This window comes from Mastacembelus armatus, chromosome 21 (genome assembly GCF_900324485.2).
Source record: "Mastacembelus armatus chromosome 21, fMasArm1.2, whole genome shotgun sequence".
NCBI classification, from domain to species: domain Eukaryota; kingdom Metazoa; phylum Chordata; class Actinopteri; order Synbranchiformes; family Mastacembelidae; genus Mastacembelus; species Mastacembelus armatus.
Window position 1 is genome coordinate 15419274 of NC_046653.1, and position 144179 is coordinate 15563452.

At 37.9% G+C, this 144179-nt stretch overlaps 4 protein-coding genes across 4 annotated transcripts; 3 read left to right on the forward strand and 1 right to left on the reverse strand.

The window, feature by feature from the left end:
• Positions 1–6516: 6516 nt before the first annotated feature.
• On the forward strand, positions 6517–12223 carry sox21b (SRY-box transcription factor 21b). The gene is made up of 2 exons (XM_026294924.1): positions 6517–10409; positions 10558–12223. Exon 2 carries the CDS (start codon positions 10573–10575, stop codon positions 11317–11319), a length of 747 nt encoding a protein of 248 aa, XP_026150709.1. The 5' UTR covers positions 6517–10409; positions 10558–10572; the 3' UTR covers positions 11320–12223.
• A 16416-nt stretch (positions 12224–28639) lies between these two features.
• On the forward strand, positions 28640–32918 carry dct (dopachrome tautomerase). Its single transcript, XM_026296005.1, has 8 exons — positions 28640–29091; positions 29250–29549; positions 29979–30079; positions 30491–30657; positions 30796–30975; positions 31158–31293; positions 31385–31586; positions 32331–32918. Exons 1-8 carry the CDS (start codon positions 28803–28805, stop codon positions 32504–32506), a joined length of 1551 nt encoding a protein of 516 aa, XP_026151790.1. The 5' UTR covers positions 28640–28802; the 3' UTR covers positions 32507–32918.
• An 802-nt stretch (positions 32919–33720) lies between these two features.
• Positions 33721–106475, reverse strand: gpc6b (glypican 6b). Its single transcript, XM_026296003.1, has 9 exons — positions 105995–106475; positions 86035–86193; positions 76898–77289; positions 72604–72769; positions 55860–55990; positions 55053–55196; positions 36994–37130; positions 35752–35927; positions 33721–35542 (listed from the first exon to the last, which is right to left on the reverse strand). The coding sequence occupies exons 1-9, from the start codon at positions 106143–106145 to the stop codon at positions 35340–35342; spliced, it is 1659 nt and encodes a 552-aa protein (XP_026151788.1). The 5' UTR covers positions 106146–106475; the 3' UTR covers positions 33721–35339.
• A 27349-nt stretch (positions 106476–133824) lies between these two features.
• Positions 133825–137390, forward strand: fastkd5 (FAST kinase domains 5). The gene is made up of 2 exons (XM_026296506.1): positions 133825–133937; positions 134352–137390. The coding sequence occupies exon 2, from the start codon at positions 134364–134366 to the stop codon at positions 136803–136805; it is 2442 nt and encodes an 813-aa protein (XP_026152291.1). The 5' UTR covers positions 133825–133937; positions 134352–134363; the 3' UTR covers positions 136806–137390.
• The last annotated feature ends 6789 nt before the right edge of the window (positions 137391–144179 follow it).

Here is a 144179-nt window from a genome sequence, read left to right on the forward strand (position 1 = left end):
GTTAGAACAACCATGAAAAGTATTTGATTTTCTTCAGAACGTTATGGAAGTAATCATAGAAGCAATGCCATAAGTAACTGTTTCAAGACCTGGTCACAACAGAGACATTACCATCTGTGTCAGTGTATATTTCTGTGTGACTGGCAAAACATTAGTCCCCTTCACCTCTCTTTAGACAACTTGGTCTTATTACTCAGTTTGCAAACTGAAGTTGAAATAAATTATCATTTTGAATTTGTGAGAGAGGTGATCCTTTTGAATTGTGCTCTGTCGATCTGTTTTCACTCAGTCTCCAGAACGATTATTGGTAATTAGAAAACTACAAAATCTAGTATAGAAGGCAGCATGTTACAGATGTATACATGTGCAGCAGAAAGTAACTGAACAAAGTAATTCTAACATCTGCTTAATAATTGCTTGAGCCCAGAATAAACTAAATGGCAAACATTACTACAAAAGTTGGTTTAGCCAAATTATTGTTTGCCAGCTAGAAAAGGTCTGCAGGAGCAGGAAGGACATTGGGTTTCAGACCAGCCTGTACACAGTAAACCCCAAAATTAATTATTAATTATTTATGAAGAGGAAAGTCTGGAATCACATATCAAAATCAATGGGTCTGGATATGTGTTTGACCAATTATTCTAACAAACCTTCATGATAATATGATTCTTTTTTTTTAATTTTTTTTTTTACATTGTTTACATTGTTTTGTCTAGCCCTTATATGCAAACCATGACTATGCACTGATATACAGACATACGTATTGGCACAGGCATGTGCACCCTCCTCAGAACAGGCAATATATCTTGTAACCTTCAAATGCATTGTGTTGAGAGAAGGTCCCCTGTTGCATTCAGACTGGAAGGCACTCCAGCTTGGTCATTGTACACCATATTTTTATGCTTTAGTGCCGCAAAAAGCCTGCTTTTTCCAACAAATGATCAGACCATCTTAAATGTTTCACAATGCACCTGGGACTGAATAGGTACGTATGTAGTGCACTGGCAAGGTCTGTCTTCTTTCATCTACTTCTGTGCAGAGGCTAAGCAAAGAACTAATGAAGCCGTTTTTCTGATCTGCTCTCTTTACCCTGATCCATTCCCAGAATGCCTCTCAATCATTTTTCTCGTATTTACTGCATTACCATAACCCTGATGCAAGGCCCATTTAGAACTGTGCTTGAGCGACCGACAAGTATATTTAGGTAAAGGGAATTATTGTGAAGAAAATGTACAGTATAAACAGCTGAAAAGAATAGAGGGCAATGCTCATAATGGAATCTGAAAGCTTTCATTTTTTCCCTCATTGTCTCTTCTTCCTTCTCTAAACAACCTTCCTTTTTTTTCAGCTATCAGAGCAAAGTTCTTGGAGAGAAAATGAAGTGCATTCATGCATCCTGAAAGAGGCTTTTAAGGTTGAGTACAGCTCAAACAAAAAACAAGGTGAGCTATGGCTGGCCTGAGTATGACTCAGTGTTTATAACCTTGCCGTGCAGAATTTAAGAATGCTGAGGAAATGAATGAGGCTGGCTATGAATCACGTCCGTGCCACAAATCTGGGAGATGTATTGTTGTTCTTTGGCACGTTTTGTCTGGGTTGCTAAGGTGAAGTGATGCGTTGTAGATTTGGTGAAATGTTTGTGGGTAATTAAACTGAAACATTTAAAAATGGAAGCTATTGCTGCTGAATTAGAGTTGGAGAACTGAGACTGGCAGGAATTATACTTTCTTTTTTTGTTTTTCGGAGCAAATCATTCTTTGGAATAATATTATTGTATTTTTATTGATTTAGAGTGCTAAAATGATATGCATCTTGAAGATGAATGTACAGTTCTGATAAGATACAAAGAGCATTTTTCTTAGCTGTCAGGCCTCCTCCCATCGCTCCCGGCCCCTTTCTCTCTTCATTTTGCTAACTGGTGCTCAAAGCTTCTCCTCCGCTGACCAAGCATCAGCTTCCCTGTGCTGATAAATGGGCTTCTTTGAATTGATGGCAGGCTGGAGGAAAAAGAGATAATCCTAGATAATGTGGACACAGTTTTCATTTCTTGTCACCCAATTAAACTGCAATTATCCCAAGTGCAGGAGAGGAGAAAAGTGGAAAGAATGGCCAAAGAATGGGAGGGTGAGGCTCCCTGGGACACTCTCTACCAGACACATTAGCCCAGATTTGCTCCATCCTGATAAAAGAGACGCGTTTCTTCTCTTGGCAGTGCACAGCAAGTGGCAGACCAGCTGCAACCTGGGGTTTGAAGAAAAAAAAAAAAAAAAAGAACGCCTATACCATGTTTGTTCCATGCCTCAAAGTGGCTGGGAAGAAAAAGATCAAAATGTATACAGGTCCTCAAAGCAGTGTGACGCTCCATGTGTCTTTAGCTGAGGATTTCAAGGTTTTAATCCCTTACCAGCCTATATAGATTTTTTTTTTGTATTACTATTATCCAAGTGTCCAAGATACATTGTCAGAGGGAACAAAAGTGTGTATTTTGTGAAAACCTCGTCATTACTGATCAATGTAAGAACCCTGGTGTTTGCTACACAGGGGTTTGAAAACCTTCAAACAATCCCTTTGCATATCCAAAAGTGCTCTGACCAAAAGCCTGTGTGCGCCTACTGTTCTTTAAAAGAATCGACCACTGCTGTAGAAAAAGGGATGCTTCCTCTGTGAATTGTTTGTCTCCAGATGAATCAAAGCTGGGTGAAACTCTCCCCTGGCACAAAATCTAAGAAGTAAATTAATGTCTTTTGTAATTACTGTTTCTCTTAGTAATTATCACACAGGACAATTTATGGATTAACATATTGATTTCACTTGACCCTTGGCAAGGCTTTATTTGGACAGAGAAGATACTTTTGGCTTGTGCTGCTAAATACAAACAGCCCTCGGGGCCGCCACCGGAGCTTTGCTCTTTAGGCATGTCACTGCATCTTTAGTAAATGTCCCATGGGACTGTGATCGGACTCTTGCAGGGCCTTGGCCTCTGGGTTCACTATTCATTCAGAGTGTGGCTCCAGATGGATATTGACTTTAGCCAAACATAAAAAAAAAAACTGCATGAGTGAAAAAGTGAGAGGAGTACGAGTAATTTGTAAGAGTAATTCATTAATCTTCACACAGGCGATTAGCGCTTTGAAGTCTTTGATTTTGAAAAGCCACGTTCCTTGCTTTACTATCCTTCTCCTCACGGGCTGTTTAGATAAACATTGGAAATAAACAGATTAGTTAAAATCATTATGCAAACATCTAAACATACAAACAGGCTGCCTGCTTTGGAGTGCTGATAAGTGTAACCCTTCTGCAATGGCATCTAATGATGTTGTCGTGTGTGCACAGTATCGGCATTGTGGCAGTAATGTATTGCTGATTATGGAGAGGGGAGAATACTCTGTCAAAACATGATCATTATTTCCTATAAGTGGCACCGCTGCTGTGCATGAGTAATGGCCTGATTAAGCAAGCAACATGAGAGAGGCTTCTATGAATGCAGCCTGTCCACTGCTCTGTCCATCAAATAATGAGATCACCTGAGACAGCTACTGTTAATTCCCCCCAACCTGCACATCCACTACCCCCCGCCCACCCGAACAGGACATGCTGACAGGACACTTGCCCTCCCATTGATCATATTGTCATTCAAGCCAGTGCTTAGAAGAAACGTGCACACTCACGTTCACACACCCCCATGCGTTTGGATACAAAATGCAGTACAAATATCACAAATCTTTTTCTGCGCAACGAGTCTGTTATGATAGACTTTTACCTTTTACTGCAGTAGTTGGAACAGCCACATGTTTTGTCCCTGGGGTAGGTAAGACAACACTGCCATAAAGGGCTCACCTCGTGAGATGTGACATTCAGCTGCAACAATGAACCATCTGCAGGAACTCAGTTATTTCACTCTTTTGAAAAGTGGGACTTTTTTTCTTTCTCAATGACATGGTTATTATCTTGGTCACTTAATCTCCTCAAATAAGATTGATTTCTCCTTTCAGGCTGTGTTAGAGTGCCACTGTCTGAAGGTGTTCAGGCCATGGGAACCATAGGGTTCCAATGCATCCTCACAATTTTCCCATTTGATGGAGGTCACAGTCACTAAGGCTGTTTCTTTGACATACTGATGAGTAGACACACAAAGGCTCTTTCATTGTTACAAGTGATAGAGAAGAGCACGGCCACACGCACAATACTTGACATGAAGAAATGCAGGGTTGTGAATGCGTCATACAAAGCAAACATCTGAATTGGCAAATAATTATATACTTTCATAGTAACCAACTAGGAAGAATAGTGTGAGCACTTTTAAAAGAACTTTTCCATCTTGAATTTCTGATTGTTTTGTAAGCAAATCAAGTATAACTATAACACGTATAAAAGTCAACATTTTATTTAGTGTACCCAAATATGATGATGCAGGCTACATCTTGAATTTATATTGCTCTTTATTGTTTATACTAGTAATTATAATTGTGCACCAAACTCAGGATATGTCAGGGATTTTACACAACACGTCAAGTAATGTTTGTTAAAAGAAATATTTATTCATGGTACAATATTGTTTAGTTCTACTGTCAAGGTCAGTGTTCTGGTGCAAACATAATTAAATGATCTGTTTTTCTTAACTTTCTTTGGTGTAATTTAATTTAATTTTTCATAAATCACCTTTTCCTAGAGTGTGACATCTACCAGACAATGGACAATTATTCATGCAAATGAAAGAAGAAAGCACAAAAGGTCAGTTTTAATAGCAGACCTGTGAATACTTTGAACAGTTTTGCAATTTGATTTGATCATATTTAACTTTTCGCTTTTCACTTTTCCGACCACTGCATTCAAAAGGCTGTGAATTTAAATACATCTTGAACTTTAATCTCAATTTTTCTGGTCTGTTCATTCATCCCAGATGAAGACAAATCTATAGATTCAGTTATTCATCTCCTATTCATAACATTGGAGAAACTTGTAATAAAGGTTGAAGGTGGTTAATAAACTGAAAGCACTATACTGTTTTACACAAGTGCCTCTAAGGTTGTATGCAATGTTAAAGATGAACAAGTCTTCCTTTGGAGTTGTTTCTGAAGGACGATGACACACTATGAAAGCCCAAATAGCATGTTACTGTGCTGCCATGGGTTCAAGGAGATTGGATCACTTTTTGTTTGTGGCGTGGCCTCAATTCAGCTTTCACATAAAGAGTGAGAGACTAGGAGAGGACTGAGAGAGAGCAGTCTTTGTGGGGTTGAAGGGAAGGGGTGGATAAAAAAAAAAATTGCCTTGGTGCATCAGTTTTCTCTGATCGCAACTGCCACTATAAATGTATCGGAGAGATGAGCTATCTGTGGCAGGCTGTGCCACAAGCAGGCCTTTTCTTCCCTCTGTCCCTCTGATGAGCTAGCAGGACCTGGAGTGATAAAGCTGATAGAAGGGCTGCTATCAGGTGGCAGTCTGGGTAATTACAACTCTCTATTTGGGGCTTTGCAGTGATGCTGTGGTGATAAGGAGAATATAATGAGAAAGAAAGGCCAGCGATAATGTATCCGCTAAATGACTCAAAATAGTCTATCATGGGAAAAGTCATCTCAGAGCCTGGAGGCAAACAAGTATTTGTGGATTTGAACCACACGACTTTGCGACACAGAATATGTGGAAGGTTTAAGCTAAACATACGCCCTGTGGGGGGCACTGGCAATCACAGTTCAAAAATCTGACTTTTCACAAAGGGTAGGATAGGCCGTTTTTTAATGATACAGGAAGTCGTTTGATTGCCGCTGTTATTTTGTTTGCCCCTCAGGGTGTGTAGATATTCTGCAGTGTGTGATTACATATAATACTTTGACAAGCGGCGGTTTAAAGATGAAGGTCTTATCAACCTTGCGGACTCAACATCCTTCTGTGTAGCCATTCTCCCTTCATAATGTGCTTTCAAAGTTTGTTGTATCTGTCAGTTCAGGTCCTCGAACATTGAACTGACAATCAATCCTCTTTCCTCCCCCTTTACTGTCATTCAAACGCACACACACACACACACACACACATGCACACACGCACACACACAGCACGCGCACACACTCCATCCTCAGGGCCATTTGCCTGTTCCAGTCCCAAGTCTTTAATACACACTCCAGTGTGCTCTATCTCGTATGGCTGCTTTATTGTGAATTACAGATTCCCTCACTAGGGATCATGACCACTATCAATAGTATTTTCACTAATGTGATTAAGTTAATACTGTGCTCTATGAGAGGATTATTTCTCAATTCCTCTTGATATGCGTAATATTTAGGTTGTGGTTGAGTAAATATTTTGGTTCTTCACCAAAATAATTCCCACTGAGACAAAGATGTGAAAGTCTGCCCTAAGGTGCAATAAAGACTGTATAATTAGAATGATTAAAGAACTGCACAACTAATTTGGCACTTATTGAATATATTTTCAGAACACAACGTTCAAAATAGGTCACATATTTAAACCACGTAAAATATTAACTTTATTCACATTAATTATGTATTAATTCAGACATCCTGTGTGACTCATTTGAAGTGATGCTGAAGTCGGCATTGTCTCCTTACCAATCCGATCATTGTATTGCCTTGCATTTAAGCATATTTTCTACGTATTGTAAAAGCTGTAAAGAAACCTCATTAGGCAAAATGACTTCTAATCTAAATGCAATCATCTTTAAATAGTAATCAATTGGTTGCCTTACAACACTAAACTGTTTGTCATTAGCACTTTATCAACGGCTCACTTAAGATAACATTTTGCAGCTAATGCTGTGATAGTGACAAATTGACTTTCAATACTGTCTACATCATGCAGGAACCACTTCTGTCCTTCAGTGTCTTTTACATATTGCTTTGCTGGACAATGTGTTTACAATTTATTTATTTTTTTTTCCAGATTTTGTTTACTCATTCAAAAAATGTCTTTGATATGAATACCTTTGTCTTAATCATCCACCACTGGAATTTATATGAGCCAATGATTATTAAAAATAGGCAACATGATGAAAAGAGTTAACTGAAAATATACACTAATTATGTTTGAATCAATAATGTATTTCTTCCTCTTTAAATCTTCAGTGCTATAATATCAGTCATGCTTTTAAATACGGTTTCAGCTAAATTAATGACATATTTCGGTCCACATCCGCGCTGATTATCTGCAGAATAAATCCTTAATCAGAAAATCAGCTGTAAAAAGTGGAGCAATTGGCATCCGCATGTAGGGATTAATGAAAATTGTCAGAACACAGATGAAAACGAGATGACAACCTTTTACTGTAAGGTGCATTTGCTGCTGCCTCTGCCTCGGCCCGGCCTTCATGCGAGCAGCTAAGCTGAAAAGGGGGGGGGGGGGGGATCCAGGCAGAGCTGTGATCAGACAAGCAGAAAGGAACCGCATCAGGTACACAATCAGGACCCCTCCCTCTCCTTTTCTTCAAACCTCCCAGATAATGAGCAAACTTTCATGTGGCAGTAAATACTCTTCATTCTGTGTGGTTTGAAGTGGCAAACAGAAGATATTGTTGTTTACTTTGCACACTTTTTTCCCCCGCTCAAAGAAAAGCCATCTGATAGCAAGAGGTCAATGTGTGTTCTCTTGAAATCAATTTATTTTGAGACTTGGTTCCCCTCCTTCCACCTCCAATGGGAGAAGAACAGTGAACTCTGAAAAGAAAGAGAAGGTAAAGTACACATACTCCAAAATTCTTTATAGATGAAGGCTTTTTATGCAAACTGGGATTATCCAGGGATCCTCATCAACTCTCTCTATAATTTGTTGTGCATTCTCCCAGAGTTAGTGGAGTGTTGAGCAGAATAAACAGTTTGGTGCTATCATGAAGATTCTTGCACCTCCAGGGGCTCCTATTTCAGAGTGATGGCTTTAGCACTTTAAGAGTGAACTGTGTGCGATCTCTCCGGGTAGGAAAATGTCCCCATGGGCTTGTTGTTGCTGCTGTCTGCCTTCTATTTGCATGATATTTTTCTATTCAGTCTTATCATCAGTGTGCTGTGAGGTGGGAGTGCTGGCTCCGTCTCAGAGGCTGGACCCAGGCTTTATCGGCAGGTAATTCTCCCACTCTCACTAACTCATCTTGAATTATTTAAGTGTTATTTCCAGGACCCAGGCAGGGGGGAAACACAGACTGTGGTGCTGATGGTGTTATTTATTTATTTAATATTTTATCAGATCTTAATTAAATTACAAATTTGAATAAATTAATGTTTGGAAAATAATAATTTGTTTTGTGAAATAGATACAACGAATTATGACATTCTTACGAGCAGAAAACATGCTGGATGACTCCACCTGCTCCTGTTAATGCAGGCTCAGCTTAGGCCCAGGCATAAGCTGAAATCCTCCAACATGTTATCAAAACAGTGGCCATTCCTCAGGGGCAGGGCAGAGAGGGGAGGCGTTTCTCTATAAATTGTAAAACACACCTAAAGAAAATAATAAAATAAAATCACAGGGAATAATGAAAAATGTGTTTCTATCTAAAGAGGCCAATGAAAAACACATTTGTGCGCACACTAAACTGCTTTTTTTTAAACTCTCAACTCCTGATAAGAACTTTCCACCCTAACTTATTCATATGATTCAGAACTATTTTTCCCCCGTTTTGTGTCATGAGAGGCACATGCTCCTGCGGAGCGAGTGGAGCGCTTCATTGCAGGGATGTTATCGAGGTGAATGACAAGCCGACAAAAGGGGCGCACGGTGTTGAGAGATGCTGCGACTCAGTTTGGGAAGCAGGTTTGTCTCATCTGGTCCCTTTTGGCACGGATCATCCGCACCTTGTCAGGGTTTTCTGCTTGAGACAAAAGAGCGATCCCTCAGTGAACCTTTTTTATTTTTCCTCCTCAGCTCTAATAAAACACCTCTAATCCCTGTTAACAGAAATTTTAAAACAAATGTCAGGCTCACCGAGCAGCAAACGAGAGGTCTCGTAAAAATGCGCCTCAGTTTGGGATAGGTCTGCGTCATCACTCAACTTTATCCCGACACAGTTTATATTAAAAGTTATTATGTGCAAAAGTTTAATTTAACAATACAATATTAATAACAAAAATTATAATTACAAAAACCGTATTAAATGTTGTGTAAACTGCCCTTAGATTAGTCTAAGCCTTTAAAATACTATAACAGCACATGAACTGGATTTGACATCCATTTATATCCTAATTTAAACTTTCGACCTACAGCTTAATTCGTCATTTATATTGTTCGATACAGCCCTTCTCTATTTCCTTTTTTGTACATATATAATTACGTGCCACGGAGAAGGTGCGAGAACAAACCACTTAAACCTACAATTTACTCAACAAGTCCTGCAGATAACTGTAATTGCTTAGTTGAATATTCGACAGCCTCATTTCACTTGTCGATTCGCTGCCCTTGGGAAAGTCCTTTGAAGTGAAAGTGAAAAGAGGGATTTCAGTAAAGTAATTAATTTCACCAAGCGCGATTAGAAACACTTCAGACCTCCTCGACGTTTGCGCATTTACAACAAAATGCCACAATATCGGAAAAATTAAAGCCAGACGTCCTTTTTCCCTTCCTTGTGTTACACGCTGCTTCTCAATGGCAGTGCCACCCGTGGGGAAGGGAAGGGGCCGGTGCAGAGACGCGACAGACGTGAAAGGTGAGAAAGAGGAGTTGATACCTGCTTCTTCGAGGTGGTTAAAGAAAGGAGAGAAAAGTGATCGATGTTTTAAATATGTGAATGTGTGTGTGTGTGTGTGTGTGTGTGTGTGTTTGCTCTGATTGTTTTTTCAGACTCATCGTGAACAATATGCACCTGCCTGCCGCAGCCTCTCCCAGAATCTGCCACTGTATCAGTCTGACGCATGGTGCCATCCTCAGGTATTTCAGGTGCATCCGTCGCCTCAGTGACGAAGTTAATGACTTTAATTAAACAAAATCCCGACATGTTGATCATTAAAATAAACTGAATTCAGAAGATGCAACTAATGAGCTCAATCATCATCACCCACAATTAAAAAAAACCTGATACTTAACACCAGATGCGTTTCCCCTTCAAACTCAGGGTGGGATTTAAAAAAAAAAAAAAAACATCGCTCAGCGGTCGGGCTGCGTGTTCAGCACTTATGCGCATGCGTGCCAGTGGCACTTTCACTACCTGCCACACAAGCCTGTATTTCACATGGGGCAAGCGGGAGTTATCATCCACTTGCGTGAATGCTGCTTCTGAGTGGTGGTTGACGGTCTCAGGCGACAAGAGGGAAACAAGACAGCGCTTTCCCCCCTCTCTCCTCCTTGCTTTAGGCGTATCACCGACGGACGGCACCATGGAGCAGAAAACATAAGTTGAACACGCTTTAGGACGCTGCCACTTGTACTTTTCAGAAGATAATCAGCGGTGGGATGAAGAATTGAAGTCTTCAGTAAGTAGAAAAGCCATGAGCGGCGCTTGTTGTGAACATAGAGTGACTATAGCCATTTAAACGCTCTGAAGGAGTCTGCGTTTCATGATTTTGTGCTGTTTTTACGAGTTATTTATACTTTTACTGATTTGTAAAATATCTTTTCCAGAGCGCTTGTGCCAACATGTCTAAACCAGTGGATCACGTTAAACGCCCGATGAATGCTTTCATGGTTTGGTCCAGAGCCCAGCGCAGAAAAATGGCTCAGGAGAACCCAAAAATGCACAACTCCGAGATCAGTAAGAGATTGGGAGCGGAGTGGAAACTTCTCACCGAGTCCGAGAAAAGGCCATTCATCGACGAAGCCAAACGACTGCGAGCGATGCACATGAAGGAACACCCAGACTATAAATACAGACCGAGACGGAAGCCCAAGACTCTGATGAAAAAAGATAAGTTTTCTTTCCCTGTGCCCTACAATCTCGGGGAGCACGACGCACTTAAAGTTAGCGGACTTTCCACTGGAGCACTTTCCGAGTCCGTCATTGGGAACCCTGATAAAGCTGCAGCGGCTGCTGCGGCCGCAGCGGCGAGGGTTTTCTTCAACCCATCCATGTCCGCGAACCCATATTCCTTTTTCGACTTAGGATCCAAGATGACTGAGCTTTCTCCACCTTCGTTTCCGTACGCGTCTCCGTTGGGGTACCCACCGGGAGGCGCCACGGCTTTCACCGGGACTGGCAGTGTAGGTGGCGGGACGCACACCCACACTCACTCGCATCCTTCCCCGGGAAACCCAGGCTACATGATCCCTTGTAACTGTACGGCCTGGCCCTCAGCAGGACTGCAGCCGCCCTTAGCATACATCCTGCTCCCCGGGATGGGAAAACCTCAACTTGAACCGTACCCTGCATATGCTGCGGCGTTATGATAGGCCCACTTTGGACTTCTAAGCAATTGAAATGTGAAAACAAAACAAAAACAAACAAAAAAAAAATGCTATTCATGCAAGAGTTTTATTATGCATGCAGAAACCTGTACATGTGATGAAGTGCTCGTCGTCTCAGATATCACATGTGTATGTATATTGATTACTGCCTTTATCTAAGGTAATGCTTATTTAGAGAACTCTCTAATCTATTATTACCCAGCCATCACTGAGGACTAAAGGGTGGCAGACGTGCACACTTTGAGAGGAAAGGGTATCAGATCAGTTTGTCAAATCTCATTTTTCTTCGATTTCTATCTTTTCCAAGCACCTGCTCGACTAACCTGTTGGGATCAAGTGCAGCATAATACAATGACCATAAATCACAGGATCACAGGCTTATAATTCATGGATCAAGGAGGATTGCCACAACATTTCAACCGTCCTGAGTGACTGTAAATGTGTACAGATAAAAAAAAAAGACTAGTTTATTTGCCGTTATAGGCTTAGTGTTTGAGATAGGGCCAGCAACCCACGTATTTCACTAGAAACCCGGTGTATATTTTGAGTTTTTAAACCGTTTTATAGATGTCTGTAATATTTATTGTTTAGTGGACTCTATGGTGACCCAGACAATTTTAAAAAAGAAAAAAAAAAAGGACAAGACCAGTTCTGTAATATTTGCACATGAAAAGTAGATGATTTAATTTATTTTGAAGGTGGTTTTCAATTTCTGTGCATTGAAACTTTCAGGGTTTGACCCACCAGACCGTTTCCCCCACTAAATGGTAAAAGTTCAAATTTCAAATGCAGAAGTTTCTTCAAGGAGTTTATCATTTTCTTGATCCCTCACCCTCCCTCTCCCTCTATCATGTGCAGCAGAAAAAAAAGCATTTTTAACTCACTCTTATGGAATTTGTATGTTTTTTTTTTTTGTGTTTTCTTTAACCTCCGTTATGTACTTCAACCTATTGCTACTGTTCACTTGTTGAGCAAAGGACTACAATAAAGCGTATTCGGATTAAAACGGAAGGGGATCGCGGCTGTAGTTCTTGATGAGATGAACAAGATTGTTATCTTTTCTTTTCCTGCTCCTGCTGCCCAGTCCAGGTGAAGTGTAAGGTATCCTTCCAAAGGCCGCTTTTGTCCGTGCTTTGAATGGCACTACTGGGGGGAATCTAAATCAGCCCATTGTAATCAAGAGCCAAAACCTTATTTATCACAATTTTAATCGTGAATAGGAAGGAAGATAAAACTGTGTGGTACTCTGATCTTACTTTTCCCAGGGAAGAGAGAAAAAAAAAACACAAAAAAACAGGAGAGCTGCTTTTAGGCTGCAGAACAAGCTCGTCTTTGAGGCTTTAAAACCACCCGAGCTGAGTGTGTGTGCTCCTAGAAACAAAACTAGATACATGTAATTAAAGGTAAAACGGGAAAACCTCTTTAAAAAAAAACAAACACTCTGATCACCTGTCCTTAGGAGTGTATGTTCTCACGTGCGCAGGTGTGTGGGTGCTGCGCGTGTAGCAGGTGTGTATTAGTCCATATTAGATCTGTAACGTCTAATGTAGGTTATTTAAAGCAAACTGCCCCTCCTAGATTACAGCGAGAGATTAATTCATAAGGATCAGAGCGATTATGCAAAACTAATTTGGACAGTCCAGGGATAATTATCTCCGTCACGGTTAATTAAACCCTTTCAACACTATGTTCTCCATTGTAACACCCCCCGATCACTTCTCTCCACGGAACTTCCTTCTTGGCCCCGAAGATGTGACCTTGTGTTTCATTTATATCCTGGATTAAAAAAAGAGAGAGAGAAAGAGAGAGAGAGATCTGTCAGAACTGGAGGCATTTGGCCTAAAATTCATGTTCAAATTATTCAGAACAAAAAAACTTTTGACGATATAATTTGCTGATTGTGACTGAGGACAGGCTTTAACATTTTTAATTCATCCTTTTTTTTTTCATTATTGCAGTTATGGCTGTGGTTTTGCGTCGTTCCACCAAATGAAATACACTTGAATAATCTGTAATTTAAAGAAAAATGGAAACGATATAGACGCTGAAAAAAAAAAACCCAAACTGATTTGTAGGTGTCATAAAAGGGCAAAGCCAGTGGCTGGCTCATCAAAACAAGAAGAAGGTCGTCAAGCCTGTAAAAGAACTTGCATTGCGAGTTCAGTGGCGATTCCTTTCTCTTTCTTTGGGCTTTTTATTATATTTTTTCTTGAGGAAAAAGGAAAGAAAGCTGAAAGAAGTTTTTTTTTTTTTTTCCAACTCTGGGAGCGTTTAGACGGTCGAGGAGGTTTTGTCTGGGAACAAAACGTGGGCTGGGAGGTTTTGTGAGAGTGTTGTTTGTTGAAGTGGAGCTCAGCAAAAGCGGTTGCTTTCTCTCATTGTGATGAAAGCAATCAGTGGTATTTGGAAAACTGTTAGCATTGTGCACTTCTTCTGTGTCCATTGTGGAGGATTTCTTTTCACAAGGTTTTTTTCAGCCGATCCAGCTGGCCGGAGTGAATAGCACTGCAATGTGTACACGCTTTGTCCCTCCAAGCCCTTCAAGTAGCCCACACTGAATAGAGTGAGTTGACACTGCATGACAGTGAAACAACATAATAAAAAATACATGAGCGCATGAATAGAAGCAGGCGCATAAATAAATAAAATGGGTGGCCAAAACTGGATAAACTGAATGACAAAACGTTGAAAAGGGAACAAAAAGATATTTAACACGCTAGATTAGCATTAGAATGCAATCTACAAGCCAGAACAATTGATGAATAGGTTTACCGGCCAAGAAAGAAATGGACTAAATGCCTTTTGAATAGATAGCCTATGTTTTTTTTCTGTCTAAGATGGGGAGCTCAATGGGAAAGGTGGAGATGCAAGTATGGAAATAAGTGAGAAAAGTTTTTTTTTTTCTTCCTATAAGATGGTTTTCATTCTTTATTCCAGGATCCTCAGCACATCAGGGGCAATAACATATAGATAGGATTAAAGTTAAAATCACATTTTTTTTGGGTAATTGTTGGAATATGGTTTATTAGGCCAAACCAGATAAATCCACTCAACAAAAGTCATGGTTTTGGCAAAATTTTGTTACCTCATCTCATACAGCCCTAAATAAGTTTTAATTAAGGAATAACTTTAAAAAATCAATCTAATATAAATATTCCCAGTCCACACACACATATTTTAAAGTATTATGTTGTTAGTCCTGGGTGAGTATAAATAGCAATAGATAGATGGTGATAAGCATCAGGCCCTGATTTAAAAAAAAAAAAAACAACTCTGAAGGTCCTGAGCAATATGAGCAATAGATTAAAAAAAATACTAAACTCAAATGGTTTGATGAAGACTTTATTATTTTAAAACATTCAAGCTAATTAAAGAGCTGTAGCAGCTCTAAGTTGTTGTTACAATGTCTTTTCCTTGGCTTTTGATAAAGTCTGCTCTTGATGGAAAACAAGCCTGTTTATTCATTTTTGCATCAATTCTGTTTTGATTAAGTTAAGAAAAAACAATTAAGTTCTGAAATGATAATAATATTAAGTAGTTTTAATTTAAGCTGTATTTACAGCGGTGAAATAATACAATATGCAGAGAAGGCCTAGAAACCCCATAACAGAATATTTAAAAATTGAAAAAAGTATTCACAATTAACTCACCCGAACCATGGATGTGTTAAGAAGACTGTAAATAGAAAATCAGTGAAAACTAAGAATTTATCTAATATTTATTAAAAAATACAGTATATTAACAGCAGATACAAAGGTTTCTCCATAAGATTTAAAGCCATGTTTTTGTAACCCCCCCACCACCACCACTTCCTCAATCTGATGCCCTGATATCATTATGTCTTAGTGTTAAACCCTTTATATGCCTGTAAGACATTTGTAGAAGTGAGATTAGGCAAATTAACATACATATGTATCAGCGGTTCAACCACATTGACCTTAAAGGGATGTACAATGGTTTCCTCATCCCTAATTCGCCCAGGGCTGCCCCACAAGCATGTGGATTATCACCTGGCTTCAATGGCTTCAGATGGATCGTTTTAGTATATTTTCTGACATGAATAATACATCAGTATCATCTCTTTGAGGATATTTCCCTCTATTTGTTTGCAAAGGTCTACTTCTTACTTACCTGGTTGTCATAACATGTCTCTGCTATGTACAATGCTGGGAAATATACAGTGAGTGCTGGCTTCTCTGTGAGGAACCTCAAAGAGTCTGATCACTGACTTCTCCATCTCATTTTAGGCAAATCAAAGTGTGAAAAGTCTCTCCTGAAGCAATCTCTCCATCATCAGGTTAGGTCAAGAATGTTTATGATGGTTGTGTGCCATATTACCTGTAATCTCCAGAGTATGAAGTGCTGCATTTCTTACATCTCTATGCTCCCAGGAGGGAAAAAAATGCCAAAATTATCTTGCATTGCACCTTTTCCACAAGCCCTCAACGTGGCAAATCAAAGCCTCAAAACCATACATGTCACTGTGCCCAAGGTCACCAGCAGAAATGAGAAATCTCTGTGTACTGTACAGTCCATCCTTATAAACATGCCACACGGCCTCTGAAGTCTGACTCTGCTTTTAAGAAGTCCAAGTTTGTTTAATAGTACATAATGCAATAAGTCGATGGACCCCTGCTGGAGTTCAGAGAGGGAACGCTTGAATTAGTTTGGGGGCAGGTGATGGGCTGGGGAGTTGTAATCAGTTTTACAGGTGAGATGACTGAACTGCACTCATAGTGTCGACTAGATTGTCTGGAATTAACACATCCCCGGCTGTAGCAGCAATATTAACACAGTTTATATACATATATACATATAAGGATATTTTTACACCCTTTTACAAATGTAATACATTCCTGTGTGCAAACATACTGGCCTCATTGTTAATGTTACTTTATAATATGTTGTCATTTTGTATGAATTGTAGATTAATTACACTGAAAAAAATGAATTAGCTGTAGTATTATGTAGTAGCTGAGGTAATCTAATGTCTCAAATGATTTAAATCCAAAATTAACCCCATAATTAATTTACTTCTTACTTCTAATTTACTTGTTCCAACAATTCTCTTTTTTCAGTGTAATTATTTTACTGTTTGGGGTGTTGGACAACATCTCAAAACTTACAACCGATATGTAATATTGCATTATCATCTTAACACTTTCATGAATTTTGAAAATTTTATAGAATTGACCTGACCCGACAAATGTCCAACAGATGTTCAACTACTGACTTTTATTCAGGTCTCAGAGATCTCAGCTGTGGTAAATCATGGTTGAACACAATATATTTTTACATGCTCCATACCTGTACTTTTTATACACCACTACCCCTCCATTATAACAATGAGGTTTATACACCAATACCATTGTCAGTATTTGGATTTTTGTGATTGGAGGTTTATAAAAAGTCTAACAGGATTCGGTGTCACTCTGGAGTGTACATGACCCTAAACATACACCTGTTTATATAAATGTATATACATACATACATACATACATACATATATATATATATATATACATACATATATATATATATATATATATATATATATATATGTATGTATAGCTCAAATAACATTTCCTTTTTGATGCAATACTAATGTTCATGGTTGTTTCCATGTTATGTCACCCTCCTTAAAGATCACTTCGATGTTAAAAAATAAAAAAATAAAACAATTGAAGGAAAACAAAATGGATATTTAAAGTTTGTAACATCATTTTTTTTAAACAAATAGCACTGAGATTTGTAGAACGACAAACAATGAGGAAGTGAAGGCAATGTCAACAAAACAAGTTGAGTTTTCTCTTCAGATCACTGAAGTCTAAGTGAAATAAATGATCAATAGAGATCCACAATGCCAACCATTTGAAGGACTTGAAGTAAATTTTAACCTTCATCTTCAGACTGTTTGTAGTCTTTCTATTGAGATCTGTTATAGAAACCAGCCTTAGATGTCTCTTGCATCAGTCAGTTTAAAACAGAATGAAATGTGCAAAAGGAGAAAAAGAATCTGACAGTCTGACTCTAAAGCTCCCACTGCTGTCTAAAGGAGATCATTGCACTAATAACTTTGTATTCATGTTCAGTATTTTAAGGGGTTTTACTTCACAAGCAGTATTACAAAGGCTGGGTTTAGAAAAATACAATTTGAGAATATTACATATAAACACACATTTATAAACTTTGTGAAAAATAAGAAGTAGGCAACACATGTCGGATATGACACAATTGACATGATTAGATTAAAAAAAGATCTTGTAGCTGCTCGGTAGGCAGTGAAATCATTTAGTTAATAACCTAAAACATGAGGTGTACGATTATACAGTGAATTTATCAATAAATTAGAATAATGTCAGTGAGCAGCCTTTAAAAAATGTTCTTTAAACTAACGTGACATTTTTTGTTCCATTTCCAAATGACCGTTGGCAGAGATTGCTGGCTCTCATATTAATTCTCAGGTTTTCAAGGAAAAAAAATATATCTATCATGAGTAGAAATAATGAAGTTGAAGAGCTGATGCCCCGAGGAACAGTCACAAAGAATTATATCTTTCTATAACACAGGACACAGGCAAAAGATAAGTACCTGTCAGTTGGCATACTCTCTGCTACATGTGCCTATCAATAAAAGAGATTATTTTCTCCAGTTATTACAACAAAGATCTGGGGGGCTCGAAGATTGCACCTTTAATGAGTAGGAATGATTTCCTCCTGCACACTCACAACCCCACTTGAAGTGAGTGAGCTGTAATGCCATCAATTTTCCCTCTCTCTCGATTTTACAAGAACTTATTAAAATGAAATATTGCCAACATTAATTCACAGGGATTATTTATTACATTTTAACAGGATTATGGTGTGCAAGGCTTGATTTGGGATTCACACCCTGTATTGTGATATCGTGGTTTAGCAGTCAAATTCTGCAGACTTGTCGTAATTAACAGTGGCAAAATAGATCATTGCCAACTGATATGTCGGCCCATAACTAATCTTTGTCTACTGGAATGCTGAAGAATGTGTTCAGTGGATGGAGACTTGGATTTTGTCTGTGTGAGTGGAGGATGGCTTGTCATTCTGATTGCAGCCCTTCCCTGTTAAAGAGACTCCAGTCCAAACTGCAAAAGGCAGTTTCTTTAGAGCTGTTTATGCTATTACGCTTTAAAATATCACGTATAGTTCTTATTTAATAGACACTAATCTCATGTCTGTGTGCTGTCAATTTTTTTTTTCCACTCACAGTTCTGCAGCCATGCTGTAATGCCCTGGAACAGCCATATAGATGCCTTAGTAATGACGGTATAGAGAATGTGTACCTTGATGACAGTAATGAAATAATCCGTACAGGCACCTTATCATATTCAGCAGAAAATCCAACACGTGTAAAACACGTCTTTAATCTCAAAACATGGCTGGTTCATGAAACATGCCATTAGTTATACTGATGAAGGAGCATGACTTCATACCTTAATTGGGAAGTAATGCAAAGGTCCTCAGAACAAATCTATTATGAATGGTCCTACCAGACATCACATGTAGGGGTCCTTCAGACAGCCTATACTCTTTAGCCACATCATCAGGCTGTGCCTAGTCATATTCTATTGTGCTAATTTCCCATGTTCTTTGTTACCACAAAAAGGGGTTGCACTGAAGGTAATATCTTTTGAAAATAGCATTTATACTTTGTTTGCTTGCACATAAGAAGAAAGGGGATCTATAAAAGAATGTGAAATAGGGAAAGCAATTAAAAGTCTGGCCTTCACTCTCACTGTGCTGCTAACAAAAATGTTACAAGGCTAGGCGCTGCAGACAAAGAGACATTTCTGTATCTCCTTTTCTCTCTTTTGAGCCTCTGAGAGGTCTTCCTCTTTAAATGTTATTTTTTTTTATTGTTTTTATTCCGCATTTAAGATACATGGTTTTATTCACCCTCTTCTTCAATGTGACTAGGGTACCAACAGCAAATTTAAAGTATGGTATACATTAAGAACAGAAACATATTATATTGAACTGTTGACAAATAGATGGAAAAGTGTGGAACTTTCAGCATTAAAAATAAAATGGGTCAAGTTGAACAGTGCCCTTTGACAGCCCTTTTCAAAAGTGAGTGAAACCTGAGAGTTGCACCATGTATTTTTTTTTATCTTCAAATACATGGCACCCATATAAACTCTTACAGGAGACACAAATGAACTTGAATGTGTAAAAGCAAATCTCTACACTTTGATATTAGCGCAGACAGGTGTAAAAATATACATTGCTAACACTGAGCAATAATAAGAGATTTATGTATGTAGGGCGCAAAAGAAACGCTGTGCCGATGCCTGGTGCTGTCAGGTTGATTTTCCTGTTGCGTCATTCACCATGCCAGCACACAGTGAAGCCAGATATGGCAGAATCCTTTATTTCTCATACCACGTGCCTCATGATCTCTTGTCAGGCAAAGAGATGTCTGTGCACCATGAATTGTCGGATGTTTGTATGTGCATGTAAGAAATCAGTAAACAAGTTGAAATATACCCCCTTAATTTGATGCACAATGTATTCTGACAGCTAATTCACTTCATGCAGATTCAAGATCCAGTGTCACATGTCAGGTCCTTTCTGTTCAGATAACTAAGTTAGTTTAGTAGCTGGCGGCTAGTAATGCCATATTGCCACTCAACACAGAAAATCAGGTATTTCTATTTGTCCTGTAATATTATCACCTCATTCTGACCCTATCTAACCTTTTACCTATACAGTCAATACACTCTGAGGTGATAAAAGATCATGAGTGAATGGAGTGTGTGTAATGTTGCAGCCAGCAGCGATTACAGAGGTAACATGAACACTTGGAAGCGATACCGAGACAGGGCTTTTTGTGCCTGCTAAATTGCTGGACAGCTCCAGGGCTGACATTTAAAACATAACATCACCAAACAAAAACACATTAAAAGAGAAAAGCTGAGCAGGGGGCTTTAAGCAAAACCTGAAATTCAAGTTTTGGCGAAGGCAACTGACCCAAATTTCCTGCCCTTTCGTCTCCTTAACATGCTTCTGCAAGCCCGGGCCCTGGGGTGACATATCCCTTACACAGGGATTGCCAGTGCATTTACATAGCATGGTTAATGAGAGATCAACACCAGGAAAGCGCCTTGAATATAAAGCTTTCTTGTAAAAATAATGAGCGAGCGATTGATCCATACTCAAACAAGCCGGTTTGCTGAGTTAATACCAAAGGCAGATTATAGCCAGTGCCAAAAGTGCCCTGGCGTGCGACGCCTTTTGCTTAGAGGGTCCCCAAACTTGTCATCACATTAGCACATGGTCAAGGAGTACATCCTACCACTCTCATAATCTGCTTTCCTGCACAATTAGCCTTCTATAATAAGGCAGTTGCCTGACAGCCGCCAGGGAGAAAAGAGGAAAATCACTGAGTTTTACATAGGTTGGATGGATCGTTTACTGTCACAGAAGCATAGACTCGATGGTGATTCTTTCTTCAAATCATCCCCTACTGCTGGTCCTCATATTAGGTCTGAACGTTATGACAACATGAAGGCTTGCTCTTCTTTATTGTGCCAAGCATCTATTGCACTTTGATGAAGGCAGACAAAGGAGGATAAAGTGTGTGTGTGTGTGTGTGTGTGTGTGTGTGTGTAAGATGGGGGGTGGAGGGGGGGGGTGAGAGAGAGAGAGAGAGAGAGAGAGCAACATGGATAGATGAGTTTTAGCTCAGAAAATCTGAAAGAATCAGATGTTGGAGAGGGTAGAATGGCAGGGGATGGCAAGTTTTCAGAATAAAATAATAGATAATTTCACCCTGACAAAGGCGAGGAAACTATGGGGAAGAGAACAAAATAGCAGGAAGGGATGGAGAAGGAAACGGGGTTGAAAAGAATAAGAAGAATTCAGTGCTGCTTCTTGCAAGGAAAAAGAAAAAAAAACATTGATGACACCCGGTTCCATTCTTCCGCTCTCCCCTTTCTCTGCTCCTCGCCTCGCAGCACGGCGGGCTAAGCTGGGAGCTGTAATGTCATTAAATTGCAAATGCTTTTTTTTCATTTCCGACACACACTGTTTACTTATCTGGCAAAAACATATGTTGGAAGGAATCCGTTAAATTCTGCCCATTGCCTTGGGTGAAAGTGCAATAGAAACGGGCCCACTGAGCTCCTTCTGTCGTCTCCTTTTAGCACTTTGCCTTATCTACAAGGCTGCTTAGCAGCAAACTGGCGAGTTCAATGAAAAATGAAGATACAGTGCAAGATTAGGGAAGAACAGTGAGGGGAGAAATGCTTGGAGAGAGGGTCATCCCATTGCAAATGATTTCACTCCTCTCCATCTGCATAAATGACTATTTTTAAGGCATCTCCAGCGTCTGTATATTTTTCTCACTCTGCCACACATTTAATTTCACGCCCCGTGTTCTGAATATGCTTAAATGCATATCTCTGATGCACCTTTAAGCCAGAGGAAAGAGGATGGGGGGGTGTGGGGAGGGTACGAAAGCAAAATTAAAGATAAAATGGTGTGATTTGCACTACAAGTCTATTACTTTATGGCATTTACATATAGTTTACCTCTGCAATTCCAAGATTTTTTTTTTCTACCACCTTCCTATCAGTATTTGGGCTTGTATAAATATGTATAAATCTTTGTTGAGAAAAAATAGAATTCCTAGCACTGCACTGGAAAGTTTGAAGGGTGCACTTTCTTACTTTAACTTCTTCCCTTGCTCTCATGAGACTGTCAGCATATCTGCTGGGGGTGTTCTCCCCCAGCTTGCCCCAACAAAGGCACAGGCTTCAAGCATTTTGTGCCCCATGATCCCCAGATACTCCTCCCTCAGTGGAACGAGGGGGGAGAGGGATCCTGGGTCAAGGCTTGGCCATGGCTTTAAAGGAATGGCCTGGCAAAGTTTGATGCAAGTAAGGAGCGGCATCCTTGACAAACAAGTGGGTGAACAGCTGTGTGAAAGCACAACAGCATGGACTCCACATATGTCACGAGAATTGTCATAGACAATATTTACAGAGGAGCCCAGGCTCCCACTCGGGTCGCTCCCAGTGACATGATGAATAGTGCCTACATGTGTGTTACTGTTGTGCTATCAGGTGGATGTGTTGTTCTACAGTGGAAAGGAAGTTTTGAGCTGTGAGTGGAGAGCCCGCCCCTAACAGCAGAGAAGAAGAAGGCTGTGGATTGCCCTGGGAATGAAAAGGAGAGAGAGAGGCTATTCAGAGCACGATTCCTTTCCTTCATTGTCTGCCCGCTCAGATTTGAATACGCTCAGTCAAAGCAGACGAGAAAAATGCTTCAGCCTCTCGCATTGTTGGCTTTCTCTCTCTTCTTTTCTATTTGCAATTAAATGCATTTCAAATGGAACAACTGTACAGAAAGCATTTCTGATAAGAAGGAATTCCATTGCCTTTAACCTCTTTTGTAATGGCTTTGCAATTTTTGAGCACTCTTATTATGAGAATTGCACAATCAAAACATATCTTTGAATAGAAAATGCCATACAAGTTAAGTATTGCTTCATTGAAAATTAAATTGCATTTAAAAATCATTTTTAGCCCTCTGTGTTCCTCATTTCTTAAGCCAATCTTAGTGTTTCTGTTTTGTTGCTTTGTGTGTAACATTGTGCCTTGACAGGACCCTTGTGTCCTGAGCAGTATCATACACATTGGTCCTAAGCATGGGATGAGATCAGTCAATTAGAATTAATGTCATCTGGTCATTTACAGCTAAACACCCTCCATATGCATTGTGTTTGCTTTGTGTGCAAAGCATCAACTGCAAAACCAATCTCATCCTCCAGACATGAATTTTTGAAGGATTTGAACGCTGTAAATAACTCCAAACCCTCTCTTACGAGGTTTACCCCTGGAGCACTTTGTAACTTATCAGGGCTGCCTTGTGCCTCCTCTAATGCTTGCATTATGCTCAAATGTAAATCGGTAAGCTGCCAGAGAGGTGGGCGGGAATCACTGAAGAAAGAATCACTGAAGGGTCTAGCCAATATTCTGATTGGGGCATAGCAAAATAAACAGTATAGTTTTGTTTTTCAAGAAGCCAGTTGAACAAAAATATATCACACTGCTCTGTTATATTCACAAACAATTGTTCTGTAGTGTCGCACATCTCCTCATATTTTAGTTGAAGTTATAAAGAAGTGAGGATCCTTAAAATCTTGGCTGTATTGGACAAAGTTTTGAGTCTTCATTTTTAAAATGCCAACAAGTATAAAAGGAACCTCTAATATATTCTGAGTGAATAATGCCCCGGGGACTGTTTTGTATTTCTAATTTCCATCTCTAATGGTACAAGAGACTGATTAGTAATTAGGACAGACCCATTTAAATGCATGTAATGAGCATTATAGGTTTCCCATATACTGTGTACATCATACTGATGAAAATGGATAGCATCTTCATCAATTTGAATGCATGTTGACCTTTAATGCCAATTAATCTACAGCAAAGTTCTTCATGCTGCTTGTCCTTGAATTGGCTTTATAGTGTAATGAGTATATCATTGGAATCTCCTAAATAATTGACCTCAAGCATGTTTCAAAGCATAACTATTAATCTTATTTTCCAGTGAATAATTTGATCAGTTTGCTAGAGAAGTGGGTTATACAAGTACAAACTAGTGCAGAGGGATATGTGGCCCCTAGATATTAATTTGGAGATGGATAGGAGTCTAAAGAGGATTAAAACTCTATGCAGGCTACTCATTTCACATGACTGCATACCACCCAGTCCACTGTATATACTGTCAGTCACTGCTTGGCATGGTTGAGATTTAAAATGGTGACAGTTAAAGTACAAAGATGTCCAATCCTAGACTATTTCATGGCATATTTGGTGGTGCATCCTGAAGGAAATGCAAACTGTTAGGGCAAGTCATTCCACTGAACCAGGGCCACTAGAAACAGCAACACTGCCCCCCTGCTATTGTCGGCAGATACTGCACCTGCCTCTCACGGTGGCAGACCTGTATGTGCAGTCATTGTGAATATAAAGGAGAAATACTGGCAGCCATCACTGCTATGCTAATAGGTCCATTCTAAGGACTGTTTTGTGATATTTGTGATATCCTCATGCACAAAAGAGAGAAAGAGTCATGCTTACACATTGAACTACTGCAGACATTAGTTTCACATCAGAAAAACATTAGAAAATACAACTGGAAAGACACATGAGGCTTTAGTGGGAGTGTCTAATGTGGGATGAGGATTTAGAAAAGTTTGAAGCAGGAGAACTGGACATGCCAGGATGTTTTTAAAATATCACTGCACATATTAAGAGTTTTAAAAATTGATTTTACACAGTTTGAATATAGATTTGATAATAAGCAATTGTATAATCATGAAATAGATTAGATAGGGTGTGTTTTAATAATAGTAATAAGAATAGTAAACTGGAATAGAAATGATCTAGTGGCAGCTTTTATTGCTTTGCATTTTTTTTGTTTTTTATTATTTATTTATTTACCTAAATGGGGCCAAGTGTAAAAAATTTAGAATTGATATGTACTTTAACAATCTACTATGAATACTATGAATATGAAGAAAGAATCCGCAAAGCACCTAAATACAAAGAAGAAAAACCATTTAAATTGGTTGCCTTTCACCATTTCCTAGGACACTGAGCTCTGTTCTGTATAAATGTACCTGAAGTAGCACCAATTAAAAATTTTAAAAGCCTTCTTTTATTTAGCCAGAACATATTCCTAATAAATATATGCAGAGTGGGTTAGCTGTTAAAATCCAGTATTCACAAAGCTGTTAAGAAAATGGATGCATTTTTCCATCCACATGGTAAAAAGTAGATTCAAAGAGAATCACCTTCATCTGTGATTCCCTTTGAAAAACGATTAACCAAATGGTTTCAAAAATGCATTATGGACAATTATGCACATTCTTATGTTGAACCTGAGATGGGAAACTAAATATAAAAAGACAAATGATGGTAAATAGATGCAATAAGCTTTATAATTGCTGTAGTGATATGTAAATCAAGATTCATTTTTTCTACTTTGTTTTTTTGTAAATTTTAGATTCATGTTCTCTTAAAATTGTCTTATGTAACAGCAGAGATATAGTCATGTATCTTGTTCTAACTGTACTGTTTTCTGAAGCTGATTGACAGAAGATTACAGATTTTTTTTTTTAATTTTTTTTTTAACATTAGCAAGAACAACCACCCTGTTATTAAATATATTTCTCTTGCTTACTGCCATCACATGTACCCATTTATTCCTCTGTGGCTCTCTGGCACCATCCTGTGTTTAGACAGGAATAGCAGATTTTATTTATTTACAAGACACTTCCAACAGTTAGTCCAAATAAAAGAGAAAAATATCTGAAAGAAAGCAGGTAATAATGTGTGTTAAGAGAGTTTGAAAATTACACTGTTTGTGATTTCACAGCAGGTTATATTGGGTTGAGTTTTATGGTTCAGTTCAGTGTTCCTGGAATATATTTAAACATGCACAAAACAAAGAAAACATATTAGCAGCAAACACCCAATATTTGTTAAATGTGAAAATATTCAAATTTAAGGAGTCAATCTTTGTTTCAATGACTTTTATTTTGTGTGTAAACAAATAAATACTGCAGTTTGGTTTATGTTGGTGGTGCTCTTTCCACACTAGCTTGTATTTATTCATTTCCATAAATCTGATTGCTATAAGTAGGTGTTTGTTTCACTTGGCAATATTTGATTTTATCTCATCTTTGATTTGATTTAAGTTTGTGTACTGTTTTGAAATGGATTATACATTTTGCATGCAGCACATTAAGTTTTCCTTCACACAACAAGCGTTGACTGTGATGCACAGCAATGAAATTAGGGGTTATGGGTAAATTCATTTACATGTTTTCAGACTTATTTGCTACAATTAACATGAAATAATTTCTACAGAGACCTGCCATATGACTTCCAAGAATTGTGCTCACTAATCCTGCTGAATGCGGTGAACCTTAAAGGTCCTCTTGTGTAAAGCTTTCAGTGGTCACACAATAGTTTTCTCATGGCGCCATGTTTATGTGTGCTCCAACTACAGACTCCATAAACGTATTTTAGACTGGGACACATTTTAAATCTGGTACTTTTTTATATTGATAAGTTCACACCCCATGATTTTAAATTATAACAAAGAAGTTATAGAAGTGTACATGTGAGCAGTCACATGTCAGCCTACTGCAATGCATCAGGGGTTAGGGTTAACGAGACAGTTCTAAGTATTAGGGGATCTGCTGGTCTTTGATGGGTATGAAACTCCTGCCCCTGAACAAAGGCTGTGTAAGGAGAAGTCCGCTTACATTTCTACAGGGCAGTGTCAAACAAATAATGTCTATATGATAAAATCATCCCACACCACCATCTCTAATTACTTGTGAGTAAAACACAAAGAAGGCGACTATCTTGTTTCCGGTCATAAGCCACCCGTCATAAGCACAATCTCACGGATGCGCAAATGTGAATGTGTGTTTAGTGTTAACAAAAACGAAAATAGAAACAAATTAGATGAGTTAATCCAACTGTTTGTCTTGTTGACTGTCTGACTACAGCTAAAGCCACTTTGTGAAAATGGAATTACATGCAGAACTTGAAGACTTATGAGTTAACTGTATATTTTAGAGAGAATTAGTAGTTAATTTTAATTAAGTTTTAAAGATAGCTAATGTGTGGCCACAAGAAATTATATTGCAGCGTTCATTTTGGCACCTGATTTTGATTTAGGCCTAGTTTTAGTCTTAATAAAAACTATACAGTGTGTGTTTTAGCTGAAATTTAGTCAATTGATATTTGACTTTATTATTCAAAAAGGAAATTTACTTGTTAGGGAGTGCTAAAACTACAAAAAACTGAAACATGCAAAAGAAAATACACACAGACAACACATGTCTATGTGGTCTATGTGTCCAACTGCCTATAAATTCAGTTTCACACTTGAATGAGGCATTTGCTCACATCCAGTAACATACACTGAAAAAACATCCACTTAATTCTTTAAGTAAGTCTATGACACAGTTAGATTCTGTTTTTTATAAATTATTATCTTCTATCTTTGGGGCATTTTTGTGGTTCAGATTTTTTCAAAGATATCAGACTCTGAGCTCTTTGTTCTCAAGAAGTTTTTGAACTTTCTAGTAAATTGATTCAATTTATTAGAAAGTTCTACTCCATTTCCAAGTTCTTTTCCATTCTTGGTAAACCATCTCTAGTGAGAAACATGTTTCCTTTAACTGCTGTTTAAATTTATTTAAGGTTGCACTAATAACGCAGGTCTCAGTACAGTTTAGAACAAAAAGTTATGACCACTACTGCAAAGCAACTACATTACTACTACTACTTAAGTTGCAATTTTAAGGTAGTTGTACTTCACTGTAGCATTTCCATTTTCTCCTACCTTGTACTTCCATTTCATGAAAATCCAGAAGCAAATATTGTAAATTTTTTTATATTACACATCATTTTAGTTTCTAGCAGATTCAGAAAAAAAGGACACTATGATTTTAAGATAAGGTTAGATAAGAATATGCTAAGATAGGTTAGGTTAAGTTAAGCTTTTAGTGACCCCAGGGGAAAATTCACACAATACAGAGCAGCATATAACATTAGTACCAAGTACACTAAATTTAAAGTTAGGTACATGTTTGTCTAACAACAGTAAATCAGTAACAGTAAAGCTTTTATACACGCAGCATTGATAAGTGTGTAAAAGGGTTTTCTAAACAATAAAATCACCCAAATAGCCCATTTCTACTGTTGTTCTTTTACTACCTCATATGCACAGCAAATGGTGTCAGCTGAGAAGTTGGGTGGGAAGTTACATTAATGCACAGAAAACACAGACCCACTTCAATCACAAGCTCCAAGCATTTGTGAAAACCTCTGGCTAGATTAAAAGGATTAGCCCTCAATCACAACTTACACAACAGATCTACCAGAATTATTATTTTTTTTTGTCATAGACCAATATGTTTTATTTTGTATTTGGCCAATGGGTCTGCAGTCTGCTCTGTTGGAGACAGTTGTGACATATTTGTCTGTTTTGTTATCTTTTTCTGATTTGGTCTAAGCAATAAAACAGACACAATTTAGTCTTTTGGAACAAAGTAGCTTTACATCACTTAATAGTCCCTTCGGGCAGTTTCTTGGTATTCATCCAGATCTTAACCCAGCACACAGCTCTGGTGTCAGGTGATCATCACAAGGCTGATGGCTTAATCCTGCTCAGCTCTACAAAAGCAGGAATAGTGTATGTACCCAACTGGAACACAACATGATCTGGCTGTTAGTGTTGTTTCCACAGATGTAAAAAGTATCAGTGAATCTAATTTGAAGATACACAACGGTGGACCATAGCAAAGTGAGATTCTACACTCTTCTGGAGGAACTAATTCACTGTATAACTGATCTACAAACTGATTTGTCACCACTGACTGGAGGAAACAAGCGAAACATGATGAAGGTGGTGGCTCTTGGCATTCTTTGTTTGCTGCTCTGGCCCGAGCCTGCAGAAGCTCAGTTTCCTCGTGTGTGCTGCACAGTGGAGGGGATCCTGTCCAAGCAGTGCTGCCCTGCTCTGGGCTCAGACCCTGCTAATGTGTGCGGCATTCTGTCGGGGAGAGGGAGCTGCTCTACCGTTCGAGTTGACACCAAACCCTGGGGAGGACCGTACAGCCTGAGAAATGTTGATGACAGAGAGAGATGGCCGACCAAATTTTTCAATCTAACCTGCAGATGTACTGGTGAGTGCTGTATAATTTTATAAGATGCAATGTTAGCGATCAACTGAAGAAGTGATAGATTCAACATGATAATGACACATGGCAAACCTAGTAAATCAGCCACGGCACCAATATGAACTTTCTGTGATTTGACATATTGTTTGGTCTATGTTATACAGGTAATTTTGCAGGTTACAACTGTGGTCAGTGTAAATTTGGTTGGACTGGACCCAACTGTGACCAGAGGAAAGCTCCAGTGGTGCGGAAAGACATCCACTCCTTGACCCCTGAAGAGCTCCAGGAGTTTCTGAACACACTGGAACTTGCTAAAACCACCATCCACCCAGACTACGTTATTGCCACCCAGCACTGGCTGGGGCTCCTTGGACCAAATGGAACAGATCCCCAGATTGCTAACATCTCCATCTACGACTTCTTTGTGTGGCAGCATTACTACTCAGTCCGAGACACTCTTCTTGGTAAATCACCACAATTTCTTGACTTAAAACATTACAACCAATTACCTGATGTGGTCGATTCTGTTTGAAGTAAATATAACAGTAAGAGAAATATAAGAATTATGTGAACAAGAAAATCCACATTTATCCAGATTAGCTCTGATAATCTATTACATATTCTGTGTTTCTTTGCTGTGCCATTGATGTTTCTCACGAGACCTTATCCGTTTACTCAGACATTAATACAGAATTATTAATATTTCTTTTATGTATATTGTACTGGTGACCTGTCCAGGGTGTACCCCTGCCTTTCACCCAAAGAGAGCTGGGATAGGCTCCAGCAGATCCCTGGGACCCTACATAGGAATAAGCGAGTATAGATAATAGATGGATAGATGTATGTTGTGTCTTGTGTGCATAATTCTCATCGAACACCCAATTTTCTTGCAGGTCCAGGTCGTCCATTCAAAGCTATCGATTTCTCACACAAAGGTCCAGCATTCATCACCTGGCACAGGTATCACCTCCTGAGTTTGGAGAGAGAGCTGCAGGTATATGTAATATTCTGAAAGCATCTAACTACTTTGATCAAATTGACTCTTTTCAATGACTGAATTTACATTTTTCCCTTACATTGATCATATTTTCAATGTGCTATTATTTAGTATTTGCCTTTGCAGTTCATTTTAAATCATACATGGTTTAAATATGTTGTATCAGTATCTGATATCTTCGACATTGTTTCCAGATGGAAGCTAAAGAAAAAAGCATAAAACTTACGCTATAATTAAGCTCTTAAAATGGAAAAAGAGGGAGTGACAGATGATAGATGACAGACAGAAATCTCTGTCTGGCTTCAAACCAGTTGTCACAATTTATTTAACACGGCTAAATAGGCTGTCAAAAACCCATGTTGCTACTCAGAAAACTCAACATTATAAAATATTGTCTGTTCCCTATAGAGAATGACTGGGAATGAGAACTTTGCGATCCCTTACTGGAACTTTGCCACAGGTCAGAGCGAGTGTGATGTGTGTACCGACTCTTTGCTGGGAGGCCGAAACCCAGACAACCCCTCTCTCATCAGTAGCCAGTCTAGATTCTCCAGATGGGGAGTGGTGTGTAACAGGTCAGTGAAAAATAGTGAAAAGAAAACTGATTACTGGTTGTATTATAATGACAATGCTAAATATTTTGAATAAAATTTGCAGTTTGATTGGTACAAATCAGTGAAGCACTTTAATGTTCTGCTTGTTTTCTCTTTCAGTCTGGATGACTACAATCGCCTGGTGACTCTTTGCAATGGCACCAGCGAAGGTTTCATTCGTAGAGGGACAACAGAGGGAAGTAACATGTCTCTGCCTACCATGAATGACGTCAGAAGCTGTCTTGGAATCAGGAACTTTGACAGCCCTCCCTATTTCACCAACTCTTCCTTTAGTTTTAGGTACAACTTCACTGTTCAGCATCCATAATAAATTTAAAATACTTCATATATTTTGTGGCTGCTTATTTCAGTCTGACTGATGGGGTCAGCATTTGTCTAGATTCAACTTGCACTTTAGTTTCATGAGGATTTGAGTTCATTTGTACGACAGTTGAACAAACTTTGTGCTTTGGAACTTACAGAAATGCTCTTGAAGGTTACGAAAAACCAGACGGACAACTGGATGAATCAGTCACCAACCTTCACAACCTTGTCCACTCATTGCTCAATGGAACCAGTGCTTTGTCTCACTCTGCAGCCAATGACCCCATCTTTCTGGTCAGTTCTGCTTTCTAGCTTAACTCTGAAATGATACAGTAGAGTTGTTCTCATTAATATCTCTGTGGTGCTTCTCGCTGTTTATTTTCAGGTGCTCCATGCTTTCACTGATGCCATTTTTGACGAGTGGATGAGGAGGTTTGTTCCGTCCAATGCCACCTTCCCAGATGAGATGGCCCCTATTGGTCACAACAGGAACTACAACATGGTTCCATTCTTCCCTCCGATCACTAATGAAGAGATCTATGTTACAACTGAGCAGCTGGGATATTCCTATGCCATTTCCCTGGATGGTAAGCAGCTATTAACATAATGCATTTAAAGGAATTGTTGACAAATGTGGAAAATAGTATTTTTCCTCTAACATAAAGTTTTTTTGTTTTTTTGATGAGAAGATCCATTCGGCTGTCCTGTATGTAGGGCTAATATGAAGTTACAACCAGCTACTTGGCTCAATTTTCTTAGAATAAAAGAGTAGAAATGGTTAACAACTGTACTGGCTTTGTCCTAAGATAACAAAATGTGGCCATAAATAGAACACATAATAGAAACAATTTATTTCCCATGTTTATCTTTGTACAAAGAAGTAGAGTAAAAAACAATAATAGTGTTTCAGTGTTTTTAAGCAGTTTTATGTGTACTTCTTATCTGGGTGCAGTGACTTCCTGGTGTCTATCTGGTTACTGATGGCAGCTTCATATTTACTGTACACAGTTGACAGTGGTAGTTTCTCATTAGATTCTTGGCAACAAGGCAAGAGTTCATTTTTCATTAACTGAGCTTGAAAATGCATTTCTAATTTTGGGTCTGAAATTTGCAGTTTTTAAGTTTGTTGCGAACTACATGGACTAGAAAACTTATTTTGAAGGCAGAAGTATCTGTTCAGTGGTGAGGCTGGTTCACAACCTCATTGAGCCAAATCAAATCTCTTTGTGTTAAATGTAAACACCCTAATTCAACATAGTGGATGACATTTACGTTTTTTTTACTGCAAAAAGACTTCCATCTATGTCTCCACCTGTATTTCACCTTTACAGAGGCAGAAGGAGGACCTAATGTGTTCGTGCTGGGCTCCACTCTGGGGGGAGTCTTCATTGGTCTTCTGGTGCTTCTCCTTATCTTTGTGCTCTATCTGCGTCAACGGAGAAACAGAGGCTTTGAACCTCTGATAAAAGCTGACTTCACAAATAGAAAGTATACAGAGGAAGCCTAGCTTTCACCAGTGGTTCTGAAATATACTGCAGTACTCATCCATACCTGGACGAGATGGAGATGCCAATCTGCAGTGTTCTGGATAATATTCTTTCTGGAAATGAATGACATGTGTGCTTCTAGATATTAAATCTGATTTAATATATGTACAATAATATGAATCATGTACTAGTCACTAAAAACATTAATACAAACTTACAAGTTTTAAGTGAAATCAATCAAACGTAATTATAGTTCAACCCAGCTTACTAAAATGTGACCTAATTTACATAATTTTCTTTTCGCAGTTTGGATAGTGACTTGAACAATCAGCACAAATACAAATCTATTGGAATGTTTTTAATAAATATTTATTCTCAAGAACAGTAACAAAACACAAATGCAATCATTGTAATTGCACTGAAAAACAGTAAGGCATATTTGCTCATCTAGTTCTTTTTCCTCTCTTAGTTTGAAATGATATTCAAACCCCAAACTGACCTTTACACCAGTAGGATTTGAATTCATACAGCAATGCAGTGATTGTAAAAATATGCTGACTTGTAGTGTTTCTTGCTCATTCTATTTTTCAGATAATTTGTCTGAACAGACGTCCATTTTCAATATTTTATTGCAAAAATATTACCATTAAAGGTTCAATGATACAAAACATAAAAAGGGCATCCTGTAACATCAACTGTCATAATAAAGAATCCTTTTGAATGAAACATTTGACAGATTTTGTCTATATTTTCGTTCTTGCAATGTGAATGCAAACACTGACTTAAATGTAATATAAAAAAAGCTCAACAAATAGTCATTGATATAGTGTGAAGGGTATAACACAGGCTAATTCTGTGGATATGTAAGCTGAGCTGGCCAGGTGGTTATGGAGCTGACGGGCTCTCAGAGAACAGTGGACGTACATACAGGCTGGTTTTGTCCGCCCCCCTCAGCAGCGCCAGGCCTCTCACATTCTCTGTAAGTACGCTCTACTGAGGAGCTTCACTGAAGCATTCAGCCTTGTCCAGTCTCCACAGATTCTCATTTCACAGGTGACTGTGGTCGGCTTCAAGCCTGTCTGTGCTGCAGACATAACCGTTCAAGCTTTGCAGATAAATTTAGGAACTCTTTCTTTGCATTTCCACTACCCAGTGTGGGGTGTTTGCTACTTCTCTTAATAATTCCCTCACCTTTTACGTAACTGCGGTAATAAGTTTTTTGAACATGTTGCGATTAACAACTTTTTCCTGCTGCACTGACAGTGTTTGAGTTTGTATTTGACAGTATTTTGAGTTTAGTTTTTTTTTTGTTTCAATCATTATCCAAAAAAATCCACAGAAATAACAATGCATTTTGGATATTAAAATGCACAAAAGTAGCTATCGTACCTTTTTTGTTTCTGTATATGCAATTCCAATAATTAGAAAACATTTTTGTGGAAGGACTTGAAGCAGAAAACTTTATAGGCCCCAATTTCTGCATAGTGTAAATGAGTGTAAAATTCAGTATTGAATTGGTGTTATTTTAACAGTGCAATGTGCATGTCTATTTACACAAAGCATACAAGACAAGGTTATAACTATATATGTTATACCATGTAGGACTTCCTTTATAAGGCTTCTTATGATAATGTCACCAGAGTATGTTTAAGAACCATTTAAATGTCTTTTAACAATTATTTATTGCATGGTTTTCCATGCAGGTCACTTAGTCACTACTCACCTAATGGAAAAAAAAGAAATATATTTTTAATCACTTATTACATAATAGTAAGATTTTGAATTTCTTTAGCTCATTCTGACAGCACTGATTTTACGCAACAACATGAAGCCCAAAGCAGTACAGAACCAGCATCGCTATGACGGCACTACTGTGGCTTGTTGGCACCTTCTCTGTATGAGAGCAACCCTATATAATAATTCTGACCATGCAGTCAATTCCTGAAGCCAAGCTTGAGAAACCAGCATCATATGAGAGTATTTTGCAAATAATACATTTGTTGCAAGGCAAATGAATATATAAAAATGTCACTTCGTATCCTCTTTCCTATTCCCTTATCCCTAAATCTTATACCTTAACAAAGTGTGAATTTCAGCACAAGGCGGATGCTAAGAGTAGAGCAGATCCATGACCAATCCATAATAAGGTTTACCTACAATTTTGCCATATTTAATGGTAGAAACAACTGTAAAACATAAGCTGAAGTAATATGATTCAGTGGCAAAACAAAAACAAAAACAATGTTGTGATGTTTTGATCAATATTCAATCAGTTCTAGTCAAAAATCATTAATTGGCACATGAGTTAAAGACAGAGGAAAAAATGTCAGTTGCAAACCACATGTTCCTGAATTCTATGTCATTTAGATCAAAATGCTTTGTATTTGCTTTAAAATATAATAGTAAACATATATTATGACTAATGTGCCTCTTTTGGGTGCGTTAAATTCCACATTCTCACTTTTTTTTTTCTTTTTCATTTAAAATCAAAACAATCAAAGTGCATGTTATATTTTTCCACATGGAGACCTACATTAATATCTGCCATATGTGCAAGATATATTTTTTCAATCTCTGAAGCAGAGTTTGTTGACTTGGGTCGGCATCAGTGTTAGATGGTGAAGTGATGCCATAAAATATCAAGTCAAAGGATGGCACAGCACGATCTTTGGGAAAGTGGGAAATCATGATGCGTGACTGCTCTCTTTTCTCAGAGCAGACTTGTCTGGCCTCAAGGCTGACAGCCTGAATACTGTCTGCTTGACTGTAGCTCCAATCTGCCTGAATACAAAAACTGCAAAAAAGGGGGAAAGAAAAAATCTTGTTGTCCACATATAGCCCAGTTCTCCAGCATTATCTCCATTGTCGGTGGAGTGTCAGGACTGAAAGGGCCAGGATAGTTGGTGGGGCTAGGGAAGGTGTGTGGAGTGAGGCAGAGTCCACAGGACCACTTCGGTCTGCTTTCACCACTGGGACTTCGGTGACAGCAGCATCCATGTCTGTGGTGCAGACCTCTGTGCAGCCGCTGCCACTGCCTGAGCCGCTGCCTTCATCGCCTACAACATCAATAACAAAATACAAGCCAGACTGAAAACCTTACTGAAATATTCAGCAGTTTGCCAACAATTTAACTACATTTACTGACTTTAAAGCTACAATATACAAACATGTTCACATTAAAATTAAAGCTGCAGTAATTTACGAGTTAAAGAGTTAAATACAGATCTGTTATAGAATATTAAGTGAACACAAACGAATAGCTTACTTGAGTCTTGAAAGGCGATATCATTGCCATTATAGGCATTCTTCAGCTTGTTGGTCATCACCCTCAGAGCCATGATCTGCTGGCGGATGAAGGTGTCTGGACGGGTGATGTCCACGCCCACCTCAGGGTTATTCACCTGATTGGTTAAGCCATCCTTTTGAACCTCAGGGAAATACCTTGTAGATTAAAAATACTACAAGTAAAAAAGCTTGACATGACACTACACAACCCTATTTTCTGAGCTCTCTGACATGCAGTGCAATAATCAGTGCATGTAAGAATCAGAAATATTAGGTCTAATTAAAAAGCTCACAGATACACTAAGAGTAGACCCGAAAATAGAGATGTTTTGCTGTTTTGAAAATGTGCGTCTTATTCTGATACAACCCCTGACAATTGCTCTTTGAGGACATAACAGTGTTGGAAAAAAAAAAAAAGAACATTTCACATAACCACGTCTGGTAATGTTCTGACATACTTGTGAGATATTTCTCCAGGGAAAACATATCAGCTGCCTGCACTCCTGTTTGACAAATAAAGCAGCAGGCCATCATACAAGGGCATTCCACAAATCCTCTGAGAGCATTTATTTCTCCTAAGCCCAGGTCACTCTGGATAATACACACCAAAAGAGGCAACATATGATGTCCTTGACTGATTTCACTGATGATATTCTTTTCTTTCTGGCCACAGAAAGTAGCAGTTGCTGACAGATAAAATGGGGTTAAAGCATTTTGGTTCAGGCTTATTTAAGTAATTTAAAATATGAATGGTGCTGATTATGCAATTGATGTTATGAATAAAAGTGACACAAATCAATTAACTGTAACCTCAGCAATGACTGCAGGCATTTGGAGCTCTCGTGTAAATATTTCCCTTGAAAATGAAATTAGTTTAATAGAGGAAGCGCCATGCTGGTAGAAGAAAGAAAACACTATTTAATAAAATAACACTAACCAAAATGCAAATAACATTAAAGCAAATTAGAATATATATTAACAAGTGTGTCAATGCACCAAAATGACCAACTCTTGAATATTTAATAGACCACATTCCATTTGTTTCATTTATGAACTACAGCACCAAGCACTTGCACAGCACCGTTTAAGGCAGTGAAAGTATATAATCTGGACCTTAATTCTAGGATTAGACTGATTAACATCAGGGGAGTTGAGCAGACTTTGGACTTATAAGTAGCCTTTTGTAGTAGCCTGCCTTAGCCCCAGGCCCTAGTGCCCTTACCTGCCCTTGGAGTGTCCATTCCAGCAGTCCTCATCACTGGCATTTCCAGCGGTCACTCTGTCCTCCACGCACAATGCCTCAGGAAGGTTGGACCAAAATTTCTTGGACAGCTTCAGTTTCTCTTTTATATCAACCACCTAAACACAGACAGAGCTTGCCATGAAGGGGAAATAATTGTGCAACCTTGAAGTTATATTTGACATAGAACATGTTATATTGACTAGTTAATATTCAAATATTAATAAGGTGTATATTTGCAACCGATTTGCTTAAATAGGACATTATTTCTAGTGAGCTAGAAAAGTAGATAGCAACCTTCCCAGACACACCTATTCTTTTATTTATGCTGTAGTCCTGAAACCATTACAACATTAGTTATTGCCATATATCCTCATAAAAGTTTCTGAAAGAAAACCAGGCACTGACAGATATTCCTACCATTTCTGCTTATATATATGTATGTATGTATATGTATGTATATAGAAAAATGCTCTAGTACTTTAAATCAAGTGAACTATGTCCTAACTGAGCTTTAGTCTTCTTTAAAACCTGATACTCTGTTACTCAGGATGCATTTCATTAGTAAAGTCATTATAAAACCTCGCCCTTAATTATTACCACATCTTATCAAAAGGATTATAAAGCATGGGACTGACTCCTGAGACCTCTTAACACTGACTCCTAAAAAAAAAAATGATTTGGATTTAATTTTACTTCCACATTGACAATTGAAGGTTTGCATCATGAAAAGTAAGATCATGCAGGCTTGCAGCTATAATTTTGGCTTGAATGTCAGACCTAAATACACCTTTGCATCTCAGCCATGTGACACACTCAGATATCGTTTCCTGACTTGAGCCTGTTGAACTCCAATCTTTAATCAAACACACAGAATTTGACATATTCCACTGAAGCCAAGGGAAAGCCTGATAGCAGCAGGTTGGCCCCATTATCTTTTTCCGTCTGACTTGCTGTTGGCTTACGTGAAATTGTAGTGAACCTGAGCAGAACATGAAAGGTGCTGTACTGACTGTGTGACGCTGCTGTAGGCCCCGACACTGCTTTTGATGTGTTAATCCTGTCACACTGATGCCAAAGCACTTCAGCAGCTCTGATACTGCCAGAGGGTCAAGGCTACACTCAATGCAGGAGATTGACTGGCAATGTCTGACTAAACCTCACACATTAAGTTTACTTTAACAAGTGAGAGATTCACAGTTTTTCTCAGGATCTGCCAAAACCAGGCCTTTTAAAAAGTATGAATCGTGTAGAGAATGACAAACTCATCTTGGTAATGCAAATATTTAATTAGCACTTCCATTGGGCATGGTGCTGCCATGTTTCATATAGCTGAAAAGAGATAAACACTTCACTTTCTCTAATTATTTAAGCCAATTACATTGCTGAGATGACTGACAACATCTATATTTTCTAATGTGTCGTATTGACACATAAACACATAGATTCAGACATATATCCATTATAGTGAGCGAATGCCCAATGATTTCCTATTTCAACTATCCACAACAAACACATAACCTTAGCAATTGTATAAAACTCCCCACTGAGCTGGTATAGTAAAAGAATACACTGGGAAAGAAATGCAAGTACTCAACGAACCTAAAATACCTCAAACTTCTGATGCTTAGAGGACTAAAGTTTCAAAACAAGAGGAAAGGTTGAGCCGTTTCACCCAATAACAAATATGCCTTTGGGAGAATTCTGCCTCTCACTTCACTGCGCATTTGCCATGAATAAATAATACAACTGCATCAAACCTGGCATGCAACCAGCTGTAATGTACACTAGATGGCACTATGTCTTTGAGAAATGGGGTGATGAAGGCATCTGGACAGGAAACAGAGGAACTTAAGCCAATAAATTTCAAATTGAAAACATTTTTTTTAATGATATGTCACTTCAGACTTATGAATATGTAATGAGCATTACCATAAAAATACATGTACAGTAAGCAAAAAGACTAATGAAAGACACAAAACTCTACTATATACTGTATGCATGAAAAACATGTCAACAATATTGCCCCAGCATGTCAGTGCTATGTGAGGAAGCAGAGAGTCAAACAGCCTGATTATAATCAACTACCTATTGGTGAGAGGGTTGATTTTCTAATTATAGCCACAACGAGAAGCATAGTCAAAACCTTCCCCTTGACTCACATCAGAGAATTACATCGTATTTGTTTTTACTGATGTTCTAACAGAGCGCCATTATCATGCTGTATAATAGCTATTCCAGTTCCTGATGACACTAAAGGTGATATTGGTGTGTGATACCAGTGATTCTGTAACAAGGCCCGACAACATGGCGGGCACATGTGTTTAGTCACTGGATGTGCATGCCATAATTATTTATGTATATTAGATCTTTTCCTCCAGAGGACTTCAGTAATTTGTAAGTTTAATCAATCATCATCATCATTGCCAACATATGCATCTTAAGGTGTTAGCACCTCTGGGAAAAGACAGGCATATCTTCTATATGCATTAATTGAACAGATGGTTCCCATAGAATGCATTTCCTCTGGTAGCAACGTAATGTTTTAAACAAGATATGAAAAATGAATGGAGGGTTTTCTTTTCATTTTCTGCCAATATGTAAACACACATGTCCCAAAAACCACATCTCTCAAAATCTTTAATTGTTCAGATAAACAGAAGGATTTCGTGTTCATTCATGGGTTGATAAAATTATTTCTTAAGCGTAATCAACCATTTATAATCTGTTACACACATTTAATAAATGGGTTATGACACACTGTAAGGTATTTATATGCCACTACAGGGAGAATATATATGCCCAACTTCTATAAAAACATACTATATTGCTATAATTGTTTTCTACTGAATTTAGTAATTATTTTAGTTTAGTTTAGTGTTAACGCTGTTATAATTATACAGTAATAATGTTTGAATTGTTTAGAATATGATTTTCTAAGTTGCCAAGGTCTTAGTGAGGAAGGCTAATCCTGCAGGACTATACTGTCCTTGTACTTGTTCTGTTTTTTTTTTTACTTCACATCATCTATATTCTATGATTTTTAAAGGTTTAATATATTGTCCCTGACACTTGAAAAGGTGAAAAGGTATGCAAAAAAACTATAATAGAATAATCTGCTTCACAGTTGGAAATGGGAAAGTTCTCAGTCATCCAAGTAGTGGGAGATGTAGAAAAGTACAATAACTGTTCTGTTTTAGTTTGAATGGTTTTATCACTACATATTCATTATAAACTGAAAATACCTTGAATTAGTACTACTATTCAAATGAAAAAATGAAGTGTTGTAAATGTTAGCTTCAGATTTCAGCACCGGAGGTGCAAATAGTTTCAGTGGTAGACCTGACAAACTTCTATATTTGTCCCGAACTGTGTGTAACATACTAGAGCTTTGAAAAAGGTGACACTTTCAGATCATAGTGGATCGGTTCATTGCTGGTTTTAGTCTTTTAATGGGATTTAATGACAAAAATAACAAAAATACAGAATATCATCATAATATTTTCGAAAGATACTTGTGTTTAACTTAAGCAGTTATATTACTTATAATTAAGCATCAACTTAAACCTTGAAGTGTAAAAACTGTAATAAGGCCTTTTTTCTTCAGTTATATTCTTAATCTTTTTGTCACAAACTATTCATTACTTCACTGTGTTTCTCTCTTTCTATCTTATTGCTATTATTCCAATCTCATCTTTGGCTTTTCTCTAGTTCCCCAGTCCTAAGTGGAAGTTTCATGACTAGCTGACCCATGATCTTAAACCAGGGTTCTAATCTAAGGAGCTTTGTGAGTAAAGCCTATGGCCTCTGTGTGTATAGTATAAGTTAAGTACAGTGTATACTCAGTCATGTCTGTACTGCTCTTACAACTCCTCTTCCAACTTTTCCCCATCCATGTCTTCATTCAAACTACCTTGCTTACAAAAATGCATTTAGTCAAATCAAGTTCTATTCTTGCTCTTCATGTCTCTGTCTTGTTTCCTCTCAAAACAGAAACCAGCACACAATCCAGAAGACTAATTCAGAGTAACCAGGACTGAAAAGTAGCCTGTAATGTAATGCAGCTCACATGGCTTAGCTTGCCATGATCCAAACATACCCTTTTTTTTTCCTTTTTTTGTTTTTAACCACAAATGAAATCCACCTAGACATACTAGATATACCATGTTATGTTTGCTCACTATAAAAAGTAATTGGTTTGCATGAATGAACAAACATGAGGGAATGTTTACACAGAATTATTATTTCCAAAAACAACAGTATGGGTCAATGAGATAATGGCGTTAGCATGCTTACAATTTGTGTTTACAGACACTCAAAATATTTCTTACAATGTTTATCATTCTGTCTTGTTTGTGTGTGCACTCAGCTGCATGTACACACAAACAGGTCAGGAGTGTTTCTGCATGCACGTTGCAGCTGCATGCCACCTTTCAGCTCAGCACAGAAATGTGACTGAACTGTACTTTGACCAATGGTTTTCAGATGCCCTTGCCTATTCTCAGATCAAAAGCTGACGTGTCACTGTCTTTGAAGTTGCAGTCACACTCATGGCAACAGCACAATGTTGGGGACCTGAGCTTAGCTGGCTGTGGGATGATGCCCAAACATGCTATCTGCTTTTTAATAAAAAAAGAAATATGTGGCCAGACTACTGCTCTAACTTTTACTCTCAAACAGACAGGGACACACACACACACACACACACACACACACACATATACACACGCACACGCACACACACACAAATGCACGCACATCATGCTTGCAGCGCTGCCAAAGCTGAGCTACAGTGTTCAGTGTCTCCCCTGGCTGTTCTGTCAGCTGCTAAATTTTCCTTTCTATCTTGCAAACACACACGCACACACAAAAGAAACAGCTTATCAGGCATTCTCTCTCACACACAGTTAGAACACTTCTATCCTGTTAAATTAACAATGATCACTTTTCAAGCACCTATCTGGGGATGTCATCGCTGCTTGACACAGAGCATATTCCTCTGCTGCAAGTCTGAGCTAAATTAGTGCATGTTCAATCTAATCATAGACTCGGTAGCAGGTCTTACCACTAAACCACAAGGGGCAGACAACTCCTCGATCAACTTATTTTCCCTGGCAACTGCTTCTCCTGTCTGTGTTAAAATAGTTTTTCATTTGATACAAATGCAGTATTTTTTCTGCATCTCAATTACAGAGGTCAGGGAGTCGGTTCTGCTCATACCAAGACCTTGGCCATGCCATAAGTCTTTCCCTGACCAGTGACCACTTTGAGGAGAGACCAAATGCTTTCTCACTAGCAGGAAGGCCACAGTAAGAATAACTCTGCCTCTTCATCACATTCTTGTTCGAGTTATATTGTTGACTGAGCCAATCCTAAAAGCTAATACACTCTCCTATCTAAGTCTGGGCGCACTACATGGAAACGTAGTCAACAGCTCAACAGCCACAGTGTCGAGTATCAGGGGGCTGAGGCCCTTGGGGTGTACGTCCGTAGGGTGTATTTAATGTGGTGTCTAACACATCATAAAGCCTTCCTCGCTGGTTCAGGTCTATCCATAAACAGCAGATTCTTTCAACCAAGACCTGCCATCTGGTGCTAAAGCATTTTTAGCATATTAAAAAAAAGTGTAGAGCAGAACCAATATTGTCTAACCCAAAGCATAACAAGTAAATGACCTTTGTGATAATTTCAGTACCAGTTGACTCCACTTTATCAGGTCTTTGTCCTTGTCTGGAGACATTCACCTCAAAGGTCACTGGCAGTGTTGCTTAGCCGAGGTAACTACCAGAGTGCATATAAATGTGCGCTTTTCTCACCCGATCAATATCCATCAACAAAGAACAGAAGCAAATATGTTTGCTCTATGTGACTTCTATGAAACCAGAAAGACACTGCCCAGCTGTTTATGTTGCAGGACTCACACAGATGGGAATGGTACAGCGACACAAACCATGGTTAGAAAACAGTGCAACCACATGCAAACTAGGATTTGATTTGACATGACAGAGCAGTGGTGGTTTCTGCCCAATCCTGCTGAGGCCCACACCATGTGACATGATATAAGCCCATTTTTAGCATAATTCTGCAAGCCATTGCACTTTCTTCAACTTCTGATTGCAACTGATTATGTCCTAGCATAAATGTGCCACAGCATAATACTGCAACATGATTCGACACGGGCATCTCAACAAAGCCTCAGTCAGGGCAGTGTGCATATCTTTCTTATATCTCCCAGTGACAGCACCATCAGAGACAACACTGTGAGACTGTTATTATGCTGCATCCTGGGAATATATACTTGACATATAGCAAAATTCTATTGTTATTCAAAGCTGGTTATTGTTTTGCATTTGTTTTGATTTTACAGCCTTGGTTTCACACAATAGAAGAAATGCTGTGAGATCCATCTTAATGCTATAACTGACAAGAACCGAGGAGAAGCTCCCAGTGAGGCAATAAACAAAAGTAATGAATATTTATCACTTATTAGTCTTACACATAGTTTAAGATTTAAAAGTGCTCCCTTAAAGAAATACTGCACAGTGTATTGACAAAATTGCTCAGTGCATTATGTTTAATTGCTGCTGTACTTTGACTGTGTTGTCAAATGCACTTTTTATTCAATACTTTAGTGAGAGCGTTGTAGGAAAAATAACTTATCATGTCTTTAATTGAATATGAAGGCAAATTTCTGCATACTTTTGAAAAGGTGAACACAAAAAAGCAATCGTAATACTGGTTCCAAAAATAGCAGAAGCTGTGTTGTTACGAGACATGCATAATTAGAAACCAATGACTCTGGTCTCTTTCAATGAGGTTTGATCATGAAGTAATGTCAATAAAATATATTTTAATATGCACCAGAAAAAGAAGAAGTTTATCCAAACAATAAAAACCTGGTGCATCTCCGGTCATTTTCGGTAAATTTGAAATGAGGCTTCATTATTCACGAGCCAATAGCAGTTGTCAGAGTCCAGCTTAGCCAGCTAGCTACAAATTGGATTTTTGTCCTTATTTCACACAACATGATCAGGTCCTTTCACTTTTAAATGACAGTTACTGTATAATGTCATAGCTCATTTTGGATTTACATACTGTCGATGTTTGTAAATACAATATGAGCATATGTATGAGCATATTTAGTGGCTCGTTTTACACAATATTGCCACAAATAATTTACTCAGTCCCCTGGTACCTGTTTAGCGAGACATTATGGTTTATCGTGGTGAGTAAACTTTGTCCCACAATAATCCCATGGAGAGAAAAAAAATGACAGAATATTGATGAAACAGTGGTGAGTTTGTGCCCGAGAGCCGCCCGAGGCTACGACAAGAGAAGTTGAAAAAGGGTGATGATTAAAGGGAAGCTATACTCTGTGGAGAACAGAGCAATCACGGGCAGGCCTGCTCTCTCCCTGCTGCCCTTGTTCCCCAGAGAAGCAGGCAGTCCAGAGTGTAATGGGGCCAGTGTGCCTCATTAATGTATTGACAGATATGAAAAGTAGCAGAGCCTTTATGCCGCCAGCATTAGCCTCCGGGACAATGCTTTGGATGACTCTAAATGAAAAAAATTCAATAAAATCTCTAATCTCCTTTGTGAAAAATTGTAGTATTAGCATTGTAGCTGCTGGTTGACTTGGCCTCTGAAAAATAAAATTCATAAGTTGAAGTGATTATTGTCATGATTATAGCTTGCAAAAACAATAACACTGAACCATTTAGCTCAGCAATTACAAGAGATATTATTTTTCACTACAGTATGCAACACTCACTGATCACCTCCCCCCTCTGCTCACCTTCATTTAATTAACAATCTTTATGGTTTATTAACATTTATTTGCAACTTCAGAAACATCCAGAGCAGCTACATCAACTATCGCATCCAACTGTCCACAACTCCATTTCCAAATGATTTAGATTAAAAAAAAAAACATATGTAATTGACTAAGCAGTTTGTCTAAAAGTGACCATCTAGAGTATGTTTCTTTATAAGTGTGACCATAAATCTGCATTTTGTGGGATATATATACTGAGATAAGCTCTACTCCAGTCCTTGGGGTGTATCCCCTGTGGCTTGCTTGAGATTCCAAAAAGAGTAAGGTAACTTTTTTACTTGCTGGGCATGAGGTCTGATTTCAAGGTAGGACTGATTAAACTGCATTGCAACCGTAATATATTCTACATGCATTTATAGCTCAAATTTCTACATACCTTTAAACCCTCACCCTCTCTTTATGTTGCTATAAAATTTTACTTTGAACCAAAAGAAAGATTACATGGCATCCAGACCACTGTAAGAGAAAGGCTTTAAAAATTCATTCACTGATACCTTGGCAAAAACATAAATCAGCGTGTTACCCACTTAACACAGAAAATACGTGTCAAGTAATTACATAGGTGATGGAAACCAAAAGGTAGGAGTGACTATAAAAATCTCACAGAAATATATTTCAAGAATTATAAATAACGAAAGCGCTGACAACATATGTCACTAGGATAATGGATGACCACATAGTATAGTTGACATGCCGCACCATGGACAGCATTTAGAAATATTAAATGCTCTCAATGTGGCAACATAACCCAAGGAGAGCCAGGGCCCATGTTTCTCACACTGCAGAACATCAAAAGAGGCGAGCAAGGAATTTTGAGAAGCCCAGAGAAAATTAGTTGAAGTTATAGTTGAGATTTTTTTTCTCTCACATACATGCTGTTCTGAGGCTTTGGATGACCAATACATTATCTGTGTAATACATATAAATAGGGTTATTTTATCTTGCTATCTGTAGTTTCTGCTGTTCTGGCCAGATGTATTTTTGATTTAGTTAGTAATCCTGGTGCAAATAACAGCAACATACTGGAATTAGTTTTGTTTACATTGTGATTCCACACATCTTTGTCTGCACCTGTTAATGTGTTATTATTTTCCCCTTTTGTTTTCTCTGATGTCCTCTGCAGATTTTCTTCCATGCTACAGTTTGGTTTTCTTTTTTTAATTGCATCCTTTGGACTTTCAGCCAATAAAAGAACTTATCACGAACTCAATGTAAGGCATTTCAGAAATTACGAACAATGACACGCAAAAATATTGTGTCTGACTGGCAATGCCCTTCTGAATTGATATGTCATTTGTTATGGGATCAGTTAAGGGTTGCATCTAAAGATCATTTTGTATTCTAAACAGGGCTGAATTGGTTTATGCCTGTTTCTTATTCCTTACTTTTGGTGCAGAACTTTCTTCTCCAAACTGGCTCCTGAGACCTTTCTTTGAAGCACTTCTTACAACTTTCAGTAATAAGGTCCACAAATGACTGTGTGGCACATACCCCAGTTATTATTTTGAAAAACCTTAAACCAGGTTTTGGAAGTTGTGCAATGCATTTAAAATTCAAGTACCTGGAATGGTCTTGGAATTGTTAACCTTTGTTCTACACTACATTGGCACATGCATATTTATTAAAATTATACAGAGATTGTCTCTGAGAATAAATCTGTTGACTTTTCAGCACTAGTGAATATTCCTATTTCTTCTGTTTCTCTCCTATATTAAGTCATGAGTTGTTTTCCACCCAGTTAGCAGTAAGGCCTAGCATTCTTATTCTGTCCGTCTCCTTGACAACATTGCTAGTGTTGCCTTGCGAATGACAACAGTGAACTGTGAAGGATAAGTATTCTGGGGTTGTCGCACCATTTGGCTTGATACAGCATGTGTGGTGTCTTTATCTCACTACAGGACCAAGGTTATAACACTTTGATGTAGTACATAGCTGTAACCCCAATTCTCTGATAGCCAGATTGAGATGTGTCGCTATGGGATAGGTCTGTTTGCATGTTTATCAGACATGGCCTATTATTTAAATATTCCTTACCTCCTGATAGAAGTGACAGATGTGTGATGAAAAAGGGGCTCTACTTCCTACTCATTTAGATACACTCGCTTCCCTCTCTGAAAGGTAAGACTTTCATTCTTCAGGGAACAGAGAACGCTCACAGTCATAACTGTGTCTGTTTTTTTATTATGCATGAGTACAACAATAGGCGTTGTGTGTCCTTGTAGAGACTTGTCTACATGGTTACATGGGCCCTGTATCTGCTTTGGTAAGCTCTTTATGTTTTGACCATCAGTTACCAATTCACTATTTTAAAAGAATTTCAGTTCATTTTTTTGTTTTCCACAAAACATTCTGTTTCAGTCCGGTTTATAAGTGTTGGGGAAAAAGGGGATTCACATTTAAAGGTATATTTGAAACAGTCAAATATTTACATTACAACACATGAGAGCCACTCCCAGCTTAGGGGATTGTTAAATTTACATTCAAACAATGCCCTGGAGAATGCCACATATACACTAGGCTATTTATTTTTATGTGGTCTTAGAAAAAGTACGAGTTATGTTAACATCTGTGGAATCTCCACAATTGCATGGCGAGGGCAAGACAACAACTCACAGGATGGAGCTGTGGATAGGCCCACTTTACTTCCATTAAACTGTATCCAAAACAAGAATGTTTCAGTGGCTTGACATGTTCCTGGACTGCAGAAATATAATGCCAGGGTCAAGATTTTGGGAAAGGAGTGGTTGTGTCTTTTCCTGAAAACTAACTTTACAAACCGCACACAGGATGTTTTACGCAGCTTTTCCTACTAAACATGGCAAAGAATGAGAGGAAAAAAGAGTGTCCATGAATATTCAGTTATTTCATGTTATACTCTCACAAGTTACCTATACACTATACCAGCTGTGAGAATAATGGACATACTATACATAGAAAAGATTTAGTATGCAGTTTGAGAGACTGTTCTGGACAATGCAGCGGTATTGTTAGCTTCCACCTGAAAAACTGCCTTTTTGTACAGCTTTATTCATTCAGTCATATTCCTCACAGAATCATCTTCCTTTGTTTGAGCATACTCCTCACACATTTGCTCTTGAGTCATGTATTGGCTAAGAGAGGAAAAACCCTGAGCAGGTCACTGGCCTATTACAAAGCTAACAAATATAGACAACCACACACTCACACCTAACAGGAATGTATTGCCCTGCGTGCCCTTATGGTAGGAAACTGAAGTACTTAGAGGAGGGGAAAAAAATCATGGGGGAAACCATGACTTGAGTGCAAAACTTACTTGCTGTGAGGTAGCAATTCTAAGCATTGATCCACCGTGCTGCCACTTTTTCTTATTGAGAGGGCTAATCCAGAGGACTACAGTAACTGCCTTTTTCCTTTTTACTTGACTGTTTTCTGAGTACTGAAATGCACATGGTTAAAATAAGGAACACTACACACCAGAAGATATAATGCACAACAAACTGCCCTTGATCTCATGCTAAAGCAAAAGTGATGCCTTTCGGTTATTTTCTTTGACATCCACTGCGACACAAAAATGTGTTTTGCTTCTTGTTACAGTGTCTCACTTGAATGGTTGACCTTCATGTTTCAGAATAATGTATGTGCAGAGTTGCTGTTGCTGTTTTAACTTTCATCTGTTCAAGGGGGAAGATTCTTTGAGCTCACCTTAAATCTTAGTTTAAGATGTGTTTGTAGGACTATAGTATTGTGATGTCACAACTAGTTTAGATGCTATTCATGGATCAATATCCAGCTCAATGCGATGTACACACCTTTAACCACCAAGACCCATACAATAAGAAAGATATTTTAACGTGAAGTATCTACAGTTTATTCCTTCTATAGAGAAATACTCTCATTCACACCTATGGGGAATTTCAAGTCATCAATTAACCTAACACCATGATGAAATGGATTCAAACCCGAAACCTTCTTGCTGTGAGATGACAGCAAATACACCTCACCATTGTGCCGCCTGGAGTTTAACTTTTCATAGGAAAAAAAATGCATATTAATTGATGCTGTATTTTTCAATGAGGGAGATGGAGTAGATGTAATTAAGATTTATGGTGATTTTATGTATTTGTGGAAAAACCATATCAAACTCAAGTAATTATTCCAAGTTACAAGAGTGCTAAACCAGGGGAGTTTTAACTTTTCCTGTGTGGTTTGTGATGAAAAAATCCACTAGGTAATTATGTGTTCCCATAACAATCATGATCCAATTAATTGGGTGGATGGGATGCCAAGGTTAGCCAATCAAATTCCAGCAGTTCAACCATAAAGGGATTTCTTTGTCTCTGTTTGCTATATTTGGATAGATGAATAACAGAGGCCTGATGAAGTAAACTAACTAACTAACTAACTAACTAACTAACTAAACAACCAACCACCTCTAGTTTTATTGCTCTTGTTAATCCATATGCAATCCCTCATATTTATCTTGTGACCAAAGGTTAGAAACCACTGAGTGCTTTAAAAACCTAGCAGTCTGGCTGAAGAGTATTTTCCTCAATATTTTGTAAAGTGCTTTTCTGTTTCAAGCAGGTGTTGGGAATTGCTGTTGCAGGTCTAGACTAACCTTGGAGTGTGTGCCTGAATACGTGCTGGATAGCTACTGCTGATTGTTGATTTTGGCTTTCAGAAATGTTTACTTTACCCAGTAATACAGAAAATGTTTGACAGGGTGAGACAAGAAGAGAGAGAGAGAGACAGAGAATAGCATCACATCTCCATAGATGAAAGAGGAGCTATAATTTATTGACAATTATACATTTTCCATTTGATGTGTTATCCCAACTGTGCCCTGGAAGATATATGAAAAATGTATGTCTATTTTGAATATTAAGAAACATGTATAATTTCAGAAAATATATATACATTTTGGTGAAAATCTAATTATATAAAGATCATTTGTAATGTAAAAAGGGACTATATTGCTTAATCAATCATTAGAACTTAAATAGGTTCTTCTCCCTCTTTTGTTTTCTAGGAACTAATTTTGGAAATTGCTGTATTTGTTGCAATATGACCCTGTTTAATATGAGTTGAGGCAAACTGTAATGGCAATTGGTGAAAACCAACCTAAATAATTTTGCTTTTTGAAAAACTAAATCAGTCTTTAACATAAACATAAATTAAACTAGCTGCTTTTTGGTGAAGAAAGATTTAGGATGTTGGAGCTGGTCATTGCTGACTGGAGTTAGTTTCATTAATGATCTGAGAGCATGCACATGAATAACCTTGTAGACACTGGTGATGTCTTAATCACTTAAATATTAAAAAATGTGTCTGATAGATCTAATTGACTTTCAGATAGCATCTCCTGAAAGCTACGGAAAAAAGAGCAGTCCATTTGTTGATGTAGTCATAGATCAAAGGATTCATTTTTGACAAACAGTATTCCCTACAGATTCTACAGTCTAGTCTTGTTTGTGTCATTAGCTCATTGTTTATAGTGCAATACTGATAAAACGTGAACTGCGTATTACACGAGAGACAAAAAGGACTAATAAAACGGCACTAAATTGCACTGCACAAAACTTGTTACAAATGTCAAATTAAAAGCTCCACCTCTTATCTTTAATGTGCCTTGGAGCCTGACAGTCTGTTGTGCCTTCATCCCCTCTTTGGACTTTAAAATCTCCATTTCTTTCAGAGTTTTGAGGGTGTGTGCTCTGACAGAATGTCAGGCAATTAAACAGTCATGGCTCATTGAGCTGGAGATGGGCCCACTCCTCCAGGCTCCTCTATAGGCAACAGAAGAAAAGAACACAGGCACTCCCCTTCATCCTTTGCACATTCTTTGCCTCACAAACTTAGCAGTAAACCCAGACAAGGAGTTCTTATCAAAGGACACTTTAAACTATTGTCACAACACTGTGCAGTGTCACCATCTTGCATAATTATTCTGTGCTGGAACAGTGAATGGAAAAAAAGATGCTGTGCTCTCACAGGGAACCAGGTCCCAGCTACAGAATAAACACACAAATTCCACCACGCTAATGATTGTATGAGGCAGCTCCTAGGCAAGACTGACACCTTTACACCTATTCCTAATGAACGGCATGGAGGCATGGAAACTCAATAACAGGCAGCGGTTTTAAGTGCAATGTGCATGTTAGTGTTATATGTTTCAGGTGTGTCAGGACTCCATAGAGCTGCACAACCTAAATGTGGGCAAAACCTAAACTTGAACGTAAGTATTTTATCATTGGAGGGCATGAAAAAAATTTAGAACACAATCAAAGTTTGCAGTCACAAAAGTTGCAGACTAACACCTCTGTCTTCAAAAAAGTATTTGTTCAGTGCCCAAGACCCTTTCAAAAAGATTACTAGCAACCCACTGAGGTACTGCCATATTGAAGGAAAGAGGAAAGACCTAGGTTCATAAATAACAACACACAATTAATGGCATTTCATAAATCACTTTCCACATAGGATTGGTTTCCACCCACTGATCACCTGTCTCACCTTAGCTTGAAAGAACCACAGAGATACAGTGGCAGTGAGGAATTACACCGGCTGCTGACTGCGACTACTCAAGTGTTTATATCCCAAACAAATGGAATCTATCCTTATGAAACTTCAGCCAAATCAACAGGAAATATTTGGATGTAGTGAACTGGTAAATCAACCTCCTGGTAGTAATGTAAAGAAAAGACATAAATATAAGAATATACAGTATATAAGATGGTAGATACTGGATACAAAATTTGTAGCAGAGAGCTGTTTCCTAAACAGTGTCTGCAGTGATTACTGCAAGTGTATTTTACTTCTTTTATTCATAGTTATTTTATTTTTATAATTTACACCAAAAATGCACAACGGTATTAGCAACCAGTGTTATACAGTTGGCAGCTGGAGGTAAACTGCTGGTCTGAGCTCACAGCATGTGTGTGTGTGTGTGTGTGTGTGTGTGTGCGTGTGTGTGTGTGTGTGTGTGTGGTATCTAAAAAAGACCTCAAACAAGGTAATTCAATTCCTCCCCTCTTAACAGTGTTAATTATTTCATCATGTAGTCCAAACTCAATAAACCTAATCTTACATTTACAGGTGCTGTAATACTTTAGTTATCTATAGTGCGGGTAAGAAATACAGCATTAACACTTAGATTTACAGCTCATTATTATTAACTCAGTATAACCCGGTGGACTGATCAACTTCAGTTGAGCAAGAAAACATTTGTTTCCATTAACAACTGGTGACTGATCATGCTACTGGATCAACGCCTCTCTAAAACAGTGTCAACATAAACCAAAGGTTCTGTTTATTTATTGACTATTGCATTAGGCTGCATTACTTTTAGCTTGATGCACCTAACAAACCTCCAACAGACTGCATATTAAATCAGCTCTAATCAATACTTTATATTAGCAATGGATCACATGACTACTTCTATGTGAAAGGGGTCACCCAATGATGGACCAGCAGAGGTTTATCATCTGACCGCAGTTTCCCTCATCATTATAGAGCATTTCTGCAGTTTTCAAACCATGGTTTTAGTTTCTGTTCACTCTCATCATCATTTGTGGCAATTTCACATCTGTTTTTTTGGATCTGTCTCTCTTTGCAGCCTTTTTGGTTGTATTTAATAATGTCAATATCACTGTTTATTTGTGTCTGTTTGTGCTCATTTTGCTTTTTTTAGACTGTAAAAAAAACAAGAAATACAAGAAACATTAACAGTGCTCACCAATACCCCCTTGACCTCTTACGCCCCTGGGATTGTGCCCAGTAGGCCTGCTCAGTAATCCATCTGTGGGCTACAGCAGGCAGATGTTTTTAGTGAAAAAGCTCAGATAAGCCCATTACGCACTACCTGAGGCAACAGACAAAGTTAGTGACCTGGTGAACGTACTGGAGCATTTAGCAGTCAAAGAACCATTATTTCCCTCAGGAGATAACGGGACAAAAAAATAAAAGTAAAAGAAGAGACAATATTCACCAAGTCTCCCGAAATACAACTCCCAATTATTACTGTAATGCTGCGCTATTGTCTGTGGATGTGTAAAAAGCGAAGGTTTGTTAGCAAATTATATCACTTAAAATATCACTGAATTTACAGCTTGTCTGGGTTTTCTCAAATGGCCTCAAGAATGTTTAATATATTGTAATTGCAGCTTAATATGTGTGTTGTTGCTAGTTTCTTATTTGAAATGCCATATTGTAAAAAATGTTCAACAGCTTACTGAAATTCCTAATGGACTCTAAAGACTTCTGATTCTTAGCTGAAATCTGGTTAAATAATGACTGAGGGCTGGACTGAGCCAAAAGACAAACCAAAAATTTTCTTCTACTGCAATTTTCAAGAAATCAAACAACACCCTTTACAGTACATTAAAGAAATGCCATTATTTGATTTGTGGCTTCTTCTGGCCACTATGATGAACATGAATCCTTCGGGGACACTGATGTTGATAATGGAATTTTCTGCTCAGGCACACTGGTCTAGTTATCGTACATCAAATATAAGCCCCTGTCACCGATCTCTATTGTGTAAGATTCTCCAAGCAGGCTAATTGCCCAGTTATTCATGAGCAGTCTGCAGTCCCCATGTCCCTGTACCATTAGAGCAGATGCTGGCTGCAACACTCCCCCACTAGCTCTTCACAGCTCTCCCCTCTGCCATCTCTGACAGCACAGGTCACCTGCTGATTGGTTGGTTTCCACGAAGAGTTGACTCTATTAGCTACGGCAATGAGGGTCTTGGACTGGAAGGTGTCTAGAATAGATATGGTGGTTGACGTAGGTTCATGTTGGATCTCTGGAGAGAAATCTTAACTAGCTGAGGACATCATGGCATGTGTTCAACAATCTCTGTGGAGTTAACAACTCAGCTGTAAAATATCATGTTTAACAGCTGATACTCTAATGCCATAACACACACTGGTGGCCATTATAACCTCTGAAGAGCTTCTGCATTGGAGGCCTTGATAAACTAATGGAAAAATCAAAATACATGTGACCCTGAATCCAATGTGACAGCACACCAGCTACTGCATCTCACTGGGATTAAAAGGTCACAGTGTTTACTGTAAATCCACACAATGCATAGAATACAGCCCTATGCACTCTCATCCACAATATTCAATCTTAATATTAAAGCATCATTTTTGGTTGTAGTCATTATGCATAAAACTGGACCTGACAATAGAAACAACTAAATAAGTACAATATGAGTATAAAAATGTAAACCTTACACTGTGTTGCATTGCATTCCAAACAATCCTCTGGTTTGCAGCATAAAGACAGGGAAACAAAAAATCTTAATTAATTCAGTGTAGCTGGAAGAAATTGTTGATGGACATGCAAAACTAAAAAGGCAACTGCTGTATATAAGACATCAAAATGTGAGGAGGATGAAACGGCAAGTACATAATTAGTACTGAATAAAACAAATAACTCATTTATTGTGAGTTTCCAAGGGCCAGATGGAAAAACTGCTGCTTTTCAAATTATGTATTCATTAACAAAATAACCTATCATTAAGAGAGCACTAAGACATTTGTTTTACCACATTTTAAATACTGCGGAAGAAAAATGCTGCTCCAAACAAATTTAATACATTTGGTTATGTTCAAGTACAACAAAAATCTACCTATTTTTTGGTGTTTCTGATATAAATAGCTCCAGATACCAGAATACCTGAGATACAATATGAAAAGGTTGACTTTGAGAAAAGGCTAGAAAGGAGACAGGATGGTTACTGTGACTGCAAAGGTAATCCATGATGAGAACTGTCTCTCAGCTGAATTAGACTGTCAGCTCCATGTTAACCTTTACCCTCATAGAGACTTTTAGGTTTCAGGGTTGTTTGAGATGGAAATCCAAGCATCAGGTATGCCTTACAGCAAACAGTTGATATGGTCATCCTCACAAAATCTATCCATCTCTTCTTTCATTCCCTTCCTTTCTGTTTTCTAAGTACACAGAGATGAGAAGGGCACTGAACGCAGTGCTCTACACCTTCCATTGCCCTCTTGGGGTAAAGCTGTTGATTCGTTAACAAACACAAATCGATAGAGGGCTCTGAATGGAGGACAAATACAAAGAATTAATTTCCGGCTCCAGGGGCTTGTGATGGCAAATCACCAGCTTTAATCAACAGTGTCAAGTCAGAAAGACAAATGATGTTTACACTGAAGCAGTGTCTTGCCTGAAAACAGCAGCACTGGCTCTGTGTGCTTACCAGTCTGTCTAGGCTTGTGCCAGCTGCAGTGGTAGGCCGCTCCTCTGGGCTGTAGGGCCTGAAACGGGCATTGAACACATCCGAAACACCACGGGTAGACCTAGTCATCCCTGCGGGTTTTGGCTGGCCGCAGCCTTGAAAAACCTGCAATCACAAAAACATGGGCACCTAATTATCGGGGGTATAAATTACTTTGGATGCAAAAAATAAGGAATACATACTGTTTGTTAAGGCCTTGTGATGCATTAACCCCACATTATCGACATGTCTGTGCTCTATGTCACGCTGAGGTAACTATGTTGATAGGTGATTCAACTAGGGGCTGTGACCAGTGCCATTTAAGAAGACAAAGTTAAGTTTTTACAGGCTTTTGGGAAAATACCACATATACTTACCATAACAACAACAAAACTACATCTGCTGCATAGGAAAGCCAACGGGGCATTTAGTTTTGAATGAAAACTGCCATCCAAAACTGTGTAGGCAAAAGAAAAAAAAAAAAAAATCTTCACAACCGCCTCCATTTTTTTTTCTTTCTGACTACAATTTTGTGGGCAATGAAAAATGCAGTAAAACACAGGAAACACATTAACTACTGTTAGCAGAACTAAGATTATCTGACCAAACTGAAACATATAATTCAAAGACAAGACCTAAACTTGGACATAATTAGAACGTGTTGTATTACACACCTTAGACCACAGCCCACTATGATTTACAGCAAGCTTCCCTCATCATGCTCTTCAGTTTATGACAATTACAGACATGTGAGATGGCTGAGGAGGGGAATACATGTAATTGACATACCCTGTATGTAACCTGGCCACTGTTATCTTGCATATTCATGATAGCCTCTGAAATCTTGACATCAATAGGCTCCATGACAGATTCAATGTTGAAAGGTCCTTCCAGCCTCTGCGCCACAAGCAGCATGGCATCTGTCATAACAGTGGTAAAAAAAAAAAAAGGTAATATGTGAAGACAGAAGCATTGCAAATATACACTCATTTAGCTGAAGAAACACTTTTTACTGCTTATCTAAGTGTTGACACACTCATCTGCAAAAATAACCTTTTAATTTAGCAATTTTGCCACTTTTTTTTCTCCTTTTTTGCAAATGAAGTGATTTTAGTAAGATGTGCAGCTTAGTGGCACATTCCTGTCAAGTTTAATCTAAGTTGGTCCAATATGAGTTAACATTAGAAAGCACATACTGCTCTGCAACTTAAGACATTAACAAGGAAGAAATCACATGCACAAGTTGGATTACACATTTAGGAATTAGCTGCACTTACAGAAAACACAAATATAAAAAAGAAGCATAAAGGATTCAGCTCATGTCTCTATAAGCTATTATATACTCTGTTGGAGCTCATTTCTATTGTGTGCATTTGCAGCATCCATAAATTGGGTTTAATTTTATTTTATTTTCATAATTGCTTGCATTTTGTTTATGTGGATTTTTTCCCCCCTATTTCCTTGTATTTTCTGTATTTGAAATGCACTCCAAAACGTAGTGGTGAGTATATTTTCATCAATTGATTCTGTCAGTACTGCAGAATCTCTGAGTGTATTTTATATCTGGTTGCAAGTTGGAAAAATAACTGGATTCACAGAGCTCCAAGGCCAAACGAATCCCTCCTCTGTCATTCATCTTCTCTGTTAGTGTACACTCTCTGGCTTCTCTGACACTACAGGCACTGGCAAATAAAAAAGTGATGTATACAAACTCATAATAAGTCAACAATACTGCTGTTACCAAATGATACATATTACATATCAGTAACATTTTAATAAAAATACAGTTGTAAACAAATATGACAGACTAAGTTAACTGTTCCAAAGTCAGCAAAACAATTGAAAACTTGTTAAAACTTCTGCCGTTAAAGTAAGAACCTGCGTTATTTTTGATTGCTTGAGAAGGACGAATGATCTGATTTTCTGTGACTTCAGAGTTTTTGATCAGGAGCAGTGCAAAAACCAGTTGGCCTTCATGTAACATTAAGTTCATTCTGCATGTAAAACATCTGTTCTTTATTTAATTGAACTGAATTGTTTCCATCACCATTTGTATTTTCTAACATGTTGAGAAAAATCTAGATTCTTAAAAACGAAGGTATTGCTTTGGTTACACAAAACAATTTAAGTTTGCTTAAACAGATTTAATAAGGGATTCAGAACTGGATTTTATCTGGCTTTGATAGAATGATTCAGAGATGGATTCAGAGTCAATAAAATCCTATTAATCCCCAGCCCTAACTACGACAGTGCTATTTATTTGAATTTCATTAAATGCAACAAAGCTGTATCGACTCTTTTAGCTCTAAAAGAAGAGAGAAACCAAGACTGATTCCAGGTTGTACCATGTGAAGACTTGCTGGTTTTGTGTTTTATATCACTGTGTCTGAATTTAAGTTTGAACTGATGGATGGAAACGGTAACATACATCTTTCATAGTAAAAAAAGACCCAACTAATTAATCAGACAACTAAAAAGGACAATGTTAAAAATAACTATCTTTTCATACAATCTTTCATTGAAGGTCATAGTTTTTAAAAGCAAACTATTGTGTCTTTGCTTCTGATTATCATAGAGTAGCCTAATGTCAATTACCTCTGACTTCTCACAGTCCTCCAATACACACTTATGAAGCATGAATTCTTCTTTGGGCAAATTCAATTTTTATGTAGATCTATTCATTCAAGTCAACAAAATTTTGTTACGCTGCATGCAACGACTAGCACTGATGAGTCATTTATTTAATAGAACTTTTAAAAGCCCAGCACTTATTTACATCCCCTTCAGGCAGTGACTAGTAAAAGGTCAGTGGCTTATTAATATCACTGTGTGGGCTCAGACCAGAAGGTCTTGTTGAACCCTTTCCAATTCCACTTCCACAGAGTCCATTCGTATTCACTTTCATTTAACATCTCTGCTCACTTTAAAACAAGATATTGCACACAGAATAATTCAGTTTTGTTTAATGTTTAGTTGAACTGTTAATACCTTTAACAGTGTTAAAGTACATTCAACCTCTTAGCTTTTATAATGTTAATGCTGTAATGGCAGTTCTACATTTGAATGGCATGCCACAGGGACTTGGACACCACCAAACCACTAACTCATAACTTAGGATGTCAGAGACCTGAAGACAGTACTTAGACAGTCTGACAGGAGAGGTTTCTCCATCCACAGACCTCCCAGGGAAAGACCTCACCAGCAGGGTGTCGTAATGACTCTACAATTACCGCCTTACTAAATCGGGTCATCCTGTCACTGGGCGACCGCTGAAACAATACTTTCTTACATGCTTATTAGTACCTTAACTGTTTATTTAGGATGCACTAAAATACAGTAAATACCTTCTTGTTGTTTTTTTTTTTTTTGAGGATTATCTTATAGATCTTGTTTGGTTTGCTGCTCTCTTCACATGAGAATGATATAATTTATTCCCAAACTGTCACAGATATTATATCAAAGACCAGTTTAAAAAACAATGACAGGAGACAGTAGCTGTATAACGAAACGTGAAAACAACTGACCGCAACTGAACAAAATAAACAAACAAAAACAAAACACTGTAATATTTGATGCAAATGGTAGTCAAAGACTTAAAGCAGGAAAAGGAGACAAATACCGTACATGAAGAAAAAAAATTCAAATTACACTCCTCCTCTTTGATAACAGACCTGTCCAGCCTTTCTTTCTTTTGGGATTTGAGATCACTAATGGCAGAGGAAAAGAGCTGGGAAACATTAGCTCAGCTCTGGCTCCATTTCCTTTCCAATTATGTCAAAGTCTGTGCCTTTGAAGAGCTCTTCTGTTTGTTTACACTGTGGATTACAAATAGCCTGTGATACTAGCTGAGATTTTAATATACAGGCTACTATACATCAGTGCCAAATTCTTTTCTACAGTAGCTTCTTAAATTGCACCACTGTGCAACCATATGGTGGAAGTGTACATAACACCTGCACCAGCAGAGAAATCAAATGAAAAATTGAAATTTGCTACTACTTGCCTATTTGCATTAATGCTGATCTGCTATCATAATAGTTTTCTTTGCAGTAAATTCCAATTAAGGCTGAATGCTGTCTCTTTTTATTCCTGTAGTTACAGAAAACTATTTGAATGGGGCACAGCCATACAGATTGCTGTTTAATCCCGTTATGATGTAAATTCATTCAACTGCCTCAGGTGTGTCTGCTTACTTTATAACAAACACATAACCCCCCCCCCAAATTTAAGCATATGCATGAAAACCGTCAAATGCAAGGACTGAAAATTTAGGTCAAAGGAGCCAAGTGGGAAAAGCACCTATTCATTATAAGAGAAAAAAAGACATGCCTCCAGCATCAGAGACGAATCCTTCCAACATAACTAACTTATCTGCAACTTATCAGATGGGCTCAACAAACACAGAGAGCCGGGAACTTTGTCTTTATACATAACTGAGGGAGTGCAGGGAGAGACAAAAGAGAGAGAGAGAGAGAGAAGAAGAAGAAAAAGAAGGAGAAGTGAGCACAGGAATGAGAAGTGGTGCTGATTGGGTCGAGTCAGGCCAGGGTACGACTTTGTCCCATGACGGCTCCTGCAATGCATGTGAAAAACTCTACCTATATAGAAAATTAATGACTCTCATTTGTGAAGAGTGCATGAAGTCCAGTCCGTTGTGGCCTGACTGCCACTCTCAGCCAAATTTTCCCCGCATCACATTTACAGCACTGAGATAGGCCACCGGCCAGCCGGAGGAAATCTTGTTATCATCACAACACAGCCATAAAAACAGAGGCATTTTGTCCTCTCTTAGCAGAGGTTTTTAAAAACAACTACTGATACTGTGCTTTAGCGGATACAGACATTTAAAACTAAAAGACATCATGCTGTGAAAAAATAGCATGATTCATACTAGAGGTTGATATTTCAGATTGTGATTTGAAACATGCTCATTTGTGCTGTCTGGCTAAACAGCAAAAAAAAAAAAAGTCTCAGGAGGTAATATTACTCTGGGCTCTGCCTCTTTATCGAGATTGATGTTCACTTAAATTCAGGCTATGTCAGCCAGAGGCAACCTCCAGCAGACAAGGACAAATAAGGAAAGTGAACAGGACCATCTATGGCTCTTTGGCTGTGAAGAGTTTCACAGGATGAAAAATGGCTCTAGTGTAATTTGGATTCTGTAAAGCATAGCTCATCTGTGGTTCAGTCAACCAGCTAATGGTGCAATATGAAATGGTAGAAAATGCATGTTGTCCCTTGGTCAAACTTCGTACTGATCAAAAATGCAGTCCCTACATGTACACACACACATACACACACACACACACCCTCACACACACACACACACACACACACACTTATCTTCAACCTTTATCTTAGCATTAATAATGATACGTCACTCACACACCATAAATAACTAATTTAATTAAATCAAAATTTAAAAGCATGTTCAAAATGATAATTTCTTTATAAAAAAGCAAAGACAAAACCAAAAAAAAAAAAAAAACTTAAACAGCCTACCACTCTCCATGGCTACCACGAAGGGCTGGTGTAATGCTGGTGTCTTTGTGAACTTTCCGTGACTTTTCAAAGGCGGTTACAGAAAAGGATAAAACTGTATATCACAGGTACTCTCTGAGCTTCTAGGGGCTGAATGTTTAAAGCACATGCCAACGCTATTCTCCCATAAAAATACAACCCTAAGTCATCATCTTATTTTACTAGTAATTGTTCTTTATTGTTAAGTCACCTTTTTTTGCTACAGTAATTAAGCTGAAGAAAAGGAGGAAGCTGGGATGTGGTCAGGGTGGATGGATGGGTCAATGAAACAGGAGTTTGACACAGAAGACTGTTGTTTGCTTCCTCTTTCAAAATGGGGACAAACAACATATTACTGCTTACGTTGTAGAATTTGCTGCGCATACCAGAAAACTGCATCGTCCACGGTTCAACCCCAAGCCAGGGGACCTTTGTTGCATGTCATGTCTCTCTCTTTATGCTCTTGTTTCCTCTTGCTTCTGTACACTTTCAATGATCAAATAAATGAGAAAAATCTATAAAAATCTATAAAAAGTATTATTTTCTGATACAAGGATTACAAAGTGCATTCTGTGACTATATAGAACATGCACAACAAGGCATTTCCCAGAAGATGTAGAGAATAAAGTAAGGTGGACAACATGAAAAAGACCTGCAGTCATGCACACACAGTGACTACTGCCAGCATGATGACAGGTGAATACATAGATTCAGCTCAGTTCTGCCAGAGCTCCTGTGTTCTGCTGTGAAAAATAACCTCACTTTAAACATACACATAAATATTGAATTAAAAGATCAGTGTCAAACACATCCTGCTCTACCTCACTACATAATAATAATAAGCACAAGTGCCTATGATGTTGGAGTATTATGGGAATCTTGGAGCAGTGTCACCCAAAGTTAAGTCATTCTTAGCTGACTGCTTTTAAAATGATGCTCAGACTGTAGGTTTTTGGACAGAATTTTGGTTTGTCAACCACTTTGGTTAAAACCTTCCAATATTCATGATCTACCGAGGATCAATTCTAATGATTATGGTGATTCTCTGACCTTACTTCTAATGACTGAAACGTCTCAAAAACAGTCATAGTGCAGACCCCTAGTGCTGTTTAAAAATAAAACATACCACATCCATCATCGTTCTTTTTCAATTATTATAATGCAAAAGCCATACTGGAGCAGCACTGATACTGCACTACACTGCTAATGAAACTGAGCAGCATAATCCAATAATGAGCCATTCACAAGCAGCTCGTGTTACTAATGGAGTTGGAAATGTCACAGAATTTCAGCATGTGGACGCTGACAAGAGGGTTTCAACTGTTTTGCCCATAAATGCATCCATTAATACCTCCAGAACACATCCTCCTCCCTGCAAACAGCATCCGTGTTAGTACTTTGTAAATGCCACTTGTTAGAGAGCACACCACCACCACAAAGTTCAGATGTGATCTGGACATGCTCAACAGCCAAGCACATCCGAGAAAAGACAATGATAGGTCTCACTGCCTGTAGACACAACAGAGAGTATGCTTTCTGTTCATATATTCACTCTATTCACTCTACCTCCAGTCTGAAAAGCAGATTTCATGGTTTTTACACTAATATATGAAAATAAGGATTTAGACAATTACATAGCTTTACTTGTATCAAGAATAACATCTAATGAGAATGATCAAGTTAAAAACATAATTAAGAGATTAGATTTTCTGATTTGTTTTCAAGTCATCTTAATTAAACAAAATTTAAAAACTCCCGAAGTTGTGTATTTAAAGAACAATCTTTCTTTGCTGAGATGTGGCAGAGTTATGTATCATGTGACTGTCAGGTTAAAGATTTCCAACTGAGCTCAATAACTGTTGAAGCCTTGTATTAGCTTTTGCTGAACTTAACGAAACAGTTAAATGTTTTGAGAAATACAATCATTCGATGTTGTTGAGACATTTGTTAAATATGCCAGTTAGCTCAACACAAAAAACAGGCACAAAGAGAATGGAGTCTGGTTCTGCCCAACAGTAACAAAGCCTGCCCTCCAGTACCACTAAGGTTCACTAATTCATGTTACATTTCATTTATTTAATCCACACAAAATAGTCATAGCCTATGCTGGACTATTTCTTGGCAAGGGCTAGATGCCAGGCAACCAGCAGTGACTCCAGAAAGTTATCGCTCCCAGCAGACTCTGGATTTGTCCCAATATTTTACTGTGCCCTGTTTCTTCAGTATGGGATCATTTCATGGCCTGTATGAAGAGGAAGAATCATCATGGTGACCAATATCTACCTCAGTGTAAAAATCAAAACCAATTTCTTAAAACAGACTGCTCCATTCATATTAAAACCATCATGTACTTAAGATGTTTCCTGTTAAGTGCAATCAGATTTTGTCACACCCTCCTGGTTAATGATTCTAAGTTCATATCTAACTTCGGGGTCATCATGTTAAAGACAAGACCTCATCTAAATTTAAGCAGTTTTATTTATGTTCACATCCTAAAGTCTTTTGTATTTAAGATCAGATAATATGTTGCAAAGAGATCTACACATTACGATAGATTGAAGGAATTATGGAGTTATTTTTATTTATTCCATTATCAGAAGTTTTGTGTGGTGTTAGCAAATCTTATATATATATAATCCAAAAATTTTTGCATGTTGGAAAATTGATTTTTTTTTTTTTTTACAGTGCAGCTTTGTATTTTTTAGGCTTTTTGCCCATGGGTGGTGAAACAAGCCACAAAGATTAGACAGTGAAAACAACCATTATAAATCCATTTAACTCCAGAGGTGTGGGTGAAATGGCTTTTAGGCACCACTGTTCTAAATCACCGCTGTACAAAAGCATCGATCCTCCGGGTAGAAATTCAGACCTCACAGTGGAAGCAGAAGCACTAATAGAACAGTGGATGCGGTTACTTTGCAGGTATACTTGATGATAATTTTCCTTTCACATTACAATATAGATTGGACCCCATACAAAGCAAAAATAATGATGGCCAATTGCGTGAGAAGTCTACATGTTCAATTAAACATCATTTCTTCAGTTGTGGGTGTTGCAAGAGGGAGTGAAATGCCAACTAAATATAAAGACCTGTAGTTGCTTACAGAAGTTCACGCACTCCAATTTATTAGTCCACTGTAGCTCTAGTTGCACTATATGATGAATTATTTGACACATCAAATATAAGACATTTACTTTCTTTTTCTTCAAGGTCACCCAGTAAAGCCTTGGTGATGCAAAATGCAGAACAGGGAAAGCATAAAGCATCGTCATAACAATATAACTCAGGTAAAAGGCTCCAGATTTTAAGTGGCGTCCTAATGATGCAGCATTTACACTGAACATTGTGCACAGATGAAAAGTAGTATTAAGACCTTATTTCAAAGAAAGTAGTCAGAGCAAACTATTCTCACTAGTTTCAGGCTTTATCTTTTATGTTTTCAATAAAACTGATAACTTATAGTGGTGGAATGTCACTAGGTAATTACTGTACTGAAGAACTGTAGTTAAGTTCAAATTCAAAGTACAAATTTTCACTTTTCCTTGTAGCCTAGTTCTGTCTTACTGTATTACTAAAGGGAATATTGAACTTTTTACTTCACTTCATTATTATTTAACAACTGGAAGTGCCAGTTACTTAATAAAATTGTATTCTTTTGCATACAAAACACAGTATTTACGTTAATGCATTTTTATAAACTACACAACAGTATATAAAGCAGAAAATAGCTGGTGATACAATACATCCAATGTCATACATTAGCTTAATTAGCAATTACACACGAATGCAACACAATTAATGTTTTACTGTGCAATAGTAAAATACTCACATTTTCATATTATATACTTTTAATTTTCAGTGTATGACTTTTACTTGTAATGGAGTTTTTCTTGTGTGGTGTTATTACATTTACTGACAGTAAAGCTGGAATCTGAGGGCTTCCTCGACCACAGATTATATTACAGGCAACTGTTGCCAGACTGTAGATTAATCTGTGGCTGTCACCATTCTCAGAGACCTAAGTTTGACACTGCAGGGCCATATGTAATTACATTACGTACAGTAAGTATCAAACAGAGATCAGCAGTTCCTTTAATGCACTTGCTCACTTTTACTCGCCCACTCGTATCCTCTATGGCCGGCTCTTTCTTTGTCAGATCAGTTGGAGAGTCTATTAAATCTATTTTATACCTTAATAGCACTGAATTAAATTCCTGTGCTTAATTGAAATGCCTTTTAACTAAGGCTGAGCATTGTTTAAACCACATTCACCTCCAGTTTGGAGGAGGGTCACTGGTTGGATGATTTGCGTTGACTCATTAAGATTGCCTGCCAATGCATGTTTAAGTGCTGTCACCCTGTAGGTGTGAAAGGAGTATTAGCTTGCCTTAATTATGGTAATGTGCAAAGGTGTGAGATATATCAGTGTTTGAATTCATGCTGGCAAAGGCACAAAATTCACCCTGTAGCACGCTTGTGGAAAAAATATTTTGGTCTGTTTGTGTGGTCTGATTTTCAGCCATGAGCTGTCCATTCACAGTGTGTTAGTGGGAAGGTTTTTTTTTTTTTTTTTTCAGTCAATATTTTATTCATGAGGAATTTTTCACAGAGAAAAGGATATGTTGCTGACTTGAACCTCCATAAACAGTGAGGTTGTGGCTGGCTCCAGTTACCAAGTGAAACAAATCACCTAATTAAAAAGAAATGAGCAGATAGAATCGATGCAGATCACTTCCAGTGTGGTAACATGCCTCTCCAGAGAGAACAGCAACAGCCTGTAAATACGAGTGCAACAAGATTGGGAATAAAGACGTGGCACGTGCAACCAGCGCATTTAAGAATGACTTTAAGCCAAGTACAAATCTCGCTGAAAAAAGTGCCATCACAGGTGCCGACTACCTGTCAGCACAAAAAAAATGATAGTGAAGTGTAGGGCATAAACTGCAGAGGACAATATTCATCACCACAGCATGTGACTGATATTCAAATAACCTGAGAGGAAGGAGACATCAATTCACACGGACAGCTTGATAAATAACATCAAGAATGGTTAAAAACAGCTTACTTCAGAACATTCTTCAACAAAAACACTTCCCAACCCAAATAGTTTTCAAACAACAGAAAGTCGAGTAAACACTATCAAAGTGTTCATCTAGAAAGAGATATCCAATGATTTCTGCAGAAAGCGTAATGCTGCATATATCCCAGAGGATTCGGCATGTGGGCCCTATTGGGTATAGAGCTCTCTGGTGCGGTGAACAGACTGACAGCTAATTCATGTAATTAAAATCTAATCCCACTCTTCATCTGACTAAACTGCACATGGATGGTTTTTTGTAAATACATGTTTAGAAAGTAGCATTTTTTTTTTTTTTTTGCAAATTTATTTGTAAATGAAATTCTCGTATTTGCAGCAAATGTTCTGCAGGAGGGAATACCACTTTCTGCTTTTAAAGTACTGTAGCACTTGTTTCCATAATTTATGAACTGAGCAAATCCTGTCTTTAGGAGTGGGATGGGGAAAGGTCAGCAAGGATTTGTTCTCCAGTGGGAACAAATGGATTAGAGACCGGCTACTCAGCAGAGCCCATTTAATCTACTGGATGATTTACCTGGATTTATTCTGTGTAACATTAAGGCAGTAATACTCTCTCTCATAAGCTCTATTTAGTCTATGTGTATATCATCATATGCCCATTTCAGTGGGGTATTGCATGAACAATACTAAACTATGAAGATATTTAGTAACACTGTTGAGGAAATGCTTGATATTAAAATTACAAACTAGATGGCCCTCAGGAGCTATAGCCGTATTAGTTCCAACAACAACACGTTTTAAAATTAATGTATAATGACACGGAGAGCTTCCTGGAATGCCATATTTAAATGTGCCACTGGACTTTTGGAGCCTACACTTAGTTTGTATTGTAGGTTAAATTTCTCGTTCATATTTTATTTGATTGTCTAATTAATTAAGGGCACACAAAACAAGTACATGCACAAGTACATTTTACCTAAGGCTGTTAGTAGCAGAAGCTTGCTGAGATGCATATGCAAACCATGTATCACATGAATGCAAATGCATACATGAATATTTACAATTACGATTTACAATTTTTCATCATTTACTGTACACGAGTCACAGTGCCCTCTCAAAAAAAGTGCAGTAGAAAAGGTCAAAAATGGCAAATGAATTTACAGTTTACATTCCTGAGGAGTCTATGGCAGGGCAGCTGCTCTTCTTACAGACATCTGCTTCAGCTTGCTTCTAGCAATGCCACAACAGTCTCTTTCTGCCTCACACTCACGTCATGGATAAATGAAGCTGAGGCTGTGGTCAGTGTGAACTGCATGGCCTGTTCTTTCACAAGCTGAACTTTACTATTTCCTGCAAGTTGAGTAATGCAGTGAGAAGTTGTTGTGGGCAAAAATCGTTGCCGTCTGGGGCTCAGCTTCTAGGTTTAAAGGATTTCTCACTCTTTGGTTGGATTAATTCTCATCTCCGCCAATATTTTGTCTTCTCTGGTCAGTGGAGCAAATATATGCTGGTCTGAATGGATGCTACAAGAAATGAAGATGAATATCTTAGCTATATCTATGTTTACCTAATAACAGTGCACCTGTACAGTATGATTCATATTATCGTACAACAAATCTATATGACTTTATTCCAATCTTTGCATGAAAGAACCTTCCTCACAATTCATTGAGAGCCAAGTCAATACATTTTTGGTAGTTAGACCTTAAGCTAATTGAAAATCTTGAAAATGTAATGAGTATGAAATGTCAGAGTCAAAAGATTTAGAACTGGCATTTAATCTGCACCAAGGAACATTAAGTGAATTGACAAAAATTCTGATGAAGACAAAATGAACGTCGCTTCAGGATTAAGGGCAAAACTGCAAAGTTGTCAAATTGAAGTTGAGCCTTGTCTAAATTTTAGACTTTGCAAGGAGGGGGATTAATACTTCAGTAGATACATTCAATTTTAAAAACAGACTTATTAGATTAGTATTCAGCTTGGCCTGTGGAAACTGTCCTTAATAGAGTTATGGTTGCTGCTCCTGATGCTGTCATGTTTACTTTCCCAAATGTTTGTTGAATGCAACCTGTGATAGGTATTTCTTAGCAACAGCAATCATATACATGCAGTGTTATTCAGGTTTCACCAAATCTTTATTTATATACAGTGCAGTCCTTTCATTGATTAAATATAAGGAATATAGAGAAATAACCAACATAACATCCCATGTGATGTTTTGTCTGACCAACAGTCTAAAACTGATAATATGAAAGGAAAAATCATCCCTTTGGAGCAGCGCCAACTGTCAAACATAATTGACTAATCAATAATCAAAAATCAATGCTATTTTTCCTGTTGATGTGTTCATTGATTTATTTACCCTTTTTGCCATTGTGAGGACTAACCTCTACCGATAAAATAGCTAAATTAGTGACCCTGAAATATCCATACATATTTTGATTAGTTAATGAATCAATTAGATTGTATATATATTACTATTAGGTCACATGACATTCAGAACTATTCTAGTTTTGTGATTTTTTTTGTTGCCTTTTGCTAGAAACTTTGTGATCAGTGTAAGTGGAAAGGGTTTTAATTCTTATGGTGGCTTCTGACTTTTACCAAATTCTATAATAAGTTCCAGCATCACCATCCCTTTGCTAAAGGTCATGTGCTGTTGTTGTAACACATCACAAGCACGGAAGATGCTCTAGCTACAGTGTTCTGCTGAAATGCAGCATGAACTAAATAAAAGTTCAGCTATCAGATAGTGAGATAAAATTACAGTTTCACTTCACTCATCCAGAAAGGTTAACATGAAGGTTTCTCAATGATTGGTGGAATGTAACTAAGTACAGAAATTCAAGTACTGCACTTAAGTACAATTTTAAGGTGTGTGTACTTTACTTGAGTAGTTCAGTTATTTTTTATTTCTCAGTTATTTCTTATTTAATAGACTGACTACATTTCAAAGGCAAATGCTATACTTTTTACTCCACTAGCATCATTATAGAACTGTAATTACTTTCCAGAATCCAATTACAAAGCAAAACACAGTGTAATCATACAAACTGTATTAATACCTGGTGGGAAATTCACAACCTACCCCGCAGTAAACTAATTCAAATTATGAGGAAAATACTTTAAATTAACATATACCCTTGAGGGGGACATACACCATAAAACATAATTTTATAACTGGTACTTCAAATATATTTTGATACTAGTACTACTCTAAAACTTTGAATGTAGGACTCTGGCATTCCTACTTTTAAAAGTAAAATATCTGTGTACTTCTTCCCCCCACTGACTATATAGACAGAGTGTGTTTTATGCTGTACAAATTTAAAAGCCTCTTGATTCACATTTGTGATTTCTGAGATTGGGCAATATTATTAAAATTCGACTTGACCTATGTCGTTTTTATACAGTATACAGTACAAAAACGACATATAGTCATGTCTTTTTCATGTGCATATGTCTTATATACTGCTTTTCACATGCCCAATTAAATGACCTAGCTGCACTAGCCAATGCTTTTGCTGTGTTCAGCTCTGAGAAGTATTTTATTGTATTTTTACTTGTGGATGGTTCTTTACTCCATGCTCATGTGAGAATACGTTGATCCACCATGCAGAAAATGACTGACCTCAGAGTTAAAAAAAAAAAAAAAAAGAAAAGAAAAAAATATTGCATACTTAAATCTGCGTCTATGCTCTTTTGGGTATTAAGGGGGTGGTAAGTTTCATTAATGTTTCTCTCCACTACACCCCTGCTTTTAGGGAGAAGTTTCCCTATGTGACACAAGCCGGCATCTGTCAATCCTGCCATTTCTCCTGCCGCAGTGCAGCTGCTCTGCCCTGCTCTTGTTGAACACAGAAACATTCAGACCACAGAAACAGATCTGTTTTTGTTACACATTAATATTAGTGAAAGCATATATATCCACAGCCAAGGCCCATGAATCCTGTCTGTCAGGCACGTTATAGTCACAGACATAAACTATCAGGCACGATGCATGGAGGTAAATACAGTGTTAGTAATGTGATGTTCTCTGTTTTTATTAAACATGCAAAACCTAATTAACTACCAACAAGCATTGATTAATTAAGAAAAGAAGTCAAAAACAAGAAGATTGATATGCCTTGATAGATAATGAATAATTGCTTGGAATGTACTTGTTCTACATGTCTTTGAAAGTTTCCTTAGGAGACATTTTGATAATAATGAATCATAGTCTCCCCGATGTTAAATATGTTGGTAGTGCTGCAGATCCCACTGGGAATCAACACTTAACATGACTTTTTGCAGCTTTCACCCTCTTTGAGCTGCTCATTGTTTTGGTTCGCTGGTCCATGTAGTCCTAGTGGCTCTCACAGAGACTGGCACAAAACTCTGTTCAGCCACTCCAAGGTCACAAGCTTACAGTAGGTGCTTGTACACTCTCCTTATCCTTTCTGACTGATTCTTCTAAAGTTTTGTGTTTTGCTGGTGTTCTCGTTCCGACTGGTAGCATGTGTCAGTACCAGGTTAATGATGTACTAGTTGTCCAGTTCTTCCGAGATGGTAGAACCATACATGCAGCTGCAACAAGACTTGCTTTGCCTCCCAGTATTCTCAAGAGCATGGAGGAGATACCAAGCAACCAGCCATTACACCAGGAGAGCTGGACAGGGCCGCAGAGGGACAGCAATAGGACCAGAATCTGTCCTTAGGGTAAGGAAGAGCAAGAGGAGCACTGAGAGGGCCGTACAAAATGAACTCCAGCAGGTAGCTGGAGTGACTGTTTCTAACCAATCTGTCAGAAACAAACTAAGAGGATGGCATGAGTGCCTGATGTCCTCTATTTCGACCTGTGTTCACAGCCCGGCACCATGCAGCTCGATTGGTATTCGCCAGAGGACACCAGAATTGGAAGGTCTGCCACTAGTACTCTGTTCTCTTCACAGAGAAGAACAGGTTCACACTGTGGCAGACGGGAAAGACTCTGGAGACACCATGGTGAACATTATGCTGCCTGTAACATCATCAAGCATGACCGGGTAGTGATGGTGTGGGGAGGATGACGAAGGCATTGATGCCACTGACTGCCCCTCACATTCCACTGACCTAAATCCAATTGAGCACATATGGGAAATTATGTCTCAGTGTGGCCAATGCCATCTAGTACTGCCACTGACTGTCCAGGAGCTTCCTGATGCCCTGATCCAATCTGGGAGGAAATCCCCCAGGACATGAGGACATCTGCAGATTCATCAGAAACATGCCCAGGCATCGTTGGGAGTGCATACAGGAAACTGATGCAACTTGGATGAGCCTGGGGTTTCAATTTTTCATTTTGATTTTAAGTGTGATATTGAATTCAGTTTCACATGGGTTAATGAGTTTGGTTTCCATTGACCACTGTCATTTTGTTTTGGAAAAAAAAAATAGTTTGTTCATCAAGTTTAGATGTGTGAGAAGAAATGGACCTTTCATTTTTTAAGCAGTATGTTCAAAAAATGTTTTTGAAGCTCCAGCTACAGTGTGGGACCCCCTAACTGTCATAGATTGTTCTGCACACAAGGAGGGATATCATTCAGAATTTAAGTGTAGTGTTTTTATAATGGGAGCAATTAGCCATTTTTTCATTTATTGGGTTTGAATTTCTGTATACATGCCAGCGTACAAGATGAGGATGAGGATTCCTTATATATATATATATATATATATATATATATATATATATATATATATATATATATTTGGTCTTACTGCATATTTGGCATACTACAAAAACAAAACAATTAATACAGGGACATAGGGTGAGAATTTCTTTTTCATTTTGTCTGTATTTCTCCTTAAAATCCCAGTCTGAGTGGCATGCTTTCAATATTTTTGCCACATACTAGTAAGGAAGAAATAGAGCATCTTTTTGTGTTTCCCACAGCAGCCTAGTCGTGTTTCACTGATCTGTGTAAGGCATTCGATGAAATATTAAATAAAAATATAAATAATACATTTGTGTTTGAATCCTTTGTTTCGGAGGTGAACAAGTCCCCATTGAACTTTTCTTCACAAAACCTGACACTCCCTGCGGTGCACTTCTGCCCTATTACAAGTCCCCATTTAGCCCAGCAGGAGAGCAGAATCCCATGAATAAAATCTTTTCATGCAGAAAAGCATTGATAGATGAACAACAAATAAAGCATTTTATTATCCAAGGGCCCAAAGTGTGTCAGTGGAACTGATGTTGTCAAAGCATAATAATGTCTGTAAATATAGAACCTCAGACTCTACAACATGGCAACATATCCTGCAGCCTTTCAAGGTACTTATTTTGACATGAGCCACTTTTGCGTCATGTGCATCAATTTTAAACAAACCATTTTGAGACCTACAAAACATCACATGTTATACCAAACTGTGAAATCTGAAAATTTCACAAAAGGAAAGCAGAGATGATGTTTCATTATTTGGTCATGAGTCATGAGTTCATACAGGATGATTACAGTCTCTCCTTGCATCCATAAGATACTTACAGTATCTCAAAGTTATCAAAGCATTTATGTTTCAATATTATATATTACAATGGAATCCAGTTACTTTCTGTAATGTAAAAGGCATTGCAGCTATTGTCTCTTTGACTTAATCAAAACCACATTCTGCATCTTTCTGCCAATTGTTTAAATTATTGTTTAAATCATATATTGCCATATATATTGGGATGCTATTATCGGTGCAGTTTAAACACTTCAATTTATGCTACTTGCTGACTTCAGGCTGACATTAAAATGCAACACTGTTTGAAGGAACAAATTTTAGTCACTGTAAGTTAATGGTCTACAAATGTCTCATTACTGTGGTTGTAATATGATGTAGCATTTTTCCCCCTTATCCACCCATTTGCCATACACCCAGGCATAAATATATAGGGGATGGAGATGGGAAATAACAGAACAACAGGACCCAGGTGAGAATTTGCCAGAGTAATGTTTGGAAAGACTTACCAATGTACTGGTTCCATTCAGGATCTAGATCGGCTTGATTGGCCAGGCAGCCCTTCATGACATTCAGGCAGTAGTTCTTACAAGGTTTAACTGCTGGCATACCCTGACAAAAAGGGCAGTACAGCATCTTTGTCAGCGCTCGAATACAAGCTGGAGTGTTGTTCACCTGTGAGGACACAGAATGTGACAGCAGTCATTAGCATCTGCACAGTTTCTTTGCAAATGCATGAACATTTTAAACATATTAATTTATATTTAATCATTTATTAGTTACACTAATCCATAGATAATTTGAATATTTGGTGTTTTACATCTACCATATACTTTATTCAACTTTTCGTTATTCAGGTTCTTAGCAATTTTACACAGATGACCAGATTAAACATTAAAAATAAAATAGTTTTAAACCTCTGGCTTCTTGTTTAATCAGAACGCTTCGTAGGTTTATTGTGTGGAAAATGTTTACAACAAAGATTTGTTTTAGTGTGCACATTCAGCCGAGACGAGACGAGAAACTTTCAATGCGTGCAGTCACTGTCAGTCACAGCGTGTGATCATTCTAAAACAATTATCCCTGTATTAAATGTTTTTTTTGTTTTAATGAAATGATGACAAATATTTATTTGCCCACTTTTCAGCCAGAATAAGCTGTCAAGCGTTTTGCTCTTCAGTTATTTATTCTTCCTTGTTCTTTTAAAAATTTTTTTTATTTCCCTGACTTTACAAACAAATGATATAAAGTTATTGTGTGACAGGTGGAGCTTGAAGCGGGCTCATCAGTCACATACTATAAACACACATCAAAAGCAAAATGATAAGATGCACAAGATAAGCTTAGAGTAAGCATTCATATCACTCACATCATATTTGGCAAATGCGTTCTCACAAATAAGCGTTCCACAGCAATGAACATGTTATTTTGTGCCTCATCTTAATTTTAGCTATTAGTTTGCTTGCATGAAAGAAAACATACATAAGCAATAGGCTAACAACTGCAGGCAATAAATCTTAAAAAGCATGAAAACCTGATGAAATATTAAATAGTTTTGTGGTGACTGGATTAATGTAAAGATAACAAAGCAGAAAGGCAATGAAGTGGGCTGACAGCCCAGCTCTATTAAGAGGTGCCTCTATTAACTTCCATCCTCATGCCTTAAATTATACTTTTTAATTTATTTAGTGCAGAAACAGAGTGGATTTAGTCAGTCCTTTTATCCCATGTCTATGTCTATGTATATGTATATGTATAAGTGTCTTATACTGTAATCTAATGTATAAAAAAGCACAAGTTAAACATAAATATAATGGACAAACAGTTTGGTGAACACCAGGGATTTGCCCACATTTTAAAGACATTTCTCACTGGTCTCATTCAGGAGTTCTTGTCATGGATTAGCCACAAAATAAACACCAGCTGACCATTGGCTGGATCAGCTCTTTTACTGTGTTACACCCAGACCACATGATTTGACTGTGCACATACCAAAGTGCAAAATCATATCAGTTTTTTGCAATGTGGGTGCTAGTACAGTGACACTTCACACAGCAAACTTCGCTGTGTGAACTACTAAAACAGATTTTATTGGATGGTTTCTAAAGAGCGTGAAGCACTCAGCATTCTTACCCACAGCACTCAAACGTTTGTACTCTGGAGCAAGATGTTTGAAATGAAAGACTCTTGTTCACAACTAATGGACTTTTTTCAGATGTACTGAAAAGCATCTTAATAGGCAACTTTCAGACTGAAAACCTGCTTTTTCAGACTATCCCCCTGACATGCCTGGGAAGCACTTCATAAAACTTCATTGTCTTAAAAATAAATAAACACTCTAAACACTTATAATGTAGTGCTAAACATGCTATTAGCTGTTCCATCCTTGCTTTATGTGAATAAATATAGTCAGCTCTTAGAACTTCTTTTTTTGTTGTGCTGCCTGCATACATTTATATCCAGCCAAATATACAGTTTCTGTGTTAAAGTGCCACATCACAGGATCATAGCTGTGGCCTGTGATGAAACATAGAAATATTGAACAAGTACGTTTTTTCCTTGCACTGTCATAATTCTAATTACTTAAGTAAACAGTAGTATTGACGTGATACTACAAAACATAACAAAAGCAAAAGGAAATTGACTAAACGAAGTTGCTGAAAGAAACTTGAAAGTTTATCTGAGTGGCATCTAATGGTAATAATTGTAATGATTTATTTACAAATTAATTTGCAAGAGTCCACTGCAGCAACAGATGTCTAAAAACTAAAAAGCCATGCTGAGCTTTATGATTTAAAAGGAGAAGGGTGAATGCACGACAAAGTCCCAGCCACTCTTTGTAATAAGCTGAGCTTTTGAAGAGACTAAAAGGTTAAAAGAGCCATGCCAACAGCTGTCAAACACATCTTTTGTTTGTTGTGAATTAGCATATCACAGGTTTAAGCACAAGTCACAAATCTGAGAAGCAACACTTTAAAAACACAAGTTAAAGTCTTGAAATAATTCTTAGCACACAGGTAGATATGGTAAATATTTTGTCCGTTAACACCAGAGTAAAGTGAGTTACAGTCGGGCCTGGAGGAGATAAAAACATACATGACTTTTTCCAGGTCTCAAAATGAGAGAAACACCATGATCTTGGTGATAATGTGGCACTGGTTGATTTGCCTGGGCGCCTAATGCTTTCCCAGCACAGAACTGACTATCATAAAGAGAGGAGTGGAGGTATATTTGTAGCCCTACAGAGTCAGGCTCTAAGCGCCTGATATCTCACTATAGTGAGTGCATCCAGATAACAAAATATTCTTTTTAGTTACCCATATGAGAATTTCAGTATCCTAAAAATCAAAAACCAGACAGATGATTATTACATTCTGAGCATTTCAAATAAAAAGAAGCGGATTTATTGTTTGGGTAATGATCTGGAATAAGTTTGAGCTTTGTTTGTGAGACACAGACTCCAGACACAAGCTCCTGCTTCCACAAAGCTCTTCTGGGTTTTGTGTTTTGCCTCGTAAGCTGTGAAAAGAAATAATGTTCTACATTATCTACTTTAAATGAATACATATCAGTGCAGCAATAAGCATGGATGTCACATCTTAGAGACGCAACAGAGAGTGCAAACGACTAGCAGGGTGTCTTATTCCATTATGCTTGCACTCAATCCCTCATGATGAGTTTATATCCCGGGGATCAAAGGGCTGCAGTCCCAGACACATGACCTGGATCTCAGGTCCCACTGAAATGTCAAGAGGTGAAACTGGGACATGCTGGCTTGTAAGAAACGCAGGGTGTAACTCAGTAAACACATACTAACAACACCCTGTCTGTGGCTGCTTCTAAATGAGCCTACTACTTGTGAGGGGGGGAACTGATACTCACAGTGAAGGAAGCATTAAAGTTCAATGAGTGCACTGTACTGGGACTAACAAAAAATTGATTTCTTAGAGATCAGTCGTGTCTTCTGATGCTCACTGTCTGTGCCAGTGTAATGCTTATAGGTTGCTATATTTCCATTATTTTCTGTATACATACCTTACTACACACCAGGCCTATAAATATTTAGAATCTAATCCAGTTGATATCAATAAACAAGTAAAAAGAAACTAGGGTGTTTGGGGATTTGTAGTGTAGTGCTTATCAGTGTTACTCTCAGCCCAGAAGAAGGCATGTAGCCCCTGTTGTTGAGTATGACTAAATCCAAGCCTTAGCCTCTTGGTTTTCCTTTAATCTTACTTTGTACATGATCAAAATTACACACACTCCCAGGGCAGTGTGATATACTGCAGAAGCTGCATTAAGATTGCATCACATCAAACAGAATGCTAAGGCTACAGCATGATTAATGACGTCTGTATAGTGGGTAAACAAATATTAGGCAATAGAGCAGTAAACAGTTTTGGCAGAAAATTCTTTTCTCTCTCTTTTTATTGTCTGGGCACTTCTCCTGAGCAGTCTTCTCACTCTTCAACAAAGTTTTCAACACAGCACCTGAACAAGCCGCCCTGAGCCCCAAACCTCCTAAAGATATGCACAAAAAGAGCTCACATTAGGTTGGAAAAGTGTTTGGGAGGAACTTATTCATGGTGAAAACAATAGGGAAATGTGTGCTTACTGCAGAAACACCAAACAAGACCTTAGGCATGTTAGAATTTATGTAAAATGCAGAGCAGGTTTTAATCAGCAAGTACAATCAAATGAAATATAGTTTTGTTTTAGGTTGGTAATTGACAGAAATAAGATGGTATTTGCATATTTTAGAATCTAGTTAAAGTTGAATTTTACTAAAATAGTGATTTTTACCTTAGACACTCTCTGGGCCACCTCCCGGCCAACAGAGAGTCCCTGGACAAATGTGCGTGCTGCGATGAATGCCCTGGTAACCTGAGCCTTGAGCTTCCTGGGCACGTCTCCAAAGGGCTTGAGCTGGTCGGTGTACTTACTGATACACTCCAAGTAGTCCTCAGTGATGATGTACTGGGAGTTGAGTAGTGTGAACATACGCTCCAGTAGCCGCGACCAAAAGTCATTAAGCATTTCCTCCAGGTTAACATTCCCTCCAGTGTAATAGCGCTTCAGCTCGGCGAATAGGTTCTCGAAGACCTCAGAGTTCTGCATGTAAGGCTTGCCATAAGTCCTCACAAACATCTCATTCAGGGACCTCTCAGTGTTCTCCAGCAGCTCCAGAAAGAATTCTATTTAAAAAAAGCAAAGAAATAGTGTTATTGTGTTGGTATAGATTATTCTGTATATACATTTGAATACATTAATATACTTTGATAAGACAGACTGGAAACCTTTTTACTTTTGTGATTAAAACAGAAATATGGAAAAATTACATTAAAATGGACCTAGTTGCAAGATTGAATACTATTTAAAATGAAAATCTGCCAACAAATAGACTGACAGCCCCAAAACATCAAAATAGCATATTAGTTAGACAACTGATGTTGGATTCATTTCGAAGATACTTCCCATCTTTGTTGATTTTTACTATCAGAAAACTACTTTTGTAGTTTTCATTGCAAGAGAGCCTTCCTCATATATCTATGAAAAGCAATAAGTTCTGTGTTTGCAGGAGAGGAGGTCTGCATTGTCCATATCTTACCCTTAAAGCCCAAAACACATTCCTGTTCCTTGATAGAAAAGACATATAATGCTGAATGATTTCTGTTACACAGAATTGCACTGGAGTAGTGCTCCATATGCTGGAAACATAAGGCTGTGAGATGACGTGCAATAAATTATCCTTTAAAATGATTATGAATCCACAGGAGTGTGTGTTTGTAGGGTTCGCAACCATTCTGCATTCTGCTTTTCTAGGAGCCACTTGCTGTTTGCATCATGACCTCTATGACCTACCAGAAAATGGAATGGGATGATAATATTTCGGACCATCTGCTATCTATAATGATAGTCCTGGCTTTCAAGGGCTAATATTAAAATTTAAATAAGGTTCAAAATTCTTCATATTTAACTGCAAAGTAAAAGGGTTCAAGACTAGTTAAGAGAGTCTATGTGGCAGTGGAGACTAAGCTTTAAGCTTAAGCTTAAAGCTTTGGAGCCATGTTTCTGGACAAGCCCAATATTTATTCTCTTTATTAATTCTTATTTCCTTATTTCCTGTTATGAGAGTGGACATTAAGGTCTCTAACCTATTTTCCTCAGAGCAAATCAAAACCAAAGCAATTATTGTGTGAGATCAATTGCCCAACAGCAACATCAGAGACTCACGTTTTACACCAAAACATCTATTGACATCAGTCATCACAGCCGTGTGTGACGAAATGTATTTTAATGTTAAAATTCACATAGGAATTTGTGTATTCTGGTGTTTCAAAAACAATAGCAAGTTGTTTGTAAGATAGTCAACACAATCAACAATCAAAAAACCTGTAGTGCTCAATTGACCCAGTTTGTCTCAAAACTGTGACAGTTCATTTAAATCTGAACTCAGACTCATTTTTCTCATTAAAGATGCAGTGTGAGTTACACTTTCTGAGTGCAGCATTATCTCCGATGTCAATCATTCCTTGGTAAGTTAGTTGGCAGTGCATCCAGTGGCGCATAGTTAACAGAAAGTGCTAATAGCAAACTTGGTGAACTGAGTTTTCCAAAATGTAAACAAACAAAAGTTAGAAAAGGGACATGCGTGTCTCACTGAACCCATGACAACATACCTCCCATTTTTGTAATGCTTAGTTTCTATCTGTTCACATAAGTGAAGGCACTTATATTTAATACATTACCCAAAAGACTTGCTAACATCAACTGATGTCATCAAACCATTTGACTAACAGGTTAATGGCAAATGATCATTTGGTGTGAGAGGAAGCTGCAACGTCTATGTATTTGATTGGCTTTTAATTGGAAGAGGTTTATTAATGGACCAGCTTGTGACTCTCATATGTTAAATGTATACAAGCTGTGGCTATTTTTTAAGTGAAGTTGTGCTGTTTAACAATTGCACCATGCATGATATTGCATCCATGCTGTGTACTATCGGTACTATTAAGAATGAGGTATGAGCAACATGTTGGGGGCTCCAGAGGATACTGTAAACTTGTAAGCCCATTTTACAGTAATTGCCACCCTGTCACATAACATATACTGACCACATATCCATTAAGAGATCCATCTGGCACCTATGAGCGATGCACTGTAATGGATTTGAAGTGGTCATTGGTGCTCAGCAATGCAGGTGAAATTACAGATTACAAAAGAAATAAAACGGCATGACACTCTATGATAACACACCACATCACATCAGATCAGTTATGTGTCGCACTGGAATCTAAAAAAGCTGCACGCAAAATATTATTTTATAATGTGATTAACAGGTTTAGACAAATGCATTTTCAGCTGTTATAACTCTCTTGGACGATCAAGGTTATATTTGCCGCAACATAAATGCTAGATTCTAGTGCTGCATAAATATATTCTATCCAAAGCCATTTCTGAATCATCACATGCTACATGCATTGTCTAGTTTCATCTATGTATGCATGTAACATTTTTTATTAGCACATTGTAGCCAAATAGTCTTGCATCAATGTGTTGAGTGTGAAGATTCCTCTGAAAATCTGAAAAATGAACCTTATGTTTTCTGCCATCTTAAGAGAATACAACCTTTTCTTTAATGAGACTCTGCAGGACTTGTGGTGTTGGGTGAATTATGGTTATTTTTCAGTATCCTTGAGACTATATAGTGAATGACAGACTGCACTAAGCTCTTATTTAAATATGCAGTGCTTGAAGCATAATTTGTGCTTCAGCAACTCATTTTGGTAATAAAAATAGTCAGTGTTGCTGAGAGATATGCACACTGATTAATGACAGCTTCAAAACTAATTTGATTTTTTTTAAAAATGAGCTTTTTAGAAAAAACAAAATCTCAATGCAGTCATGTTCTTTGCCCAGTGTGCCAGCTGAGATATTAATTAATTTTAACCAAGGTAATTAAGGCAGAATTCACTTAATGTGTTAATGTAATTCTAAGTTGTTTTTTTTTTTGTTTTTTTTTTTGGAGTGATTACAATGAATACCTCAGATTCAGTGTCTAAAACACTTAATTGAAAAAGGACAACTTAATCTAATTAGTGAAAATTCATGAGAAAGAAAATATTCTACAGTAGAAAATTTAGTGAAATGTCAGACATTTAGATAAATACTTAATTTGTCTTAGTAACTAATACTTCTGTCTAAATGAGCAGCTGCAAGATCTGTAAACAGAGGATAACAATGCTGAAATGCTGGACAGGGGTGATTCTAAAACTCCTAACTTTCAGAGTTCATTACATTTTGCTGATAAAGCGCAGAGTGGCTCCAATTCCTCACTGTGTGCACAGAGCTGTGCAGAGGGTACACAAAGCCATTCTCTCCGTGATAAAGCGAGAGGCTGTGTTTCCGTGCTTTCACACCTGCTTGCTCCCACAGAATCCTACTCATGGATGCTCTCCTGGATGTCAGAGATGTCAGCAGTGTCTATTTCAGCAATCTTGAAACAGTCTGCTCCTATTTAGATGATGGGAAAACAGAAGTTGCGTGCTTTTCATTTAGAAGCAAATCACTATGTTTGGGGATAAGATGATTTGGTCTTAAAAACATAACCGACAGAAGTCGCTGTGGCTGGGGTGACAGCTATAGTGAAGACGCCCGTGGGAAGTGGCATGCAGAATTAATTGCTCCAAAGTTTTCTGAACTCTGACCAGCCATAAGGTATAGGGATAAAACTAGTTGGTTTCCTACTCAGTTGAGTAAATACAATTCACAAAAAAAGTCATTAGGAGATTGTGCCATTAGCTTTCTGAACCATATTCAACATCTGTGGAAGCAGAGACCCATTTGTGCACAAAATAAGTAATCACAATCATACACTAAATCAGGTTGCAATCAGGACATAAAATGAATCTACAGTACAGCAGAGACAATAGTTTAACACGGAGGATAATAGTGCTGAAATGTTGGACAGTGACTATAATACTCTCATGCAGTAAACTACTCATTTGTTTACAATTTTAAAGCTTGAGAAAATGTTCATACAGCAGCATGGTTTAATTTTACTATTACAGATTTTGAGCAATTGTTTGACAGTGATTAAATACTTTTTAAGATGGACATTGGTTATACAGTATATGGAATAATCTGTAATAAACTATCTCAGATCATTTAAGGCAGAACTGGTATTAGGTTTCTCAGTGAAAATGATGTAACGTGTATTACTTTTTATTCATGTTATGTTAAATTGAGATCATGTTCAAAAATTGTGACGATGTGAAGGATTCCTGAAACAGTCTGAAATCGTGGAAGAACATCTGGGCCAGAAGAAAACTATTGCTGCGTAGTTTTGTGTCTGACCATTCAATGACATTTGTAGGTGGTAAAATTTCACAACACGTTATTTTGAGAGCAGCATTAGATTTCAAGGCCACACACAAATAAAAGATATCCAAACAGCCAAATGCACTCAAAGAAGGTTAATGAATTCAGTACAAGGTGTTGTTTCTGATCATTTGTCAGATGTCTTCCATGTACAACATATTCTTGCAAGCAACATGCTGTCAGAAATATCTGTAAATTATCAGAGAAGCTACTCTGAGTAAACTGCAAAAATGACGTTGGCCCTCATACACAGAGTAAACAGCCTCTTATCTCCAGCAGTGTCTTCTCCTACAGGACTTACAGCAAATCAAGGAGTCCATCTTTCAATTTGTGATTATTGAAACTGCATAATATAAGTCACATGCAGGAGCTTGTGCAACCTCTTTCTCTCATGCATGTGCATGAAACTAGAACATTCTACTGCCATTTTAAGTCACAAGCTGGGTCGCCTGATCTGTCTGACAGGAAGCGTCGATGTACAGAGGGCTACTCTGAGTGCTGAGCTACTGTAGGAACATGACAGGCCGACCTTTTATGTTTCCTTGTGTTAATTCCTGTGTCCTGCCTTTTGGGAGTCACAAATAGAAGTCAAAGCACAGACATTCAATAGAAAAAAAAAAACCCTCTGCTGCAAAATAACCTGTATACTGCTGATTTAAGACAAGCACGTGCAACAAAAAAAGATCAAATAGGATTTCCATTTTTCAGTTATTTAAGATGGAGAAAAAATAGAAATACTTAGAGTGCTAATTTTCAATTGTTTGACATGCTGACCTCTAACCCATCTGTGGGAATTAATAAACAAAAGATACAGAAAAAAATGTAAGTGAGAGGTTGTTCATCAGAGAGTCTACAGACTAGGACTTCTTAAAGTGGCAGATATTTGTATGGAAAAAACCTACAGTGCAGAGAGACGATGCTGCATTTCTATCTGAATCCTAAACACCAACCCACTCTCTAACTGGACGGTCCAATAGGACTTCCTAACTAAACAATGGTTTTGCTGATTAGGCATGCCCTTTACTACACTGTCCAGCTTCACATTCATCTAGTCACACATATCCCCACCTGGTAGCTGGCCAGTACCGTACTGTCTTCTATGGCTGGAGCAATTTCGGGTTAAGTGCTTTGATCAAGGGCATGCCAACAGTGGCTGCTCAGGGAGGAGAGAATTCACTTTTTATATTCTTGTATAACAACCTTCCAACAATATAAGTGACACCAGTGGGTATCAGTAATAACAGTGTGTGAGTCAGTTACTTAAAAAAAAAAAAAAAAAAAAAAATCAATTTGTGCTAGGAGGGCCACATTAATATTCTGTTTGGTTAACCAGCACTATGGGTGTTCATGGTCAGAGGTGGGCAAAACAATTGATTAACAATTAAAACCGATGACTCCAAAATGAGCTAGGCCGAAAAGAATTCTCTGCTCCAGCCACTTGCTTTGTTTAATTTCCCTGCACAGTATGTAAATTATGGGCTATATTCAGACAGGCTATTTGATACATAAAATATCAAATTTATTAATACACTGCAGCAAACATGGCTTCATGTTTGGCATTGATTTTTCAGATTATCTAGTTTCTCTCGTAGAGTCATACAGCTGTACTGTGTAACTGAGTTGCTGCGAATATTCCTCAATTTCTGCTCAGATGGGCTTGAGACTGTGCCCTCTCACTGTGACATATAGGCTGTGGTGTCAGGTATGTGTGGGTCGGCCAGTTACTGTCAGATACAGTAACACTCATCACAAGCTCTGCATAAAGAGAAGAAAATATACACATACAATGACCCTGGGTAGGTGAGACTGCAAAGTCACAGATGGCAAAGAGCGTCAAAATAAAATACCACTGCTCTATTATCTGGCTATTTTGTTATGTTTTCTGCTATCAGGGTGAACACAATTATTTTGGTGGCATGAACATAAAGTCAAAATATGCAGAATCTTGACAACAACTGTAGTGTGCCTAAAATACTAAAATATATGTTCTTTTCTTGCAGCGGTGCTTTGTTAAATCTCAGTGATTATCTCCTGTGGACAAATAATAAGCTTACACTTTAAACCCTCAGATTCAATTAATGATACATAACGATAAGGGTGACATTCAAATCTTACAATCAATATGGTGTGTTTTCCAAGCATGTGGTCAGTCTAGACCCTCAGCAGACAAAAAGTCTCCAGACAGCAAAGGGCTGCGGAGCTGAACCCTTCATATGGCATCTGCTTTGACACTGATGAAATTATGGAGAGTGGCAGCAAACCCCAGGAGGAAGAGGGGTGCCTAGAGTCATGCATCTAAGTGCTGTTGGACAAACCCCATTTCCTCCCTCACTGGAATTCTCCTTATGACATTCACAATACTGACAGGAGCTGATCAAAATAACACTTATTTATTTATGAACGCTTCCAGGAATCACGTGTGGGCTAAAGAAGTTTATATTCCTGGAAAAAAAAAAAAAGACAGCCACTACCCAGGCTTTGTGACATTGAATTTCTGGGCAATGTATATCATCTGAGAGTTTCATGATGTAACTCAATAGTATTTGTTACATATGATATGTTAAATAGTTTAAAAAGAATCAACATAGAAAGACAAAACATTGACAGGGGAGTATTAAATTGCACTATTAGTCACTCAAACAATATTGAGTTATTGACATATATTATACATATATAGCTTATATTATTGATATATTTTGATAGCTCGACATGAACATCTATGCTTCAACCTTATTCTTTGGGACAGAGATCAGAATCACTTTTGGATTAAGTAAAGGAGTGTTGCTGTTCACATATTGTACCTTATGTACATTCTTATTTGCAGGATGTTAACAGATCACGTCATGCACCCAAAGGTGAAAAAGTGTAAGACAGCATTTTATAAGGTGACATAAAACGGTGTTGACAGATTAGGGCTAGGCCAAGCCACCTTACTGTGCCTTATGAAATACAGAAAATGATTATTATAAACATGCTGGAACCATATATTTAATTCATCTTAAGTTCAATGTAAAATGATGAGGTTTGATATTACTGCTGAATGACAGACATTCTACATAAAAGAAAAATAATTTAGAGGGATTTTTACATTTGTTAAAAATGTTAGTTGTGTTGTATCAACATTGTCAGCTTTGTGTCTCTAGTGTCACTGCCTTCTGTTGTATGAGCACCAGCGATCGCCCTGAACATGAGCAGCTTTAGTGTATCATCAGTTCTGTCAACAGACCCGCACTCGTGGTACAATCACACTTACATGCCAATTTGAGTTTAGAGATAATTTAAGATTTGTGGCCGTTAGACTCCTGCATTCTCTCCGACCTTTGCAATTTAAATTCCAAAGATGACAAACAAGCAAATAGATTTATATCAGAGAGCAACGTACCAGCAGAAATGCAATTATAAAATGCTCAATTTGCTAATTACCATCAAAATTAACTTGGATTTATGTTGTCTATATGCCTGTGTTCCAAAGAAAACAGGAAGTTTGTTTTCATGCTATTATGCATTATGTATATGCAAACTATGCCCCTGGCAGCAGATAGAAATTATGTATTAATTTAGTGAGAATGATATAGTGAAGAATAAATTATCTTAATTTTATTATAAGAGGTGGGCACAGAATATCCTTTTGTTGCTGCCGCTCCTAGACTGCAAAATGACCTCCTGAAAAAAATCTTAAGACTCTCTTGTTTTCTTTGACTTTTCTTGATGTTCTAACTTTACATTTTGTAGTATTGCCTTCTATTGTGAAGACCACTCATTTAGAGAGCACTATAAAAAAAAAGTGTTACCAATCGTTTCTAGAAAATTGCTATTTCTCCACAATTTTGACAAGAAATGATGAATAGTATTATTTGTATTATATATCTACATTAAGTATGAATCTACATTAAGACATTAGGACATAGAGACATGGAGCAGGAGTAATGTATCATCTGTGCTGACAAGTGGATACACAATTTCCCCTCCACCACTCTTCACCATTGTCCAAAGTGATAAGCTCCTGCTTCCCACACAGTCAAACGTAGGGAGCTGTAGGGATTATTATTTCTCATTAAAGTGTAACTCGAAGGAGCTGACTCCATAGAGAAAGATACCAAGAGGGAGAGGTGGAGAGGTAGAGTCAGGCTTGGTTCAGTAATGAGTACACCCCCTCTATAGCAGGAGCACATTGCGTGTGTGGTGGTCAAGACAGTCACCATGGGGCTAAGGCAAGATCACACACAGAACAAGACCATCAGATAACTTTAATAATGCAGGGTTTCTCTCTGTACTCTTGTTCAAGATGTCAATATACTGTGCAAAAAGTATGTTTGTCTAATCCAACAAGAGCGTTCTCCACTCCAAGGCATATTAATGAGATTTTCACATCTCATCTCCTCTTGACCGTTGACAGCTACAGAACTACACACAGAACCTTCAAATTAACATATATAGTCTCAATGATTTTCCTCTTTTTGCAGCAATTTGTTCTATAGTGGTTGACTGTTAAACTATTTAAAAAAAAGAAGCAAAAGACAAATAATCACAATAAAGTATTAAACAAAATGAAGACTTACCATCAAATCTTTTATGTCTGGAAACAAATGTGCTTCTCAATTCATGGCTCATTTCATCAACCAGATTCTCGAAGTCCTGTTTACTCTGTTGACCAAATTTGTCCTCCATCTCCTGGGTGCAACATGTGTCTCCCTGAGGACATACACGAAGATGTTCGCCTGCAAAATAAAAATAAACAAAAAATAATGTTTTTCTGCACATACCAAAAAAAAAAAAAAAAAATTAAAAAATGTAGATCTTTTAATTGTGAAATTTAAAGGCAGCAACAATGTCACATGAGGAGCCAGTACTGATTGATCACCCATTGTTTTTAACCTGGATTAGTTATAAGCCTGAAACCAGAAGACCTTACATGCCTGTTCGAATGTTAAAGGATACGGTGAGCTCAGTAATGTACTCCAGCACTAGACCATGCAAAGCTCTGAATATGATTGACAGCATTTTTAAATGGATTCTAACAGAGACTGAAACCTTGTGCAGTGAAGTCAAAATTGGTGTGATGTGTGAAAAATGCTTTGTTTGTATCAGTTAGCCTGGCTGATTTATCTTGAACAATTTGAAGTTGCTTTATAGCTGGACTGTTTGGTAAACAACATATTATAATGATTGTAGTGGAAGTTTATAAAAGCATGTATAATTTTGTCTTTGCTACTAAAAGACAGAACTGATCTAATTTTAGAAACATTCTTCAACTGAAAAAAACATTTTCTTTACATGTTGTTCCAGAACAAAATAACATTCAGATATTTTGTAGCTGACTTCATGTTAGGAACCAGCAGGTTGACGTGGCTGATTTTGTTTTGTTTCGAAACATGTTCAAGGCCAATGATTAGAAACTCTTTCTTGTTCCAGTTCAAATTTAAAAAGCTACAGGGCCTCTGGTGTTTTGTGTCATTGAAGCAGATATGTGTGGTGGTGGTTGTGGAGCCACTTTGCCAATGTCAGGAGATTCAAATGACAGGTGCAGTTGTGCTTCATACGAGGACACACTGTAGTGATGTATGACATGTCTTAAAGGTAACATATAGCCTACAGGTAAACAGAACAGGTCCCAAGACTGAGCCATGTGGGAAATTTTAAGGTAAATTTATCAACAGAAACAATGACAAAAAAGCCTGTTGGCTAAATAAGAAAAAAAGAAAAAAAAAAAAAACAATCGACACAAGCTCCAATAATATCCTCTGAGTGTTTTAGTCTGTTTATAAGGCTAGAGTAATCAATGGCATCAAATACTGCACTGAGGTCAAGCACCAGGAACACATCAGCACCTGAGTCAGTAGCCATCTGTAAAACATTTGTAACTCCAGTGCTGTGTAGTTTTAAAATAAAGAGCAGTTTGGACATTGTTATTTAAGGGTGTGGGACCTAAACCAGATCCCTTCAGCAATAGTTGAGCACACAGTCAGAAGACAGAGCGATGCTGACGAGCAAAGCAAATTTTTAAGCTGTTCTGTAGGGATAAGATCAAAGTGACTCAGTGAGGGGTCTTACATGCAGCACATTTTCTCATTCATTCACTTATATTGGTCTGAAAGAATTGAACAAATCCCAACAGGAAAGAATGTGTGATCCAACATATAGTAATGTAGTTTGCTGTTGATGAGTTAGCCATCAAACCTTGCAGTAGGCTAATGGTAGGTCAGGAAAGCCAGGTAGCCGAACATGCATCTCTAAGGGCAGATAAAGACTTATAGTTTAATTAAGTCACATTTTGGTTTTTTGCCTTTTCCTTTTGGTTTTGCTATTATACACATATTAAGACCTTTTCAAAACAGTAGTATCAAAAGCAGTACACACTCAAAATGTGTTGTTTTCTTGAGCTACGAAGAGCCAGTAGTGGAATATTTAACAATAAAGTGAATTTTGAGTCACTTCAGTTAGTTGGAAATACTTTTAAATGGATTTCAGCACTTTCCAACACAAAACTATGAAACACAAATGAAAGGGAGTGTAACTATTCACAAACCACAAGGCAGTGAATTACAGCAAGAACTATATAACTCTTGATTTTTCAGAACTGTAGCTCACAAACCCACTGACATTTAAAGTGCCAGCAGTCTAACATGAAACCTTTGCCATTATCCCCACGAAAAATGGGATATGCATTTTCACTGCAATTTTCTCAATACAGAAAATGAGTTCCTAATTTCACAAAGTGACGGAGTAAAAAAGATGACTTGTGCCTTGTAGGATCTTTTTTTAACTTTATCTAATGTAGAAAAGGAACAATGGTGGTGCTTCTCATTTTGTCTGACTATCACTGTACTGTTGGTTATGTGCTATCAAAGTTAAATCAGTGGATCTTCTTTTCCTTTCGGCTGCTCCCTTCAGGCCACAGCGAATCATCTGCCTCCATTTAACCCTATCCTCTGTATCCTCCTCACCCACACCAACTATCCTCATGCCCTCCTTCACTACATCCAAGAACCTCCTCTTTGGTCTTCCTCTAGGCCTCCTTACTGGCAGCTCTAACCTCAGCATCCTTTTACCAATGTATTCACTGTCCCTCCTCTGAACATGTCCAAACCATCTCAATCTGGCTTCCCTGGCTTTTTCTCCAAAACATCTAACATGAGCTGTCCGTCTGATGTCCTCATTCCTGATCCTATCCATCCTCGTCACTCCCAGAGAGAACCTCAACATCTTCAGCTCTGCTACCTCCAGCTCTGCCTCCTGTCTTTGTCTCAGTGCCACTGTCTCTAAACCAGACAACATTGCTGGTCTCACCACTGTCACCACGGTCACCACCTTTCCTTTCATTCTTGCTGACACTCTTTTGTCACACATCACACCTGACACTTTCCTCCACCCGTTCCAACCTGCTTGCACACGTCTCTTCACTTCTTTTCCACACTCTCCGTTGCTCTGGACTGTTGACCCTAGGTACTTAAAATCCTCCACCTTCTTCACCTCTACTCCCTGTAACCTCACCGTTCTACCTGAGTCCCTCTCATTTACACACATGTACTCTGTTTTACTGTGGCTAACCTTCATTCCTCTCCTTTCCAGAGCAAACCTCCACCTCTCTAGATTTTCCTCCACCTGCTCCCTGCTCTCACTACAGATGACAATGTCATCTGCAAACATCATGGTCCACGGAGATTCCTGTCTAACTTCATCTGTCAGCCTGTCCATCACCACAGCAAACAAGAAGGGGCTCAAAGCTGATCCTTGGTGCAGTCCCACCTCCACCTTGAACTCCTCTGTCACCCCTACAGCACACCTCACCACTGTCTTACAGCTCTCATACATGTCCTGCACCACTCGAACATACTTCTCTGCCACTCCAGACTTCCTCATACAAAACCACAGCTCCTCTCTTGGCACCCTGTCATATACTTATTCCAAATCTACAAAGACACAATGCAGCTCCTTCTGGCCTTCTCTGTGCTTCTCCATCAGCATTCTCAAACAAAATATTGCATCTGTGGTTCTCTTTCTTGGCATGAAACCATACTGCTGCTCGCAAATGCTCACTTCTGACCTCAGCCTAGCCTCCACTACTCTTTCCCATAACTTCATTGTGTGACTCATCAGCTTGATTCCACTGTAGTTTCCACAACTCTGCACGTCTCCCTTGTTCTTAAAGATGGGGAGTCACACCAGTACACTTCTCCTCCATTCCTCAGGCATCTTCTCACTCTCCAAGATCTTAAGTAGCCCAGTCAAAAACTTTACTGCCACCTCTCCTAAACACTTCCATACCTCCACTGGTATGTCGTCAGGACCAACTGCCTTTCCATTCTTCATCCTCTTCAACACCTTCCTCACTTCATCCTTACTGATCTTTGCTACTTCCTGCTCCACAACAGTCACCTCTTCTACTCTGTGCTCTCTAACATTTTCCTCATTCATCAACTCTTCAAAGTATTCCTTCCATCTTTCCATCACACTTGTGGCACCTGTCAACACATTTCCATCCCTGTCCTTGATCACCCTAACCTGCTGCATATCCTTCCCATCTCTGTCTCTCTGCCTCGCCAACCTGTACAAATCCACCCCTCCCTCCTTAGTGTCCAACCTATCATACAAATCCTCATACGCCCTTTGTTTGACCTTTGCCACCACTACCTTCACCTTACGCTGCATCTCCCTGTACTCCTGTCTGTTCTCTTCTGTCCTCTCAGTGTCCCACTTCTTCTTAGCTAACCTTTTCCTCTTAACACACTCCTGAATGTCCTCATTCCACCACCAAGTCTCCTTATCTGGTTTCCTCTTTCCAGGTGACACACCAAGTATCCTCCTACCTGTCTCCCTGATCACTTTAGCTGTAGCTGTCCAGTCATCTGGAAGAACCTCCTGACCTCCCAGAGCCTGTTTCAGCTCCTCCCTTAAAGCCACACAACACTCCTCCTTTTTCAACTTCCACCACTTCTGCTCCTCTGCTCTGCCCTTGTCCTCTTCATCTTCCTCACCACCAGAGTCATCCTACACACCACCATACTATGCTGTCTAGCTGCACTCTCCTCAACCACTAATTTGCAGTCACTGATCTCTTTCAGGTTTAAACGTCTGCCACAAGATGTAATCAACTTGTGTGCTCCTGCCTCCACTCTTATATGTCACCCTATGCTCCTCCCTTTTCTAGAAAAATGTGTTCACTACAGCCATTTCCATCCTTTTGGCGAAGTCTACCACCATCTGTCCTTCTGCATTCCTGTCCTGCATACCAAACTTACCCATCACTTCCTCATCACCTCTGTTTCCCTCACCAACATGTCCATTGAAGTCTGCCCCAATCACCACTCTCTCACCACTCGGGATACCCTGAATCACCTCATCCATCTCCCTCTAGAATTTCTCCTTCTCTTCTAACTCACATCCTACCTGTGGGGCATAACCACTGACAACATTCAACATCACACCTTCAACTTCCAGCTTCAGACTCATCACCCTATCTGACACTCTCTTCACCTCCAGAACATTCCTAGCAAAATCCTCCTTCAGGATAACTCCTTCTCCATTCCTCTTTCCATCTACACCATGATAAAACAGAATCAAAGTTAAATCAGTGGATAAACATATAATATATTCCTAATATTCTCTTGCACATTACATAATTGATGACATTGTGGAAATACTTAATGATCTAGATCATTCTATTTTTACAAGCAGCCATTTTAAAAGAGCCAGACATGATGCAGATTCCATAAAAGCATTTATTCCTTAATTTCACAGTCTAAAACCCAATATCACTGGGGGAGGGGAAGCACAGCAGGGAGCGAAATGGATAGAATCACACAATAAGTGTCACATGGCAATGACTGAAGATTGGCAGAAAATACTTCAAATGGATTTTAGCCCTACAATAAACTGAACTGACTCACTAAAGTTCCCAGTAAAATTGACATTTTTCCCCTGCATAAACATTATTCTCTGACCCCCACAAAGCATAGGAAAATCAGATTTCTTTTTCCCCTCTAAAAATGCTGATTTAATGTACGTCTTCTACAATGAGCTTCCAATCAGGCAAGCAGCTGTAAGCAGATGGCAGCTGTAAAATTGTCACTGCATGCAGCAACAGATAGACTGCACAGCAGCAGAACAAGAAATAGCTTTCACTAAGCAAACGCCACACTGAGTGAGTGAGTGAGCATCAACATGATATGAGCACAAGATCATTTCCACATATTGCTGTCTACAAATAGTGACACGTAGTAAGATTTTAAAAAAAAGTTTGAATTCATGTGCAAACACAACCATTACTACATCTCAGCCAGCAAAAAACAAAAAACGAAAAAAAAAAAAAAAGAGAAAGGATCTAAGGTGTAACATATCACTCTAGCTTTCTAAGAAAAAATAACTTGACATCATTTTATTTAGTTCCTAATGTGCACCTCAATGATACTTGAATTATTTTTGATATCAAACTGCCAGAGAATAAATGTTGCCACTGTGTCTGTGCTGTGTCAATGAATGCTGCTATTGTTGTTTTTCACTCTACAGTTTTGGAAACCACCTTAGTGAGTTCAAAAAAATGACACTGGCTGCTTTTCACACATGAAACTGTAAAATACTCAATTCAACCTTAGATCAGTGTGAAAGATACTTTAGAGAAATATATATAATGAAATCAATTATTACATATATTTGGGGGCGGGGGGGGGGGGGGTGAATAAGCTTATAATAACAGAATTTACAAATAATGCAGTCTCTTGCACTTTTGATGCAAAGAAAAATGAAAATGGACAAGCATGCGTTGGCTGGTGCTTGGAAATGACACAGATCAAGAAATACATGGAGAATGGTGACTGCAGCCCGTGACAGGGTAATACCAACCGAACAGCCACTTGCCAGATCATTCAACTGCATCTTATAGTCACAGTCAGTGAAGTGTCAGTATGAAATGTTAATCATGTAATAGCGAGTCATCATGATGATACCTGAGGTACATCATTGCTGATGAACAAAATATGTATGAGATGTGTTTGAAAGCTCTGAAAATGGACCTTGAGTTGAGATTATTCTGTCACACAAGGTCAGAAACGAACTTCAAAATAAAATTGGATTCATCATTAAAGTATATCTTTTTGTTTAGCAGGACATTCTGTCAGTGTAAAGCGGGACATGATTTATGTTTGCTCTTTATTAAAATTAATTTGTTGATAAAACATAATAGAAAACCTGTCTGGAATACTGACTATTTAATTTAAACAATGTCCAAAAAGTAAAGTAATGGCTGTATTTATAATGCAGAGAGAATGCTTTAGGTGTTTACTAGTGATACAGGCTTGTGTAAAATAACAACAGCACATTCAACTTCTTTTTTCTCTGCATAAACTGAACATAAATCTTGCTTTTCTGTATAAAAAAAGACAAGTAAGAAGGGAAAATGTGTGTGTCTGTTGGTGCACAAGGCATAGATTGACACAGGGTGGTAAAAAGAAGGCTTCACCACTAACACACCTCCTCTATATAGTTTTAAATTTGACTTTTAAAATGTTTCATCTTTTTCACCATGGGTGTTAGTTGTCCACTGAAAAATAATGTTTTATTTGTATGAAATTCAAAATGTTTGTTTAAAACTATTACTATACTTTTCATGTATTCAATAGGTAATGGGAGTAGCTGTGCATAGCAATATGATGTGGGGCTGAACCTCAAATAAACATCTTATGCATTATAAATTATGATGAATAATAATCATTGTATTTAATCTTTAAATAAAACGTTAAATAAAACTTGTAATTCACCTGGATAATTGCATTTCCCTGGTTCTCATTAACATAGGTGTGATGTAACAGTGAAAATTAGAGAACAAAACTGTCATGACTGAGGTTCGAGGCAAAGGAAGGAGTACCCAAATGCAGATCTGCTGGAAGTTGCTTCATTTGAGAATGAGTAGAAAACAAAAGCTTAGAGGCAGGCTCATAAACAGGAACTGGTTACAGGGAGGTTGGGAAGGATGAATTCTTGAAAGCGTGAAAGACAGCACACATCCATAGAACATGAAGAACCAAATATTCGGGCAACTCACTGGGGAAACATGGCTGGTATAAATGCAAAGGAGTTAATGAGGGAAGTGGAACCAGTTGTGTAGGTAGACGGTAAAGGTCCGGTGAGTGAGAATGGTGGATCTGGGAATCAGGTGACTGGGAAAAGTCTGAGGGTAAGCATCTTGGAGGGTGGCAGCAGGTGCAATGGCCAGAATCAGAAAGAGCGCTGATATAGGAATCTTGAAACCAAGGGATACTATCAAAACATTTTATACACTGTATAAGTATGCACCACTTAAAAAAATGCCTACCACTTTAATTTTAGTGGGAAGGGAGACTTCTGTGCAAATATGTCATGGGAAATTCAGGTGGACATTACCCATTGGAGGTGTTTTGTTGAATAAGGGACATACAAGCTCAGAATTCTGGCATCACAGCCACACTCTCTTCACACACTCCCTCTAGAGATCACGGCTGCACTGACAAGCACAAAAAATATTTCTATTTTAAATCACCAGTTATTTAAAAATATCTTTATAAAAATAACCATCTCGTAGGACAGATGTTATTAGCAAGTCTCTTGGGCTGCAAATTTTGAGTGCATCCCTTTCAGCTGATATGTCAAGAAGAGAAAAAAAAATTCCGTGTTGACACACCCCATCAGTCTCAACAGAGTAAACATCACTTAAAATAAGCCTGTAGCACATCAACATATAGGAAGGTAGCTTTCAGAGGACTACACGCAGCACAGTGTCACAACCCATTGAATGTTAAAACAGTACTGCGGCCTCGCAGGATAACCCGTCTACCGGAGTATGGACCACACATTAGCAGTAGTGTATGCCCAGACAGCGCATGTCTCTTGATAAACACTGAAGTTGTATCCGCTAATGCTATTTTTCAATGTTTCTTCACTTCAAGGTTTTCCATCAATGCAGTTTATCATCCAGTTTTTCTAGCAGTCACACCACATGTTCCTCAAAATATAAATTCTCAGGTTTGAAACATAATTTTGGTAGAAAACTCCTCAAATGACTGATTTATAACTTTTTTCCCTCCGTGATCATTAATGTTCCTCCCCCAAACAACCAAACACTGTGACAGATCACTATCTCTCACCAGCATAATTCAGTTCTGTGACATTGATTTGTATGATCAGTATGTTCCTAACAATCCAAAACTTAGCCATAAATCTTAAATCATATTTGTGAACACTAACCCACATATCATATACTAGAAATAATGTAACTGGGTGCTGCTAGTACACAGCTTTGTGAAAGAGGATTAAAAAAAAAAAATCTGCTGTGCTGTGAGTAGTTGGAGTCTGCCGCCAGACAATATTGGCTGCATACAGTCCCATTGTTAGCACTTCTATAGAACTCAGCAAGTTTCTACAAATAAACTGTAAATTGGCACCGATACAGTACTGTATTTTCTCTTTTCAAGTGTACAACTACAATCCATATACAAATAATCTACTAGTATAGCTGTAACTTTGGACTGAGGTGAAATATTAAAGCAGCTTCTTGGTTATTTTTTGTGCTTTAGATTTAGATATGTGTCCTATGATGATGTTTCCCATAGCTTTAAGGTTTTATCAACTTTTCTATCAGCCCATGTCCCAGCTTTCAAACAGAAAAAATAGGACAATGTGAGTATAGACACATGAGAGTTGCAAAGGATTTTTGGAAACACAAAAGTGTTCTTCAAGTAAATGTCTTAGCACAGCTTTGGGATACTCCTTGTTTCTTTATTCACTGGTTCTGCACTGATCCAAGTCTCATACAGATATATACTGTATATATATATATATATATATATTATATATATATATTTTTTTTACTTGGCATGGTACTACTAAATATGCTTTCGACCTCGAGCTATCTTTGATCCCAAGCAAGCTTGACTTTAGGAACTGAAGGAAACTATTTTTTACTAAAAGTCTTGTTAGGTCAAGAGGACTGTGAAGGTGAAACAAAGAAACTTGTCCCAGCCTAATCTCACTGTACTATCCCTGTCCCTGTACTGTATTTGTCTGGGACTAATTGCAGGATGCATAACTTCATCAAGCCATGACACCACATCATGTCTACCATTAATACAGAGCAGCAGATCCTATGTGTTAACAGCAAAGCAGCTGACTGAATACATGCAAATGCTATGCCACTACTGTTAACCATGAAACAACACTGTGAAAAAGTCATGTTTTAATGAGAGAGGTTTATGCATGCGCGCAGTGATTTATTAATACCTATGCAAGCTGTCATCATAAATCGCAATTACTTTATGTCAATCCCATGTCTGTAATCAAACAGGGTGTCAGTCAAATCAGCAAGCTCATTATCACTGCTAATGAATGTTCTACAAAGATAATGAAATTCTACCTTCTTGTTGCTGAAGAAGTGCTCACACTTTCACCTGCCATTTAACAGGAATACTATAATTTAATCATGGACACAAATACAATATGTTTAGGATTTCCTTTCTTGTAAGCAAAGGGAGTCTTTGTAATCATCCTATGTAAAAGGGCAAACATTGCTCTTCTGCTTATGTCGTATGTTAATTTACTCACTAATATGTGACACCAGTAATGTTGTCGTTGTTACCTGTTCAGTATATTTATTGAACACCTCAATACCTTTATTTTTGCAATTGCCTTTATGTTGTGTGTCACTGAGAAAGAAAGTCTAGTTTGGTGTCAATATCTAAGCTCCAAACTTTTTCTCACTCACCTAGAGCCCATCCATAATGAAGTGGTGTAGCAAATTACGATTTGAAAACTACACTTATTAACACATTTGTTTCTAGTTGAAGTCTGTCACAATTGCACCTAAGTGCAGCTAATTTAGGAAGCAGGGTAACAGTAGGGAGCATGCAATCATCAAATCATTATCACTTTCATCATCCCTGAAAGTAAAATTACATTAGCCAAAGTCTCAAGTTGTCTGTAAAATGCTCTAGAATAATTAATATTGTTAATGTTTAATTAAGAATTGTTTAATATGTAAAGATTTATTCCCGTTATTTGAAGGTACGAATATCTTTCATAAATAATATGTGAAAACTTAATATGAGAATTAGCTTAGAGAATGAAGTTCCTGTGCATATGAGCAAAGGCAGAGCATCTCTTTAAAAGTATTCATCAGCATACCTGGCCAAAGACACCCTCAGCATATGTGCTCTGCCATCTGCTGTGTCCTGTGGTTCCCCCTGACAAACTTTATATGAATTCGCACATGAAGCCATACTCAGTCCAAATGAGATCAACATTGCTAGTGTCAAGCAATTCTCATTTAGTGTAGTTGGTATTCACTGTTCATGTTTCACCTCTTGTTCTACTGGGCACTGAAATATGCCCCCTGACTGATGGATAATCAGATTGCAACAAGAAAACTACGTGTAAAAATCTGATCCTATCCTCAGGAGCTACACAACATAGAGTCAAATTCAGTGCATATGAACATCAGCTTGGATCTATAAATATGTCTATCCCATACAGGCTTTGCTTTACACTTTTAATAATGTCTCTAGATGGCTTTGTGTACAGAATAGCCAAGTTTCTCACTCAAGTTAAAGCATGCATCAATCACATTTGAATGGAATTATTCCTATCACATTTTGGGTCATGCCAAAAGTCATAATGAAAGGCATGTTCATGTTTTAAATAACTGGAGGATGCTGATAGAGTAGTGTATATGTCCTTGGTTGAATGAGGACAGGTTCAAGAGGAAATGAATTCTCATCGACATAAAACAGTCTACAATAAAAGCTGCACAGTACAATGGTATGATGGTATTCTTCATCCTCAGGAGAGTCAGCGTGAAGGGAAAAAGGACAGGAATAAAGATGTTGGAATAGTTTCATATTCCTAGCAAATGTGTCAGTTTTTTTTTTCAATATGTCAGAATATTCCACTGCAACATACCATGTGCAAGGCTGTGTGCACGATAAAACAGCCAAGTGTTTACTCAATGGTATGGTGTTTCATATTGAAATATTTTTTAAAAGCACTATAAAAAATCCCTTTGAGGAAAGAAATATAAATGCATAACTGCCCTCTGTCACTGCAGAAGAAACATTTTTAAGAGGCTTTGAAGAAATTGTTGTGGAGAAATAGGTTTTCTACACAATATATTTTGTTTTCAAGCTGATCATTCCCAAAACTGGGTTACTCTGTGACAGTGGAACACTAAACAGTCTCTGTAGCTGCAACTGATACAATATCCCTCAGGTCCAAAAAAGTAAAACCTAGGTAATCGTGTACAACGTAAAAATGATTGCATTCCACTTCAACTGAAGATAGTTTATAGATTAATCATTTACTGAATTGACAGAAAATTAATAGGTAACTACATTTATAAGTTTCAGTCAATTTCAGCTTCAAAGCAAAAATGCCAAACACATTCTGTGTCCAGCTTGACTAAACTGAGGATTATTTATTTATTTATTTAGCAATGCATGATGGTAAACAGTCTATTATTCAGTTTTGGACTGTTGGTCAGATGAAACAATCTGAATATGTCACCTTGGACTCTGGAGAGTTGTAATGTGCATTACAGAAAATGTATTATCAGAAATAATAAATTGGGGAAATTAGTCATTAATAAAAATGATCTGTTTCCACCCTACATTACACTGAATAGCAAGGCAATGCTCACATGTAAAAAAAAAAAAATGCACAAAGTCTAGATTTATCCTTACATACATCTTTGCCAAGAAGATAAATATACAACCAAAAGGTACAATATGTTTGACCTCAACGGTAATAGCAAATGGAATATTCATGTGCCATAACATTCTGCAAGGTACACCAATATCATTAGAGCTAAGATTAATATATGGACTTCCTTAACACCCTGTACAGCACATTTAGGTGTGACAACCACAGCATAATCAGCATTTGTAACACTATGTCTGGCTTTGATATTTATTGAGAGGTATGTAATAAAAAGCCTAGTGGAGGCATGAGAAGACCAGTGTGGATATTCGATCCACATGGGCAGCATGCCTCGAAGCTTCTGGGAATTAGATGCAAGCAAGCAAGCCACTCTCTTCTGCGTCAGCTTGCTAACTGGAGCATGGCAAAGCACCGCACTACAGGTAGCAGCTGGTGGCTTTTTGAGACCTAGAGGGCCCTGAGACCTGCATTGATCATTACCTTTCATTCAGCATTTACAACTTCTTTTAGTGACAGCAGCCATTATTAGCTTTGATACCTTGTTACAGTGCAAGTGTCCTCTACTCAGCAGACTGCTTAGGACACAACTCAACTGCACAACACGTAGCTCCCCAAGGCAGGTGCAACCAACCACACTGAGCCGTCCTCAGAAACAGTGTAAAGTCAAAATCCTTTCCAGTTGCACATCATGTCTAGTCAGACACTGTCAACAAGACAGGAGTGGCAGATGTGTGGCTAAAGATAGATCCAACGACAGCAACGAAGCATTCGAGGAGGCTTTGTTTCATGATGGCTAAGTTTTGACAAGCAGATGAGGTGTAGGAGAAAAGTACCAGCTAGGCATCACCGCCAAAGACTTGATCCTCATGTCAATGGAGAGATGTACATTGATCCCGAGGATTGTTTGGAAAAGTCTTGGCTTGAAACGAGACAGAAGAATTTTGTCAACTACTGTGTTAACAATTGTAAAAAATAAAAATAAAATAAATAGAAACAGACAACATCTTAAGAGATATGTACCAAACATGTCCGTAGAATAACCCCAGCCATCTGATAAACTTATAAAAAAAGAGCATAAAAACTCTGGTGACAATTTATGTGAATAGACAAAAGCCCATTTTATCAATGGAATTTGGTTGCCCTAGTCTAAGAGGCTCCTATTTTAGTAACAAACAGGGGTGTGTCAAAGTTAAAAAAAAAAAAGTGCTGTGGGAAGGAGACCAGATGGTGTATGTCTAAGGCTGCTTAAGGACTGTACTGCCCAGCTGTGTGAACCTCTCCAGAGGATCTTCAACCTGACAGAAAGGCCACAGTTCGTCAGGCGGGGGAACTGCACCTCAGTACAGTTCTGAATAGCACAGGGGACTGTTTTGGCTCCATTCCTGTACACACTGTACACAGCCGACTTCACGTATAATTCTCATCCTTGCCATATTCAGAGGTATTCTGATGATACTACTGTTGTGTGCATCAGGAGTGGACAGGAAAAGGAGTACACGGGTCTGATAAAAGTCTCCAGTGACTGGAGCAACAAAAGCCAATGGCAGATGACTAACCAACATTAACTGTACTGTTGCTCACTACTCTTATTACTGACTATTTAACACTTTCACTACAAGTCTACCTGAATTTCCCTCCGGCTATTAATCAAGTTGATCTCATCTCATCACAAATCAGGTATATGCAGTATATGTATTTGATATTAGTCAGAGGTTTTTAAAAAAGCAAGAATGAAAAAAAAAAATAAAAGGATCAGTGATTATAGAGGAAATGTGTTTATATCAGCTCCTTAAATGAGGAACAAAACAACTCCAGTTACAATTTAGTTGGACAGTTGTTGACAGGAACTAATAGATCAAAATAGCATCTATTCAATCTGATGTTGACAACAGGAGCACTCATTCTTTCACATTTCAAATCATTCTTAAACCATTAAACAGCTATTGCTGTGCCATCTCAGGAGAATTACTTCAATCTATTTCCATGTTTTTCACAGTAGATTTATCTCAAATGGATTTTGACAAACATTAAATCTTCATGGCTGTGTTCTCAGTGTCATTCCTTCAGTAACCTGTAAGACAACTGCTGCTCGTGAATTGCTGCTTATTAACAATGTAAACATAGCACGCCAGGCTTTCAGTATTTGGCCAATAACCTGGTGTCTTTCATTTATTCTAAAATTACAATTTTCAAATTAAGATGCAGGCTTCCTTGCACACTATTAAAACAAATTACATTCAACTGGAAATATCATTATAATGATTTCTTTATTCACATAATATGCACTGTAAGTGAGAAAAAACTAACAAATAAATAAACAAAATAAACAGCATGGTTAGTACTGTCCAACTGCCAAATACAATTTGAATCTGTAGGTTGTCGTTTGTATTAAAATTTTACAGAAAGTTGGACATAAACTTTGCTGGCCTCCAGAAAACAAAAGAAACAGAAAGCTTGAGTCATAGACAGGATTTATGGTGTGAAAATATTTTTTCAGAAAGTACTTTTGATGTTTCACAACAGTAACCCAGAATACACGAGTTTCTCTCCCTTCCACACAAATCCAAACATCAAAATTCACATTTGAGGATATGTTTCTTTTGGGAACTGAGACATAACATTGTTACCTATATTGTAGTGTACAGAGTAATACAACAATTTAGTAAAATAGTAAAACTAATAGCATGACTTTATAAAGGTGATCGTGGGAGTGTTCTATGTAAATATTGCATTTAAACATATTAAATGACTTGCATTGGGAATTTGCAGTATCAATATCAATTACAGACCAGCTAATCATGCAACATCTGGCAAAGCAACAGATACTACAAATACTACTGTATGTACAGTACATGGAAGAATCAGTATCGGTATTTAAAACAGTATGAGAATGATTTGTCAATATAAAGTAGACTCAATTTGATACATCTCTGATATAAGTCGACAAAAAACTCACATTAACTATCTGATCGTAGACTGGTGCATGGAAAATCAACTGCCTGGTGAGGAAGGTACAGGAGTTGGAGCAGTAGGTGGGGGCAGTACCTTCTAGATAATGTTGGAGTGACCTATATGCACGGTACTTGCTCAAGAATAAACTCCTGATGCACTTGACTTTTCCATAGTTGCTCAGGGTGAGAAAAACAAAAATGTCAACTGATCACCATCTGGTGAAGAGGGAAAGGAGCCAAAAAGCAAGATTTTCAATGCTCTATGTTCCAACTTTCACAATAATACATCTCATCTGGCCTGGGAACACCTCAGGATCCCACAGGAAGACCGGAAATTTTTTGCTGAGGAAGGGGTACCTGAACTTACCCTGCTGCTACCTGCTCAAGCTGTTTCAAATTCCTTTATATCTTACATATTCAAAAACAGTAACAATCAAAGTAAATGTGAAGAAAAATCATTCTCCATTAGTAAGAGTTTTACCATCAAAAACTCAGGGCCATGTTGCTGTGGTTTGATATTTGATTGCTAATGTTTCCAGACCAACAAACAACTACAATTTTGATTTACATTACCAATCTCTAATAGATGCTCAGAAGTCTCTATCAGCTTTTCTCCAGTTATGTCCTGTCCACTTCAAACCAGTAAGAAAAGTAATGGCAAAAACCTAATGTATTCATAGAAAAATAAACTGCTCATATTAAAGAACTGACTGAGGAAATTAGTTTTCACAGTCATTAATGTGAGACTGTTGTGTTAGACAGCATTGAATTATACAACAGCAGTGCACTTCTTACACCTCTGCATCCTATGCAATATGAGACAACCTTATTCAGTGGTAGTAAATTGAATCTCATCAATTTAAAGGGAAACTCAAAAATCTGGCACTCCCCTGCTTAAGCTTTTTGATATGCTTGGAGTGTTGTGTCGTTCTGCTTCCAGTGCAGCAACTCTAAAACACTTGCAGGACACAATGTTTCCCGTAGCTCTCAGAGGGAACACCCACAGAGATAGCCCATCATGAGGCCATTTTGGCATTCATGAGCATGATTGATGACACAGGGATAGAGGCAGCATTTGAGAAATCCCCTCTGTTGAGGGAAAAATGATGATTGTTTGGATTCTTCTTCCCTGATAGTGTCCCCTCTGTTTCTCAGTTGGACATATTCACATTACATTATATAGCAAAGTGCAGCCTCAAACACTGGTGCTAGTATATACACACTCAAACAAAAACAACCAATCCCAAAACTCCAATTATCTGAAGTCTTATGACAAATATTTTCATGTTTGCAGAGTGAAATGTAAAAGCATACAAGCCCCACCCCACACACACACAAACCACAGACCTACCATCCAAAGCTGTGATCCCTCTCAGGAATACACTCCCAGATCTAGCTCCACCTGTGTGACTGACAGGAAGGTCACAATAATATGACAATACATCACTGCAATACTGATGGATGCTGCAGGGGCTAACAAAGTCACCTGGCTATTCCCTCTGCAGGCACTCCCATTTAGCGCTTTTTAATCCTCTCCATCCCATTACATGACAGTAGCATTACATGCTTCAGCAGAGATCATTTGCCTTGTTGTGCAGGCAGCCAAGGATCACATAAAATATCAGCAATGTTATTTCTGTCCCATCTCCATCTGCTGGCTGGGGGTAAACAGAGCTGGACGTCAAATGATTGCATGATACAATGTGATATTCTAAGAAGTTCCACTGAATCCAGGAGTCTGCTGTATGACTCACTTTCCATATCCTTCCATCTTGTCTCATACATTGGGTAATCCACTAAGTGAAAACTGAGACAGTAAGGGCAAGAGTGCAGGACTAATCTTTAACCAGAGCAATGTAGAATGGGATTTAAAATGGGATTTTTAAGGCAACAAAGGCTAGAATTTAGTAAATTTGTCAAATTTAATAGATGTCCTGAAAGAAAACTCAGCAGTGGAGGTAGAGATGCTCTGGGCATTTCTAGATGTACGAACACTCAAAAGACTTTAAGAGTAATCCGCAGGTTCATGCTCCTGTGGTTCACAATTCTTTGACCATGCTCCTGCTGACAGCTTCCAGTCTGGCTTGTTCAGCAAGTAGAAGCATCACTTCAAACAAATCTTGTGGAATAGCTGCACCAACTGGGCCTTTAGGCTTTGGATCATAATAACATTTCTGTCAATAACATGGACACCACTGCTGTCATTCCACCTGACCTGGTTCCTTCTGTTTGACCAAACACAACAGCAACAATATGTGATTTTAAGCTTTTCATTTTTAGCTCCATAAAAAGAAAAAAAAATCTACTGTAGCTGTGGTTGAGCATTTTAAGTGGTTCTGAGCACACTGCACCCTGCTGTTACTTCTCTATGATATTTGTAATTATACAGCCATAGCAAAAGTCATAAACGGTGATCAAAATGTGGAATTAAACAAGTCAAACAATTTGATAATGTCTCTCAATGACAACAAACAGCACTCATTAACATAGATACAATTAAAAATTCAGCAGTACGTTAATGTAATAAAAATGTCAAATATATATAACTTGATGTGATGTCTAACATGCCTTCTAACGGCTTCAGTAGTATTAAGACCGAACACATGCCTCTGTTAATACAATTTTACAGAGATGACAACAGAAATTTCAAGAACTCAAACAGCCTTTACCAGTAATTTCACATGACTGCACAGTATGGAGAAGCAGTGAAAGCATCATTTTGTCGAGGTGGAACAGAAACTTAAAGGCTGACATTTTCCGAGTGTAATGACAGCTGTACCGGTGACAGAAACAATAAACTGTACAGGAATCTTTAAGAGCCACTCTACACCAAGTCCCACAAGGACTAACTAATCTGCAAGTGCTGGAATATTAACTCCAAACTAATGTCATGGCCGAAGATGCTTCCCATCTGCCACATGAACACTCATAAGCCCTTCAGTACCATTTCTAAAAAAAAAAAAAAAAAAAAACAGCTAATATTGCAAACCTGCTGCATGAAAATAATACACATAAATGTGTCATAAAATCCTCCAAATCCCAAAGAAGTATACTGTGTCCTTCACTGAGCCTTTAAATAAAGAGTTTGATTGTGTACTTAAGTGCACTTTAAGTACTGAGGGCTTTTAGAAAGCAACTGCCTGACTTATTCAAAAGAAGAAAGCATCATTTTCAATCAAATTCACTTTAAATTGTTTAAAAAGGAAACATATTAGCCAAATGATAACATTTTTAATTAGCTCAAAATTCTACAAAGCTCCACATTTTAACAAGAGCTCTAGATCTTTTTAATCAGAAGATGTTATGCATTTACATTAACTATTAAGGTATTGCCACTTTTACTTTAGTCAAGGCTTAGCATAGTTTGAGTCTTGTTTCCGTGAGTGAGAGACAATATGTTGGAAGTCTGAAGGGCATGCCCATGACTGTGTGAATTTGCTGAGGTGTTGATAATGTGTTGTCTCTCCAGCAGACATGTAAGGTTATGACTCATTCAAAGGGCAGATTAAAAGGCATTTATTCAGGATGAGATCATTTGGAGATGAGACTGATTGAATTTTTCACTCATTTTGGCACATGTGATGTCAGGGACATGGATCCAAAGGATTTAATCAGTTCGTTCTTCAACCTATCTCTGAGCAGGTGCGCCTGTTATCAAATATGCAGGCTTTTACTTGTGCCAGATTTCCTGCCCTATGGAAAGAATCATTTGCCCTGAAGCATAATAATGATGATCTGGAGACAGTTCAGCTAGGGTGCTGTGAAAAAAAAAAAACACCTATTCTTAATTACTTTTTTTCAGGCACATGCATATTGACATAAATAACTCTACTAAGAATATTACTCTTATATATCATTCTACCAAACCACTGTTTTGATTGTTTCATTTTTTGTTAATGAGTGTAGTTAAAACAAATGTTAAATAACAGATAACAATAACATTTTTGTTGAAATTAGTATTTAATTTCTCCGCAGTCAATGGGGAATCCAGCTAAACATCATTAAACCTGTATTATTTGCATGAATGACCTCTGTCCATTTTATACATTATACTTTGGCACTAACCTGATGCAAACAGGCCTAAATGTGTTTGCGGGATTTCAGAGACTTGCTCAATATAATAACTGACTGACTCATAGCTGCAGATTACTACTGAAGCCCTGCAAGAGCTAGCAGTCCCACTTCACCTTATCACCTCATTTTCACAGGATAGGAGTTAATCTGCAGACTTGACTATTCATTATCTCTTCTTGGAGACCTCTGCTGGACACCAGCAGACAGATCTTACCTCAGCTGCCCAGGGTAGAGGGGGTTGGGGTGCGGGGTGGGAGGGGTGCGGGGTGGGAGGGGTGGGGTTCTCGTTCCATATGCTGTATAAATGTTGTGTGAAAGGATATTTATATCTTAGGGTCAATACACAAGCACTAAACCAGCTCACATGAACTGTCAGGTCTAGTGTCCAGCAGGAGGGTTTACATCACAGGCTTTCTGATTACAGCAGGCCCGTCACTTCACTGGTCCAAGCTGTAGGATACAGGAGGCTGCTCCAGCTGTGGTCCAGCTGAGTGTGCCCCGACCTCCCCCACCTTTACCACCTCCTACCTCCTACCTCCCCCCGCGTGCGCTGTCAAACTTTGTTCAGGGAGAGTCGCAGCAACTTAGTGACTGACAGGTGGCTCAGTCAGCCCCGCAACACACAAACCGCTTTTCAGACCTACAGTAACAGGGATGACTTTGCATCAGAGTTGCACTATGCTGGACTGGGAATCTTGACTTTAACTTTTAACTCCATAAAGATCATAATATATAACACAGAGGTTTTCGGGTCCTGACAGCCCGTGTTTATTTGCGACATCTGCCACTCGTTAGTGTCCGGACTTCGGTCCAGACTTACCTGGGATCTCCTGGACAGGAACATGTGCGAAGCTGAAGCCTTTCTGGATACAAGCCTCCCTCACCTCGCTGCAGTTCCGTGATTTAAAATCTGCTCTTGCTGCAACAGACAGCACAGAAAAAGTGCAAATGATGGTCTGTAGTCTGAACATTGTTCACCTCTGTGCGGCTCCTTATTGTTTAAGCTTCTCTGCAGTATGCCCTCCGCTTGCTGGGGGGAAAAAAAAAACTCCCCTGCAGTAGATCCGCAGGTAGCCTACTTAATGACTGGGCGTTTAATGGTTGCAACTCAACTGTCACTGTCTACCAACATTTCCCAAAGCAGCACCGGGTTCTGTTGCGACAGAGAGCGGTTAAAAGTCCCCCGGCGCCGCAGAAAAGAGGACTGCGAGTGTGGAGGCGCCACATGAATCCAGACTGCGCGTTTCCCTGTAAACTGTCTCAACTTCACTGAGCACACGAAGCCCCCGCTCTCTGCGTGGAAGTAGAAATGCTGTGTGGAGAGGAGCGCTCAGCGTTCAGATCACACGCACTGACAAGGCAAAAGCGGGACACAAAATGCGGAGTGGAGTCCAGCCCAATCCGTTTTAGTCCCGGCTGCAGGTCGGCACTACCACTGGAGATGTGCTTGAAATTAATAGGCTAATTAAGGAAGAGAAATCATTTTTATGACATATTATTATTTCCAGCTACATAACGTTAGACTTTCTATAAACCCTATTAGGATACTTGAGGAGTGTGTTACATCTATAGCTTATATTTTAGTTGTTTATGGAGATATGCAAGTTTTGTGAATAGTTGTTGATTCTTCTATTTCCTTCTAAACATGATTGTTCCAGTGATTTTTACAGACATCAGAACATTTTAATGTTGTCTTTTCATTTGTTTTCCATTTACCTGACACCAAAGTAAAACACAGGTAGGACTGTCTTAAAAAGTATTAACTATAGGATGTGGAGACCAGAAGGCAAGCTTTCATGACTTCATTGATTTTGGAAGAGCTTGATCCTGGGTAGATCAACAGTGGATTAACATGGCTGCCATCATTGTGCAATGGATTCCTATTGGTATGGGATACCACATTTTGAAGTGACAGTGACTTGTTTCAGAGGGTGGTGCTGCACCAGATGATTTTAGATCATATCTACATGCACAGGTGCAGGTTTAGCTGGTTGTAGTGGGACAGTTTGTGGTGGAAGACAGTTTCCAGTTTCCCTTTATAGGGTCACACTGGATTCCCTCCAGGAACAATTGTTATTATTAGAAAATAAAATAAGGGTAGTTATCAGAAATTAAAAAAAAAAAAACTTTGTTGATCTGTGATCTTTAACATCATTTAACAGTTTGAGAAAACTCTTAACTCTTACACTAAATTCAAACATTGGTTGCCATTCCACAGCTCCCTTTAATGAAGGGAAGAATTCAAGGGATGAATTCTCCACTCTACTTTATATGTGAGACTTTTTGACCTGGACATGTCACAGTTAATTAACATGATCAACTTTGAAACTCAGGGGACAGTTCCATCCAAATGAAAAAATGTAATACAATGAAAAATTAATTTCATGGGAAATTCTCAGCTAAGATAACTGTCAAGTTGCCTAACTAGACTGTAAAGCACTTCAGGAGTGATGTTCTCTCTCTGCCTCTCGCTCTCTTTTTCTCTTCGTGTGTGTGTGTGTGTGTGTGTGTGTGCAATCATACTTCAGTTTTTTGATATATGTAGGCACTCTCACACCAGCTAGAGATGTAGTCTCTCCTATCTTTCCTGAGTTTATCTTGGGGTCTCCTTCCAGCTGGGCTTGCCTAGTACTCTTCCAAAGAAAGGTATAAAAAATAGTCAGTGACAAACTCAAGTACAGTTAAAAGGCAGAAGAGTGAAAATGCACTAAAATGGAGTTTTATTATCTTGGCAAAACCACAAACACTAAAATACAAAACGGTAAAGCCTGCCACCATCAAGGTGGCTGAACTATAACTTTGGCACCTGTCATGCTAACAGTGCAGAAAGCAGCAAAAGGAGCTTGGATGGAAATAATCTGAGCTGTCACAAGCTGTACCAGTGCATACAATGAACATGTTATCAGGTGAAGACATATTAAGAGCAGCTCCTCAAGTCTCAGGAACCAGCATAAATATGTAAACATATAAACAGGGAAATTCAGTGATTAAACCCACAGTCACTGTCTTGTAACTTCCTATTGCTAGTTATCATTAAACCTGGCACCACATAAAGTGACTACCTGGGACAGTTCCTTTGTAACTGACAGCTGCTGGATCAGCACCTTGGAGAGCTCCATACTCAGGTACCTGAAACACCTCTGTTTTCTTCTAATACAGAAATGCAATTGCACAGCACCGAGATCCTCTGAGACTGCAGAACTTTTCACTATATCTCAGTGTGAGGCCAACCAACTGTCAAGACTTACTCTTTTGTTCTGGTCATCAGCCAAGGCTTGTGTTTATAGGTGGGAGCTATAACCAAAATAAACATTTAAATCAAGTAGTTTTGTCACTGTTTGTCAGATAATGATCAATCTACCATATTGATGGGTGCTAATGGACATCTTGTTAATATCCATTGTTAATGATGTACACCAGATATATATATATATATATATATATATATATATATATATGTATCAGTACATGGAAATTAAATAGATAATTCCAACTACCACAGTATGTCTTCATATCCCCAATAAATGCAGAAAAGCAGTATATACTGTGGCTATGACCCTCCAGTTTTTTTCTGTGTATTGATGTGATACCTAATATTACTCTTGACTCCAGGGTTAGAGCAACAGCCTGAGTCTCTTTTCAAACACTTCCAACATAGTCTTTTCCAGCAACACCGTGCAGCGTCCGTGTAGTTAAGGCAGATGATATTGTTTCCAAATCTCAACAGCAAAGAATCGAATCAATTGCTATGACCATAAAATGGTTCATTTTTTTAATGTTTCTGCCATATCATGTCATGCTGTTTTAAACCATTTGAACTAATGATCCTCATTGCCATTTTGCTTGCAACAAATATCATTTGCACAACAGCAAAAGTTTTCCTTTGAGTGAATGTAAACAGATTTTGTTAAAGATGTAAAATAAATCCTGTGAGTACAGTCTCAGTGTTTCCGTCCGATCATCTGATCAACTCTCCTGATTCACAGAAGGTCCAATAACTATTCTCTCAGGTCTAATTAAATAAAAGACAAATCAGATAACTGACATGTAGACTATGTCACGCTGGTAAATTTAACATTTACAGTTTGGACAGGTTTAACATGGTGCTTGATTTTCATGAATCAAGTAAAAGACCAATCACACCTTTACAAGCACTGACATCCAAATAGACTAGAGCATGTGCAAAGATGGTGTCCCAGAAAAAGACACACAGCTTAGTAATGTAGCTGCAAAGAAAGTGTGGTCATAGTATAAAAATATTTGGTGACATGGTTTGTTGTAATATGTATCTCATACACTAGCAGTTTTGCTGTACTATGATCTAAGAAGAGGTGTTTCTATGTTCACTGCAGACCTTCAAACTATTGTAATGTTAATGTTAATGTTAATCAAGGGATGTGTTTCTTTTAAAGTTTGATTATTGTTATAACCTGCACAGTATATGTCTGGCCTAGTTTTGTGCAGGATTGATGTTTTTCACTGTTCAGGACAGCCTGTTGCATGCATATGCTGGAGCTGTGGGGAGGCATAACATCACCTGCTGCACCAAACAGATGCTCAGAGGACATGGACTCTTAATTCACTCCCAGTGAAACGAGCGGTTGAGCTGTGAGGCAGAAGATCCACTGACAGGAAGACACACAAACACACAAATTGTTATCTAGCACTATAGTAAATCAAAAAAGAAGAAATTACCACCATTGTCTTTATTCCAGGTAAAGTTTGCTCACTTTTATTAATTAAATCACCTACGGAGCTCGTCTAGAATTGCTTATGCATAGACCTCCACCTGAGACCACTTTACTCTGGGTTACTGGAGCATAAGGCTCATGGTTAGTGAGGCTCACAAACCCCTCCACTATAATTAGACTGCCATTTTAAATGGAATATGCGCAAGAAAAACAAAATGTTTTAACCAATTTTTTAATTCTTATTCTAACAAACCCATATAGTATGCCTACAACATAAAACATAAACATGTCATCATTATTCATAATAAAACATGTTAAATTACCTTTTATTCAAGATAAAATATACCTGGTTACAGCTAAAATTTTCAAGTACAGTTTTGAAAAACATGAAATGCTGAAATAATTAAAGACAGTCATGGGTTAAGAGATTCTCAAAAAGCAAATTGAAGCGCTTACACATAAATGAAGTTTCACTTGAAAGGCATCCAATAAATGAAATGGGCATGATAGTTTATGTATAGAATTAATGTTGAATGAAGTCATGATTATCAAAAATTGTGTATATTATATTTTATTATCTTATATTGCAATATCAGTTAGGCAGTATTCCTGTAGGGATCACATGATTGATTAAAAACTGAAAACCAAAACACCTCACTTGTAACTGCAGATTGTAATTATGTTTAGACTGAACAAATCACATTCAGCAACAGACACAAAGCTAAGTGCCATCACCTCAAATTAAGTCAAGTGATTCTAATTAAATCAGCTTAAAGTACAAATTACCTCAGGGTGTCCTTATTGCATATTTTGCTTTGCAGACTCAAGCAAGGTAAATAATCTGCTGTATTGTAGTGTATTAATATTGTTATGTTTATAATTTTATTTTCAAAAGGCTTACATTAAGCCAAAAATATCTGCTATTTTACAGATCTTAAGTATTCCTTTTTAAGAACACAATGCAACATTTATCAAGTGGACAACATCTAAAGTCTCAAGAACCTTGTTCACCTTCCTTCATGTTTCATTCACGGCTGAACCCAATCACCCAGAAATACAAATACTCATTACATATGTACATGCAAAAAACCCACAAACCTTTTAAATATATTGACTGAAGGAGCAAGATCATTTATTTATTTTTTTATTTTTATTTATTCTCTGAGCTAAAAAGATATAAAAGACAAAAAGTTATTTTAAAGGTGCAATGTGTAAAATGTAAAACATTTAGTGACACCTAGTGGTGATACTGCACAATGCAACCTTCTCAGCCCCTCTCTCATAACCCCCTACCCACTATTTCCAGAAATGAGAGCGGGTACGGTCGCTGTCACCTTTAAAACAAAAAGTGATTACCAGTCTAGAGCTAGTGTTAGTTTTGTCCATTTTGGGCTTCTGTAGAAACATGGTGGCACAACATAGCTGCCTCTGTGAAAGGAGACCTGCTCCGTATGTAGAATTAGATTTAGATTTAGGCTCATTCTAAGATTTAGAAAATGCAACAGTTGGTGTTTTCTGGTTTTACACACTAATAACAACATATTTATGATTACTGAATTCTATTTCTGCTACTAGATTGCTCTAAATATTACACACTGCATCTTTAAAAAAGACTCAAAATCAAGAGTAGACCACAGTAACTACTGTAAAATATGATGGTATCATATGTTGTGCACACTGGTATCAGGGATTATATATATTCTTCTCATTCAAAGGCTTATTAAGTACTAAATGAAAGAGACATTTGAAGTAGTCATAACTAATTTCTGAAAGATAAAGATATCAATTAAAGGGTATAATAATGCTGATTCATCTTTTCTAAATCCTTCATAAACTTTACGGCTGGAATGAAACTGCTTCACAATGTCTTGTTCTTAACCCGCTATTGTAGCATTTTAATACTCATATTACCTCTGATGTACATTAAGAGTTCATTATGTAATGACATGCACAATCTGGTAGAAGACTGATACGGTAGACTGAATGGGGGATCCTTATCACACTAATTAAATGTCACATTTGAACCTACAGCACCTTACAGGTACATAAAAGGTGTGGAAATAAAAGAATTGTGCCTCTCTGACAGCAACAGCAGTTCTGTCCTGATGTGTTTTACAAGAGGAGCTTCTGCAAAGTACGGCTAGAGAGGTCTCACACATCCTTCACAAGCCTGGGGCAAGTGAAGGCTGAATATATTTTCATTACTCATTCTTCATCATCCCAGCAACTGTTCATTGCATTAGAGCAAACATGGCTTTAGGGGATGCCTTGTGCTGACTATGAGAAATGAATCTATTATATGATGAAGGACAATCAACAGTTACAATATGCAAATACAGCAAACAACAAAACATATTTTCTCCATGATAAATTCTGTCTGCTATAATCAACTGTAGCACATCTCTGAACCATCCAAATCAAAATGTACAGTGGTGTGAAAATGAAGGGAAAAGTGAAAATGTTTGAAATTAACACACTTTAAAAAAAATCACAGCTTTTAATCATTATCATTTCTGATCTTGTACATTTCAAAGCCCAAACTCTTTGCTCCCTGGGGCTGGTGAAAAATAATTAGCATTCTAGTAACTTTGGATTGCAGTCTAATCTGAATGTGAATCCACAGTGAGGAGAAGTATAGCACCTGACAGAAACTGCAAACCTGCCCAGATAAAGCAGTAAAGCTGGTTTGATTTGCACATAAAGTTAAGTGTTGTGTCATTAGATCTCACCATTTTAATGATTTAGTCTGATGGCCTTGAACGCCTCTGCCTAGTCTGGACTTTTTTATAGTAGTGGTGTTTAAGAACCATAGTTTGAAGTGCAAATATTTAGCTGGCCATGATTAAGAGCTGTCAATTATGTTGCTGTAGATTTTGCAGATACCTTAGGACGACTAAATCATGTTCTTAATTTCATATAAAGATTTGTTAATAACTTCTGTAAGCATCCCCCAGTTCTTTTTATATGCAAGACACTGACTCAGTATAATGCTTTAAATCATCCAGAGACTGCAGAGCGACACAAGGTGTTTTACAGTTTTGCAAACAAGTCAACAAAAATCCATCAATAAGATTATTCATTCATACTGTAACTGACAATACATTAATATGCTTTTTTAAAAAAATTTCCATATCACTGCCTGCAATTTATGCTAGAGGGTAGCATGAATTTACTGGGGATGCATGTGACCTAAAAGCAATTTGTTTTCAACCAGTGACTTGTTATTTTATATCTGCATTTGGATTTTTGCGGGATTTCTTCATTCTACTGATGTTCAGTGGGACAGATTTCATATGCAGTGCAATCCTTCAAGCCTGGCCCCTTCCCTCCTCCGAGAACATCTAATGCAAAATAATGAATCAGTTGCGGATACTCTTAGATGAAGCCTGTCTCAGCGTTAACGGTATGGATCTCAGTTTCATAAATGATCCAAAACATGTTGTGCATTTGTATAACAGTATGGTGTTTGTTCTAAATGTCAGATAAATTGTCAAAGACATGCATAGCGTTGACTAATTAGTTAATGCCACTTCCTCAGAGCAACTAAAATAAATGCCAGTAAACATGTCTAAAGATTATTTTTGCATAATTATGAATGAAATAGCGCACAGTGCATAAAATCAATATGCTTTAGGGTAAGATTAGGTTTATCCTTTTTATTCCTCATTTCACACTCATTCATCTGGTCAATAAGAACAAAACATAAAGCATTCAAACTACACTTAAAAGTTAGTTATGGTTACACAGTTTTTAAGCTTAATTTTTTTAAAGTTCGAACCTAGTATTATTTTACTAGGTCTTCCACAGAACAAAGTGGTTTTCTAACAACTGATATCCAAAATGTTAAAGCACATTGGTGACTAAGTCTTGCCTGTCACTTAAGTTTCATTCTTTTCTAAATATTCAGGACATGGCACACACATCACAGAGGCAACCCGGCTGAACTCAAAGCAACATTTGGCTGGTAACTCCAGTTTTTCATTCAGCACAGCAGACTGACATTCATCATGACTGTGCCGCCATGAACAGCAGCAGAATGGATCAATACAACCCAATTAGAAACACGGTATCTCTTGGATCAAGGGCCTAGTTTGATCTTAGGAATCTGACTATTAGACAATACTTTAATATAGAACCCAGTTGTTCTAGTGACAGGAGTATCCCATCCTTTGACACTCCTCGACTGCCACTGCCAGAATACCAACAGCCTTTCATTGTTATAGCCCTTATGCAATCAATTTCAATCTAAGGCTAGTGGTCAATCACTCTCCAGTGGTGGACACAGAGAGCCTGCAGATGAGTGTGGGGGGAGATAAAGCTCCTTTAGCTCGACGCCTCTTTGCTGTCTGCAGTCTGTTGTGCTGAGCTGAGAAGACTATAGCACAGGGGGGTTGTAAACAACACAGCTGGGACAAACAAACCAAATCCTGACACTCCTTGGCTTCTTTCTGGTTTAATCCTTCACTAGCTCTGCATCTGCCAAAAACCATAATGATTTGGACTATTCTCGGTGCCTGGAAGATGTTCTGAAAACATATTGGAAGTCAAATTACCTGTGGGAATGAGAAAGACACAACACACCTGATGGCTTATAAACACAGATAAGACAAGATGGATGGGAACTGAGAAAAAAAAAAAAAAACAAATATCTAAACTGTGCTGTTATTGAAATCTTCAACTAAGCACACTGATAGCATATGTTTCACTTGCACTGTTGTGGGCATGTTTTCAAAGAAGACAGGAAAAAGTAGAAAATAGCCTGTGTGCATGGCATTGTGTGAGCATTAGTTTAAGGGTGTTTGGGTTCATTTTACCACCAAGGTCTAGGAGAAAGATTTCAAAACAAAAATCGCTTCACTGTACTTTAAACCATGTACATTAAACACAAGCAGCCCTACAATCAGGGTCACTTATTTGCATTGCTTTTCCTATAACCTTACCCAACCTGGACAAACTTAAAGGTTCAATTGAATAAAGTGTTTCTAGATATGTTGTTATTAGTGTGCAATCATCACAAAATATGTAAAATCTTAATATTAGAATGAGCCTTTTAAATCTACATCTAGATGCCACTAAATCTTAAGTTATGTTAAGTCACGTTTCTTATCGACAAATATTAATATTATCATTGATATTGTAATTAACATTGTTTTACCTTATTTCACACTTGATGCAGGTTGCAACTTCAGGGCATGTACTTCACTTTTGGACCTGTCATCTGTGGACCCTGGATGTATTAGTTAAATAACGAGATAAATAACTGATCAAAACATCAGGGTTTTTTAATGGATATACTTGAACACCTCTTAGTTTCAGGTGAAAAATGTCCGCCCTGAAAACAAATATAAAAACTCAAACAATTCCAGAGGGTCCACGAATCTTCTTGTGATTAAAGTGAATTTCCATCAAGGAAGTAACACGCTCTGAGAATTCAACACCACCAATGTGCATGGGTCCAACCACCTTGGGGACCCCAAGTCTAATTTGCTTCAAACCTGAAAGGCAGATAATAGTGCTGATCTGACAGCCGGCCAATTCCCAGCTTCCCTCATCAAGAATACAATCCATTTCAAACATTAAACTGCTTGCAACAAAAATGAAAAAGGCTTTGCGTGAATGAAAAGTTCCATGATACACTTGACAAGTTTGAATGAGCCTCAGTGTTCTGATCTTATGTCCACAATTTTAATTAGTTAGATTGAAAATGAAGGGCATATTCTTTGTGGTTATAGAAAGTGAATTTAATTGGATGATGTTTGATTCACAAACTTGTCCAGGCCTGGACAAAAAGCAATAAGTTGTTCATCAAATTTTTTCATTACTATTCAAGTAGCCTATAAGGTTTTATCGTGTGCTGTGGTGCCGACATACAGTAGGACTGGGCTCCTTTGAATAAAGGTCATTTCAAGTGCAGCATAAAGGTTACGTTTACCAAATATGTCAGTGGGGGTAAGCGCATGATCCCCAAAATATTAATACAATTGATCTGAAGTTTTGTATTACACCCAGTGCACCTGACCCAGCATTCACAGAGACTCGCCACCAGTTCCCTCCCCCTTCAAACTGTAGAATTTGTTTTTAGCTGTAACATTACATCCACAGAACCACTGTATCCTGTTGACACAGAACGGCCATCAGTCCGCCGCCCACTCGTGCTTCGGGGGACTTAAAACAAACGCACCCTTCTTTCTGAAGCAACAGAAGCCATTTTTTTTTTCCCCCAGTGGATTGTTATATTTCCAGATGAAGGGATATGTAGAGAGGAGAACAGGATGCAACAGATGGACATAGAAATGCAGAGAAGATGCAAATGTTCCAATATTTAAAGATGAAGGGATAGTTGAGACATGTGGGTCTCAGATTCTGATGTAATGTTTTTACGCTCAGCTGTAAAATAGTCAGGTAGTTTTAGTTCTGATCAGATGAGAAACACCAAAGCAGGTTGTTCATCTACAAGTCAAATTGTTCTTTTTAGTTTGAATAAATCCATTCCAGTTTTGTCATTAACTTATAGTAGGATTTACCAACCTTTATTTTACCAGGTCAGATCGATAAATAAATAAATAAAAATATTTGATAGGTTTGCTATAGATCATTTAATCACACTATTTTGCATTAAGTAAATTTATTTCTGAGATTATCCTATAAATTCCATATGCTTAATGAAAATAAAGCATAATAATTCAGTCAGCCAACTCAAAGGGAACAGGTTATTTATGGCTGTACTGTGTATTTAAGTGCAGAGTTAATGATTGCACAGACTCTAACTTCACTCCCCACAAAAATACATAAAAAATTTACAGGGCAGATTATTGCATTCCAAGCTGATCACTATGGTGAAGCAACACCATAGCTAGTGGTGGTGTTTTATGTTTAGGCAAATATTAACATGGGGTGAAGGTTAATCAACTAAACCGCTTGGTCAAAGTATTCTGCTCTGTTTTCGAGTCAAAGGTGAATTTGTCTGACCTTCATCTGAAACCACTGCTTGGCAAAGCTGTAAATGGTCATAGTGTGGCCGGCAGGAGAAAGGCATGGATCTTTCCATACTGTAGTTGAATCGATGCTGGTGCAGTCAAAGACAAAAATGATGCAATACAAGGGCAAGAAGATAATGAAATTAAAAAGTAAATGGTACATTAATCGATTTCTGTCTGTAGCCAAGATATTGCGTCAGCAATCGACAGATTTCTGGCAGTTTACAGTGGCCTGTAATTGAAATAAATAAGCCAGCCAGTAAACCAGTTAATTAAAGAAAAGAATCAATGGATCAAGGCAGCAAATTAATGAACAGTCTTAATGAAAATTTGTAATAATATTGTGCTTGGCCATTTTGAAAATTGAAGTTTGAAGTATCAGCATCTATTAAGGTCATTTTGGAACAGCTGTATGTATCATATCCTTAGTTTGGTGGGGGTTTTATTTGAGTGGCTGGTCTAAAATATGGCATAGGAGTGAGAATGTATCATTTGGCAGCATCAAACTGTTAAAGATTGATGTAATTGATGTGATAGGTCAAAAATCTTGTGTACTCAGACTTTCCTCCCCCTTCATTCCTGGGTCCTTGGTACCTCAACAAGTCATAAAAATGATTTGGTGAGGTTGTTTTGTAATATTTAATCTACCATAACAGGTGATGCGCACTTTAAATTAAAGGATATAGTACTTACAGTTTAAAGGTATGCTAGGGAATGGTGTTGTCAGTCATGGAGCCCAGATTTATGACAGGGGAGCCTGAAAATCCACTGCTGGGTTCAGTGACAGGTCAAAACATCATATAATATGAATAATGGATTTTCATAGAAATGTTCATCATCTTAATCAACTTTCTGTACTTTTAATTATGTATTGATAACTGAAAATATATGTTTGATAATGTATTGATAACAGTAAATTACTAATTGGGAACCTGTACCAAGACAGGTTGCAGAATAGAAGGTCATAAAAGCTTTGTGTTCATGAATGATAAATTATTCTGTAAATAGCCTATTTGAATACCTATTGAACTAATTATAGTGGACAATAATATGACAGGAAATTCTATATCACAGCAAATGAGAAAATTTGGTACTGATATTGATATTGCAATGAAACCATTAATGGTATCAATGTTTTTTTTTTCCTATCACAGGCATAAAGACTGTAAAATGCGGTAGTCTTCTCCTCTCCCCTTTTTATAATTGCTAGGACTTTAATTCTTTTAATGAATTTAATTATTGCTGTTATACAGCCTGATATATCAACACATTTGCCCATCCTAAACTAACATCACATCTCTGTCTTCATTTACAAACTAACCTGGTTTCCTTTCTGAGCCTTTTGCTCAGTTACGGTGAGATGATATGAACTTGCTCAGACCACGCTCCATTACCAGAATGACTCTGCCACAGAGGTTACAGCTCATTAATTCAAAGCCCATATTACTCCCTGATGGAGGTTAAGACAGAGGCTCTTCATTTGCAGAACAATAGCCATGACGACTAAGAGATGTTATACCTTTAAGATAGATTGCATTATTGTGTACAGTTCTTACAGGCAGCTAAATGTGCACTAAAATTATGCTCATCTTTTGAATGAGCACCTATTACTTGTGGTGAAAATCTCATTCAGTGTAATAAAATGTGTTTTTTAATGAAACAGTCACCCTGAGACAAAGTACTATAAATGCACTTCTGCAGATTTAGATACGCTTAGAATGCAATCCACCCACTAATTCATCAATAAGCTCCACAAGCCTACTGTCTTCATGTAATCCCACACATAGAGCACCTCTAGGTAAATTTCTTCTTTGATTTCCTCTGTTCTATTACAATGAAATACATGCAAAATGCAAGTCAAATCTTTACTATGATGTGCAATTTTGTGATGTCTATTTGGTATAGAGTGGTATACATTTTCTAGTATGTTTCACAAGTGGAGGGTTGTGCCAGGCCACGTTAAACTTTACTGTAGTCATCAGAATGTCTGGCCCAATGCAGTGTGATAGCCGTCTCTCATTGGGCAAGTCACATAGTCCTCTTAGAATTCAGTCTGGCAGCATCGGCAAGTTTCTTGTCAGAACTGTCTACATAAAGTAAATCTCAAGCAGACTCTACGAGCACTCTTTGGAACACATTAGCAAAAAGACTGGTTCTTGCATGTAGGACAAAGGGCATGCCAGTACCACAGTTGTGTGTGTGTACAGGAGATGTTTCTAGTGTAGCATTCATTCAGAGCTGCCTTGCAGCAATTATGAGATGCAGTGGAACAGAGAGCGGTTGCTGAAAGGAAATATTAGTTTATTTCTGACAAATGGTACATCTTTAGCAGCAGTCGGTGATGTGTGTCATCCGGAGTTAGCCCCAGCTGTCTCGTTTGACATTGCCTTTAGGAGTACGTGTGTCAAGTATGATTTTCAGACAAGTGGGGTCAAAGCGTCAATTCTCCTGACTGAAGATGGTGACAGATAATTGCTTGCAGCTTTACTTTGTAAACTTTCAGAGGATGGAGCTGAAATATTATGCTAATTCAGACTGAGTAATTAGGAGACATAGTAATCTAATAGTGGCTCAGAGGGGAATCACTCTGTGATGACAAATTATATGATTCATTGGCCACAGCGGAACTGTAAATGTATCTTTTCACTGATAGCGTAGGAGAATGATAGAAAATGCTTGTACATATCTTCAACAGTATGCATCTACATTTATAACTTTAAACATAAGTGACACCAAAAAGATGTTTTGCCTTTTGCTGCATGGGATGAAACAGTTTACATTTGGAAGCAGAGCATTTTATGTTGTCTAATTGGAGTTCACGAATGTGCTGTGGCTTTAGAAATTACTGGTGCTCTGCGTCTCACCCACACTGCCCACAACAGTACATAAGAGGCAGCGTTACAAGAGCTCTTCTTTTTTTCCCCCTTTGAGACAATTTATTATTTAATGACACACTGCTGAACGGCGTGTGTCTTTCTCCTCTCTGTTGTTTCCTCAGAGAAAATCAATTTGTTATTTGAGCTGTCAGTGAAACTCTCCTGTCACAAGGTTTTATTTTCCACAGACCTCTGTATCAAACGTTTCCTATGGCACACAGAAAAGCCAAGCAAAATGTTAGTCGATGGGATGACATCCGCACGTAGATAGTCTAAAATCAGGGCACATGTCAAAAAAACTCTTATGCTGCTTAAATTAATAATATTGTTTCCAGCCCTATGCCTTAATGGTACAAGTACCAATTACAGTACATGGTGAAACATCTGTCAATGCTTGTTAAGGCAGCCTTTAAGGAATACGCCAGATTGACAAGGCAGCGAGAAAAAACACAGTCAAAGCCTGCTACCTCAGAGAACCTAGGCTTCACAGGTTGCCTTCAAACCTTTGTCAGGCAGTGCTCTGCATTGGTTAGTTGGAGAGGGAGACAGGGACACACACACACACAAAGTAGCTATCAACACTATGAGTGACTACAACTTTCCAAGTTTAATTATAACAATAAAATCATTAGAGCATTCCTTGAGTTCTAATAGACAAACTATCAGCCATGAATGCAGAACGTGAAAGTCTATATCAAAAGGAGTTTTTTTTTTATTCAAGCAAACATACAGTACATGTCCTTTCAGCGGAAATGATATATTCTCAGAACCTAATAGAAAGCCTGCGTCTCATCAGTTGAACATAACTCTAACAGTAAAATGCTATAAGTGAGATAAGGCTAAGCCAATGTTTTAGATTGCTATTATAAAACATAAGAGTGTGCAATCTGTTTTCTTGTCTGTTGGAAAATAAATACACTTTTCTCCTAAAAAAAAAAAAAAAAAAGTACTTTATGCTTTGCAGGCACAGTGCCACAGTGGCACAACAATCAGTTATCTCACATTTCAATCTTGCTGTTGGCCATGACTTGTGGTATAACTGAGGACAAAGAGTAAGATGACAAGAACTATGAGGCACCATGTGTGAGGATGTGTGCAATGTGTAATTCTTGTAAACATGTTAAAATGCTTTTAGTTCACAGTTAACAGAAAGCAGAAATGTGGGTAAATGTGATATACTGTGATAATTATGTGTTTATATAGCTGATGTTTCAACTATAAATAAATATGAGGCAGCAGCTGACGTAAAACCACATTTACCATAAACTATTTTACTTTTAGTTATAATTAGGATGTTCTCTTTCCTCTCTCTCTCTCTTATTTTAAAAGAAGGAAATATACAGAACGGGTATCAGTATTGGCTTTCACTTGATCCACCATCTGCCATTCAGAACCCTTGTGAAAACATTAGCTGTATTTGTTCTGGAAACAGCCTGCTTCCATTCCAAAATTGGCAAAATGAACTATTTGTCATTGCTTTCCAAAACTAGTCTTACAAAAATTCACAAGGATTCTTGTGACATTTTTTTCTAATCTGATAGCTATGGTTTGGTCAGGTTTAGCAACAAAAATACTTAGAATAAGAGGAGGCCTCAACTTTCACACAGACAAGGTGGAGGCTGCTTTTCCTTTTGCTCTTTGCTTTGTTTCCTCTAAATCTACCAAAATTGCTGTTTCAGTGAAAAATGTTTAATACACCCACTGTACTTCACAGTGTGTCACAGCTTATCCACTAGCAAAATGCAAATATATAGCATATAGTACTACGTATGTATGTGTTAGTAAGTTCTGATCGTATAAAAATATAATTATATATTTGTGTTTGTCTATAAAAATAGACAAACACAAATGTGGAATTAGCACAAGATACTGTTGCAATGTCATTGTCCATTAATGGGACAGAAAGTCCAGATGGTACACTTTGAATTGTTCTCACCATATAATACAGATGGAATACACACAGATGTTTCACCACCATCTACCCTGCGTGGCCTTTCTATCGCCAAAACCCAAGTGATAGTAGCCAATTTAATTGCCATCCAGCCCGTCTGAAACCATAAAAGGACATCATGTTCCTCCATACTGCAATTTGGAGAGAAAACCCTTAGAAGAGACAGCTGCTGCACCACACTACAGGTATATCCTGAAGGGCATTATTTGATGTGGTTGACAGACGACTGCTTAGGAGATACACATACAGAATTACAGCAAAAAACTCTACTGACTAGATACTTCTGTCACTTTAGTTAACAGGCTGCGGGGTCAGAAAACTGTAGAGCAGCTGGTGCTTCAACATCTGCAGTGCTGAAATCTCTGCCAGTGCATATACCTGGCCAGCCAACAGAAAATTAGTTGAGCAGATGAAAAAAGATTGGAAAGGTTTTCAAGCCAAAGGGACTTTTGACTCCCTGCAGACAGGAATTGAAAGACAGGTGACAGTATGGGTGAGTAAAAAATAGGACACCAATTTGGTAACTGCGAAGTAGTGTGGTTAAAGACATTTTATGTGATTTAGCAGCCCAGTGTATAACCACAGTGATGTTCTTTTTTGTGCACAGTGCCTTTGGGGCCCTATACTTGAGACTGCAGCTTCCCACAATCATCTGCAAGCTGGCCTATATATTACAAGGACATTTTTTTAGACATTTATCCATCAAGGTCCACATATACCTTGCAACCATTTTGTACTTTCTAAATCATACATTAAGTACTTTGAAACAGTATTTCTTGTCAAAAGGTTACAGGATAGTTTGTTTAAAGCATGATAGTGATAAAATTACATAACATTTATTTTACTAAATATTATGACATATATATTAATTATGCTTATTCAAGATGTAAAAATAGTCTCAATTTAATTCACAGTGGACAATGTATATATATATATATATATATATATATATATATATATATATATATATAGTTCTCCTGTCAAATGTTCTCAGACTTGCATGTTAGAACTTGAGGACTTTTATTTTGGAATATAGGTAAATCTCTATTCCTAGTAAGAATTTGTAACCCAGAAATACTGATACACTTATGACTAACAGAAATAAATCCCGAGCATCCATTTTCACATTGCAACAGGTCAATGTGTGTACAATATATCAGTCAGGCAAGAGATGGTTTCCTAATCTCTATTCTGTCCATGTCTTGCTTCACAAGCCACATAGTCAGCAAGTGTTGTGGCACAAAATATTGTGATCAAGATCCTGGTGAAACCTCCCCATTAACCTACTCAGAAAATTAATTGTTTTCCACAGCTAATTCAAAAGTACATTAGCATAAATTGACAGCTGCAGTGTTCCGTATGCATATGTAAAACTGGAGTTCATTCTCCTGTCGGGCATGATGCTGGTGATACAGCCATGGCTAACTCACAAAGGTCAGCTGAAGGAACAGACCCCCATCAGAATGAATGCCAACAGCGAACTGCAGCCTCAGCAGCATGGCTGACACAGGCATTTCTGTGTCCGTTAGCAGAATTAAACAATCCCCTGAGACACAACATCAACACAGACAAGGCTTCTTGTGAATATTCAATTAGCCCTAGAAGTGGAGGTGCTAGGAAGAGCTAACCAGGTCTCTCTTAATTCAGCCACACCCTGACAACCATGAAAGTAGTACTTTTACAAGCCTCTCTAGGTTTAAGACTCTCCAAATGCAGTATCTGCTAAATTGTAACCATCATGACTTGGTATTTACAATATTTTGTTAAAGATTTAATTTTAAATGAAGAAAAATGCAATTTTATCAATAACACAACACTTAAAATTCAAATCCATGATTGACAAAAGTATATTTCAGCCAATTTGCTGTGGCACTTGTCTTCAGGTGCATCATGTTTATTTCTTGAGTCCACCTGTAGCAAAATGAATTTATTGAACATGTAGAAAGGCACGCTGTTGTGTATAGAAGATCCTAGAATTTTATCCATAAAAATTTATTTTTCAACAGAATAAATTGTGCAGCCAGTGAAGGGGTCTGAATACTTTCTAAAGCCACAAAATACTGATAAGAGTCTAAGGCATCTGCAAACTATGCAGGGACTATTAAACGTTGATGAAACCTACAGCCTCAAAATAACTCAGACTGATACAGCATCTTTGTCTGTAATCCTTGATAATTTCACTATAATTGCACCACAGAACCCAACTAATTCAAGCATGCCGACACAGACATCCATCAGTCCGATCCTCAAGGAACCGTGGCATATTTATTTTTGTTTCATGTTTGATTTAGGTTTGTTACTCAGAGGAAATGAGGAGCACATTGCATCCTGATAATGAATAAACAGCCGTTTGTTGTCTTCTGTATTATTTCCACTAATCTGATGGACAGTGAGGGCAATAACAGTACATAACATGTCAGTTTTAAATAAGCCTGGACTGAAAAATACCAGTAATGGGTTAAAGGGCTAGTAAAATTTCTATCATTCATGGATGAGGAGAGAAAGGGAGGGACAGAGGGAGGCTGAACTCTGAATACAGATGAACAGGTCTATGAGATGAACAACACAATCGAGCAGAAAGGCAGAAAGCCTAACACATCTAGCGAAGAGCACTTTTGTGCTGGGAGGATTGTGTCTTAATTAGAATCTGCCTTTGAATGACTTGAGACAGCTGGCATCTACAAAGAGACAGGCCTTCATTTCCCATGGCTACAACTAGGTAATGGTTCACAAACAGATATTCTCTTATCACCATCTCATGGCATATAATAACATATCCCAAACATGTTGAAATATTTATCAACCTGAGAGTGATGTTTTCATCTGTTCAGCCCTGGCAGTAGCCTACTCAGTTATGAAACCTAGTCTAATATAGCTGACCAAGGTAATCAAGTTTATAACTAAAATAATTTGATTTCAGTCACTGTATTTTTATTAAGATGTATCAATATAACAAGTCTGAGCCTTCAGTCATGCTGCTGTGGCAACTGAGGCTTTGCTTACATACAGCTTTGCTGATGTGCAGATTGCCTATATTCTTTATTATATCCACCCCCCTTAGTTTACCATCTTAGCAAGCTAATGTTTGTTAATTAGCATGAAAGTACAGCTGAGGCTGACGGGAATGGCATTAGTTCTGCAAGTATTAGACAAGCTGGAAGTTAACCTGAGAATGGCACTAGACGTTACTCAAGTCCACAAATATTAACCTCATGGAGGCAATAGAGGAAAGGTCAGGGGATCAGTAAAGTCATTATGACTCATCTATAAGGAAGCAGTAATGTGTGCAAAATTTTATGGCAGTCCATTTAGAAGACATTTCAGTCTGGACAGAATGTGGACAATCTGAGAGAGGCAGACTATGAAAAACAATTAAAAATGGTTGTCATTTAACCCAACACTGTTCATGGTAGGCACATTTAACTTTAAAATGTGCTACTGGTAGCAGGGTTTTACATCGATATTGTAGAGTCAGGTGGTAATGTCTATAATATTATGATTTTTAAACAAGTTTGAATTCATGACTCGATCGCTGATCTATTTTGGCCACAATAGCAAAATAACTAAATAAAGCACCATCAGCCATTTCCTTGACAACCCACAGTAATGCAGTGTTCTATGTCTAATAAAGGCATACAATTTTCTATACAAACATAGGTTGTTAATGGTATCGTCATAAGCTGTGGTCTTTTCTGGCTGCTTCCCATGTATTTTTTTTTTTTGTCAATTAAAAGGGAACATGATAATGAAAGGTGAACATTTCAGTGAATGGTCATCTGTAAACCCACCATGCAATGACTAACAATGAACACTGCTCATTGGTCAGTGATTGACTAGTTGGTGTCTGTGCCACACTCACAACATCTGTTGCATGCCCGTTTGCAACAATGGAATTCAGGAAAAAAAAAAAAAGTAAACATCCTTCTTCAGTTTCCCCAAAGTGGGTGCATAAAACACAGAGAATGTATTTAGACTAAGTACAAAGAATATTGCTTTCATTTTTTTTTTTTTTTTTTAAACATAAACCAACTTTTGGTTTTAAAATCTGTAAATTTGACCCTAACCCAGACCCTTTCTAAAATTTAAAAAGAAGTTCAAAGTTGGAAATTTTATTAAATCTGTATCTTGCTTTATTTAGTTCGCACTAACATTTTATTTAGAATACAGTGCATTGGCCCCTTTCTCTCACACAAGCACTGTAAGGTATACAGATGCCTCCCTCTGCTGGACAAATGTGTTAGTGTAATTAAACTGCAAATTCAGTTGAAAATAATTTAAACAGGCAAAATATGATCCCAACTACCAAAATTGAATACACAGGACCACATCTCATCATCTCTTCTACTACACATACATGCCATGCAGTGAAAGGGCCAACCCCAAACAATAGGTGCAACACAACAAACTTCCTGCTTTTAAGGCTGTAACTAGAAAAATACCTGTGGCAGTGCAAATGTGAAAACTTCCAAATCTTGATAAAACTATAATTTGTCTGTTTAACAAATGTATGATCCTTAACAGATTTTGATTTTCTCATTTATTTTAAAATTTCATATACTGTAGAAATTTTATTTACCAAATTACATGTTATGACCTTGACAAATTATTATTCTGCGCTAACTTTATTTTTCAAAAGCTTTTTCTTTGAGTAGTTAAGTTAAATAAAAACAATCTACATATGCCTTTCCAGATGTATGCTAACAGGTGTTTTCATTTCTTTCACCCTACATGGATTATCACAGTTAAACCAGCAACACACCCTGCAATATATTTATATATATATATATATATATATATATATATGTATAATGTATATAAAATATTAAAAAATTAAAATTGTTATGAGGTGTACTAAAGAACAGGAGGAAATTGAGTTATGTGAATTTTAAAATCTAAATGATTAGTTTCTGACAATTTTAGGCCATCTGGTGATTCTAGCCTTAAAATTGAGTTAAAAGAAAAAAACATTGGTAAACGTTTTGACATCCACCCCTTCCCCCCCCAAAGTATACATTCTTCAGTTTTGCTCTTAAAATCTACTGGGACACTGAACTGGGAGATCAATGGATTATATCAGGTGAAGAAGAAACAGATTATGCAAATGAGTAATTTTATTTATAAAATTGAGAACTGCATCAAAAACAGGATCAATGCTTGATGTACACACTATGGGTAAGATTGGGGGAAAATTCATTTGATATTATATTCAACTGTCAAATATGAGGAAACTTTATGTGAAACAAATAAAGCAACCTACATTCAGCTGTTGACTTGTTACAGATAATACCACATCTGACAAGGGTGGAGATGAGGCTGATAATCTCAAACTCCAATACCAACGTATCCTAGAGAGTTTGCGGGACACTTCACAGAAGAACACTGTGTAGAACAATCCCGCATGTCCTCCACAGGCCGGGACAAGTGCAATACCACACAAGTACATAGCATTGCTACCTCTCCCAACCTGCACAGGAAGGGACCATATCTGATATGCTCATTTCAGTTCTATGATCAGTTTTGCATGGATTTGCACAGCAGTACAATCAAAAGCTGAAAGCAAACCAGCAAAACTAACCAGAGACCTATGTGCACAAACTATTTCAGTTGCTTTCCATGTAGAGACTTGCATCTAGAAGTACTTTAAGTGCTCACAGTGCAGTAGAATTTCATAAAACTACCTGCACTATAAGCACTTTAATACCACTGAAACCTGTCTTCACCTTATAACAGAGCTGTGGTTGAAACATGACAGACCACCACGAAGGAGGAAACAATATTTACAAAAAAGACAGATGAAAACACAGGCCACCATCAGTTTTGCATAGATTTGCACAACTTATTTCTTCTTGCAGCGCAACTACGCAAAACTAGCAGAGGACTGCCACAATTAAAAGGGTTTTTATATAAACACACAGAAATACAGGTACAGACTAGGTGAGAGTTCCAGCACTGTATGCCAGAAGGAGCACTTAGGGCAGTAGGTGCTAGTCTACTTCACTATCTGCACTAGATGCACCTTAGCATAAGCACTAGTGAAAAGTCATGTCAAATACAGACTTAATGATTTTTCAGAATGGTTCATTATTTAACTACACAAAACTCAACTGTGCATTATTTAGTCTGTACGTCGTAAGAGTTAATTATTAAATTTAAAGAAAAGAGGACATATGCCACCAACAGTTGCGTCACTCAAAATGAAAGGGCACTGAACCTTACAGTAGAACGGAGACAAGGTCCTGGCAGATAGGCATTTGGAGGATTCGGTCTGTCCAGTACTGACATAAAGCAGTAATGTCTGTGAATAAGCCAGTTCCTTTAGCTAGTATTATCACTATAGTGCTGAAAGTGCCTTCACTGCAGTAGATTGAATAAAACTACCTGCACTGTAAGCACTTTGACACTACAGTGACTTCTAACTGTCCATGGGTACTTTTCATTCACAGAATAAATTAGGATTCCTTTAATTCCAAAATGAGGGGCTTTCCAGAGGAGATACACATCTATACAGGGGTCTGCAAGCACAAATGAGACACAGCATCAAGAGAATGCCAGCAACTTAATTTTGCAGTATCAACAAAACACTTCATACTACCTTAATGTATTAGTTAAAATGTACAGTGGGTTCATTTTATTTCCACTGACATAAAACCAGGGAGCACACTTAGCAACCTAACAAGAGAAACCAACATTTTTGTCTGATCCAAAACCATCAATTTTATTGTTTCATCAATTAAAAGAATCACTTCAGAACCCAGACTGTCTTCTCCATCCAGAATGACTCATTTTGTGTTAGAATTGTTGTTGGCGACATCTGCCACATTTAAACACGTGCCAGGTTTCAAGAAATCCTATTGACTTTAAAAGGAAGTTGAAGCTGATTGGTTTTTAAACATTTAACCTACTTTAGTGGTTTACCCCATAACCACTGAACTTTCCTAATTTTCCTATCCACACATTTTCTGACCTTTTTTTCTCCCTGCTAAAACTTAAACATTACTTTAAAAAAAAAAATGATGAAACCAACTTTTTAACAGAGCCTGTCAGTTGATAGAGGCATTAGAGCGGTGTGATGAAATTGTGTCTTGAGGCTGGTTCACTTTACAGTCATCCTCGCAAAAAGCCCTAATATACTGAGGACCGAGGCATTGTCCAACAACCCGCCTAATTGTCCATTATTGTGTATTTTAATGCAGACGTGGGCCCAGATTACAATATGAAAAAAATGAAAAACTTCACTTCTTAACCAGATGTTAGTTGTTACATAAACGAGCAACGACTGACTGAATTAGCAAAGTTCAATGGGAAACCTCAGTGAGCCTGGATAGCGACACTTGCGCTCCAGCCAGACTGCTGTACCCCTCCCCCATGCGCTAACATGGCGCCCAGGAGTCCGCATTTTAAGCGTTTGGTAAATGTAGGCTGCTGCTGCTGGTGGTGGTGGTGGGAAGCAACAGGAGTATAACTACATTTGCGCAGATAAAAATCTACGTGTGCTTCAGGTGCGAGTGCAGTGCGCCCTCCAAACGAGCAGACGCACCAAGCGTGTGCGATCACAGCCGCTGCAAAGTTGAGCAGAATCCAGCACACGACGCGCTGGTAGCACCCAGGGGCTCCATCAAAACAGTCCCATGCACGCATGTGCTAGCTACACAGGCTAACGCGTGTAACCTGCGAGTACGGCTCACTTTTTCCCAGAAACACTTATCCGATAAGGCTCGGCTACAGTAAAACAACATGTGGGAAAACAGGTTAAAGCCGCGCTAGCGTCAGTTTCCTACCACTCTCCATCCACTTCAAAGCGCTCCCTTATCTCAACCAACTTAGCATAGCTCACCCGGACATGCTAACACACAGTAACTAGCAGTGAATGTTCCCGGGGTGCTTGCAAACACCGATATTTCCACTTTAACGCACAACACGGAGAGTCACGCTAATGTCGATAACGTAACTTAACGCTATCTACTTGTCGGTGTGTTAGCGTTAGCAGCTAACTCAGCAGCTCGCGGAATAGCAAAGGCGCGGGGCCTGCTGCAACCCCATGTGCTGCTGCTGCTGCTGCTGCTTTGTTCTGGAGCCACTTCCAAGTGTGCACCACTGCGCACAAATTAGGTGGAAACTTCAATTTCTAAATCAACATTTGGCCGACAACACGAGCACAGGAACTTGCTGACCCTGGCGAAGTCTGAAACGCATCGTTTTTACGAGTGCGTCTCACTTCCCTCGAGGTGCTGACTTTAGGTGCAGCAGCAACACATGTTTTTCAAATCTCCCTCATTCTCCAACCATGGAGGAGAGGTTGCCATGCGCCTCTTACAACACTGTTTTCAAATGCGGAAACTGACGATTAAAACGTTTTTTTTCCTCCCCTGATGTAAAGTGTGGCTCCGGTGTCGCATATGGTGCCGAGCATTTCACTTTCCGGGCGTTTAGCGCATCTCCCGACAAGGCTAACAACAGGTTTCTCGCCAATAACATGCGCGTAATAAGACACTAGCTTCTAAAAATCCACCATCTTCACTCACTTGTTCAGACTTACCGTTTACTCACACTCTTTCAGGGATATCTGCAAAACTGAGAAAAGAATAAAAAGACTACAAATTGATTAAGAGCTAGAACGTATAATCCAAGAAAAAAACCGTAACCATGTGCTACTATTATGATTTGCTAGGAGTTTGGGAATCGTAGTAAGATTGCGAAAGTGGCGCGACTAGAGTCTAGGCTTAACCATGTGGTGAATGAAGGGCGGCTCCCAGCCAGCGTAGCTAAACCCCAACTCCTTCATTAGCATAAATCAACTACTTCCTCTCCAAGTGCCACTCTCAAGTTTCATCCTTGATTTAGGCTGTTGATAAGAAAACAGAGGTAGTTTAACACATGAACCACGACCTCACATCTGAGCTGAATAAAATACAATGAATAAATAAATGAACAAAACTAAGTAAACAAGTAGGTTACTATTACAGGAAATATAAACACAAGAGTTACACAAGTAGAAGTTTTTTTTTTTTGTTTGTTTTTTTTTGTTTTTTTTAATTGTTTTATCTGCATAGTGTTAAAGCAAAACTGCCCTGATGAGTATCTTATGGATATACATTCAAACAAAAATTATCTTAACATTTTTTAACGAAAAAATGTTTTCCCAACTCAATTTGTTATGCTGCTTATTTCTGCTAATTACATCAAATAAATATCTCTTTCCTATTAGGATTTTCAGTAATGCATTGCCAGTAGGAGCACAAATTTGAAAGGTCTATATTGCAATGGCAAAGTAAATTTCACCACTTGATATTAAGTTACATTTGCATAATATCACAGATGCACAAATGCCTCACAAATTAAACAAAACTGTTGACTTATGTGCCACAAATGAAAAAATAAAAGTAAAATTAACTGCAGTACAGTTATAGTGTGTGGATAGATCTAGATAAAAACTAAACCATGAATATAAATTAATGTCTATACTAAATTTGCTACATGCTGAAAAGTTTTTTTTTAAATTTTATTTCAGTGTCTGAGCAATTAGGTCATAACTAACTTGAATTTACTAGTTATTGATCCTTACAAAAGAAAAATGCAAATGCATTTTTTGTGTTGGTACATAAACAAAAAGCCTAAAATTTCAGCCTATAATAATGCAAGTTATCATGAAAATATTGTTTTAAAATATTCAGCTTCAGAAACCATGTTGATGGACATAGAAATATTCACTGATGTTAAACAGACATTAATGAAATGAGTGCAGCTGCTACAATCATGGTCTAAAGTGTTTGTTACCAAGGCTCCTTTCGCTGAAAGACCACAAGGTGTGATCCTTCTACAGAAATGCAGGGAATTGTGTTGCTTATGACCATGGGTCAGTCTAGTTCACCTTTCACCCCTAGATTCAGCCATGTGTGAAGAAGCACAATGGAAGCACAGAATTTGAAATTGCCCCCCTACTACTGCAGATGTAGAGTGTTAAAGTACTGCAAATCAAATGTATAAGATTACTTTTTTCCTTTTGTTTAATTAAATATCTCAATATGAAGTGAATGCAGAATTAAAAGAAACAGTAAAGTGACTATAACATAAAACGTGGTATTCCAAAAACATAAACTTGCTAAATTAACTACGATGCTAAACTGATCTATATGAGGACACAGGGATGTTTATAGTATTTTTTTGCAAACACAGACATTGTAGGGATATATTGAAAATATAAATGGTTGTCAATCTATAATTACAATTAATAAATTATGTGAAGATTATATCTAAATTAGATAACATAAAAAAATACCACTCACTCAAACATTAAAGAGCTACAAGACATAATTGACCCATTGGTGATAAAACAGCAATTACAAACAACATTTTATCAAGAATGTGTTTATCTTTAAACAAATCAAATTAATTATATTTGACCTGGCCTATTAGTAAGATTAGTCCATCTAAAAATTATAGATGTAAAAGTTCATGCAATATAAATTGGATCAAATTTGACCTATCATGAATGCAACAATTGTTTGAGAAAGATTTCTCCTCCTGACTGTAGTAACTACTGCCTATTGCTGTGGACCTGAATTCCCTTTTAAACTCAACATGATTAGCTGTCAAACACTAATATTGATAGAGTTGTGCCTTGTGCTCACAGTGAATTCACACCCATACCAAAACTGAATTTTCAATGGAAAAGCATTTCTGAATTCAGAATTTTCTCTGTACCGAAAAGATCATCTTATTTAAATCTTGCATGCCATTTAAAATCCCCAGCAACAGGCCTTTTCCTTAATTTTGACTCATCATAACAGGAAACACACAGATGGTGCTAATAACATTAACAATGGCTCTGTTCTATTCATATGTCCCAGTAAGCCATGACAGTATGGCAGAGAGCCAGCATGAACAATACACTGAAAATGAAGCAGCAAAATGAAATTTATTCTGTATTAATTTTATTATTTAGTCTACATTCATGCTTTAAGTTAGTTGAGGTTGATAATTAATATCAATTGTAAAGTTAGGCTTATTGACATTGACAATTTTTCAACATGTGCTATTTTAAGTTATTCTGAAGCAAAGTATTTGTCTTCTTTACGGTGTTTACTTTCAGTTATAACTCAGTTTTGACTGTTACTTACTTACATAAAGACCATTCACAAAAAGCAGTGTCTAAAATGTGTGCTAAAATGTATTGATTTAATTATTATAAGTATTTGCAAGAAAACTTAAAGTCAACATTTGATTAGGTATTTAGAACATGCTTTTCAGTTGGATGAACAGAAACAGATTTCTTCAGTTCTTCACATGAACAATGGAAGTTCAGGCAAATTTGAATGGTAACAAAAAGCCTGCTTCATAGGTGATATGTAGACAATTTCACTTTTCTCAAGTCTCAAGTTTTTTTTTTAAAATTTATTTACAAAAAGTCACAAAACATAATTCAACTAGTCACTATAATTATGCAACAATGTGGATTATTAAGTAGTACAAGTACTGTTTTAATGCTATAGCCTACCTAATATTAACATTAATGGTAATGACCATTTAAAATGATGAAAAAAATATGTGTATATTTTTAAGTTTGTTTTTCAAAAATAAATAATAAAATAAAAATAACAAAATAAAAATTTTGTTTCAACAATAATAAGTATTAAATTATATATTAAACAAATGTTTGGTGTAAGTCTTAAAAACCTGGTAACCTATAAGCATATATTTTTTCTCAACATGCTTTTCAGGTAAAGAAAGAAATAGTTAAAGCTTGATTCGATTTTACAGTGAACTGTATCTTGAATATAAACGAAATAAGATCATTAACATATTTACTCTACTTGGTGTTGCTATGGTGCATTTGTCTCATGGTTGTTTTCATTAACAAACTGCGTTTTGATCACCAGAACGTTGTTTGAACCTAACCAGCTGCCGTAGGTCACAAACCGTTCGGGTTGTGGCTCCACGGAGACCAACCTGCCACAATAAAATAACACCACGTCCGCATATTAGAGTCATTTGCAATAAAATGCAGATAGCATAAAATCTATTGACATATAATATTCTAATACATAATTAAACTTTAGTACAGCACAGTACGATGCTTTAACCTGTACGAGTATGTCGTTGTTTAACTAACAATAGCTAATTCTTTTTATTTTGAAGGTTACAATACGAGTTCCGGTAAATTGTAACACGTCCGTTGATTTAACGCGTCCTCTCCGTTAACCCCATGCGGTTTATTTCATGTTCAGGCTGCGCTGACACTTAATAACAGACCCGTATTAACGCTACAAAGGTAAGAGAATTATTCTACTTACAGGACTAGTAAATTGTGACTACATGGAGAATTTATAGCCCGAACATCTATCACGTTAAACCTAAATTAACGTTAGCTGCTAAATGAAACCACAGTCCCACTCTGAAATGTGTCCCTGTTGTCTCCCTGTGCCTGTACATACTATTACATGTAGCTATGTAATAACAAAAGACTAATTTAACGAAGTGTCCTTAAGTTTTAAAGACCACGCAGCTGAACCAACACACACTGATAACTATTACAATACCATATTTAAAGGGAAAGTGACCTTCAAGTAAAACAGTCCCCAAAACCCAACTTGTATGTCTTTTCACATTAGGAATTACGTTAGGTTGACGTAGCACTCTTCTTTTTGCATAACTACTTGGTAAAACCATGACTTTGTCTTTTTAGTCTGTCTGATTTATGGCTGTTGCTGTGCTGTGTCAACGGGTGCCCAGGCTTCATTACCTCCGAACCCTGAGAAAGGAATTAACCCAGGCTCGACACCTCTGTGGCAAACCAGAGGATGGGGCTGATGAGCAGGAGGGGAAGAAAGGAGCCTTCCAACACCAGGACACCTCTCCCCAAGGAGACTACAAGTTATATTATAACCCATCTTCATATTATCACCCGGGGTGGAACTCTGCATCCTTCCGGAGGAAAACAGATGAGGATGAGAATGAACAGTGTCTCTCCACTCATGCACCGTCCTTCTGGCAACAGAGCAATTACTACAGTGTGAGTTGCTCGCGGCAACTTTCCAGCTCAAAAAACACACTTCTTGACTTAGCTTTTAACAAAAGCCCCAAACCTGAGATGCCATCAGTGTCACCACACCACAGGAAACACATAGCACCAGATGTTAAAGTCGATACACGTGTGTTTCTCAAATGCCGGCCTGAGTATGCCTCCATGACCCTTGACTTGTCCCAGCAACCTCACCCAATCGAATGGGAACAGGCCATGTTGCAGCTCCAAAAAGTGACTATTTTAAAGGGCAGAATGAAATCATCCGATGTGTCTCAGTTTCTTGTGCAGCTCAGCCGCTTGCGCCCAGACAAACTGCCACTAGTGAGGAGCGATCAGCGCTTCGTCATGCTCCTTCGATATTCTGTGGAGCACCTACGCCTCTTTACTGAACTACAGCTGCTGGAGGTACTGCAGTCATTTGTGTGGCTGGATATGCCCTCAACCCACACTGTACTTGGGCTGTATGAGGCAGAGCTGATCCGCAGGGCCAAGCAGATGACTCTACACCAGTTGCTATTGGCCGCTGACTTGTGGCGCTGTATTGGGAGGCAGGTACCTGAGTTTTTACAACATCTCTATAACTCAGTCCATCCACATCTGGGACAGATGGGGGTCTCTGAACTGGTCCAACTGTTGTATATAATGGGTGAAGGTAGGCAGTGCCCAAAATACCTAATTAATCCAGTAGAGCAGCTTCTAATGCACCATTTAAAACACCTTTACCCTGAGGAGGTTGGCACTGTATGCTTGGGGCTCTTTAAATCCCAAACGTCAATATCTGAGGGTGCGGTGACTAGTATTGTTGATAAGGCACTCTCCGTTGTGAAGGAGATGAGTGACTTTGCCATTGTGAATGTGCTGAAATTCCTGCGTTTCAGTTATTTGTATCACAGAGCGTGGATGGAGGCCATGGCAGAGGAAGTTCCTCAGCGAGTCCACAGGATGGGCATCAAGGGGCTGATGCATGTGGCCCTAGCCTGTTCAGCATTGCATTACCGCAATGATAACATCCTTATTGCTATTGCTGAAAGAGTGCCCTCGCTGGTGCCACACTGTAGGTCTAAAGACTCATGCAAACTATTGTGGGCCTTTGGCACGTTAGGGTTTCTCCCAGTCCAGAGTCCAAGCTTCTATCCAAGCCTTACAGAAGCCCTGAGACAGAAGAAAGCTGAATTCCAGCGATACCCAGAGCATCTGCTTACCGGTCTGCTAGGCCTGGCCTTTGTCTCTCAGTTCCCAGAGGACCTCATTGCATTAGCCCTCAGTCCTGACTTTCTCAACTTGACAACGAAATTTACACAGCTGGAGCTGAAAAAAGACTTGTTCACTTTAGATGGAGCTGTGGCCCTGGAGTTGCCTCAGTGGACTGGTCCACGGCTAAGCTGTGAACTAAAGCAGGAGGTGATTGAGATGCTGTGGAATTTTGCTCAATCAGATGTGTGTCAGAAACCAGAGGTTCAGAAGGCAGAATCTGCTCTGCAAGACCTGCTTGGAGGAGAAGAGTTTGTATGTAAGAGAATGATTCTGCCCCACACTCGCTCCATTGACCTGGAAGTACATCTTGACTCCACTGGGCAGCCCATACCTGTGACCCCAGTAACCAGTACGGCCACATTATCTCCTGAAAACACATCATCCAAATGTATTACAAACCAGGGCTGGGGGAAAATAAATATAGGTGTAACAATAACAGAGGAACTTTTATCACAGCTGACAACTACCAAAAGCACCACACAAGCTTTAACTGCATCTCCTACAGTTAAGCCTATATCTCTTCACAGAGTAGAGCCTGATGAAGGTGTGAGGCTGTTTGACACAGGGCTAGACCTGACCACTGACATTATTCAAAATCTTACCAAACCCACTAACCAAAGCTATGTTACACAGGACTCCAAAGGGACCGTTAAACTCGCTATCCAAGTGTCCAGCAGAAACCAGTACTGCTGCCATTCACAGCAGCTGCTGGGCCTTCATGCAATGAAGAGAAGGCAGCTGAAGATCGCAGGATACAGAGTTGTTGAACTTAACCATCAGGAGTGGTTTCCCATGCTGAGGAAAAGTAGGGCTGAGAAACTGGCATACTTGCACTGTAAAATCTACAACAGTCTGCAATGATTCTCTGACATCCAAGAGCAAAAACAAACCTCAGAAAACTGTCAGCACTTTGGCTTATGTACACAACATTGACTTTTTGTACGTTTAGTTCAGAATACATTTCTTAAGGATTTATGTCAAAATGTGTGATAGTTATATATAAGTGATTAATAATCACTTGTTTTAAACCAATATGGAAGCTGTAATTGATGTCTTGTTAGTCTATTATTTTTATTAATAAATATTAATGGCCTTACAAAATTGAAATGTAAAATAGCATTTATGCAATGGAGTACTTTTCTGTGACAAAAGTCTAATACAGAACATGATTTATATGACAGATCATGCAACACTGTAAACACGACTTCTGAGACTAAGCATACCGAGTGAATGACTGGTCACAGCCCCACTGACTCTGTGAAAGTAATCCTTGTACACTGGGATAGAAATGATGTTCCCAGAGTCATCCGTGTTTGACTCCTTTGAGCTGTTTTAAAATGACTTCGAACTGAGGGTCATTTGTTTGTCTCATGCCGCCACTGCAGCAGGATTAGGGATGTTCACAGATGGTACTGTTTGTATTTTTTCATGTCAAAAGAAAAAGAAATTGCCAGACTTTTTTTTTTTTTTTTAGTGGTACTGTATTGTTGTAATATTGTTCAGTGTTCTTGAATAAACATGAAGTCGTCTAACTGCAGCAGACTAACAACAGTTAAACTGTAATGAATGGTCAAATTCACATCCTGTTTATTGTTATATATTTAATTTTCTTTTTTTCGGGGGGGGGGATAATGCAATAATGAGTAATGCAAATTAGTTTGCAGAGTTAAAATGTGCAAAAACACCACTTTGGTCTTTTAAAAAAAGCATGACAAAATTGGTCCAAGCTTATGGGCTTTGTTTTATTCATGAGCTATGAAATGCTTTAGAGTGAGCCAAATTTGAAGAGAGAAAAAAATGTATAAAAAGGAACCATTGGCGTCTTGCTGATTATCATATTCATGTTTGAGAACATCTATAATCAGGATCTCCTTCTGACTCCATCCATAGGAAGTCGGGGAAGGGTATGGTCATACTAAGGAGGCTACAGGTGTGTTGTGCTCCCTTTACAGTGTTTCTCCTTGTGGCCCACAAACTGATGTTAGTGCTCTCATCTTGGCAGCTGTCCCATTATTGCAGGAAACAAAAGCAGTGTCCAGGTCTCATATTAAGAAATATTACTGAAGAAAAATCAATATTCTTACAATCTGAATATCTTCAGATTTTCTCATATTTCCATTTCACAATTAAAGATCAAAAATCTATAATATAAGGGTTAAAAGTAGGATTTGTGTCTCTCTTGAGACAGCACTGTAGGAAAGAAAGCAAGGGCTGAAACTAATGACGCCTCTTTGCGTCACTGATTCATCTGCCAATGGCTTGCTTCATTAAAAATCATTTAAATCAATAAAAGGCAACAAAATAATAAAAACACAAATTTCCCAAAGTTTAACTGGATATTTTCCATTTTCTTGTTTAATTACAACAACTGTAGAAACAAAACTGGTCAACTGACTAATCATTGAAATTTCTGTTTATCAAGGACTCATGTTTTAGGTTACGACCGTTTTGTGTGTAATGATACAGGCTTTTGGTTTAATCAGAAAAGAACTGACCCAGTTCACTTCTCCCATTTACTCTTCTTTCCTCAGTTCCCGATGGGAAAAAAAAAACAGTACAAAGGGAGGAAAAGAAATGAGCAGCAGGAAAGACAAATTCAATCAGCACTACATCTGTCAGCATGCGTGGGAACACTTGATGATCCCCTAGGAGGAGCTGGAGGAAGCTGCAGGGAAAGTGTAGTTTAGGCTGCTGTGTAGCCACTGCTCACTGATCAGGATGAGAATTACTGCATACAGCGGTGTTGTGCTATGCTTAAAGTCTGTCAGCAGAGGGCACTCTCCACCTAATGTACACTAATGTAGTTAATGCTGAAGTCCCAACCTAAGTCTTTGATATTTCTGCAGAATATAAATAGATTATATTAATAAATTCAAGCTGTGCACTGATGTATTCAAATAATGTGAAAAAGTTTTCATGAGGGTAGAATAACTTATTAAAGGGATTATTTTAAATGCAGTGAACCATAATGTTTTTAGCAATATAATTAATGTGCAACAAATGAGAAACTCATTCAGTCTCAGTAAATGCATATTAATGACACAGAAGGGTCAATATGTACCTTTCAAGTTCTTCAGATCTGAAAAAAGAAAAGAAAAAAAAAAAATATATATATATATATATACTAAAAAGAATTCACATTTGGGCACTTTCAAGTCAGTGCCATCCCTGCAGCTACAAATTTCACACTTATGGGTGTGCAGGAATCATGCTTTTGAAGTTGAGATGATTCAGTTTCTCATTTAGAACCATTTTCTTTTTGGTTCAAATGTGGCTCGTTGGAGAGCAAAATAAATCCCTGCACCATACAGGGAGAAGGTGTTACCTCTCTCACCTAAGTGTCAGCTCTATTATGTTTTTGGGTTGTTGCTAACAAGGGCAAACATGCTCAGGGAATAGGGACTTCCTGCTACAGCGCACTAGTTTATTAGATTGTGTGGAGTAATAGGGATGATTATGGGCTTAGATTGGATCATTATGCTGTTGTTATGTTGCATTCCACATAATCTACCAAACAATGAGCTAAATGTCCTCCTATTTGTTCATGTCTCACTGATGACAAGACATTTATTGTGTTATTAACTGGCTATAAACAAAAGTAAGCAAAGAGAGATTAATCATTTGGCTTAGACACTTTTTTTCATATGTGACCAGTATTTCACCAGTTAATGGAGGAGGCTCTGGTAGAGTGAATGCTCTCTCAGTAATCCCTGTCTTATTTGCATTTCAATTCTTTTGCTTTTCTCTCAGCCTGGAAGCTAATCCAGCACAGTCTGAATGTGGCCTAAGCTCACATCAACATTTCTTAAGTTATCTCGGTGTAGAGACACTACTGTCTGTCTGGTATAATACTCTCATTTAGCTTATTGTATGAAAGAGACAAATCCTAATGTCACATATTCTTTAAGCATTGATGCAACACTCTTGCTACTTCTTGTCAGGGGAAAAAAATCCACTTTACAGCAACTTCAATCCCTAACACTCATGATTAAGAGAAAAAGATTAGGCAGATACATGCAAATTATTTTCCCTGAAATGATCTCCCATCACAATTCTGCAGCACGATAGCACTAACTACTGCCAGAATCCTGAAGGTTTCTGTATCACTACTTCTCAGTACCACCTCCTCTCTGACCCCTTCAGTGGCATTCAATAATGTGTCTGGAGCCTTGCCTTTAAGATTCCAAACACACAGAGTCTGCTAAACCAACTGCTGCAGGGATGCGACTGATAGGGAGGGTTTGCATTCAGCACTTGTCTTAGCTGCTGTTGATAGACCTTATTAAGTTAACCAAGTTCAAGAATTGCAACTCGGTTCCTCATTTATCAGAGGATAAACCTCTTCACCTGAAGAACACAGTGGATTTGGCTGGATTTGGATGATTACTGCTGCTTTTTTTGTTCCCATTAAAAAAGAAATTGAGAATGTTGGGGAAAAGTCATGCACTGTTATGCAAGCTACAGTTTATTATGGATAGAGAATATATTTTATACATCCTATTAAACTGGGGCACTGATATTCTATTACAGCATTTGATATGGAAGAGCAGCAGGATAGTAAAGAATTCCTTGTATAGGATAGATGTGGTTAATTTATTGTATCTGTAGAAATATTAACTGGCCGATGAAAAGATCTTACATAACAAGGGGATATATTAAAGAGAACTGAACAAAAACATCAATAATAATGATAAGAGTAAGCTTAGCTATTCAGTTCAGAAATAAATATTTGCAGAGAAGAAATACAAGTTATGAAAAATCCCCTCAGGGACTATTTTTTTTGCGACCTTGCAAGTGGTGACGACATTGCAAAAACAGTTCTGTGATTTAAGGATAATTAACATCACTTGGCCCCTAAACCCAATCCCCCCACGCACCCAGTAAGTGAGATAAGCCCAAGATGATGCTTGTGCGAGCAGCATTGTGTTGCATAACGGCATTGCTGTCCGTCCACACACATCACTTGCTCACACACAGGTCGTTACAGTGCAAAGAAAGATTGATGTAAGCTCACAGTAGAGTCACTGTAATACCGTGCCACCGTGGCATTTGCAGAGGGGTCATGCCATTATTAAACCCCATAATCATGTAAATACTCGCTGCAGTTCCAAGGCCATTTTTGGCTTTATTGCATGACAGTGCGACAACTTACCATAAAGTAAGAATATTTACATTTACATTTTTTAATATTATTTATTGCTGGTATTTTTTCAACAAAAAGCCATGCTCACTGTAACTGTGTCTCTGTATTGTGGCTTCATTGTTACTGATGGGGTTTGCCTTGTTTAGGGATTTAAATCTGCAACCCACAGACAGGAGTTCTGCAGGAAATGATGGATGTTCATTTCAGACATAATGTGGAAAAAAAGCCAGTGTCAGATAACATTGTTGAGCGTATTTCTTCAAAATCAAAATGATGCAAAGCTCACAGCTGGTTTTGGTGCCTATATAATAAATAAATAAATAAATAAATAAAAGTATAATAAATATTATAACTTTATTATATTATTATTATTATACTATATTATTTAGTCTTATAACTTTAAACCTACATTATTTGACTTGTTGGTTAGTTGGAGAAACTGTAAGAAACAGGAGCATTTACATACAATCATGGTATAAAGTTGATTAAACAGACTTTCTAGCTAACAAGTGGGCTCCACCAACTCCTGAGTGAAATATCTGACTCTTCAGCTGTTAAATACTCCATGATGTTCACCAGACTGTCTGTGTGCCGTTTGGCACACAGGGCAGATAGAGCATAGCTTCCTGTTGCTACTGGAAATGAGGTTAAAGACAGCTGGGAGAGTAGCAGGTCGTAAAAATAAATCTGCGCAGACGTGACACTATTTATATGACATATGGCCTTTTTTTACACTGTTATAATGTTAGTTACCACAGTTTTAAAGTATGGATTGATTTTCACCCACCTTTTAAGTTGATTTTTAAGTTGACAGTTATATTTTGTATGTTATCATAGGAATCAACAGAAATCTCATGAAGAGGTGATGCAACGATTGCAACATCAGGAAGTGGAACAAACACCCAGCCATGAATGTTTAATCCTACACGTCTCTGATGTAAAACCTGCATTTGTATTTAATACAAGCAGCTCCGACTTTTTGGTCTTAAAGTTGGATTTACTGTCGGATATAATTCTAAAATACTACAACCATAACTAGACTTTGTCTCATAAAATTAAGAAGTGCATATACACTATGTGTATCCAGACGATGATTCACATCCAACCTGTCCCTTAGCTTTTAGGCATAGGGTAACTATATTCTGCTTAATGGGAACTCACATTTTAGTCTGTAATTAGAACTTATTTACCCTTTTAGGCAAATTTAAAGTGATGGGTTAAAGATTGCATAATGATTAATTAGATTACCTCAAACACTCAGGGATCAGGTATTGAGATATGCAAAAAAAAGCAATTACAGAGAGACACACACACTAGCAATCACCGATGCACACATAGCAGAAAACACTACACCCTGTGCTGTTTGTAACTGAATTCTGTATTCGCTACATTATGTCGTCAAGGGGAATGCTGATGTTTGCAGTTTAACATCTGCTGATGAAAGAGCTAGAGAAATTTAAAATCTTTCCAATGTTCCGACTTCTATTTATAAATGATTGATGAATTTTACAGTACATTCACATCGCTTTGACACTGCAAAACCACTGTGCTCTGCTGCGCATTATTGTAGAACATTTTCGTTTGGATGGGGGTGGGGGAGTGTGTAAATAGTAACCGTGTATTTCAGCGTCTGTCGTATCCATTTACAAAGAAGATTCCGTTGAATCAAATGGGAATACTGACTTTCTGAGTCATGCTCACCTTATGACAGATAAGGACCAATTTCACAGGAGCAATGTGCACAGAAGAGTAGGCGCTGAAGTGATGCTATCATGCTGAAAGGGACACTTTAAATGGGTGCAGTGTTACGAAAGGCCAAAGAGGACAGTAAATAAAAAGATCTGCCAAAAGGGAAAGGACAAATGTCAGGAAACAACAACAAAAACACAGTAGGAAAGCTGCACATCCAAAGCACAGACTGAAATTGAGTAGTTACTTAGAAATGTCAGACTTTTAGGAAATTGATATTCCAACACTATTTTGTATTGTATTAGACATATTCTCTTACAATGACCCTGTTTTAGAATAAAGGGCATTTTCATTGTCCTGTCCCCTCACTGTATTGTGTATGCCCATTCAGAGCTAAAGCAGATTTCTATGCTGCTGTCAAACTCACAGTGGCTGACCTCATTCTTGAGGATTGATGCATTATGGGACCTTCTGATCAGAAGAGGTTTTTAATAATTCCTGCCTTTGTAGCTTAATGCTTATCAACGTATCCTGCTCCTGATTAGGCTCCATTCCTGCTTTAATCCAGATGACTTAATTATACAGGAGATGTCAGAATTCCAAGGACGCTCTTATTCTGAGTCTGGTAAATCCAAGACTGAATATTTGATACTGCTGTTCTCCTGAAGTATAAACACTCAGCCTCCAGGGAAGAGCAGAAGAACATAAGACTAAAGAAAAATCTCATGAGCTAATATTGATAAACTGGATAATACTGTATGTAGAGCCTAATGAATTTTTCTCCTAAATATTCATTAAAAATCTTTGTCTTACTGTGCAATTAAAGAGTAAAATCAACATATCAATATCACAAAAAGCTGTGAGATTAAAAAAATTAATTAATTAATGAAGAGGATCTACATTAAATGTTGTTAATGTATTACAATTATATTTCATTATTACTACATTATTTTACATAGAGTCCCTAAATAGCTGTGCACTTGAGCAAGGACCTTTTGTTTTCTAATGCAGCATGCCTGTTACGAGTTGCTGCAGTGCCTGCTAGAAGCAAATTTCCATGAGTGCAGACCCATTTCTCAACTTGACTTCATACCAAATCATACAATGAAGTGGCAGATGTATTAATAAATCCCTGGAGTGAGGGTATAGTTTGCCTTCTGAGGGCGCACCTGTAAAATATGAGCAATACTCTTTCATATTGTATTTTCTCTCTCATACTGCAATAACAGTTAATTTATGAAACCTCAATGTCTACTGTAGATACACTGTAAGAACCAGGTATATGAGCTGTAATAGGCTATAAAATGGTCTGTTTTATCTCATTTTCTTTAATCACACAGTAGTAAAAATAATAAAAAAAGTTATTTAACATAATTTTCCCAAAACTTTTTAGTAAACTACAC

Bases quoted from the DNA above. Each gene is read 5' to 3' on its own strand.
- fastkd5 (XM_026296506.1), top strand. From the start codon at position 134,364: ATGGCTGTTGCTGTGCTGTGTCAACGGGTGCCCAGGCTTCATTACCTC.
- sox21b (XM_026294924.1), top strand. From the start codon at position 10,573: ATGTCTAAACCAGTGGATCACGTTAAACGCCCGATGAATGCTTTCATG.
- dct (XM_026296005.1), top strand. From the start codon at position 28,803: ATGATGAAGGTGGTGGCTCTTGGCATTCTTTGTTTGCTGCTCTGGCCC. The intron at 30,658-30,795 runs GTCAGTGAAAAA...TTTCTCTTTCAG, and splicing joins TGGGGAGTGGTGTGTAACAG to TCTGGATGACTACAATCGCC. The intron at 31,587-32,330 runs GTAAGCAGCTAT...TCACCTTTACAG, and splicing joins CTATGCCATTTCCCTGGATG to AGGCAGAAGGAGGACCTAAT.
- gpc6b (XM_026296003.1), bottom strand. From the start codon at position 106,145: ATGTTCAGACTACAGACCATCATTTGCACTTTTTCTGTGCTGTCTGTT. The intron at 37,131-55,052 runs GTAAGCACACAG...GTCTGTGTTTAG, and splicing joins GCACAAGCCTAGACAGACTG to GTGGTTGATATAAAAGAGAA. The intron at 35,928-36,993 runs GTAAGGGCACTA...TTAATCTACAAG, and splicing joins AATGGACACTCCAAGGGCAG to GTATTTCCCTGAGGTTCAAA.